At 39.6% G+C, this 144,179-nt stretch overlaps 1 protein-coding gene across 13 annotated transcripts; it reads right to left on the bottom strand.

Moving 5' to 3' along the window:
• Positions 1-49,983: 49,983 nt before the first annotated feature.
• GPCPD1 (glycerophosphocholine phosphodiesterase 1) lies at positions 49,984-100,684 on the bottom strand. 13 transcript variants are annotated; one of them, XM_081033399.1, is made up of 21 exons: positions 100,487-100,684; positions 94,693-94,769; positions 91,642-91,738; positions 87,932-88,016; positions 81,997-82,072; positions 80,102-80,143; positions 78,109-78,232; positions 74,659-74,890; positions 72,794-72,956; positions 72,338-72,470; positions 71,209-71,263; positions 68,710-68,802; positions 66,512-66,589; positions 65,787-65,826; positions 63,913-63,974; positions 61,916-61,981; positions 60,375-60,511; positions 59,734-59,869; positions 59,148-59,308; positions 56,512-56,565; positions 50,053-53,444 (listed from the first exon to the last, which is right to left on the bottom strand). In XM_081033399.1, the coding sequence occupies exons 2-20, from the start codon at positions 94,739-94,741 to the stop codon at positions 56,559-56,561; spliced, it is 1,836 nt and encodes a 611-aa protein (XP_080889525.1). In that variant the 5' UTR covers positions 94,742-94,769; positions 100,487-100,684; the 3' UTR covers positions 50,053-53,444; positions 56,512-56,558. The 13 variants fall into 13 exon arrangements, with proteins under 13 accessions (XP_080889517.1, XP_080889523.1, XP_080889524.1 ...); XM_081033402.1 differs by lacking the exon at positions 100,487-100,684 and adding an exon at positions 100,320-100,405; XM_081033401.1 differs by lacking the exon at positions 100,487-100,684 and adding an exon at positions 99,455-100,401.
• Positions 100,685-144,179: the final 43,495 nt, after the last annotated feature.

The raw sequence follows: 144,179 nt of genomic DNA on the forward strand, positions 1-144,179 counted from the left end.
CTCCTGTTGGGATCTAGGAAGAACAGCCATGTTCTTGGAGGTCTTAGCTCTCATCAGTAAGTTTTTCTTTATTATTCTTTCCCTCCTTACTGCTTATTCGTCTTCCTTCATTTCTTCCTTTGTTGTTGTTGTTGCCACTAATCTTACCAATATATGAGGCCTTGGGACTCATAGCTTAATGAGTAAATAATCATTGTTTGCCTGCTTGTATCATTATTTTCAAGCTGTCTTCACAAATATCTCATTTAACGTGTGTTGTAACTTGGTAAAGCAGATAGGACAAGCCTCCTCCCCATTTTACAAATGTGAGAAACAAAGCTCTAAAGGTTTAAGGAACTATAGGGATGATTAGGTCCAGAGTGAGGGGTGGTCTCCCTTCTTTAGATTGTACTGCCCCACTTGAGCCCAGGAAACCTAAGATATGTTATGAACATATGTCTTCATCTGTGAAAAGTTGTGTTGGGAAAAAACAAAAAAACCAAAAAAAACTATCCCAGATTAAGATATGTTCTGATGAACTGGTGGCCTCTCTGTTATTTAAAAAAATGGCCATAAATCATTTCTTTTCTTTTCAATTAAAAGAATGGGTCAAGTGTAGGAAGGATTTCAGCAAACAACTTAAGAACCTTCCAGATTTATTGGCGTTGATATTTTGCCATAGATGTTGGAAGTCTGTCCAACTGTCTTTCTTACGAAATAAAATGTGACAGAAATAGCTCATTCTTCCTCCCATCTTTCCAAAGTTGCCTCATCTTGAATAGTGCTGCATTTAATTGCCTGTTGCTCTATACCAGGGGTGTCCAAACTGCGGCCTGCGGGCCAACTGCGGCCTGCGATCCACTTTTAATTGGCCCGCAGCAAATTCCAAATATATATTTAGTTTACTTACATAAACCAGGTGAGGCAATATGTACTTCACCTCGAGTGAGGGGCCCGACTGTTTGTGTATTTCACCGCATATGGCCCTTGGTGAAAAATGTTGAAAAAAGTTTGGATACCCCTGCTCTATATTTATGCACAAAAATGAGTCCTACAGCCTATGCCATCATCTTTGTGTTTTGGAAGAATCAGCAGGAATCGTTTCCTTCTGCAGATATCCATTTTAGGCTCACTTCTGAACGATACTCCAGGATGCTTTTGATTTTCTGAATGTCTCACTCCTCTGGTTGTGCACGGGTCATCTCAAGAAAAACTGGGGAATGTCTGGGACGTGAGAGGTTCCTACAGCAGCAAGTGCTGGTTTGCATGACTACAGTTCCCTAAGAGAAGCAGAAAGCAGGGGACTCAGCTTCCATGTGGATGAAATTGCATGACCATTACCAAAGAGGGTTAGAAGAGCCAATGACATCCCAGGACAGGCCGGAACTCAAGCCCAGTCATTTGATAGAGGGAAACCAGGCCCAGAGGAGAGAATGATTCTCTTAATGTCACACTTCCAGAAATTGGTAAAGTAGGGACCAGCTCATGGCTCATGACATCTTTGCACTAACCGCATTGCTTTTATTCAGTCTTGCTGTTCATCCAGCAAACAATACGCCATCGATTTGGTGGTTTTCTTGCCTCTGCTCCCCCAGGAGAAATGCCTGCACACTGTAAACACTGCACACTTCCCATGCCCTGGTACCCTGGGAAGCTGCTTGGGACTTACCGTGACCCCGACAGCACTGATTTCCAGAATTTGGGGAAAGATTAAGTTGAATGGCTGAAGGGCAGCCTCAGGATGTGGCCTGAGCGCCCTCTGGTTGCCAACTGTATAGCAACCATTCTAATTCACCTGAGATGCAAAGCTTTCTTTTCACTGCTCCTGTGGGAACTTGCTCCTCCCTTATTAATGAGCCATGGTGCCCACTCTGCACAAGATACATTTACTTCTTTCTGCATCCCTGGAATAACTGACTCGTGGCTCACATTGATTTTATGTGTCAGTCACTGTGACTGGAGCTGTGGGGACCCAAAAGAAGAAGGTCTTGTTGGGGGGCCCTTAAGGAATGGAACATCTATTGGGTGAGACAGTTACGCAAGCTGACCAGACTCAGAGCCAGAGTGGCCAAGACTGGACGAAAGTGAGCGAAGGGTTGGGGGTCACAGTGAAAAAAGGAATGGGTATCAGCCACAGAGATCCAGGAGGTCTTTCTGGGGAAGCCAGTGTCTGAGTTCTCAAAGAGAAATGGGATTTCTGACGTGGGGAAGGGACGAGGACATGGAATGGGGGACAAGGGTTGCCAATTCTTTTCTGTCTTCCTTTCTCTTCAGAACCTTACTCTTTTCCCCTCCCTCCTTACCACAGTCCCAGTAGATCTCCAAATCAGGATTATCCAAAATATCTACTTTCCAGGAGAGTGTTGGGCCGATCCCTGGGCCTCTTCCAATGGGACGGGGCTGAAACAGTGTATTTGGGAAGGAATGACACTGATCTCTCCTTCAATGGATTCATTTGCTCAGGGAACAAGTCACAATCTTTAGCAATTGTTTCCATGCAGAAGAGAGGTGAATATATAGCGTAGAGGTCTCTGAAGCCAACAGTCCTGATTCTCATCTTGGCTCTAGTTCTTCCTAGCTGGGTCAACTTGGGCAAGCCACTTCACTTCTCTGGGGCTGTTTCCTCATCTTCTAAATGAGTACACTACAGAACCACTTCATAGCATGATTGTAAGGATCGAATGGGATAATCCCTACTACACCCTTAACATGGGGCCTCAGCAAATGAGAACTCTCGTTAATAGGTGATCCCAAATTATTTAAAACACCTTAAATCTATATGGATTAATGACTGAAATGACTGACCAAAACTAATTGGTTGTTCAATGTAAAAATTAGAGAGCATTGGTGGTGAAAAAGTTCCCTAATTTTCAATACATATAGGAAAAAAAGTGTTTTAGTCTGCTCAGGCTACTGTAACAAAATACCAAAGACTGGATGGCTCCAGTAATAGAAATTTCACACAGTTCTAGAGGCTGAAAAGTTCAAGATCAAGGTCTGGTAGGTTTCAGCATATGGTGAAAATTCTCTTCCTGGCTTGTAGATGCCGTCTTTTCACTGTACCCTCATATGACAAATACAGATATCCGGGCACTAATAAGGGCCCTTCTTATAAGGGCACTAATCCCATTGAGGGCTCCACACTCAGAATCTCATGTAAACCTAATCATACGCAAAGGCCCCAGCTCCAAATACTATCACATTGGGGTTAGCGCTTCAAAATATTGATATTGGGGGGCATAATTGATCCTGATTTCTGGCATTCCAAAGGTGGCATCCTCCTAAGGCTTCCTTGGTCTTCCTGGGAGCAGTAGCAAAATGGAATTTGTCAAGTATTATTCTGAGCTTCCTAAGGATCACATTGGAGAGAGGCTCTTGACATCTTGGAGGTTGAAAATGGTCCTCTTTGAGATCTGGATAGTTACTATGTATCCTCTCTACAAGGGACAATATATTTTCAGGGACTATGTGGACACATTGGGCCCTACATAACAAAACTTTGTAGAGAAAGCCTGACTGAGCACAACAGGGCCCTGCAGAGTTGAGCCCGAGGGACCCTGAGTCCCGAGAAGGCTGAGCCTATCAAAATTGTCCCCAGATACTCCCCACCCAGCCTCCCCTCCCTCGAGTCGGATATCTGTCTGTCAGTTTTTCCTGGCTCCAAGGGTGTGTCCGTCTGACAGGCATCTGGTGACCAACTCGTTGGTCATCAGTTGGTCAGATGGGCCATCTTCTGAGCCAATGAGAATCATCCGGCAGTTGGTTCCTTGGAGACAGAATCAGTTAAACCGACAGTCTCCATCAGACAGTCTGGTGTCTCACTGAGTCAGGACTATTATTGATCCAGGCTGTCAGTCACTCAGAGGAGAGTTGATGGAATGTTCCTGCTCAGGAAGGAGGCAAAAGCAAGCAAGGCAGGCCTCAGAGGGACAAAGAGTGCCTGCTCTGGGCCCTAGAGAAATCAGACACCAGGTGGCTCATGGTCAGGAAGAGGAGTCGGAAGGATGGAGAAAGTCACCATCTGCCTGGGAAGAGGTGACAGCACACCGCGAGCCTGTGTGGCATGAGTGCCGTCCTGGGTCAGGCCGTCTCCCAGGGGCTGGACTCCTCCTTGTGACCCCTCCTACAGAGCAGGCTGGGAACAAGCTAGGGACCTGAGAGGATGGAGGAGGCGCTCTGGGCAGAAATATGGTCAGCATCCTGGGATCTGAGCTGCTGGGTTGAGAAGGGCTGTCTGCCTCCTGGGGAGTCAGAAGAGCACCCCCCAAGGTTCATGCTGGAGATCAGGGTCTGACCTTGACTTTGACTTTGCCCAATTCCTTCTGAGAGACAAATGAAGGTGCCATGGCAGCTGTGGCCTGGATGGGAAGGGTCCCTCGTGCTGAGCTCAATCAGGACTTAAGGGGCCTCAGCTGCTGACCTCCACATGCCCTTGGAGGGGGAACTGCAGGGGCCTTAATACACCTGGGCCACATCCCAGTTCTGACGTGACAACAAAGCCACCCTGTGCAGGTGATGTCACCACCTTGTGCCTCTGTTTCCCTATATTCATAAGCCTTATTCTCCTTGTAGAGGCTTCACCCCAGCCGTGGGAATGGACACCCTCCTGCTGATCCATTGGGGGCCTCAGGGCTGCTGTGTGGTCCCAGCAGCATGCTGCCTTTTCCCGACAACCTGAGTCACGGTTACCTCCAGGTGTCTGCTGAGGCCACGGAGGCTTAGACAGGTGTCCACGGCTTCCTCCTGCTCCTCTCCTGGCTGACGCTCAGCTCTGTTTTGTTTTTAAGTCACCAGAGACAGACAAGTGACATAGAAAATGTTGCCACTTGTATCCTTTCTTTCAGTTGAAAGAAAAACCAATACAGATGGAATTCTTGGTAGGGAAATGACTCCCTAAATTCCAGGAACTGTGGTGACCAGAGAGGCCGAGTTTGAGAATCTCTGGGTTAACGATTGGGTCTGGGAGGGAATGAGGCTCTGTGGATGCAGAGAGGAGATGAAGATGAGACCTGGGCCGAGGTCAGTATTCCAGATGCCTCCATTTGACTGACACACCAGCCACCTGGTTGCTCTTCGTGAAGACAGGACCCGAATGTGCTTACCCTGCTCTGGAAATGGCTCCCATGGTCAACACAGAAGGGACAGGTTCGTGGTGTTGCAAAGTCAGTTCTGGGCCAGACTGCTGGGTTCCAACACCAGCTCCCTCAATACACCTTGTGCTCTTGGACACTTGTGACAATTCTCTGTATTTCCACTCATGACACTTCTGTAAGCCGGGGTGATGATAACATCTCCCCATAGGAATAAGTCCAGATCTGGAGTTAATTAATGTAATCGGCTTAGAGCACTGCCTGGCCCCCAGGAACACTCCACACATGTCAGCGGGTGATGTCAAGGAATTAAGCAAGCACAGAGTGTCTCGTTAGCAGGGCAGACACATGCTGATCAGTGGTGACCAGGGAGCCATCCAGTGACATGGAGATATTGGGCTCTGTCCTCTGTGCAGGGAGTCCCATTTGAAATGTCTCTGGGCGGAGTGGGGGAGTGCAGGGAGCACAGCCACAATCAGGAAAGCCGGGGGCCCCTTAGCCACAGGGCATGGTAGGCACAGTGCCCAGGGCCACAAACTGATCGGGCCCACAAAAATAGTTTCCCTAGCTCGGAAGAATCATCTGGGCACTCAGCTGAGGGGAGGGTTTTGCTGAGCAAGTACCCACAAACACTGATAGAAGCAGACAGGGATACAGACAAAAGACACACTGAGACACATCCACATTCAGACACAGCCATACTCTCCTCCCTGCAGCCCAGAAGCAGCATGAAACCATTGGAGTGGTGGAGAGCAACCTGCCCCCTGGACGAGGACAGGGGACCAGCAGCCTCCCCAACATGTCTCATCTCAGCATCACCAGGAAGAGAAGCTCGACTCCACACTGCTACAGGGACCGCAGCCACAAGGAGAGCCAGACATGCATATCATTGGTCTGCGGTTGAGACGCTCAGAGGAGGTGACAGGACGGAAGGATCAGGTCACCAGACTCCACACACTCAGAAGGTCCACCAGGCTCCCCCTCACTGCCTCCTCCTCTGAGGGTCTTAAGTGGACAGGTAAGGCCTGAAGCACTCACCTGGGATCCCCCTGGTGGAGACAGGCAGCCACTTCTGCTCTAGGAACCAATATTCCCATGTGAGATAGACTGATTTCCACCGTCCCAGGCTGCCATAGCACGCACAGCCTCTCCCAGCTCACCTGGGCTCTACTCTGCAGTTTGTATGACAGGAATACGGTCACTTGCTGTCCTGCTCCTTGGGAGACCACAGTCAGAGATACAAGATGAAACCTGTTGGTTCTGATATCATTTTTTATAATCCTCGTATGTTTATTAAACCTAATTGTAAGAAAAAGTAAAGAAATTGCAAATAATGGTCAGCGGTGGTCCTCAGAGCCAAGCTTGTTCTCCCTGCTGATTCCGCTCCTGGTGCTGCAGGCATCAAGTGGTCGGAACCCCAGAGGGACCGTCAGGGAGGGTTGTCGTAGAGGCTGGACCCCATGACTGTACCCAAGCCAGTGACACCGGCCGCTCTGCCCCGGGTAGGGGAGGAAACGCAGGGCTGGCCCTGAGATCTGCTCTCCTCACTACCTGCCTTGTCCGTCTTAGCCTGCTCTTTTAACAGAAACTGTGGAACACGGAGAAGGACCCAGAGAACTCAGAGTCAATAAGGATCAGGGAAGCTTTCGGGCCTTTCACGCCCTCCTTTTACCAGTTCACAGGTGTTGATTGGTTTGGATGCTGATGGAGCAGAACGAGGCGTCCCCATGCCTGGCTCCCTTCTCTCAGAATGAGGACCCATGTCCTCTGTGGCTTCATGTTCAGGCTCCAGCACTGAGAGGGGCTCCACCTTCCACCTGGAACAAAAGAGGACTTGGTAACTCCGGGGAGATTCTGCACCCTCCGGCTTCCCCTGCTAACTTGTACCCACCAGGGCTCCCTCTGCAGCCACCCTGGTCTTAGCCCTCACGTCCTCCAGGAAGGGGCCTAGACTCAGAGAGAAACCTGGAGTCTGCACGCAGACCCTGCAGGTCTGGCTGGGTCTATTTTGAGGTGTCAGCCCTTTCCTTGTCCTCCTGAGCACTGAGGCCCAGGGGGAATGTGAGGAGGGCAGGCAGAGAGCTGAAAGAGCAAGCAGTCCAAGGAAGCAGAATTCACCAGAGAATGCCCTTCAAAGGCCTGAGCTCAAAGGCCAGCTAGGCCACCTGCTGGCTGTGCGCTCTTGGGCAAGTTGCACTAACCTCTTTGTGCCTGTGCTGTCCTCCTCACCCTGGTGACAAGAGAACTGAGTCCACTGACATGTGGGGCATCCCCAGTGATCTCTGTGCTCAGGCCCTGGGCAGCATTTGGGGTTCTCGCTGAAGGTTACTCTTCCTCACCATTTGCTTCCAGGATGTTCTGTCAGAGGATGGTCCTCCTCGAGCACCTCATGCTGCAGTCTCCAGGTCAAATGAGGTAAAGGTCCAGTGCTTTCTTCAGTAGCCGCCTGCAGGGCATGTTTAATTCCCTCCAAAGTCTCCAAGTCAGGGTCCATTCGAAATGCCCAGTGGGTGCAATTTCCAAATGAGATTCACCAGATAAGGTTCTTGGTGTGCTTGTTTGGTTTTAATTATAGGAAAGAAAAGTATGTGAATGTATTTCATTTTGTTGCAATCAAAGTACATTCATGTGAGGATAAAGGTAAGGCCCATCCTCAAAGTATTTAAAAATACTGTTTTTAAAAAAGTATTTTAAACGCTGTTTGTTTTTGTGGTAACATTTTTGATCTTCTGCTAAATCCATTGTTTATCCCCTGATATAGTCTTTTTATGGAGTGTGCCAAAAGGAAAAAAGAAATCATAATAGGATCCCTAATACTGCAGACAAAAGTGGCCGTGTTAGTGTTTGAATGGTGTAACCGATACCCATCCAATCTTATCTTCTCTGTCTGAATAGTTTTACAACATGAGAGGGCTCCTACGTTTATGTCGAAGCTTTGGTATTTCTTAGCTCTAATGGGTTCGAGTCTAAACTTTCTTAGTCATTTCCATTTGAAGATTCCTTTTCTCCTGGGCCACATTTATTTCACTTACTGATGTTTGAGTTCCTCTTTTCTCAGTGTCTTGTTGATTAGGGAGTGTCACTAAGTAGTTGTCACCCAAGGTGCAAGGAGTAGCCGGTGGGACGTGAACCTCCCGAGAAAGGCTTCTACCTGATTTGTTGAGCTTCACATTGAGACTCTGCCACCTGCCTTATCCCCATGGTGTCTCTTCTTCTTGAAGCAGCCATTCGCAACATGGCTATCCAGCCCTCCCGGTGCCCTGGTGACTCCAGATGGACTTGACAGGGGAGTTGCCCTTGCAAGGGATTGGGAAGAAATGTGTCAGAAAATGCTCGGGGGCTGTAGAGAGTCTCTCTGTGCCCAGGTTTCTTTCTGCCTTGTCCCAGGACCTGACACAAGACTTTTATTTCCTCTCAGTGACTGCCTGACCAACAGCAAGCTCCTGCTCTGATTGGACCTAAGTGAGACTATGCACCCCTTCCCTCCCTCTTTGACATCCACAGACATTGCCCTGGATCTGCTTGCTCTCTGAGTCCGTGCAGAGGGAACCATCCCTATAATCTTCAATGTGTCCTTCCAGATGGGCTTGTCTTTCTCTCTATTCCATCTGCCTGCTGTTCCCTATGGAGTCAGGAAATGTCCCACACTTTAGAGGTTAAAAAAAAAAGTGGGCTCAGAGAGGGTGGTTTTCTCAAGATCACCCACAGTTGGCAATGTGGTAAGCCCTGGAATCCAGAGCTTAAAACCAGAAGGTGTCTTCTCTCCCAGGGGTTCCTAATGTCCAGGAGTCCCAATGAGCTGGGATGAACAGGGGGCCTGAGAAGGGTTGTCTGACCCTGCCACCTGCAAAGCCCCACCCAGTACATATGGCCTGAGGTTTCCATGGTGATGTTAAATAAACCTTACCTCTTCCATTACTGCCATTTCCCCTCTCGTCCTATTCAATGCTCAATGTCCAGATGTGATCAACAGAATCAAGAGGAATGTAGCCTGAAGGTAAAGGGCCAGCCCCTGGGAGTGGCAGCATTAGAGTTTACCAATACCAAAGTTTTGTACAAGTTGCATGTGGGCTGTGTTTCAGGCTCTAATATACTTTGCTGTGATTCAAGGTTTTGAGTGTGATTATTTTTACCCATCTGGAGGAAACTGAAATATATAGTGTAGATGAGAGATTTCATAATACATATGGTAAGCAATAGTGAGTACAAATAAAATGAATTGTGTGCCCACCTCTCAGCTTAAGAAATAAAGCACCATTGTCCTTGAGGTCTTCTTTGTGTCCCAAACATCATCTCTCCCTCACACCCAGGATAACCACTATCCTGAATTTTATGCTTATCAGTCACTTATTTTTCTTTATAGTTTTACTGTACCTTTTTGGTATATTTACAGAATTCATTAACTGCGTTTGTATGTGCAAAAACTTGTGTGTAAATGATTTTAGTCTGTATGTCTGTTTTATGTAGCTATTGCTCAATAATGCTACATAACAAACCATCACAAATCTCAATGGGCTATCACAATAAGCATGTATTTCATGGCTGTTTGACTGGGGGTGAGTGGGGCTCAGCTGGACTTGGATCAAGGATCCAGGCTCTATCCAGATCTGGTTCACATGTCTCTGGCCTGTTTGGACCTATGGCTATCCGAGGCATGCTCTTTGGGTGGCAAAAACAATAGCACAAGAGAACAAGACCAAATGTGCAAGTTCGTTTTAGCTTTTGTTTGTGTCATGTTCACTAATTACATTGCCCAAAGCTAGACATATGGCCCAGTCAAAAGCCAGGTAATGTCAAAATTATATTGTGAATTATCCCATGTTAGCACGTGTAGCTGTTGTTTATTTGTTCTTGAATGTATAGTATTTCATTTTAAAGACATTCCTCACTGAGCTCTTAATAAACATCTGAGTGGTTTCTAGATTTTCCTAATAAAGATAATACTGCTTTGAACAATCTTACAAATGTGTTCTGGGGCAGGTGTGCTTGCTGTACATGATGTAACTATTTAGCATAATTATCCAAAATACTGAAGTAAAATAGATGATTGTATGACATTTTATTATGTTTACTCAAAGGTCGTCTGTCATGGAATGAAATTTTGTTGGCTTACTTTTGCAGTTTATTGGGCCGCTAATGTTTTATAAATCCCTAATGTTGATGGTTAACTTGTGGAAAACTGATGTTTTAAATATTCAGTAATGGAGATAACACCAAGTATTACAGTATTATTGCCCTGTGGGCCAGTAATCAGTTTTGTTTTGAATTTAGCAATTTTATTTTAGCATTTGCTTTCCCATGGATTATATAAAAATACTCATGTCCTTATTGAATTAATTTTGCACTGTGCTGCTTCTTTCATTAATGAGTAAAATAAAATCTTGACATGTGCTTCCAATTTATTTATATGAAAGTTGTTTTTAGCAATTTGAGAATGATGCTTTTATATATCTAGGAATAGAGTTGCTGGTTTACAGGAGAGATCCACATTTAACCTTGCTTGATAAAATCAAACTGTTTTCCAAAGTGACTGGACCAATATATTCCCCGAATTCCAATTCCAGAGTGACAGACCTTGCCAATAGTGATAGGCATATGTAGGCCTGTTCAGAAGAGTAAGCTGCCCATTGTATCCCCACTAGACAAACTGCTTTCTACAAATATGGCTTGCCTGTGGAGTTTCACTGGGCTCCTCTCCAATCCCTGATAAGAAGAAACCAGTTCCAGGGAAGTTCCCACCAGACCTGTGCACCCCATGCTCCATCTTGCAAGGAACAGGTTTGGTTTTGCAACTCAGAATGCCTCCCTCCTCTTGCAGGGGTTGGGGGGTGCCTTTTGCAAGCTCCCCTTGCACTTCTACATGCTTGGGCATTTTCTGTGCTCAGTGTCTACACTTTTGGCCCCTCTTCCACTTACTCTTTGGTTCCGCATTTCAGTTTTAATTGTTGACTATTTGAAAATGGATGAGTAGGTGGGTCAGATCCCTCTGCTAGTATCTTCAGTGACAAAAAAGGCACAGAGTCCCACCTGTGGGCCAGCTATTGTATAGGAGGAAGGGGTGGAATGAAATAGGCTTTTGATTCACTTGTGTCCTTTCTGCTCTGGAATCACTCAGACCACTCCTCTCCATTCCTGTGTCCCACAATCTGCCTCATGTCATCCTTTTCCTTAGATTACTCCTGTTAGTTTACTCCTGTCCCAACTTGTCTTACCCTATTTTTCCTCATTCCCAACATGTCAGCAAATATGCACAGGGCATCATCCAAACTCCAGAGGTGAGTGAGCCCTGAGTCTTTCCCTCAGAGACCTCCCACTCTTCAGAGGTGGTACAGCCTTTCCCTCCTCCTCCAGGCCTCCACTCCATCCCAATGTCCAGTCCTCCCTCAGGCTCAGCTCTACCTGGGCCCTCACCAGCTCAAACACCACCCATGGTTCCCCAGTTTTAAAAAGCTTGCTGTTGGCAGTGAAGATCTGAAGCCAGGAATTGGATCGAAAAGATGCCTCCCAGTTTCTCTCTGGTCATTAATCCTTCTGCCCTTAACCCCCTTCCACCCACATGACTATACAGAACCTTCCACCCACAGAACCTTACTGGTTCTCTGAGCACTAAAAATGATGCCATCTCTTATCTGTGGGCCTGTAGTAAAAATGGAACTGGAGTAGTGATCGTAGGTAAAGAGAATTCTTTAAAAGTAGTTCTCATTCCTTTCCTGGTTGAAAAGGTAAGATGTTTCAGCTTGGATTTTGATCACCCAGCTAACATCCAGTTGCCATTCCTCTCTTACAGTTGGTATTGTGTTCAGGTTTGCACAGTAATATTAAGCTTACCCAAATGTTTTTTGGATCACACGTTTTTAAAAACATAAACATTCTGAAGTGAGGGCTTCTTCCCTCTTGGCTACTCAGTGGTGGCATAAAAGAGACTTTGCATTAATGTATTGATTCATGAGCATAGATTATAATCCTTGTATGCATACTGAGGACTCCCAGATTTCTATCTCCAATTTTAGCTACTCTCCTAATCCTGCATTTATTCAGCCAACTGCCCTCTTGAGATCTCCACTTGGTTGTCTAATAAGCATCTCCCATTTTTCAGTTTATCCTTTGTCAAGTTACTAGATATCAATGGGCATCGATTTTCTCATCCAAACATGGGACCCACAGAACCACCCACATAATAGGGTTATAGGGAGAAATAAGAAAATTCTTCTAACATGCTTAGAAAGGGGCTAAGCATATAGTAATTGCTTATATCAGTCTGGGTTCAATCAGGAGTCAGAAACCACACAGTGATTTAAATGGGAAATTAAATATAAACACAAATTAAGCGATGATAAAATGATAAGATGTAAAAAGAATGCTATAGGGTGATGATGACAGAGGGTACCCAAAGAAGGACACACCCATGCCAATGATCAGTTTTGCTGTTTCCAGAACTAGCAATGTTCCTCCAGTGCCCTCTACTAATACTCGTTACCTTAACGTTGTGCTCATTGTCAAGGAAAACTGCTGAAAAGAATCCCATTCATTATCACACAGCAGATGTGGAAGTATGAATTAGGAACTGGGAGCCAATAAATTGACAAATGGCACAAGGCTCATTAAATAATAACTTTCTGATGTGGCATTTTAATTTTAAGGGGAAGGACAAAATCTTATTCTGTATTTCTGACAATGAATTCTGACTGCCTTCATATTACCACTCCTCCTGGCCCACAACCTAGCACCAGCTCCAAGCTCCCAGGTGCCCGAAAATCTGCAGTTAAGCATCAACAGAACAGAGCTCAAATTCATCACAGCTGATGGCAACAATACTAAGGAAGAGCCAGAAGTCCCCTCAGATACAACTGAGTATTGACGAGTCAGGAGAAGGTCAAGACATGAAATGATAAGGTTGCAAGACAGGCAGGAGACAACAAACCCAGAGCTTCTGGTATGTTCCAGCTATGGCCTACAAGCCACCCCGTCTTCTGCTGTGGGGACTTAAGTGGATGGACAGAACTTTGGCTTGGCTCAGAGCTTCCCCATTATTTTGTAGAGCAAATGGCATTCAAAATATTTTATTAGCAGTGATGACAGCCCTTTATTGAGGATTTATATATGTAATTATTTTTACAGCTGTTTGTTTGAAATATCACCTTTCATTTATGATTTATTCAGAAACTTTTTGATTACTTCCCACCCATAAGGCATCATGTTGGGAGTTATGAATATAGAATAAATTAACATAGACAATGAACTTGTCCTTGATGCCTGGTGAACAGCAAAGAGATTTTTCCCTTCTTAAATAAAATTGGCTTCTTTCACTTCAAAGATACATATACACATAGAGAATAATCATCTACCCATCTGCAAATATTCATTGAGAACTTGTGCAACACTTGGTGTTGTTGGAAGAGAGATAGAGATAATTACTCATGAATAGATCTAAAGGCTCACAGAACAGAAAAGGTCACCAGCGAGGGTGAGAGAGAGATAGCATAGAAGAAGGTCTTTATGACTGAGCTCAAAAAGGAGACAGTGGTTTCTGAGGGGCAGGCAACAACAAGGAAAGAGAGATGGAGTTGCTGTTTTGTCACATAAAGCCTGTTATTTAATTATTCATTCATTGGTTCCATGTAAATGTATAACTGATTAAAAAAATAAATAAATAGAAAAGATCCCCTCTCCTGACTATTTTTATTTAATGCCTGGGTCCCAGGGGGTTAAGGCCTTACCTGCCTGCTCCTTTCTAGAACCATCCCACCAGCAGGAAAATCTTCTAGTGCTTCTTAGAACTAGAACTTTCCAGAACACTAGTGAGTGTTCCCTCTGCTGACCCTAGCTTTGGACACTGAGGACACAGGAACCTCTGAGCTCTCTCAGTCATGCTACCTTCTGCAGTCCTCAATCTCTGCACCTGAATCTCTGGAGCCAGCTTCTACATACGAAGGCGTAGTTGACCAAGCCTGGCTGCTGCACTCCATGTCCACCTGGGCATTTACGCAGAGCCACCAGCTCTCCTCCAGTGATGGAGTGTGGTGGGTATCGAAGTTATACTGCTTGCCAGGGGACACGGAACTTCTCTATCGACTGACCTTGTTTGAAAGACTACCTGCAGACTCTGCTGATTTCTCAAACCGAACAAGAGTCTATGGCGCCCCCACCCATCTTCTCCTTTTTGCCCCATTGAGAGTGAGACTGACGTAGACTTCTGTCTGCTTTCCCAGACTCTCATAGCTGCGTCATGTTCTTTTCACGTAATAAAAATCCTTACAAGTTTGAACATCTGTTCTTGGTGTCTGCTTTTCAGAGCTGCTGGATAACAGAGACCTCCATCCCCTCTTTTCCCATCGTAGATACTGCCCCGGGTCCTGATTGGGAATCGCTGATCACAGGGCCACACCTCTCTCTTTCCTGAGGCGGCATTTCTCCTCGTCCCTGATCATCACACCTGCACATCTGGACTGTCACTCTTATTGACACAGTTAGATTTGGGGCCTGTGAGATCCTGGCAAAGCTGGACCAGACAGTAGAACCCCAAGCATCCAGCGCCGGAGTGTTTTAGAATGGCCAAATCAGATGCTCAAGGGGCGGGGTCAGAAGAGAGGGGGAGAGGCAACTCTCCGCCCCACCCCCAGTGCTTCTGCGCAGGCTTTGTGGAGGGCTCATCTTACTCCCCTTCACCGCAGCAGCATACCGAGCCCGCCTCCTGACTCTGAGAGCTCAGGGGTTAAGGTCTTGTGGGCTTCAACCTGATGGCGTGAAGTAAAGATGTCACTCTTTCTGAACCTCAATTTTTTTCCTCCTACACACTTGTGACACATCCTGAGTGACACTGGACTGATGGGGGTGGGACGAGGTGAGAGGAAGGCAGGATGAGTCCTTCTGGGACAGGAAGTAGGACGAATTTCACAAAAAGAAATTGGTGTGGGGCTGGGCTGCAGGGACGTCACAGCCATTGTGACCACCCTCCCCCAGTGGAACGGGATTGGCCCAGCGAGCAGAGGGGTAGGGGTAAATAAGAGACAAGTTGCCAGGGCCTGAGCTCAACAGGGAGAAGATGAACACTGAGAGATGAGACGCTGGTCTTGCTCCTGCTCCCGGCCCCCTTCATCCCAATCCTTCACACCCTCCTCTAAAGGGGATTCTAACTTCCTCCCTTCTCTGTCTGGTTCCAGGCGGGTGCCCACGGTCCGCTCTTGGCCTGCCCAACTTATCAGCTGCTTTCACAGCAGGTCGGTGGACAGGATAGGGCTTGCTGTACCGTGCGAATGAGACCTGCCAAGAGGGGGACCCCAACACAAGGACAGTGCGGACGGGGCCTCCACAAGTCCGGCTCCAGCCCCGCTGAGGACGCACAGCCATCCCTCATCTTCACTTGGGTCTTCGGCCCTGTGCTCCGTCTGCAGTTGTCCGCCCGCCTCCAGCTTCTCTCTTTGTTTAGGTCCTGCCCTTGGAGTTCTTTAAAAATTCCTTTGCCTCAGGCTTCCCTTTTGATTTTCCTGCTCATCAGCCCCTGAATGTCTGCGTCTGCCTGTGGTAACCTGAGCTGCTTCAAAGTCGAGATGACCATAGCAATGGTACCTAGAGTTTTCTGGACCACAGTGCAGGTGAGAAATGCACCCTCTCAGGGTGAAAATAAATACTCATCACAGGGTCATTTTGAAGACGGGGCTCAGGGGACACATGGCCTTTAAATCCAGTCAATGAGGGCTCCACAAAGACGACATTCTGAAACTCCATATTCCAGGAGTTTGTCACCTGAATAGTTTCAGGGGTTCCAGGAGTCTGTACCATGTGGAGATAACCTCCAAGGCAAAAGACAAGTTTCTGCACCTTGTACCTCTTACTGTGAACAAAGGGACATAATTCTTGGTATGTCTTTTTGGATTTTGGAGGCAACATATATCATATTTGAGTGTACTATTTTGACTCATCTACAGAGACACTCATGAGGATGTCAGTTTCCAGTAGGACCAGAGAAAGAGGATGCTGTGCAGTAAGTTCAGTGTGTAGCACAAGCTGCTCTATAAGTTGGTTCTTATGATCCAGCATATCCAGTGATATTCAAAGCATTTGTGGCAAATAGAGTTGATGTATGGAGCTTCTCACAAGCATGAATAAAAGAACGACAGCTTGATTTCTAGGATTTTTTAGAAAATCCATATCTTCTTTTGAAGATAACTATTCTCCTTTTGAGAACAGCTTCTGGTTTGCTGTGGGGCCTTGGTAGATACTGAATGCCTAACTCAGGTTATCCTGTGTTAGGACAACAGGTAATCTTGTGGCCTGAACTTCCCATAATGAACACACTTAGCCATGAGGTTGGGCATGTGCAGAAGCATTTATCATCAAATGGAAATGGTATCCAAGAGATCAAGTTTAAGTCAGGAAGATATGAGTAGATTGCATGAGCAGGTGGCTTAGACTCCTTTGACATGAACTCCTGTTGCATTGTCTCCTCTCCTGCAATCCATGCCTGTGACCTCATGAAATGTTCCTCATGACCAACTGACCGAGGAAAACACTTGAACCTAGTTTACAGCTGGGTCTGCAATATAAGCTGGTAACACACAAAAGGGGTGCTGCAACACTACAGGGGTGACCCTGAAGTACAAAGAATTTGCCTCCCTTGCCTGTAATGCTACTAGCAACGCCATCACAGTGGATAAACACTGTCATAGCAATCCATCCATTGTTGTGTCTGATCAAGGAGCTCATTTTACAGGCAAAGGTCATTCAGCAAAGAGCTCACACACGAAATTAACTGTTTTTAACACCACCCCACCACCTGTAAGTGGGTAGCCTAATTGAAATGTGGAGCGGCTTAGGTTTAGTTGTAGCATCAGTTGGAAGAGAATATTCTACAAGTGTGGGCTCTGTTTTACATGATGCAGTCAGTATATGCTTTGAATCAGAGAACATTGTTTGGTATCGTCTCCTCCATAGCCAGAATGCATTGGTCTGTGAATCAGGGGTACAACTGGGTGTGGCTCCTTTGATAATTACAACTAATAACCCACTTGCAGAATTTTTGCATCTTGTCCCAGCAACTTAGAGTTCTGACAGTTTCGAGGGTTAGTCCCCAAGAGATTAGTAGTATCAGGGGATATAGCAATTATGTCACTTAACTAAAAATGAGACTTCTTTGTAAAGGCAACTAAAGCACTTGCTACTTCCTATTAATCAAACCTAATAAGCTTAACTTAATATAGTAGACCAGTGTTACATTTTGTGGATATCAAGAAATCAATATCTCTGCGGATTATATTTTGGCAGAGAATAGACCTAGTCCTGTGGCAACGCTGTGAAGGTACACTGTTACCACTGCTAGGTAAAAGCTAACTTTTCTGGAGGTCTTTGCAAGTTGGTATAAAGAAAAGGCCATTTTGGTTTGCTTCAGTTAAGTTTTTATATCTGAGCCTACAATTGCAATTAGAGTCTTACCTGATTAATTTAATGACAGCCGACAGTCACTTTCCAAAATTCATCTGAATTCTGTACAGGCCAAACTGGTGAGTTTAATATAGTAGGTGTCACCATTCCTGCTTTTTTCAAGTCTTGGACTGGGCCATTAATCTATATAATTCCCTGAGTGATGCAGTTTGCTTCTGGTTTGCTCTTGATAGGGAGGGCTAAGTCTTTCATTTGTCAAGCATACACAAAAGAAGGCAAGGTCAGTAAAGATACAAAAGTCACTTTTAGAATCAGCCAGTTTATTATGTATGTAGACAGTGAAAGGATGAATAGCCAATGGTATCAGCTCCCTGTGGTCCTGTCAGACACATACAAAAGATGGAAATGAAAGGGGCCAGATGACTGCAAGACAGGATATCCATTGTTGACAAGCCAATTTTAGATTGCAGCCAAGTTTTATATCCTGCAACTCTATTCTGAGGGGAAAAGCCTCATACCTCATCAGAAACCAAGAGATGATGGCAGCCTCTTAGGGGACATAAAGAAGTGAGTAGGAAATGGTCTTCACAGAGCATCCCCCATCCACTTGTGTTCCAGGAGGATCAAAAGGTGTTCTGCCAAGAGTCAGATTACCTGTGATGCAAGACTTTGCCTGTGAGGCCTATTGTGTATATGTGTAAGTGTGCCAGAGTTGTTCCCCTGCATGTCCACCCATCCCCCAACCTTTCATATATCCAGCTAAAAGTTCTTGGTAGCTTAGGCCATCCTATCACATGCTCTAAGTGATTGCACTTATAGGGACTTAGACCAAATTTATTGTTTGTCTTAGGCAACATTGGACATGGAATATTGGAAGCATGTCCATGCTCTGATTCCTGTCAGGGGGATCAGTTTCCTACTTGAAAGATAGTCCACAGCCAGACTCCCTATCTAGGCCAAGTCACTTAAATATGTCGTTAACCCAGGTGCTGCATGAGGTATTGGCAACCGTGCGCATCCCACACTGACTGGCTAGCAGGAAGTCCAATACAAAGTGATTGTCCATGATCATTTGTGCTATAGAGTTTAGAACAATCAGTAACTGATGAAAACATACAAAAAAGTATAACAATAATATCAGGGTCCATAAAGTTAATCTTGCTCTGTCTTTCAAGTGGAGGCTATTCCTTTCTGGAGCCAGTAGCTATTTGATGAAGAGTCTAAGTTGGACAGCATTTAAAGGAGGTGGCAGCAGTCTGGGTGAAACTGGCTAAATGCCCTGTGGATAATAGCTTAGAGTGAGATTTTGGTCCTTCCATCCATACCTGACATTCCAGGGTCTAAGGTGGTCTTTACTCGTCTACTGGAGTTGTCCCTATCCTTCCACAGCCAGGTGATCAGTATGAGCAGTCCTTGCAGCAGTCACTCCATCCTGTTTGCAATCCTTCCTGTGTCTTCCCCACACCATCCACCTAGACTCATCCAAAACGGCTCAGCAGTTTTTTCCTCATTTTGTACCACCACCTAGAAAATCTATCTTATCCCTTGATGGGCAGTCGTACCAGGACCACCTTAGGAGTTGTCATCTCATATTCCTGATCATTATCATGTCCATGACTGCCTAAATTCAACAAGCATAGCCAGACAGAAAAAGAAGTATCAGATGAGTCACCCACCCCCAGGCTCTTTTTTGCTTCCCTGAAATTTCAGTAGCCCAGATTCCTACAGGCAGGTTTGGGAGGAATTACATAGTTTGGGAATCTTACAACCAGTCCAGGCCTCCTTTGTCCCCCAACATTTTAGTTAAATAGAAGGTACCATTTTGGGGAATTGCTTCATTTAGAGCCCAAAGTGCCTTTATGAAGAGTATACTGTACTGGGAGCTGAGCCTCTGTTGTCAGTCATCTTCATCAGTTTCTCCTGTCAAAGGCCACATTCCATCTTTCAATGGCAACTGCTACCTGGCAGCACAGGTCTGATCAGCTTGTGGATACCATGATTTTCAGCCTTGAAGGGTCCTTTCTCTTTGGCATCCACATGCAACACAAATATGGGTTTAGGTCTTGTGCAGTGTGCTGCTATAATGTTTGTCCCCATAGATGATGAAATTTTTTCATCCAGTTGTCCTATAATGTGGCGATTGCCCAAGAGTCAGTGAAAATGTAACAAGGTGCATTTTGGGAGATGTTTCTGGGGTAGTATTACAGTCTGTCACTCCTCCTGTTGCACAGAGTTCCCTTTCCATGCACAGTTTTAAGCAATTTTCTTTGGGGTTTATCCAGTATACCCCATCTTAACTTAGCTGATTGATCTGTGATCCAGGCCCAGGTATCTTCAGGGAACTTGGTGTACTGAAGCTCCCAAAAAGCCAAGGGCTGGCACAGAGCCTACATCTGAGATTGCCATATTTGGAGGATGAGTGGGCACTTTTTAAGGTAAGTGTGATGTCATTCACACCTGATTCACTTTCCTACATATACTACTTACATCAGTAATAGATGCTTGTTGGGCAGTAACTGCGTTGTTGGTGTTCTCATTTCTGATCGTCCCCAGGATAGGGATGTCAGGGTCTAGCAACCCCAACTGTTATTTTTTTAGTCTTTCAGCGTCCATCAGAACCCAATAACTAGTAATGATTGTCTCTCAAATGGAGTATATTAGGTGGCAAGTGTCAGGTACAGGTACTTAGAAGTGGCATTCTCAAATTGTTTAAAAAAACATGGTTCTCATACAAATAGATGGTAAACAGGTGTCAAAGTTTAATTCCTTAATGAAGCAAGTCAAAGAATGATATCAAAGTAATTATATGTGACATTAGATTTATATAATTAGAGGAAAATTGCTAAATCTAATACAAAACATTATTTCCACAGAGCAATAAAACTACAATCTTTGGAGTTATCGTCTTTCCAAATACAAAAATCATCACAACTTGTCAGTTTTCCACAAGTCAACCTTTGCCTGAGTTACAAAACTTCATCTATAAAACATTATAAAATTAATCATTAATAAGTCAATAAAATTACATCCCAGAAAAAAAAATTGGATGATCTCCAAGAGGCTTAATGAGAATGCTCTTAGAATGCTATTTAAAGTTCATGTAATCTTTTTGCTTTATTTCAAAGTTTGGGGTAAATTTTTTATACAGTGATTTAATCTTGAGCAATTCTCACATACCTGTCCCAGGAGACACAAATAAGCATGTTCAAAGTAGCATTGTTTGTATTAGAAAAACTCAAAGGTCCATGGAGAGAATCATAAAAACATAAATTACAATCATTGCAATGAGTACTAACCATCGATTAAAATAAAGTACAGCTGTATATTCCTAGAGGGAATCATATAATTGTGTCATTGTGGTAGTGTGAGCTACAGCCTCCACGCATGACTTTCTGCTGTTGTGTACAGATCCACACCCTTCCCAAGGCCTGATGGGGGGCTGGGAGAAATTCCCCATCTCCGGATTTCAAGTTAAGCCATATGACTTTCTTTGGCTATTGGGATGTTGGTGGAAATGACACAAGCTAATGCTAAAGATATGCTTGTATGGTTGGATTTGCTCTCTTGTACTCCACAGCAAGAGAATACCTCAGATAAACACTCGTCTTGGGAGACTGGGAGATGCATGGAGCAGGCCTGGACCCAAACCACAAACTTGCTGAACCTCGCTCAGTTAAACCTGACTCACCCCTTGATGCACAAATGAGGAATAACTGTCTATTGTTGTATGCTACTGAATTTGGGGATTGTTATACAACATCACTGGGCAATAGTTAACTAGAACAGACACTTATCTGAATATATATAAATATTATGTTCAAGAACATGTGAAACTAATTTTTTAAGCACAAAAACAATTGTAAAAAAAATCTATAAAGGAAAGCAAGTAATCAATAAACAAAATTCAGGATAGTGGTTACCCTTAGGGTAAAAAAGGAGAAATGATTGTTGGGGAACACACAGAAGACTTCAAAGACAATGGTAGTGTTGCATTTCTTAAGCTGAGAGATGGGTATACTGGTATTTTATTAATACTCTCTATACATTACATGCAAACCTCTCATTTAGAATAGACATTTATTTAATCTAAGAAATAACTACATGCAAAAACGTTAAATAATAAGGTATTTAAGAGCCTTGGACACAGACTTGGGCTGTCTCCAATATGAATTCTTAAAAAGAGAGGTAGAAAATATGAGTTATCAAAGAGGAATAAGCACAAGAGTTAGTCAAAAGTCCTAAGTAAAGAAAGAAAAAGAAAAAAAAAAGTAGCTGAGAAAGGAAATTCACCAGAAAAATCTACAAAGAAAGTTAAAAAATTGAACAAAAATTTCAGTCAGATTAAAAAATTTTTGAGTCAATCATGTCTATAAACAAGAGGCAAATGAGAGATATAGAGCTCAGAGAAGAGACATGAGGGCCGAAGCATAAAATGACTGATAAAGCTCAGGTCATGAAAGACAGCTCCAACTGTTAAAAATGGTTTCTCTTGGGAGTAAGCAGAGTAGAAATAGAGATTTCTTCATAAAGAGCTATCTGATGTTCAAAACCAAGTGAATGTACAGTGCAAAGTTTCCTTGGCACTGTCCCTATAGCAATGTTTGGGCCTCCAGTGCCTAAGAGACCTCATGTGGACCCAGGTGTCTGCCCTGCTCTCAACAACCTTCTAGGGCCCAGTCTTCCCTCCACCAGTCCCAGCAGTGTGAACTGAGGCTGCATTAACATCAGGTTTCTCTAATCCATGCCTATAGTCGTTTCCTAGTATAACTTTGATCCTCAAGCCCCCATTCTCCTGGGCACTGCTGCTCTACTCCCAAGATTTGAAGCTCCCAGCTCCTGTTTGGACTCCACTGCCCCCAATCCTAGGGTCTTCCCTCACCACTGGGCTCCATTTCCCCTGATTCTGTGGATCACATCTGGACATTCAGCATTCCATAGGATGAGAGGGGACACAGCAGTAAAGGAAGCAGCAGCAGGTGAGATTTATTTACCATCACCATGGAAACCTCAGGCCATATGTACTGGGTGGGGCTTTGCACTGGCAGGGTCAAAGAGCCCTTCTTGTGCCCCCTGTTCATCCAGTTCACTGGGACTCTTGGACGTTAGGAATCACTGGGAGAGAAGACAGCCCTGTGGAGCCCTGCATCAAAGGTCTACCCCACTTCTAACTCAAAACATTATCCTTTGACGAGCACTCCTATGAACAACCATTTCTTTCCCCTGTAAAGTATGAATTACCTCTTGAATCCATACAGATCAGTGGGCAGTGGAGTGGAGGTGAGAGAGAGGCCAGAGCTGGAAGGAGGAAAGGACTATGGTAGGGATGATTCCCTCTGGAGCAGGCTGTTGGAGAACATGCAGCCTATGGGAGATTTTGAGGAGTTGTGGAGCGCGTGGAGTGAGGAGGCTGTGAAGGTCTGATTGAGCCCCGCCTGTGGCAAGAGTATTGGGGACTGGCCAGGCAATTGTGGGATTTAAGTCTGGTTGCCAGCCTCAAGACCAGACAGAGAACAGTCTGTACAGGAAGACATGATTCTCCACCTTCTGATACTTGTGGATCATTCCCCCCAACAACCATCAAATCCAATGCTCCTGTCTTGTGCAGTGGGGAGCCAGGGTAAAAATGGCTCTTCTGGAACATGAACCGCTGTGGCAGTGCAGGGCCTGAATATGAAGCCCTGCAAATGAGGTACACACCCTCTTCAGGGGAGGTCAATGTTTTCCTCACTTCCCCTGCGCCCTTCATTGAAAACCATGACACCCACTGATCAAGAAGACAATGTCCACAGGAATTAACACCATCATAACAAAAATGGGTAATGTTTATTCCTACTGAAAGAGAAAGAACATCAGAGTAGAGTAGGGAAGTGCCTAACAGTTGTGGCAAATTGAAAGGGATAGCTTATTTGATGCCACCTGAGCTCAGAAACACCAAACCTGGAGAGACTCCAGGCAGAAACCATGGGCAGGGCAGTTCTTTTACAGCATAGAGTGCTAAAGGCCATGAAACCCGAGAATGAAAGACTCAGCTACATCGCATTCTTGGAGCACTTCTGAGAGCCTACACTTACAGCCATTTTTCCTTCTAGAATTCACCTATGAAGAGAAGCCACTTACTCAAAAGCAGATTGAAAGATGTACAAATACAAAATGGATTTTAAAAGGATTAGAATATTATCAAACTATAAAGAGATATTAAACCAGCAGGACATTTTTGAAAATAGCAGCATGGCTCATTCAAAGAAGCAGATTCCAGAAAAGAATGGGAGGAGGCAAGCTTCAGCTCTCAGGGAGGTGAGGCACTGGAGATTAGTTACCCTATAAGACCCCATGACAACCTGCAAAGGAGCCAAAAAAACAACGGAAACGGAAGAAAACAGAATAAATGGAATGAAAATCATGGTCCAGCAAGAAAAATACTTCAGTGACCATAGCCTATGATACACTTTCTGGGACATGCTGGTCATGAAACCGTTCCAGAAAGAGGCCCACAAACCCAAACTCACTGTTTGAGCCAAGACTGACACTGGCCAGTCCCTGCCACCCCAGTCATGTTCCACCTGCAACAACCTTCTCCACTTTTAATGAGAGAGACGGGCCTGGGATTGAACTTGGGTTTGAGGATGGGCCTTACCTTATCTCACATGATTATACCTTGATACAACTACGTGAAATACATTCACATACTTTCGTTTCCTATAATTAAAACCAAACAAGCACACCAAGAACCTTATCTGATGAATCTCATTTGGAAATTGCACCCACTGGGCATTTCGAATGGACCCTGACTTGGAGACTTTGGAGGGAATTAAACATGCCCTGCAGGCAGCTACTGCAGAAAGCACTGGACCTTTACCTCATTTGACCCTGGAGACTGCAGCATGAGGTGCTCGAGGAGGACCACCCTCTGACAGAACATCCTGGAAGCAAATGGTGAGGAGGAGTAACCCTCAGCGACAGCCCCAAATGCTGCCCCGGGCCTGGGCACAGAGATCACTAGAGATGCCCCACATGTCAGTGGACTCAGTTCTCTTGTCACCAGGGTGAGGAGGACAGCACAGGCACAAAGAGATTAGTGCAACTTGCCCAAGAGCGCACAGCCAGCAGGTGGCCTAGCTGGCCTTTGAGCTCAGGCCTTTGAAGGGCATTCTCTGGTGAATTCTGCTTCCTTGGACTGCTTGCTCTTTCAGCTCTCTGCCTGCCCTCCTCACATTCCCCCTGGGCCTCAGTGCTCAGGAGGACAAGGAAAGGGCTGACACCTCAAAATAGACCCAGCCAGACCTGCAGGGTCTGCGTGCAGACTCCAGGTTTCTCTCTGAGTCTAGGCCCCTTCCTGGAGGACGTGAGGGCTAAGACCAGGGTGGCTGCAGAGGGAGCCCTGGTGGGTACAAGTTAGCAGGGGAAGCCGGAGGGTGCAGAATCTCCCCGGAGTTACCAAGTCCTCTTCTGTTCCAGGTGGAAGGTGGAGCCCCTCTCAGTGCTGGAGCCTGAACATGAAGCCACAGAGGACATGGGTCCTCATTCTGAGAGAAGGGAGCCAGGCATGGGGACGCCTCGTTCTGCTCCATCAGCATCCAAACCAATCAACACCTGTGAACTGGTAAAAGGAGGGCGTGAAAGGCCCGAGAGCTTCCCTGATCCTTATTGACTCTGAGTTCTCTGGGTCCTTCTCCGTGTTCCACAGTTTCTGTTAAAAGAGCAGGCTAAGACGGACAAGGCAGGTAGTGAGGAGAGCAGATCTCAGGGCCAGCCCTGCGTTTCCTCCCCTACCCGGGGCAGAGCGGCCGGTGTCACTGGCTTGGGTACAGTCATGGGGTCCAGCCTCTACGACAACCCTCCCTGACGGTCCCTCTGGGGTTCCGACCACTTGATGCCTGCAGCACCAGGAGCGGAATCAGCAGGGAGAACAAGCTTGGCTCTGAGGACGACCGCTGACCATTATTTGCAATTTCTTTACTTTTTCTTACAATTAGGTTTAATAAACATATGAGGATTATAAAACTGATATCAGAACCAACAGGTTTCATCTTGTTTCCCTGACTACGGTCTCCCAAGGGGCAGGACAGCAAGTGACCATATTCCTGTCATCCAAACTGCAGGGTTGAGCCCAGGTGAGCTGGGAGAGGCTGTGCGTGCTATGGCAGCCTGGGACGGTGGAAATCAGTCTATCTCACATGGGAATATTGGTTCCTAGAGCAGAAGTGGCTGCCCGTCTGCACCAGGGGGATCCCAGGTGAGTGCTTCAGGCCTTACCTGTCCATTCAAGACCCTCAGAGGAGGAGGCAGTGAGGGGGAGCCTGGTGGACCTTCTGAGTGTGTGGAGTCTGGTGACCTGATCCTTCCGTCCTGTCACCTCCTCCGAGCGTCTCAACCGCAGACCAATGATATGCATGTCTGGCTTTCCTTGTGGCTGCGGTCCCTGTAGCAGTGTGGAGTCGAGCTTCTCTTCCTGGTGATGCTGAGATGAGACATGTTGGGGAGGCTGCTGGTCCCCTGTCCTCGTCCAGGAGGCAGGTTGCTCTCCACCACTCCAATGGTTTCATGCTGCTTCTGGGCTGCAGGGAGGAGAGTATGGCTGTGTCTGAATGTGGATGTGTCTCAGTGTGTCCCTTGTCTTTGTGTCTGTCTGCTTCTATCAGTGTTTGTGGGTACTTGCTCAGCAAAACCCTCCCTCAGCTGAGTGCCCAGATTCTTCCGAGCTAGGGAAACTATTTTTGTGGGCCCGATCAGTTTGTGGCCCTGGGCACTGTGCCTACCATGCCCTGTGGCTAAGGGGCCCCCGGCTTTCCTGATTGTGGCTGTGCTCCCTGCACTCCCCCACTCCACCCAGAGACATTTCAAATGGGACTCCCTGCACAGAGGACAGAGCCCAATATCTCCATGTCACTGGATGGCTCCCTGGTCACCACTGATCAGCATGTGTCTGCCCTGCTAACGAGACACTCTGTGCTTGCTTAATTCCTTGACATCACCCGCTGACATGTGTGGAGTGTTCCTGGGGGCCAGGCAGTGCTCTAAGCCGATTACATTAATTAACTCCAGATCCGGACTTATGCCTATGGGGAGATGTTATCATCACCCCGGCTTACAGAAGTGTCATGAGTGGAAATACAGAGAATTGTCATAAGTGTCCAAGAGCACAGGTGTATTGAGGGAGCTGGTGTTGGAACCCAGCAGTCTGGCCCAAAACTGACTTTGCAACACCACGAACCTGTCCCTTCTGTGTTGACCATGGGAGCCATTTCCAGAGCAGGGTAAGCACATTCGGGTCCTGTCTTCACGAAGAGCAAGCAGGTGGCTGGTGTGTCAGTCAAATGGAGGCATCTGGAATACTGACCTGGCCCAGGTCTCATCTTCATCTCCTCTCTGCATCCACAGAGCCTCATTCCCTCCCAGACCCAATCGTTAACCCAGAGATTCTCAAACTCGGCCTCTCTGGTCACCACAGTTCCTGGAATTTAGGGAGTCATTTCCCTACCAAGAATTCCATCTGTATTGGTTTTTCTTTCAACTGAAAGAAAGGATACAAGTGGTAACATTTTCTATGTCACTTGTCTGTCTCTGGTGACTTACAAACAAAACAGAGCTGAGCGTCAGCCAGGAGAGGAGCAGGAGGAAGCTGTGGACACCTGTCTAAGCCTCGGTGGCCTCAGCAGACACCTGGAGGTAACCGTGACTCAGGTTGTCGGGAAAAGGCAGCATGCTGCTGGGACCACACAGCAGCCCTGAGGCCCCCAATGGATCAGCAGGAGGGTGTCCATTCCCACGGCTGGGGTGAAGCCTCTACAAGGAGAATAAGGCTTATGAATATAGGGAAACAGAGGCACAAGGTGGTGACATCACCTGCACAGGGTGGCTTTGTTGTCATGTCAGAACTGGGATGTGGCCCAGGTGTATTAAGGGCCCCGCATTTCCCCCTCCAAGGGCATGTGGAGGTCAGCAGCTGAGGCCCCTTAAGTCCTGATTGAGCTCAGCACGAGGGACCCTTCCCATGCAGGCCACAGCTGCCATGGCACCTTCATCTGTCCCTCAGAAGGAATTGGGCGAAGTCAAAGTCAAGGTCAGACCCTGATCTCCAGCATGAACCTTGGGGGGTGCTCTTCTGACTCCCCAGGAGGCAGATAGCCCTTCTCAACCCAGCAGCTCAGATCCCAGGATGCTGACCATATTTCTGCCCAGAGCGCCTCCTCCACCCTCCTCCCAGGTCCCTAGCTTGTTCCCAGCCTGCTCTGTAGGAGGGGTCACAAAGAGGAGTCCAGCCCCTGGGAGATGGCCTGACCCAGGATGGCATCATGCCACACAGGCTCGCGGTGTGCTGTCACCTCTTCCCAGGCAGATGGTGACTTTCTCCATCCTTCCGACTCCTCTTCCTGCCCATGAGCCACCTGGTGTCTGATTTCTCTAGGGCCCAGTGCAGGCACACACTTTGTCCCTCTGAGGCCTGCCTTGCTGGCTATTTGCCTCCTTCCTGAGCAGGAACATTCCATCAACTCTCCTCTGAGTGACTGACAGCCTGGATCAATAATAGTCCTGACTCAGTGAGACACCAGACTGTCTGATGGAGACTGTCGGTTTAACTGATTCTGTCTCCAAGGAACCAACTGCCGGATGATTCTCATTGGCTCAGAAGATGGCCCATCTGACCAACTGATGACCAACGAGTTGGTCACCAGATGCCTGTCAGACGGACACACCTTCGGAGCCAGGAAGGACTGACAGATACCTGACTCGAGAGAGGGGTGGCTGGATGGGGAATATCTGGGGCTCATCCATAGGCTGTTTGGGTCAGTTTTCTATCTTCTCCCTTTTTTAAAAAATGGCTTTATTGAGATATAATTCATATACCATACATTCACTCAATTAAAATGTACACTGGTTTTTTAGTACATCACAGAGTTATGCATACATTACCACAATCTAAGTTTAGAACATTTTTATGACCCCCCCCAAAAAATTCAGTACCCACCACCAGCCATCTCCATTCACCACAACCGCCAGTCCTAGATAACGACTAAACAACGTTGTCTTATTGCCAATTTGGACATTTCACACCAATGACATTCATGCATTATGTGTTTTTTTATGACTGTCTTCTTTCAGTTAATATGTTTTCAAAGTTTGTCCTTGTTAAATCATGTATCAGAAATTCAGTTCTTTATTGCTGAAAAATATCCCATTGCATGCATACGCCACATATTATTTACCCATTGATCATTGGAGGGACATTTGGACTGTCTCCAATCTTTTTCCCTTATGAATAAATCTGCTTTGAACATTTGTGTAAAGTTTTGGGGTAGGTATATGTTTTCATTTCTCTTAAGTATATACCTAGGTGTATAATTTCTGGGTCAAGTGTAACTCTACGTTCAACTTTTGAGAAACTATCAAACTGTTGTGTTCCTTTTTTTTTTTTTTTTAATTGGGGAATATTAGGAAACTGTGTTTTTTCAGGACCCATCAGCTCCAGTTCCAACTCCAAGTCAAGTCGTTGGTTTTTTGTTTTTTTGTTTTTTGTTTTTCAATCTAGTTGTGGAGGACACAGCTTGGCTCCAAGTCAAATCGTTTTCACTCTAGTTGTGGGCGGCGCAGCTCACTGGCCCATGTGGGAATCGAACCAGCGACGTTGGTATTATGAGCACTGCGCTGTAACCAACTGAGCCAACCAGCTGACCAACCAAACTGTTTTTCAAAATGCCTACATCATTTTGCATTTTCACCATCGATATATGAGGATTCCATTTTTCCCCCTTTCTAATACCTGTTGTGTTTCTTTTTTGAGTATAACAATCCTAGTGGGTATGAGGTGACATCTCATTTTGCTTCAGATGTGAATTTCCCTCATGACTAATGGTGTTGAGCATCTTTTCATGTGTTATTGGCTATTTGTATATCATCTTTGGAGAAATGTCTATTCAAATCCTTCGTCGTATTTTAGTTGGGATTTTTAGGCTTTTTGTTGAGTTGTAAGAGACCCTTACATATTCTTGATAAAAGTTTCTTATCAGATATGTAATTTGCAAATATTCACTTCCATTCTGTGAGCTATCTTTTCACTTTCTTGGTGGTGTCCTTTGAAGCACAAAAATTTTAAATATTGATGAAGTCCAATTTATTTTTTCTTTAATCACTTGTGCTTTGGGTATCATACCTAAGAAAACATTGCCTGATCCAAAGTAACAAAGACTTACTCCCACGTCTTCTAAAAGTTTTGTAGTTTAACCTTTACTTTTAAGTCTTTGATCTGTTTTGAAGTAATTCTTGTATATGGTGTGAGGTAGGGGTCCAACTTTATTATTTTGCCTGTGACGGTCTGGTTGTTCCTGCACCATTTGTTGAAAAGACTTTCCCCATGGAATTATTTTGGCATCTTTCTTGAAAAGAAATTCACCACAAATATATGGTTTTATTTCTGTACTTGTAATTCTACTCCACTGATCTACTCAAATACATTTATCTCACACTGTTCTGATTACTAAAGCTTGGTAATAAGTTTTGAAATCAGGAAGTGTGAATCCTCCAACTTTGTTATTCTTTCCGAGATTGTCTGGCTGCTCTGGATCCCTTGAATTTCTGCGTGAATTTTAGGATCAGCTGGTCAACCTCTGTAAAGAAGCCAGTGGAAGTTTGGGGAGGTATTGTGTTGAACCTGCAGATCAGTCTGGGAAATTGTTTTAGTCAGGGCTTACCGGAGAAACAGAATAGGATGTGGACATAGATAGAAAGAAATTTATTGAAAGGAATTGGCTCACATGGAGGATGGTGAATCCAAAATCTGCAGTCTGGGCTACATGCTTGATGCTGGGAGAACAAATTTGCCAGTTCCAGTTTGAAGGCTGGCAGACTGGAGACTGAGGAGAGCTGAGGGTGCAGTTCCAATCTGAATCCCAGCAGGTGGAGACGCAGGAGGGCTAATGGTACAGATAAAATCGGAAGGCTGTCTATGCTCTTTGCTCAGCCATCCCTCCAGAGTGGTCCTTGTGCCCAAGGGGCACTACCATGAGGGGGACAGTCTCACTTTACTCTGTTTTGGGACACCCAAGAAAGTGGAGAATTCCTGCCTTAGTTCAAGCCCAATGCCCCTTATTTGGAACTGAGATACCCACACCATGTTCGGGGCAGCAGGGGCCAAGCACCCGTGTGCATGCAGGGAAGTGGGAGCACAGAAACATCGGTGCCCACGAGTGTTTCTGGACATCCGAATGCACAACACTGCTGATACCACCACGTGTTCATGTCCCTGGTAACCCTGTTTATCACTGAGAACCTGCCATGTCTACACACTGAGGTGGAGGCTGAGTCCCCACCACCATTCTTTCCGAAAGCCACACGGGGCTCTGTCTGTCATGCTGCCCGTGATCATTAATGTGCTACGAGGGGGCAGGTTCCAGGAACTCTGCTAACAAGCAGGCCTTCTAAAACCACACCCCCACAGATACCCTCACAAGGCTGCAAGGTGGAGGCCCCACATGACAATCCCTCCAATGTCAGCCCCTGGTACTGATGGGAGGGTCCTTTCCTCAGGTCTCTGGGCTGGAATTTACGGTAACAGCGCTGCTGTAACCATGTGGTTGTCTTCCTAGCTGCACTTGGGAGAGGTCTCAAAAGTTACTGTCACCAGGACCTCGCTTCCCTGCCCCTGAGACAATTGTTTTGTGGTGCTGAATGACTATTAGGAGGTTTACCCACCCCCTTCCCCCCCAATTATTTCAAAGGCCTGCCTGGGGACAAAAGCCCAGTCCCTTGTCTGGAGACAGGATGGACTCTACAGTGCAATTCGCACTCCTCAGCACGCCAGGGCCGGCAGAGGTTAGATTTTACCACACCACAAGCAGGCAAAACCACTGCTCACTCCCTGAGTTTCTCCTGCAGCCACCCAGTGAGGCAATGCTAACTCCTGCACCCAGCTCTGCTGCTGGGATCCTAAATAAACACATGGGGGGGAGGGAATCCAATGGGGGGAAAACAACTTGCTAAGATGGAGCTGTGGGAATGTGGTGCCACTGAGGCCCAGGGCAAAGAGGGGCCAAGAAGAACAGAGTGGGTGACCCAGGGAACCTTGTCCAGAAAAGAAAGGTCAAATGAGGATGATAAACTTGGTAACCATGGCAGAAAGCATTGGGATGGAGTGGTGGATTCTGAGGTCAGAGAGGATTGAATTAAAACAGTTCAGAATTAGTTGTTGTCTCAAGAGATTTGCCTGTGAATGGACAAGCGAATGAAAAGTAGGTAGAGAGGGAAAAAAATTAAATTAGTAGATGACCAAAAATTGGTCCCCGTCTAGAAAAGAGTTTCTAAATAGAGAACTTAACCCATATAAGACAGAGGGAAATAGAACACTTTCCAGGCAATTCTGCAGGTTCCTGTTTGATGCTCGGCCTCCTCGTCATCAAATCGTGTAATTTTAAGGCTGTACGTATTTTAGTGTTTTTACCTTCATTATTCTGTGTCATGTTTTTATTCATTCAGTTATTTAACAAGTATTTATTGAGTATTTACTATGTGCTTTACATGGTTCTAGACCCCAGGGCGCAGCTTTGAAAAGGTAGATGAAATCCTTGTCTCCTGGAACTTCCCCTTTAAGAGGGAGGAATAACCAGCAATAAATAAACATAGAGAGTGGTTTTGGATGGTGAAAATTGCTGTGACTAAAAACATTTTGATAGAGGGAGAGGAGACTTATTCTTGTGGACAGCCTTACAGGTTACCTGTCACTGTCAGCTGGGTGAAAAGTGAAGGATTGCTATTAATGCAAAATTCAGTGTATTTGCAAAGAAGTAGAACAGAACAGAAAGGACTCATTAACACAGATTGATACAACCACTTTGGAAAACAGTTTGGCCTTATGCAACGAAGCTGAACATGCAATTTTGGCCCTGCCATTTCACTACTAGATAAATCCTTGCACGTGTCCTGGAGGACAGGTAAATTTTGTTCAAGGAAGCAAAACTAAAAACAATCCAAACGTACATTGACAGAAAAATGGAGAAATAAATTGTGGTTAGAGCCATTGCTGTGGAATACTTCACTGCAGTAAAAATGTGTAAACCACCACTCTATGGTCCAATATGCAAGCAAGTACAAACAAGGTTATAGAGCAACAGAAGGAGTTCAGGAAAACAGTAAGGTATACAAAGACATGCAAAACTCTTCAATGCGTTCTTGGCGAATAAAAACAATTGTAATCAAACTACAAAGAAAAGCAATTGATTGAGAACCATAAAATTCCAAATAGTGGTTTCTGAGGATGTGACTGGTGATGGGTGCAGAAGGCCTACAGAAATCATCAGAGCCACGTTTCTGGAGTGAGACAGAGCTACAGTGGGAGAGACTGTGTGATTAGTTCTCTTTCTGCCTCACATATGCAATTTATATGTTCTTTGGTGTTGGTGACTTTCATGTTGGCATTTCATTTGTTTGTTTATTTGTTTGCTTAAGATGGAGAAAAACACCCATGCGCTAAAACCTTGGCTTCCAATGATAATTTATGAGAATCTGGGCCACAGCGCTCGATCCTCCTCCAGACGAACTTCCTGCTAAAAACCAATTTGGGAAAAACTTACCTCATTCAAAAATAAGTAAGAAAGAGCTGGAGAGAAGTACAAACAAACTACACAAAGATGAGTCGGAAAGAAAAGGCAAAGCAAGATTTACTAAGAACACTCACCAGAAAACCATTGCTTTGGAACAAAGACAACTATGACCCAAATTGTTGTAATAAACTACAGTGTGGTAAGGGTGAGATCTAATGGCTCACAGAACAGAAGGGGAGACAGCAGGACGCCTTGAACTGGAGTTGGCTGTGCTGGGGGCATGGGGAGAGGAAAGGATTATGAGAGAAGATCTTTGCAACTCAACTCAAAGAGGAGAAAATGGTTTTCTGAGGGTCAGACAATGGGGACAGGCCAGGGAAGGAGGTTTTTGTTTCCTGAAATAAAACCTCTTAGAATTTACTTGTTCAATTCATGGGAATGAATAAATTTAATTTAAAAAAATAGGTAATAATAGAAGGGAGCCTCTTTCCTGGCCATCACCCAGTGCTGACGCACTCACAGTGTTCCCTGCAAGTCTCAGGGCTCTACTCACACAGCACCAAGCTGGAAAACCCACCACCCCACAGGACCCTTCTAACATCTTCCATTGACAGAGCCCCTCCTACCTGCCCCAGTGTGTCTTCCTCAGGCTGGTCCTAGCGTTGGCCAACAAGAAGGACCCAGGAACATCTCTCAACCACACCTCTCCCCATGTTCCCTAATTTAAGCTGCATACACCCCCATTTCCTGTGCTCCTGGTTGCTGCCACACTGATCCCCAGGTCCAGAGTCCCAGGCTTCACTACCTCACCTTTCATCATCTGAGTTCCCAAGGCCCGGGCACTCATGGAGGGTTCTGTATTTCTGTGTTCCTGCTCATTGCATATGGACCTCTGGGCTGTCAACGTTTGGCAGTGCTACTCTCCTTGAACATCAGTTATTTTTTTCTGGTGCAAACTTGGGATATGTAACTGACTTTGGACAGATAGGGGTGGGACAGGGCAAGAGGGAAGCACAGACTGGATGGGGCTTTCAGAGGCTGGGAGTTGGGTTGGGGCAGGTTGAGAAGCAATTCCCAGAATCAGGTAACCAGCGGAGGGGCAGTGATGTCATAGGGTCCCACTGTGACACCCACCCACACACCAGAAGGTAATCTAGGATTGTCCAGGAGGGCTCAGAAGGGGATAAAAGGGCAGCTGCCCAGCAATCAAACTAGAAATCCGTAATGGAAAGATAACAAGGAAATCCCCAAAACACTTGGAAATTAACCCCCACATTATAAAGAATCATTGGATCAAAGAGGGAGTCTCAGGAACATTTTTAAAAATAGCGTGAAACGAATAAAAATGAAAACACAACATATCAAAATTTGTGGGGTACAGTTAAAGCAGTGCTAAGAGGAAAATTTATAGCACTAAAATGCATATGTTAGAAAGGAGGAAATGTCTCAAATCAATAACCTAATCTCTTCCTAAAGAACCTAGGAAAACAAAAGCAAAATAAACCTAAGCTAGCACCAAAAGGAAATAATGAAAAGCAGAAATCAATAAAATTGAAAACAAAAACAATAGAGAAAATCAAAGGAGCAAAGAGTTTGTTTGTTGACAAAACAATCGATCAGTAAAATTGACCGACCTCTAGCAAGACTGACAAAGGAAAAAAGACTACCAGTATCTCTTAGATAATAGATCTTAGAGATTATAATAAAGAAATTACTAATATCAGGAGTAAAACAGAGGCTATCACTACAGACCCTGCAGTCACCAAAAAGATAACAAAATACTATGAACAACTCTACACATAAATTTGATGACTTACGTGAAATAGACCAATTCCTTGAAAAGCACAAACTACCACAACTCAATAATTGAAATGGATCATGAATTTTAATGTAAAATGCAAAACTATAAAACTTTTAGAAAAAACACAAGAGAAAATGTTCACAATCTAGGGCTAGAAAAGAGGTGTTAAGCTTTATACCAAACTCCTGATAAAGAAAGAAATGATAACTTCATCAGAATTAAAACTTTTTCCTGTGCAAGAGATCCTTTTAAGAAGATGAGTGTCTCAAGACTGGGAAAATATTTGCAAACTACATATCTGACAAATGACTTGTATCTAAAATATATGGAGAATACTTAAAACTCAATAGTTTGAAAAAACCAAACCAATTAGAAAATAGGAAGAAGAGACATTCACTGAGAAGGATATACAGATGGCAAATTAGCACATGAGAAGCTGTTCAACACTATGGGCCATTAAGGAAATACAAATTAAGACCATAATGAGATATCACTATATAACCTATCAGAATGGTTAAAATAAAAAATAGTGACAATGCCAGGCGCTGGTAAGGATGCAGAGCAGTTGGGTTTCTCAGACATTGCTGGTGGGAATATAAAATGATACAGCCACTCTGGATAACAGTTTGACAGTTTCTTTGAAAAACAACTTACCATATGATCCAGTAATTACAGTCCTGAGTATTTATCCAAAAGGAAGGAGAACTTATGTTCACACAACAACCTGTATACAAATGCTGATAGCAGCCTTTATTCATAATAGCCCCAACATGGGCACAGCCCAGATGCCCTTCAATGGGTGAACATCCAGAGGAGTTTGAGGGCAGATGCTACAGAAGTCCAGACTTGGACTAGAGGATGGGCACATGACTGGGGCAGAGTTAGGGTGTGTGTGGACGGGCTGGGAGAGAACAAAGATGACACACTGGTAGAACTGAATAGTTCAGCCTAGAGTCGGTAAATATGAAACTGCATATCGAAGGCCTTGGGGCATCTATATATGCTTCAATCAAAAGCATTTAGGCAACAGAGACTCAACAGGGCAGGCTCCTTGGCATGCAGAGGGGCATGTGTTTTTCCTTCTTTGGTGGCAGGGATGTGCGTTGTCATCTGTTCTCCTCCATTTAGAACAACCTGTGAATAACTTCATGGGCAAAGTGACCCATTTTGTGCAACACAATTTTTTTTTTGCATGGGTGTCTATGTTTGTGTATATATATATATTTACCAACTCTAGGCTGAGCTATTCAGTTCTACCAGTGTGTCATCTTTGTTCTCTCACATATATATATGTAATATATATATATATATATATATATATATATAATATATATATATATATATATATATATATATATATATATATATATATATAATTTGCAATACATAATCCTGCTCAGAAAGCCTAGAACTCACTAGGTCAGCTAAAGGCTCCAAAATACCTCAGAGACATGTTTCCTAAGGTACCATGAGATGGCAGCACATGCACACAGCGTTTAAAGCTTCTTCACCAGGAGAGAACGTTGTAGTTAAACTGTCTTCCAGTAATGCCTCTACCATCCTGGAAAATTCTACACTTAAAGGTTCATGATGAAGCATGTTTTTATGATAATATGTTGCAAACACATGAAAAGGTATATACATAAATTCAGAGAGTGACAACAGATCATGTACTTGGAATTCTTCCCTTTTTGGTAAAAAACATATATCTTGCACCTGAAGTAGAAATCAATGATACTTGATAAAAGGATTTGTTCAGCACAGTTTTTCCTCTTTGGGTTCATGGTTTGAGACTGGCTGTGCTGGACGCTGTCTCTGCATCTCATAATTGCTGCGGTTCATTTATTGAGATTTAGCCCGATGCTGGGCACATCGGTAATGCCTTCCAGATACTATGCATTAAGTTTTACTGCAGCCACTGGAGTAGCAATTATTATTCTTATTTCAAAGGCGGAGAAAGATATAGAGTCATTAGGAACCTTGGTAATGGCACAAAACTAGTAAACTCTGAGGTGCACGCTTAACCTGGCCTGCCTGACTCCCAACACTCCCCCAGTATATAGGGGCTCCTCGAGGTGGCGCTCATATGTAAACTTTTACTGTTTTTGTGATTACTGAAGTCAAAGACCATGATACCCTGAGGGGTCAATACTCTGAGGAGTATTCTGTTCCATAGAGAATATTTTGTAACTAACATGATCATTGGTATGCTCCGTTTAACACCAGTTGAGGAGAGGCCTCATCTTGGAATAGTGAGAATAGTAACTAGCAACTTTTTACTATCAAGAAAAAGGTTCATAAGATTATTTCCATGGGCACTTGATGTTTTTTTTCTTTCTTTTTTTATTTCAATAACTGTAGGGCTAAAATTATACTGGTACCCAGAATGCCATGGGTTAGCAAATGACTCGTGGAAGTGGCAGATCGCAGGTAAGCATATAGAGCTGATTTTGTTGGCCCACTTCCAGCCGATGGCTAGTTTGGTGTTGAACAGGGCGCAGGTAAGACGGCTGACCATGGATGGTTACCTCTTTTTTTTTTTTTTTAATTTTGGAAAGTTGGTTTTTCCTAATTCTTATTTATGACCCTGTGGGGGAGAGGATCAAGATGCTTGATACTACATAGTACCTAAATAATAGAATGGGGAATAGATGACAAGACAGGTAGGCAGGCAGGTGTCGTCTGTTTGATGTACATACACATTATCTATATCAAGAATACCCATGGGGATTCCTGCCTTCCCACTGTCACTGCAGGCTTAGCCGGTCAGACTCACTCATCTGACTCAGGCACTGAGTTGGTGGAGAACGAGAAACAAGATTCAGTTTAGGATAAGGTAAATAGGAAAGCAGAAGCCCCGTATTATTATTATTATTATTATTATTATTATTATTATTATTATTGAAAACACTAAATCCATCTAATTCACAACATTGTAGTTATAGTTAACAATACTATATTACATACTTGAAAGTTGCTGAGAGGCTAGATCTTAAATATTCTCACCACAATAAAGAAATATAATTATGTGATGTGGTGGAGGTGTATTAATTAATACTATGGTGATAATCATATTGCAATATATAAGTATATCAAATCAACAAGTCCACCCTAAACTTAGCACAATGTTATATGTTAATTATATCTCAATTTAAAAAAGAGAAAAGAAAAAAAATGCCAAATCCTATCACAGCATATTTGGCATTTGGATTTTCACTAAAAACAGCATTTCTAATTTTTAATGTGCACACTTTTGATACATGTTGTTTCCATAAGTTATATAAAGTTATATAAAGCCTTCAAATTAACCCTGTAGGTAGGGCTTTATCTCTCTTTCACAAACCAGGAAAATGAGGTAGCATGTAACTTTCCTAAGTGAAAAATATAGGGAAAAATATAGAGAAAAAATGAATTTAGCTAAGTGGAGGTCTTTTGTACCGTCGTATAAGGACAGTAAAACATCATGTAGGAGAATGAGGGGTTGAATGAATAGGAAACTGTCAGATTTCAGGCAGTCCTGCAGACCAACTGAGGTTTGTTAGTGACCATGAATGTAGTAGGGTCAGTTAGAAGTGCTGCTTGCTCTCTTCCAGCCATGGTCAGTTGGGTGGGTGTGGACGCAGATATGGAGGCAAGGTGGATATAAAAGAGGGGTGTGATAAAGCAAGACAGGGCAAGGGCCTTGAGGACTCATCTAAAGAAGTCATTCCAACAGCTGACCATCTAACATAACCTGGGCAAGGCAGGAAGTGAGAGCATGAGATGGCGTGGCCTATATAAAGGGGCTGGATCAATGCATTGGTGGTCTTGTTAGCAGGATGATACCGGAGGGCGTGAGCAGTGATTGGAGGCTGCGATGCATGAAATTTCTGTCATGAGGGAGTGTTGAGATTGGACAGGACAGGTCTGGGGTATGACCACAGGAATGAATGGCTGAGAAGCCAGTATGTCAGAAATACTATTTACAAAAATATTGATATTACCAAGGATTATGATGGGGGAGTGTTAAAGAAAGTGACAGTGAGCCCAGAAGTGAAATCTTCAAGGAATAAAGTTATCTACCCAGGCTTTGGCAGATGACGACTGGAATTGTAAGGGTGGTGGGAGAGAGAGTTTCGGGAAAGAGACAGAATGTTCTAGGAAAGCAGCAGTGAGTGTCAAGGAAGACATCCAGGTGCATAGATATACAAAAAGTGCAGAAAACATCCACACCTGGAGAGAGCAGCAGGGAAAATAAGGTTTTACTCAGACCTGCACAGTCGATTATGGCAGCCGCTAGCCACACTTGAAATGTGGCTGATGTGGCTGAGGAACAAAATTTTTAATTGAATTGAATTCCAATGTAAGTTAAAAGCAGAAGCAGTATAAAATATTGTTCTGCCAAACACAGCTTTTTGCTTTTGGTAGCACTACATTTCACTTTAACAATTGAAAATCCAAATTGAGATATGCTCTAAGTGTAAAATACATACCAAATTTCAGAGACAGTATTAAAAAAATGCAAAATATCTCATTAATATTTTTACACTTTTTGCATGTTGAAATGTATTGGGTTACATAAACATGTTTTTGCATGCTGGATCTATTGGGTTGGATAAAATATGTTATTAAAATTAATTTTACCTACTTCTTTCTACTTATTTTAATGTGACTACTAGAAAATTTAGAATTTCATATGTGGCTCACATTACATTTCTTTTGGGCAGCGCTGGCTTAGAGAGAGATGATGTAGGGAACACTGGGAGAAGAGGTGGAGGACATAGGGCAGTTAGTTGACAATTGACCAAGTGTTCTGGAAGGCATGGTGGAAAGGCTTTAGGGGTTGGCAGGAGCTGCCAGAAAGGGATAGAGAGGCAGATGTACAGCCATATGGGGATGAGTGTCTTGGGACTGAGGGATCTTTAGGGAGTCCTGAGATTCTTGTGGTGCCTGGAAGAAGCAGAGACAAAAGTCATAGAGTCCTGTTTTTCTCAAGGCAGATACTGGTGGCAAGGCTGTGATTGTTTGGAGGTAAGGAGGTGATCCAATTCTAGTCAGGGACCCCAATTCACTCTGCCAAAGGAGGAGGCAGGGCAAATAGAAATATTTTGAAGGAAGCATCCAACAGGATTTGCTGATGAATTGGATGTGGGGCATGACATAAAAGAGCCAAGATTTGATCTGAGCAACTGGAAGGATGGAGTTGCCTTTTATCCACAAGGGAAGACTGCAGATAGAATGCCGAGTTAATGGGAATGGACATTATGAGTTCACATACGGATATGTTACGTTTAAGGATCCTGCTAGACCTCCAAGTAGAGGCATTACAGAGGCAATTGGTTGTAGGGGTCAGCAGTTCACAGGAGTGATAAGGGGAGAGATGTAAATCTGAGGGTCTTCAGTATCTAGATTGTATTGAAAGCTATGGGATGTGAATTCTGAGGTTGAAGAATTCTAGATGAATGCAGTCATTTCTGTATAGCTTGCTGAGTAACCATGGTATAAATAACCCCCAATTCATTTTTAGTGTACACTTTTTTCCCTTTTTTTTTTCAGATGCATCTTCCTATTGATATTTGGCCCGATCTAATATTATCCTGAACACACACTGCTGATAGAGTGTTAAGGGTCCAGAAGCCAGGCTGGTGTTTCCATATTTCATAACATAGAGAACATATAGTTACTATAGTCATATCTATTATCATCAAACATTCTATCCTCTGCTCGCCCTGCTAACAAGTTGCCCCTGCCTCATTGCAAACATTTCCCTACGTACCTGGAATATTGTTACAAAAAATATAATGTTGGGTAAGAGTCTTTTGAGCTCAATCCGTCACATCACCCCAGGTGAAGAAAGCCATTCCCTCTGCATTAGGCCAACTAGTGAACAAGCAATTCTCCTGTCTAGACACTCAGCATAAAGCTTTATGCACAGAAATTAATTAACAGCATACACTGAAGAAAAAAAAAAGAAGAAGGAAATTACATCAGACGAATCTGTCTTCCTTTTTGTAGTTCCTTGGGTAGGTAAAACAAAACACAAACTCTTGATTATCACCAAGCAACCCTGGGTTGGTTCTGCATTCCACTTCCCTCTGAAACCCTCACAGTTCCCACACAACCTACACTCTGGGTACATCCCCTTTATAGACATAAGGGAAAGTCATTTAAAAATGGCTTCCAAGTTGAAGAGAGGATAAAGAACCACAGAGGACGTTAGAAATTGAAAGCTTGTCATTTCAATGGACTGATTTTGCTGATAAGGAAACAAGCCCAGGAAGCGAACTGACTTGCTCAAGCTTAAAAACTGGTAGTGACAGAATCGAAACGAGAGCCCAGGCCCTTTGTTCTGCCATCTCTTTTAGCTTTTTGTTACAGAAAATTTCAAACATATACAAAAGTAGACAAAATAGTATAATGAGCCCATATATATTCATCACTTGGTGACAACAATGAATCACAATTATCAACATTTTGCCAGTGCTGTTTTACCTAATCCACCTTCTACTTGGACTGGATTGTTTTAAAGTAGATCCAAGATCCTATGTCATTTCTCTTGTAACTCCTTTAGCACACTTCTCTAACTGGTAATAATATTTAAAAATAAAGAAAAAGAAAGAATAAATCCATGCCATTAAACATCCAATAAAGTTAACAATAATTCCTTCACTGTCATCTAATATCTATCCATAGTCATTTCCCTGGTTATCCAAAAGTTATCATTATAGTTCGGTTGTTTGAATCAGGTTTTAAAAGGTCCATACATTGCCTTTGGTTGTTTGTTTCTTAAGTCTCTAGCAATCTTATCTCTCTTTTTGTTTGAATGCCATTGATTTCTTAGAGCAGATCAACTGTCTTCTAGAATGTTCCATGTTCTGAGTTTGGCTTTTTACTTCTTATGCTGTCATCTATATTCCATGGTGCTCTTCTATTCCCTGTATTTCCTGTCCGTGGTAAGTCTAGAGGCTTGCTCAAATTCAGTTTTTCAGGTAAGAATTAATAGGAGGTATTGCGCATTTGCTACGGTTATCCACCTTGAGACAAATCCTTGTGACTTTTGGAAAGGCTCAACAGGATCAGGTGGTATTGCCCTGATCCCTCCATTATAAAGCTCCCCATCAATTTTCACACTGTGGTTCTAGCATCTCGTGATAATCGCCTACACTCATTGTCTCATTAATGCTGGCAAGATATTGATTTTTCTAATTCTTTTTGCTTCTAATAGCTGGGATTCTTCTATAAAGGGAAACATTTCATTATAAAGAAAAAGGCAGGATAAAGTGCTTGATTCTGTCCCTTTACTTATCGATTGTCAAGAGAATTGGTTGTGCCCTGGCAACTTCCAGCGGTGACAAATGCAGAGGGTTTCATTATTTCATTTTGTTCTTGTATCATTGTGATATGTTTCAGTTTATTATCTGTTTTGGTGCTAAAACTGTTCAAACTTAGGCTAGTGAAAGTCCATTCAGATTAGCTTGTGTATTCCTTGGACTTCATTCATTAGTCTTTGACACCTTCCTTGCTTTTGGCATAGTACTCTGTTTCCCCTAAAATAAGACCTCGCTGGACAATCAGCTCTAATGCGTCTTTTGAAGCAAAAATTAATATAAGACCCAGTCTTTTATTACATTGTATTATATTATATAAGACCCGGTCTTAGATTATAGTAGAATAAGACCGGGTCTTATATTAATTTTTGCTCCAAAAGATGCATTAGAGCTGATTGTCCGGCTAGGTCTTATTTTTGGGGAAGCACTGTATGATGTTCCTGCACAACTCATTCATGCCTGCTGTAGTAGACCTGTTCAAGTCTGTTTCTTGCTGGTTCACAGGACATTCTGCTGCCTCTCCTGATACTGCCTGTTCCTTGGGGCTTATGTGGCCTTTACTCTGGCTAACAGTCCTGGTCATTAGAAGCTGATCTTAGTCACCTCTTTGTTTGGCAAGACACCTTGAAAGTTTTACTCTGAGTTTCTATGTCTGTTGTTTTAAAGCTTTTGATGCTCTTTCCATGCCCAGATCTCATGCTTTGCTTTTTATTTTGTTTTTCCTCTTAACATGGCTGCTTCATAACCACATCAGCTGAAACACAGGGAAAGGGTGAGAAAGCAGAACATCTGGAGGATGGAAGACAGACCAGAAATGTTTTATTCAGGTCATTTTTATTTATTCATCTGAGTGTCTACTGGGGCCTAGTCAGTGCCAGGCTCTGAACTAAGTGTTGGGGTTAAGCTCTGTCCTGGTGAGGAGAAGGGTGAAATGTGCCCCCACCTCCCCACATCCATAGGCTGAAGCCCTAACTCCCAATGTGATGTATTAGGAGGTCGAACCTTTGGGAGGTGATTAGGTTTAGATGACGTCATGAGGGTGGGACTGTCACAATGGAGGGAATGCCCTTATACGAAGGGGAAGAGAGAAAGATGGACGTCCTTCCCTGCATGCACTGAGGAAAGGCCGAGTGAGGACTCAGCAAAGAGTCCATCTGCAAGCAAGAAAGAGCGCAAGCGAGAAAGAGCGCCCGTACCAAGGGCTGGTCATGCTGGCACCCGGAACTCAGACTTCCCCGTCTACTGAACTGGGAGAAATCAGCTTCTGCTGTTTAAGCTGTCCAGTCTGTGGTGTTTCTTACAGCAGCCCGAGCGGAGTTAAGACAAAGGGTACATAAATCAAAAGCACAAAACACTGTGCTGAGTGCTATAGGTGGGTGATGACACCAGAAAGTTCTAGGTAAACGTGTATTCTTCTGCAGGCTGCTCAGTGCCCTGGAGCAGGGACATAACTGGCCTGGAAGGCAGGCCCCATGGTGCCAGGAATGGGGAGGGGATGTAGGTGGAAGGGGAAGCTTTGTGTGCAGGGTTTGATCATTCTTGGCACCAGCTATACTTTCATTGGCACAGATGCAATCTGGCTGGACAAATAGGCTGGCTTGGCTTCAGGGGACTTGTCTGGGTGACATAAGGGTGAGAGTAGCTCAAAGCTGTTGTTCTTAGAGGGTGAAGAAGGGAGGCCCCCTGCTTTTTCCAGGTATGGCCCGGCACGAGCAGAGACAGAGTCTGAGCAGCACCGTGCCCTCGTGGCCCTCCCTGGGGTCTTCTACGGCAGGACATCACCAGGGAAACTCGGGAGCTTCCCGAGTTTCGGCCCAAAACACTTCCCACCAGCAGGTAATACAATGAACTCTAACGACCGAGGGCTAGGCTAGGAGCTACACACATATCTCTAACCCACACCAAACTCTGCCAATTTGGGACTATTACCCCATTTCCCAGACAAAGAGACTGAGGTTCACACAGGCGGAGCCAGGATTCCAGTGCATTTGACATTGCTGATGTTGAGCCTCCTGAGGTAGCCCTGTGTGTCCTCACTGCAGAGGCTCTAGTGCAGGGCTGTCCAAACTTTTTTCAACGGTTTTCACCAAGGGCCATATGCGGTAAAATACACAAACAGGCAGGCCACTCACTCGAGGTGAAGTACGTATTGCCTCACCTGGTTTATTTAAGTAAACTAAATATATTTTTGGAATTTGCTGCGGGCCAATTAAAAGTGGATCGCGGGCCGCAGTTTGGACACCCCTGCTCTAGTGCCTGGCACAGCGCCATCCATCAATGCCTTGGTAAAACTCTAGGTATCTTGTGGCCGCCTCTGGATTATGTAAAATCACGAGCAGTCCCTGTACCCCAAATAGTACCACACAGGGAAACTGAGGACTCAGCAACAGAAGGTGCGGCATCGAGCCCTGCCCATACTTGATCTGCTCCATCACAGGACACATCCCAGGGACCACAGCAGAGGGGCCACTGCTTCTGCATTTGGGGCATCACCAGCCATCAGCTTCCTTATTTCTTAATGTCTCCCAAACTTAAAAATAATTGCAAGACGTGCGACACTTCTGAGATTCCTCCTGAGCCAAAGGTGTCACCACTGAAATTTTTGTCAGTGTGCCGATAGAATTGTTGGATCCGGCTCCAAACACGAAGGCAGGTAACTGTCAGGGGAATCGTTGTCAGCTACTCTGGGATTTCACGGGGAAAGGAAGGGCACCGTCTGGCAAGCTGGGGTATTCATAAAAGGCTTCAGGCCATTGGGCTGAGCTGGTCTTGCACAAAGAAGTAAAACAATAGGGAAAATAGTGAAAACAAAGATACCAAGAAGAGAGAGTGTAAGTGCATTCTGAGACAGTGACAAGAGTATGACAGCAGAGGAGGACTTGGTTTGAGGTGGGAGACCACAGTGAAAGCAGAACCTTCACGAGGATGGACAGAGCCTCTCTAGCCACTGTTCACAAGGGAGCAAAAGCACAGGATGGGCTCCTACCAACTTGAATTAGTCATTGCTTCTTGTTTGATCCTAAGTATATGAAGTATCTGACGTGTGGAGAAAATGCAAGCTGCTCAACTGCCAGCATGGCATATAGATATTGTGTTTGAACATCTACATGCTGGTAGACGTGCACACATCTGTAAAGGTACATATTCTAGATGTGTATACATCTATCATCAAGTTTACGTGGTGTTAAGCCACACAACTTCCTCCAATATTAGAAGGAACTTTAACTAGAAGGGCGTAGGGGGGTCTCATAGAATTGAAGGGAAGACCAAGCTGTCAGGTCAGAAAGAACAAGAAACAGGAAGACCCTATGGGCTTCGCTGCAGAACCCACTTAAGTTGACCTGGAATGAAAACAGTCTAAACGCCTGTCCTATCCTCTGATTCCTCTGATTAACATGCAACAACCCAGGAGCGAGTCCAGTTGGTTTGGCTTTGTTCATGCGGCCAGCTCTTAGCTGGGGGAAAGGAGGATTCTTTATTTTACATTTCCCCAAAGACTGTACCCAACAGGGGAGAGAGAATTCCCAAAAAGGAAATGCTACACCCAAAAGTAGGAGGTGAGTTGCTGGGCAGCTGGAGAATCACAAAACTCCACATTAATTCTGGTCCCCTCCGGGGAGCAGGAACCTACAACATAGTCCTCTGAGATGGTGGGGATTTTTAACACTGTATGATGATTTGGTGAGTTTAATGCTAAAAATAATAAACAACAAAAAAACCCAAACAAATCTTTGCTCCAAACACACAGGAAAAAATAAGCAGACTACAGACAGAGAAAACTAGATAGATGATAGATAGATAATAAATAATCCTCTTTGAACCAGAAATCAAAATGATGCCACCTCGTGACTCTGGAGTGGGTCCCCAGTGTCTTTTGGGTAGTAATTACCAGGTACAATCATATACCTGGATTTAGATTGAGGTCCTGAAGCTAAGGAAAGCAACCACAAGACCATCAGAGGTTGGAAGAGGGAAGGAAAGAAACAGAAATATGATCTTGTGTACCCAAACTCCAAAATACAGGAGGAAACTCAGTATTAAGGAAGGTAGCCAATAAAACCAACAAAATCAGAACAGGAATTCATTCCAGAACAGCCTGAAAAGGATAAAATAGATCGAGAATGTTTAAAGAGATCAATGAAAGTTCCACTTGTGTTAAAAAAAAAGGACTGTAAATTATTTAATAAAAATGGGAAAAAAGGAAATAAAATCAGATGGACATAAACAATTAGAAATCTCGGAAATTAAAAAGTTTAATATTTAAAATGCAATAAACAGAATGAGGTGGATATAGTGAAAGAGTAAGTGAATTGGAAGACAATACTGAGGAAATCACCCAAAATACAAGATACACAGCTCCACTTACATGTCTAATAGACATTTCAAATATTTTTAGCTAAGGAACCCCATCTTCAAATCACATCTGTACTAGGAAAAATAAAACAGGTCAAACCACAGCCATTTTGGTAGAAGTGGAGGTGGTAGGATTGATCTGGGTTATTAAATGAACATTAGGTATAGCTTGGTGACCTTTCTATTGCTCTCTTCATTTTTAAAACATGTATTACCTCAGGAAAATAATGAGCATGTTGAAGACAGAAGCTGCTTATTGTTCTTCCCACGCCCTCAAAAAATATTTGGTTTTGGTTACGCTTTTAGGGATTATAATGAAATTCAGTTCAATTAGAATAAGGTTTTTATTTTATGTAGTGCATATTTCTATTAATATAGAAACATCAGTACTAAGGAATACAGACTTTTTTCTTTTTTTTTAAAGTTCTTTTCCCATACTATTAAAACAGTATTTCTCTAAGGTTAATTTAACTCTATTATTCCATTGTTATAGAACCAGAACTGCATTTAACAATGAGGTAGAATCAACTCAAGCAAGAAAAGGCATAAAATAATCCAAATTAGAATTTTACAAAACTAAATTTAAGGGGTGGCTGGATGGCTCAGTTGGTTAAAGCGTGAGCTCTTAACAACAAGGTTGCTGATTCAATTCCCACATGGGATGGTGGGCTGCACCCCTTACGGATTGAAAATGAAGACTGGACTTGGAGCTGAGCTGTGCCCTCCACAACTAAGATAGAAGGACAACAACTTGGAGCTGATGGGGTACTGGAGAAACACACTGTTCCCCAATATTCCCAAATAAACAAACAAAAACACCTAAATTTAAGAGCAGTAATTAAAGAAATAGTAAAAACACTGCTCAATACTATTAGTGCTCAGTTAAAAAAAAAAGATATATATTTGCCAATCTAAGACTGCAGCCCCTTACCCAGAGAAAATATCAAGAAAAAGTCACCAAGGGAAGATTTTATTCTCTCTCTCTCTCTCAACAAACAGCTTTACATACAAAAAACTTTTTTTAATCTAGGAAAGCTGGATGATTTTCCCAAGGAAATATAAATTTCATTAAAAAGTAGGGAACATGAACAGACTATACCTAAAGAAACTGTATGGGCAATAAAAAAAACTTGAAAATATGCATGTTTTATAGGAGAGTTTATCAAACCTTCAATGAGATGATTATACAAACTGTACCACTAAATAGAAAAAAACTGAAAAGCTACTCTTTTTATAAAGCTATCCTAATTGTCTCTAAAACTAGATATAAATAGCATTAAAAAACTAAGTCAATCTCATTTATTATAGATAATAAATCCTAAACAAATTAGCAAACCAGTGTTAAAAATCATTCATATATAGGTTTTGTACCAGTTATTGAAGGATAATTCAACATTAGAAAAAATATTAGCCTCATTCATTCCATTAAGATAGATAAATAAAAAACAATTATTATTTTCTAAGTCTCCAAAAACTCACCGGATAAATTCAAAACCTATCCCTTGGGGGGTGGGCGGGGTGTTTGGGGAGAAGAGATCCTTTAGGAAACTAAGAAAAGGAAATTTCCTTAATTTAGTAAGTGTTATCTACTAGAAACTTCAACAGACACCATAGTTACTTCCCATGACACTCAGGAAAAAAACAAGTATGCCTACAATTGTTATTAGCTGATGAAATAAGACATGATAAAGACCTGTTATTAAAAATTAGAAAAATACATTTACAGATAAAATGATCAACTATCTAGAAAATCCAAGACTTAAATAACAAACTATTTTGACTAGTTGAGTTCAGCAAAGTCGCTGGAGATAAAATAAACAAAAATTAACTGCCATTATTGGTGAAGAACATATTTAAGGAAATGTAACAGGAATTTTTAAAAAACCAATTCATAAGAGAAATAGTTTTTAAAATATATAGGAATAAACTTTTAAAAGTATACACCTAAATGAAAAAAACTCATCTTACTGGAAAACATAAAACTTCTGAAGAAATGGAGAAGTAGAATAATAAATACTGTGTTCTGGATAGACTTCATATTTTAAAAATATTAATCCTTCCCACACATTAATCTAGAAAATCAATTCAACACTATCAAAATCCCACAAGAACTTCTCTGGCACTTGGTTTCATATTATTAAAGAAAAAGAAATATGTGGAAGAATTTTTAAAAAATCAAAACGGAATGGGCAACTGACCTATCACATAATATAAAGTTATACTAATCACAAGTTTTCTGTTAAGAGTTAAATCATAGAAGATTCCTAGGTACACTTACTGAGACGCCGAACACTGGAGGAGGTGGGATGGGAGGAAGCAGGTTTGATGGACGGAAGAAAAGTATAGTTGAGGTACATTAAATGTAAGATGCTCATTAGACCTCCAAGTGGAGATGGATGTGTGAATCTGGAGCTTAGGAGAGAGGTCTGGGCTGAAGAGAGATACATTTGAAACCATGAGATGTCACGGAACATTTACTGGGCTTTTAGTTTTCTTCCTGTGAAATTATATAATTTGCCTTTGCAAGTAATTTTCAGAAGTTCAGCCATTTCATCAACAATTCTACCTTCTTAGGAAACAGGCAGAGGTATATTCAGATCAATCAAGTAGAGAATTAGAAAATTTAATCTCTGTACTTCTTTTATTATTCCTGTACTAAGACTACTTTCTTCATTATTTTAAAATCCACTTTCATTTTAATGTCACTTCCATTTAAAATGAATCAACTTTTCATATCCTACAAGGATGCAAAGCCTGACATTCAAATATCCTCTCCATTGTCAGGCCGGCGCCTTCATTCTCCCTGACCACACCATGAACAGTGCCCTAGCCTGAGTTCACAAAGGCAATGCCCCAAACTGGCTTCCCCACCACCCTGAGCCCCACCCCATCCTGTAAGGGCTCGAGAGCTTCATCAAGTCCTTGTTCCAACCCAAGACCTCTCTTCCTTATCTATAACATACTCACATGGTCTTAATCATATGCTCTCTTGCATTTTAAACATTTCAAATCTATTTCTCAAACTATATAAAATCACTAAGTTTATATCTGAATGAATTCCCACTCATGAACACCAAAATAATGCAATATTTCCAGTATATTTTGCTTTGTACCCAGAAAGTACATGATCCAAACCTAACAACACAAATCAGTTGTATCAAAATCTAAATTAACGGGACTCCACTGTCAACCTAGAGTACCAAACCAGTAATAATGTGACAAAATGCAGTCAAGCCACGAAGAGAAAGTGCCAAGGCACAAAGGGCAATGATGATCCATCAGAAGAGCCATCCCACAGGTCACACAAGTCCTATCCAAGGCAGCACTTTCTTCACTACCAGGCCACCAGCTGCAGGATTTAGGTGTACTGCCCCAGGAAGGAGCAAAGGCCTCGGGGGAAAAGCAGACCTTATTCCCATAACTCTCCCCACTCATCCCCCACACTTGTCCTCATTCAGAAAATTGCTTTATAGCAACCCATCAGAAATGTGACCCAACCAATCGAGGTGGAGAACTCCATGTGTAAAGATGCAAACACACATATTCCAGACAATATGGCTAAACATGCCATACAAGTTGTATTTATACTGTGAAACAATCCGAAGTAGGAAACTAGGATTGTTGCCATCACCATTTATTTATCGGGTTCATAACTAAGTATAGAGCACTACAGTACTGCTAGAAATGCAAAGTCCCTGCCCTTAAGGGGCTTACAATCTTATTAACAGGCATATAAAAAGTTGGCCTATAAGAAAGCATAAGCTAACAAATGCCACAAGAATTCAGAAGGCAGCGACTTTAAGAATACAGCATAGTCACGAAACCCAGTTCTAGTCCCAACATGGTAAGTCAGTTAACTCTGGGTTTATTACCTCAGCTGCAAAATGAAGTAGTGAGATTTATAGGCTGTCTGCATTTGTTTGCATCAAGATTCTGACCAAACAGTGAGGAAAGTTTTATGGAGTAGGTGGAACCTGAGCTGGACACTGAAGGGAGAGAGAGAGGGCATTTCAGACAAGGAAAGTGGGATTGAGGTAGGCAGGCGCATGGGGTTTGGAGGGGAGAACACAAGCATCAGAAGGAACGATGGGAGTAAAGTCTAGGGCTGGCTGTGGTAGCCCTCAGGCACTAGCGACACAGAAAAGAACTGCATTCCTCACACCTACCTGCAGTCAACAGTACATAATTCCAGAGAGTAGAAAATACTAGAGAAGAATGGCGGAGTTTTAGCAAACATTTCACTCAATTTCCAGAAAATATAAAATAATTCAACATTATATCTCTATGACATCAACAAACTACTCCAATTGTCAAAATGTAAACCAATTCAAAGTCTATATCTTAGTAAACATCACTAAATCTCTTAATTCAAAAGGATATTTGATATAAATTATATTATCCCAATAATTTCAACATTCATTTTCTCCTATGCTTCATTCACTGTGAAAATAAAAATGAGTAAGTCAAGGTCCGTGCCCTTGAAGGGTCCGCATCCTGGTAGGTGAGACAAGCATCACTATGCCTGCCTAGAATGTACTATGATGCATGGCATGACTAAGGCATAAACATACAGTTATGGGGTACAAACGATGGATTCATCCCTCCTGAAGGAGGTTCAGCAAGGCTCAGGGGAGAGGGTTGATGGCTAAAGGAGGAAACTTCTGCAGGGAGAAGGGCTTCTACGCAGAGGGCACTTGGCTACATGTAGACAGGGAGCAGTGGAGGAGCAGGGCATGGCCAGGGCCTAGCACAGATATAGTGTGGCTGGAGCAGAGTATACAGGGCAGCAACTAGTGATATGGAAGCCGGGACTTAGTCCTATAGAAGTGGGGAGCCACGGCTTGCTATGCTTTAATCATCTACTAACCCTGGTTTACAAGGTCAGGAAGAGAAAGAAAAGAAAGTGAGTGGTGAGGTTCTACCTGCAATCACTATAAGCTCTTCTCAGCAAATTACTCTGTTCAGGAAACCCATCTCTCTCTCCTAGTACTCCTCTCTTCCTTCTCTTTATGAATTGCAAGTTTTCAAAATGGAGCTGGAACTTGAAAGGCATAGAGAAGAGGAGCAAACAAACAGGACTAGAAATACACATTTGGCTAATCAAGGTCTGCAAATGAAGAAAACTAATTCTTTTTCAGGAATTTTCTAAACGTACCTACTTCACACCAGTGTTGGAAAATCTCATTCAAGGTGGAATAAATATATAGAACCCTTGCAGAAGACTCCATTCCTGAAACTATTTTCTATTAAATGTCTGTGTTACGTACACAATATCATAGGATCTTAAAGCCTATTGTCACACAATTAAGATCTGACCAAAATTCCATTGCTTGGCTTAAAAAATAAAAAGATACAATGTATTAATTCCAAGTCTTAGGTTCTCAGCTACTACCAAAATATGTCAATACATGAATAATTTGCCTAATGAGGAACATCCAGTAAAAGGTAGATGAAAATAAGCCATCCCTTTCACACAGATAGTAAATTCCAATTTTTCATAATAATATTATAGAACCAATTCTACAAAAGTAAAACCTTGAAATTTCATTTTATAATGAAGAATATAAATCTGTGTATTTTATTTAACATTCATTCTTAAATTACAGTTATGCCAAAACAATCTGCTTCTAATGAAAGAAACCTTAGCATAGCCCTAAAAAACATGCATATACATTTAGTAGGATTGTCTACATTTCTAAATAAATTACATGCATGATATACATTAACCAATAAAGAATACCACTATGAGAATTCAGGACATTTATTTTTCTGCATGGAGATTTAACTACTATACAACACACATACATACATACACACACACACACACACACACACACACTCAACAAACCCATAAAGCAACGGTGTGTAATAGGTAGTGAGAGAGACTTAAAATAAGCATATTTAAAATGCCTACAAACAGGCTTTTTTTTTTTTTTTAGGCAACAAAATATTTTCAGTCCTTGACACCTTCTCACACTCACCTAGCACCACAGATGCAAGGACTTACAGTAAACGTGTACAATCTCATGCTTAAAACTGAAGCATGCACTGAGTAGAATTTATACATAATGATCTACTCTACTAAGTATGCAATACATACTTCTGCTAATATATTATACATTAAATTACCCTGCAGCATTTTGAAATTTTAACATTTATGCAATACAACTTTTGAAAGACTCATGAAACAAGTTTTCAAGGATCACCTCAAGGCTGTTTACACAGGCATTGGTTTGATTAAGTGGAAAATGGCAGCAGCCTCAAGGTTCATACTGAATGAAAATGGTTTATGTGCATGTCAATCCATGTAAAAAATACATATATACACAGATGGCACAAAGATTTGTGCAGTTGGAATCACCAGTGCAAATGCATGCATTTGAGGTACTTATTTTTCCGTGGTCAGGTATAATTATGCATAGTCATGTTCCTCAAGTGCTAAATATTTCAGACCTGATTGAATGAAAAGATGTAAGAAGTGTAAATATGAGATATTTATACAGCTAATTTCAAAATGCTATGCTTTTAATGAACATTTGTTTAACATTATACGTTTATATATTTAGTTTAAAATATTTACCAATCAATAAATTTTCTCATTGTAATGAGATGACTGGTAATTATACCTGGCCAATTGATTTAAACAGCATACTTGAAATTTTAGCAAGAACTGTAGTGAAACAGTAAAATACTTCATTATTGCTTAATTGGACTGAGAAACCTAAAAGGCATAGACAAACAATGCTCAACGATGAAAAGTGAATATTAGGAAGAGTAGTGCATGCCCCCAAGTGAGTGGACACTGCCCAATAAAAACTAAGCACTCTCCACATTATCAATGCCATTGGCATCCACGTGAATACCAGGCTCCCCACACAAAGGTGAAGGACCAAAGCGGTTAACAGTGGGACACAAACAGCTTTTAAGCTCTGGCAATTCTTGCTTCAGGCGTTCCAACTGCTCCACTTGGAATATATTTGGCTGTTCAGGCATCCAATCATATATCCTATGATGAGAGAAACACAAAACACATAAAATAGGATAATTTTATGGTTTACTTAAGACCTGTCTGACTTAACCTTTTTAGAATTTGTTTACAAAATGCCTAGAACATCCGTATCACAAGCGTCCTCTTTTTTAAAAAGACGTAAGCATAAATTCTACTTAAAAATATTTTTCTTCTCTCTAGTCTTTCCAATAATCCAGAATAACAGCATTTCCTTTTGTACCCTGATGCAGAAGAGCTGATGAGAAAGCAATTGAATCAGAAAGAGAAATCTGTAGTTTACTAGTGATTCGTCAAGAATCTTCTCTCCAAGTCAATCAACTGGCAATGTCTTTTTTTTTTTTTTTTTGAGTCAGACCAACAGCTTTATTGAAAGATGAGGAGAGCCAAGCCCCCCTACCTCCCCCTTCCCGGTGTAGGCAGTGTCAGCCTCAAGCTTGGGGTATCTGGGCATCCTGCAGCCGGAGAGGTGGCAATGTCTTATTTTACAGATGAGAAGCTATTTAGAGCAGAGCTGGAATTCATACTCAGTTCTGACTTGAAAGCACGAAAGACCAGGATGAGATGAACTGCACACCCGTGTGAGAATTATCCTGGCGCTGTGTCGTACTGGCAGTTGTACCCAGAGTCAAAAGCAAATAAAAGCCTCATATGACGATGGCAGCACTAGCACTGTAGATCAGCAGAGAAAGGATGGCCTTTCATGTCTTAATGTGAAAACGAGGCAACTTTTATGAGGTACTACAGGAGAATCTTTATGACATCACAGTCGGAAAGAATTTCTTAAACAAGATAAAAATATGTATTAACTCTATTAAATATTTGACTATATTAAAACAAAGGCTTTCTGTTAAAGATATGTGTGTGTATATATGTATATATATATGTATGTATGTGTGTGTGTGTGTGTGTATATATATATATATATATATATATATATATATATATATATATTTACACACACACACATGAAAAGTGACTTCTGGGTCAAGGTATTAGACTGAACAGAACATCTAATTTTACTCTCTCCCTATATCCTGTTAAAAATAAAACAAAGGGATTTAGAAAAAAAAAAGAAATCCATGAATATGGGAAAAACCAGAGACACAGCAACAAAGTTTTGGAAACTGAAAAATAGATGATCACAAGCCAGTAGAAGAACAACGAGTTAAAAGCAGCACCAAATTGCTCTGGAACTGGGAGTGAAAGGGAGAGGAGCTAAAAAAGGGAGGGTGAGGTGAAGGTTTTGAGCAACAGTAAGCAGCTCCCTTCCTGCTAAGTGGCTGACTTAGCAGCGCCCTCCCCCCCACCCCCCATGACCAAGGTTGTTTTGAGAATTGAACAGGAAATCACCTGTGATGGAGAACAAGACCAGGTGAGGGCTGGGGCATTTTACAAAACCACCGTCAGCACCAGCGGAATTAGAGACAGTTCATACACATAACCAACGCTACACAGAGATATGCCCTCCCTTTCCCAGCTCCCTTCCCTCACTTGATTCCAAGAACCCTGGCAGCCAGACCTGGATCCTCCATGTACAGTGTATGAATTATGTGATGAGCAATCTCAGCAGCCAAAAAGTGAGGTTCTAAACCTACTGACATCAAAGGTACGACGACCAGCTCATTCCATAGTGAAATCCAAGTTAATACACTCAGAACTTCCAACAAGCTTTTTAGATTCCGAATGCTTATCAGGAGAAGCAAAGCAGCCAATGATTTCGAAACATCTGAAGACAGCTTCTAACATGTAAGATAGTGAGCAAAAGATAAGAAAATTCCAAAAGAATAAACATAAAGTCCTTAATGCGTTCAGGGAAATAGTGCTTTCACTGAAGGAAAACAGGATGTTACATATACAGAAAAAGAACATTAAAAGAAAAAAAGACAGTTCTTGGAAATTAAAAACACAATAGCAGACGTGAAAACCTCAACAGAATGGGTGGAAGATAAGGTTGAGGAAATCTTTCAAAGTGGAGCAAAAATACAAAGATAGAAAATAGAAAAAGATAAAGAGTTAGAAATCTGGCCCAAGACTGTATAATATGCAAACGAAAATATTTCTATAAAGGAAAAAAAAACAAAACAAAAAACCCCCAGAAAAATGGAAGGGACAAAAATCAAAGAAATAATTCATGAAAATTTTCACATCTTCAAGGACATGTATCAACAGACTGAGCTACCAAGTGCCCAGCACAATGGGTGAAACCAGACCCCACCACGACCCAACTCTATGAAATTTTAGAACACTGGTGACAAAAAGAAGACTCTCTTCTCCAAGCTTCCAGATAGGAAACAGAAATCACAAGTGAGGGAACAAGAAATAACATGGTTTTACACTCAACAGAAATGCTTTTATAATTCTAAAGAAAAATGATTTCTAGCATGGAATTTTATGCCCAGCCACAATACTTATCTCTGTGTACACTGGATTGCAATGTAAAATGCATTTCTAACTGAGTTGGGGTCAAAAAGGTTTGAAAGTAATTGCCCTAGAGAAACTTCACACATGTAATCTAAGAGACCTAGTCAACAATGTTTACGGCAAATGATTTAAGAGTAAATATTTGGTTAACTACCTCAATGTTCTCAAATAGGGTAAACTGGTAGAGACATCCAGCCATGAATGCTATACAGCCACAAAGATGAACGGATCATAGCTACATGCAACAAAAGTACAAATAAAGATTAAAGCCATTCAAAACTACATGGTATGTTGAGCAATATGGTATGTTGAGAAATAAGAATTTAAAACATTTTTAAAGAGAATATTAACTGCTTTGATAAGCAGTTAAATCTGAGGGAGGAGATTAGGAACTAGAGTTAGGGAAAGGCACGTGGGGGACTTGAAAATCTAATGATAATATTCTTTAAACGTGGGTGTCTTGTTAGTGTAATTTTTTAAATCATTTGAGCACAGTAATTTTTTTAATAAAAAGAGGGGACATTGCCCAATTTATTCTGAGGCAAGTATTATCTGCATACCAAAACCAAACCATTAGAGAAAGGTAAAGGCTATGTTATTATCATAAATGCAAAAATGCCAAATATCAGCAAATCAAACATACCAGTTTGTATATCACAAAACCATGATGAAATGGAAATCTATTGTGTATTAATGCCTTTGTAAAAGAAAAGAACAAATTAGTTTTGATAAACTAACATACCCATCCTCATCACAATTCTCTCCAATGTAAGATGAATCAAAGGCTCTGAATCACTAATCATTCAAATCTTCTATACAATGTCAAAATTTGATAATGAAAAAATTATAGCATAAACACATTAAATACCAGCAGAAACAGCTAAAAAAATTAGAGCACAGGAACTCAGCTAGAGACAATGAAAAGGATAGGTATACGGGACTGCTGGTTTTTATGGTAAGCCTCACAGAATTATTTACATTTTGAGATATATGTATATACATATACATATATATGCATATAACATACACACACATAAGCAGTCATGCATACATACGTATGTACTTCTTTGATTAAAATACAAATAAAACTTTCAAGGGTAAAAACCAACTCTAACACAATCCACCTCACCTGTCACCAGACCCTAGCAGGAGCCCAGTGCTGGGAGTCTCCTCAAAATCCTACACACCTTCAACACTGTTCTACATGATTCATGCTCTAGCCTCAGCCTAAAACACAAATCCAGTCAAAGCGAATTTACCCACACTCACAATCCAGCTCAATCCTTCCTCTTTAAAATGATTCTTATTGACACCAGGCCTGGAAGAACTCTTACCACCTTTTATATCACATAGCTACTTCCTGTTCTCCACTACATCTCAGTATTTGGCTCCAACCAAGTAAGGCCCTGGAGATAAAGTATATGCCTAAAATTGTGCACCCTACAAAGTCATACACAGTATAACCTCACAATACATTTTCTTGCCTGAAAATATTTGCAATCATTCTTTCGTCTTCCTCAAAATAATATTCTTCAAAAATTTGCTAAAGCCAATACTTCTTTCAAATTGTTAATTTAAAATTTCAATTTTCCCTTAATTAATCGAAATTTGTCTATTAAAAAGAGCTCTGAACCATGCAACTTATTGCAAAATTAACAAAATAGTTAAGAAGGACAGCAGGCATTATCTGGGCTGCAATTTTAAAACTTGACTCAGACAAAATAGTGAAAAGAATAAGAAAGTGACATAATTTTACAGGACAAACAGTAGTATGAACTAAATCCAAGGAAAGTATTTTTTAATGCTTTTTAAAATTATTTTTTAAGATTTCATCACTTACTCTTTGCACGATGCTGCTCAAGTACTAGCAAATAATAACATCCCTTCTAACCGCCCAATTTCTTTGTTGTAAGCAATTTTTTCACCTTTCAGATTAGTGGCTCTTAAGCTTATATCATAAAAAAAAAAAAGAAAAAAAAATGATTTGTTCAACAAATACAGAGGGTGCCAAAAAAAAAGTATACACATTTTAAGAAAGGAAAACTGTATTAAAATTGTAATACTCCATATATACTGATAAAGATGAATACAAGTCACGTTTGACTTCTACAATTACAAGAGGTGCTCAAAGTGGTTACCATCAGTGTCCAGACACTTCTGATTATGGCGAACTACTGCTGAGCAACGCTGACCAAAGTGTCCACTTGTATACATTTTTTGGCATCTCCGGTATTTGAGCTCCTACTCTGTATCACACATTGTTTTAATCTCTGGGGATACAGCAATGAAACGAATAGGCAAAGAACCCTGCCCTCACAGAGCTTATGTTTATGTGGATATATTGGGGGCGGGGGAGGTCAGGCAGAAAATAAACAAGTAAAATATTATATGTGTATGGGTGTATCTGATGGTGGTGGTAAATGCTATGGAGAAAAGACAGGAAGTGCACTGTGAGTAGAGCTTGTTATTTGAATTAGGATATTAAGGGAAGGCTTTACTGAGAAATTGACTTTGCGGGAGAGGTAAGGGCCTGGAAGTTTCATCTAAGTGACATGGAAACCAGTGGGAGAGTTTTAACAGGCTCCCTCTGGCCGCCGTTCTGAGGACAGCAAGCAGGAAGGCATGGGTAGAAGCAATCATCAGTGAGCAGGCTACTTCAATAATCCACATGAGAAATCAGGTAGCTTAAGGAAGAGTGACAGCAGTAAACATGGTGAGTAGATAGATTCAGGATATATTTGAAGATGGAATAAACGAAATTCTGTATGACTGGGTTTGGGATATGAGATAAAGAACAGTCGTGAAAGACTCCAAGGATTTGGCTTGAGAAACTGGAAACACAGAGCTGTCATTTATGCTAAAACCAGGAAGAACAGGTATTAATAAATGGATATAAAAATGTAGAGTTAAGGGGAAAGGTATGAATTGGAGATATAAAAATTTAAGAATATATAAAGGCATGAAAAGCCACAGAATTAGATGAGATCACCAAGCAAGTGGTGTAGATCACCAAGAAGAGGTCTGGACAGACAGCCACCCCTATCCACAAGATGCTTCAGTTTATCTGGCTTAGGGCCCAGTCACCTGCGTTTCTAATAAGCTTCCCAAGTGATTGTGTTGTATTCCAAAGTTTAAAAAATTCCACCGACAAATGTTAAGATAAATTTCAGGCTGAGCTATAGAATTTTAATTTTACCAAGTTTAATATTATTTATAACTTTATATGAAAGCTAACTGTTTCCTAACAGCCCATGAAAATTTTTCATGACAAACAAATACCTATCATAAATTAGACCATTAACTCCAAATTCCTTCAATTTCTTTCTGTTTTCGGGGTCGTTGGTGTCATCGCCCCAGCAGAATATGACTAGTCCCTTAGCTTTTGCCTCTTGAATGTAGGACGGGTTTCTGAGCAGGTCTTCACTATGCGCATTTATCCCCTAAAGGAAGAAAAATAAGGTAGTCATGAAACAGTAACTTATTAACTGTAAATGCTAAACGGTAATACTCTAGATCAGTACTCTCCAAAGTAGAGTAGGCAGGGAAAGAAAATGTGACAGCTTTTTCTTACACAATTTATTTTATCAAACAAGTTTACAGTCTAACCATTTTAGATGATTCATAAAATTCATTCAGAAAACTAAACTACAAAACTTACTTAACCTAGGCCTGCAAGAAAATACATATTTTTTTTCATGTTACTGTTTTTCATTCTGAGATGTAATACGCTCATTTTTCAGAACTATCTGCTGGTTATGCATAGGTCAAAACTAACCAATTAGATGTGTAATGTAACACGACACTTTACTACTACTCTAAAACATTTTTTAAAAAATTAAAATAAAAAAATTGAAATATAACTTACCAGCAAATTTTCAAACTGTGCAAAGCTCATTGCAATAGCAGTTGTCCGAGATCTGAGGTCCATAAGTTCAGGATAAATATCAGACTTTCCTTGAGTCAAAAATAATATGGGATATTTATTCTGCTTGTGCCGAACCCTGAAAAGGACAATTTAAACAATACTTTTCATTGGGGAGATAATTATAATATATTCTATTTTGAAACTTTAGAAAATACTAAATATATGAAGAAAATGAACATCAAAAAGGCATAATCCCATTACTGAGATATAACCACCATCAACACATACATACATACTGCCTTTCGGTCAAAATAGAAAAAAATGTAATTATTCTATACAAGAGCTAAAATACTCTCAGAAATGGGCAACAAGAAAGCCCTTGGGGGCTTACAATTTGGTAAGAAAGATATTATATGCAAACAGAGGGCATGAAGCGCTAAGACGCAGTGAGTGCGGAGTTCACAGGAGTAGAGGGCATCCCAGCAGGTACTTCTGAAGGGATGTGAGAATACACATAACCTGACTGAGAGGACAAATCAAGGGTGAAGTCTGGACACTACCCCATTCCAACCATAATCTTTGTACCCTAAGTCCTAGCTACAATCTAAGAGTATAGGAGAAGAAAATAAAAGAATACTCACATTGTGCAAATATCTGCATCAAATGAAGAAAACACTATTCTCCTCTTCCCAGAATTTTCTAAGACAGTTTTTAAAATGATATCCAAAAACAGATTCATGTCAAAATATGTTGATAAGTTACCATCCCACATTCCATCCTATGTGGAAGAAATAAACAGAGAAACAAAAGCCATTACCTACCCTAGAATCACAGTGCTAGAAAAGAACCTTGAGAAATCTAATCCAACTCTTATTTTACAGATGAGGAAAGCAAAGGCCTGAAAAGATGAAGTGACTTGCCCAAGGTCACACATCTACTTGGTGACAGTGCAGCTATCAAAATTCAATAGACATACTTATACACAAAATACAATTATACCATCAATAGATTTTTGCTATAAGTTAACAAAAGCTAAAACTCTGGAAATTCACAATCTACTATGACTTTTAAAATATTATAAACTCGATAAACTATAGGACAAAAGGACTCTACTTCATTTGCTTATTATGAAAAACCCCTGGTATAATAATTATGAATTACCAGTTAAAAATCTCATTCTTTGGATCTTAGGCATATGAAGTACCCTCAAGAATAAAAATAATTCTCTAAATATAGCTAAAATACCAAGAGTGTCGCTGATATTCAAATATTAAATATTATAAATATTCATGATTAAAATAAATCTAAAAGCTCAGAAAATTAAAAATCACTTATTAGGAAAAACCTGGTTGAGCACTTACTATGTTAACTAGGACCAGTTTATCATAAATGGTTACTTAGGAGGCATGGTTTGAGGGCAGTTATAGATTATTCTAACGAAAACAAATTGGGATATTGTTCCAATTGCCTAATCATGATACCTGAATTAACTGCTTCCAATGCTCCCCACCCTAATCAACCCCCTTACCATGCATTCCATTCATTTACACATATCCCCATCTGATACATTCAATAGTTAACTATTTCCTCCGACTGGAATGTAAGTTCCAGGAAGACAAGGCTTTATTCTGTTTTGTTCACTACTTGACCCCAGGACCCAGAAAATGCCTGGTCCATAGCAACTTTTCAATATATCATTGTTGAACAAAAGAATGACTAAATCTGGGAGTGATTTAAAACACATTTGCAGAAATTTCTTTTCCTGGTTAATTATTACTAGCTACTGTCACTTACAGAAAAATGCTTAGGAAGTTATTTAAGATATGTGTTTAAATAGACAATTAGAAAACAAAAACTAATCAGTTATAGAGTTTTGACTGTACAGAGTTCTCACTGTTCACTTTATAAGTATGCCCAGAAACCATCCATATAAATGTGCACATAAAATATATATAAATAGAAATTTCTACTATAATACATTCATCACTACTTTTAAGTACTTATAAGTTAGCATAAAATATGCTTTAATAAGTAGGTCTAACAAGCGCTGTGCTTGCGGGAAGAAGCCACAGTAAGTTTTCAGTTTCACCTATTCCATTAAAACAAAGAGATAGGAATGAATGCATTTAAAGAAACGGGGGTGAGGGGAGGAGAAGAATGTGTTACATATAGAATTACTTACCCTTTGTTGGCAGATCCACTTTATTTCTATGTTAAACCCTACGTCTTCTGGCAAAGACTCTAAAACCTAGAGTTTTGTTTGTTGGTGGTGAATTTTAGTTTGTTTTTGGTGCGATGAATGGTAGTGTAAGAAAAAAAAGGAAAACCAAGTTATTACAAAAAGCAACCTATAAGAAAACATATAACTTGCAAGAATAAAATTTGGTGCCTTCAGCATAAACCACTATCTTTTCTCATACTCAAACTGACAATCTGGTTGATTAAGTTAAATAAGAAAGTCAAAAGAAATCAAACAGCGAAAGCAGTACTCTTAGGCACTGTGGTAACTGATCATTACTACTACAAAGATGGATCATTAACCTAAAATCCTTTTCACCATTACTACTGGACATTCGAAGTGAGCTGTAATAAGTTAGGCAACCTCATGGATTTAAGACGACATTTATTATATTTTCTGAATTTCATTCAGGTATGTCAATCTATTATATGAAGACATGGTTATATGAAAATCCATGATTTCTATCTTGTTTTGAAGGTAGTGATGCTTAACAAATACCATGCTGTATGGAACTCTTTGAAAAGATGTTACTGGCAAATGGCAGAACATACCAAGGCTCATAAATAAATAATGCTATAACTATATAAATGAACAAATAATATGGTGTCAACTTATCTAAACTATATAGACACTTTGCAATAAGACCATTTTAGCAGCATAATGAGAAAATCACATTGAAAATATGAAGCCTGGTTTATTAACCTACAAAGAGCTGACTTGTTTAGTTTTCAAACATGAAGGCCAGGCAAATGCATAAATATGCTCAGGGCCAAATAAATTTGAAACAGATATGTTTTTAACTTCAATTTATTTCAAAAGTTTAGAAATCATTTAACACGTATAATATATATATAATATTTGGTTTGATAACAGCAAATAAAGCATACTAACAGAACAACATAATTGTAAGAATATAATCTGGGTGTCGGTGACCTGGGATCTAGCCCCGAGTCTAAACTAACCAGCTACACGAATTATAGCAACGGCAAAGTGAGTGAATAAATGAGTATGTGTGTTTAACTTATCTGGCTAAGTAAATGTTGTCAAACCAACTGTTTTTCCGATCTATGAAATCACAAGTCTAGGAATCATGAGATTTCTAAGAACCAAATTATTCAGAATTTGGACTAGAAGGAATGACTTTACTTAGCTAGCTTCAAAAATACCTGAAAAATTGTTCAAATCATGTTATAAATGCACTACGACAATGTCCATTTTAGGAGCTCTCTTGTAGCATCTGTTTTGTAGGGTGGATTAACATAATCATGATAAAGTGAAATGACCTATTTTTGCCTAGGATCTACTGACATCACCAGAAAAAGGCAATGAAGAAAAGTAGAAGTTAGGAAATGGAGACAGTAGGAACAAAAGCCAAGGTGAGTGTCTGGTGTCCATGTAGGCTTTCCTGATGTTGTCAAAGGGATTCAGGTTTGAATTTTCTCTACTTTTAAAATCTTTATTCTAGTTTTTGTTATACTTTTTCAGAGTGAATTCTTGAAATTTGTGTCTCATTTTAAGTAACCAGGATACTTAATTTCTTTGGAGAATCTCATTTCTTTCCAAAAGCTATGAACAGTTTAAAATACTGTAAAAAAACGCCTCCCACCATTGCAGCTTCCTCTCCCATACCCTTTTACATGCCCTCTCCTTCCTGTTTATATACAGAAATATGTGAATTTCCTAATTCATATTAAATTAACCCATGGAGGTGGGAATTTTTATTCATTTGAGCAGGTTTAAGTTACTCTTTAAAAAAAAAAGCAGCATAGATATACCACATAAAAATGTATGTTCTCTGAAAAGCATTAATGATGACAAGTTTATATTAATGTTGTCTTTGACATAAACTATTTAGTGCCCATTGAAGAGACCAAAATTAATTATTCAGATAAAACAGAATTAATGAGATAGCCTTGCCCTAGTTTTCCTAAGGAACTTACCATCTTCAGAGAGGGAAATGGCTGATTTTCAAAAAAAGAATTTTCTTCTTCAACCAGAGATTCTGAAATTTTAAATTAGATAAAATACCATTGTATCACTAAGATCTTCCTAAATTCTTTGGCCAAAAAAAAAGAGATGCTGAAGTAATTACGAGATTCTTTCATATGTATTATTTTTTTGAAGGCGCTTGTATTTACTGCTTTTAACCATTAAATCCCCATTTTTTAAATAAGCATTCTTTATAAAGACTAGTTTGCAACATTTAATAGAAGCACCACAGTTAGTGGCCCCAAAAGTAATTATTTTCTTATAAAAGTTGTAATATCACTTTCAAAAAGTAGTCACAACCAGTGATTTGTTATTTCTCCATGTAAATAAGAGCTATGCCACCTTGCTAAGACTTCTATTAGAAATACCAAAATCAGCTCAAAAGTTAGAAATTAAGAGAATTTATAGCTACTAAAGTTACCATTACCATTTAATCAAAATAAATCACATCTCGTGACACACAAGAATTTTTTTCCAAGAGAAAAATTAAATATCAAACGTTCCTTTCCTTAAAAAAAAAAATCCCATGTATTAAAAATTCAAAGAAAATCATGTAACATTCTCTAGTTGAATAAATTAAAGGTAAAATTCATTTTACTATGAACAGTCATGAACTATAAGCCTATTAAGTCATATGTATGCTCTGGGGATAATCTTTGAAGTCTTTAGGCACTTTACAATTTCTTGACAAAGGCATCCCAACTATCCTGTTATCACAACTGCAGATGTATATCTAGTGAGTACCTACTATCTACAGAGTACTGTAAATGTCTTGGGGAATATAAAAAAATTTTCCCATCTTCAACTAGGTTTACTTTCTAATTGAAGAGACAGGACATATATAAAAATAAAGGGTTAAAAAAATGATACAGGGACTGGCCCAGTGGCTCAGGTGGTTGGAGTGCCATGATCCTAACACCAAGGTCGCTGGTTCGATTCCCACATGGGCCAGTGAGCTGCGCCCTCTACAGCTGAGATTGTGAACAACAGCTCTCCTTGGAGCTGGGCTGCCATGAGCAGCCAGAGGTTGGCGTGAGTTACCGCAGGCTGCTGTGTGCTGCCGCAGGCTACTACTGTGTGCTGCCAGGAGCGTCCGGTGGCCAGCGTGAGTGGCCAGCGGCCATCATGAGTGGCTGGTGCTGTCGAGAGCTGCCGTGAGCTGCTGTGAGCGGCCGACCGACGACTGGTGACCGACTTCCTCAGCTGGCAGGGAGAGCAAGGCTCCTAATACTAGCATGGGCCAGGGAGCTGTGTCCTACACAACTAGACTGAGAAACAACAGCCTGAACTAGAGTGGGGGGGAGATGGAAGAAAGGGGAACAACAACAAAAAAAGATACACTAAACTTCAAATGAATGGCACAGACTATTAAGTTTCATGGCAGTAAAAAAGTAAAGTGGAATTACAAAGGGATTTTGTAGGCAGGTAAACTACAAAAAAAGTAACCTGCCCAAGGTCACAACTGATAAATGTTAGAGCTGGATTCAAACTCCTGGTTCTGGAGCCAAATTCTATGCTTGATATATATAGTCTCTACTTTGTAATGGTAAGAATGTTGGAAAGATTGGTATTAATAGGCACAAAATTATAAAGAACTTTGATCATCAAACTAAGAAAACTCATAAAACAAAAAAATCATGGTTACTATACACATGACACATGCACTTGAAGATTCATATAAGTTAAAGCCTTCATGTCTATAAAATTGCATTTGGATAGTCCAGTATTACATTCATTAAAATGACCAGAAAATGTTAAAATGGATAAGGAAATACCATATATATGCTAACTATGAAATGAAAAGTGTTTCCAGATTGGTACATACCTTTCACATCTTTAGATTTTAGTGCAGTCACATGAGTGAGCTAGAAAACACACACACATAAAGCAATCATTTACAAAAAGCTTTAGTTTATAAAGATGTGGTTAACATTGAAAAGCTAGCAAGTAAGAGAAAACTATAAAATGTAGAATTATAAGTTTAATAAGAATAACCACTAACAACGGTATATATTTTATATATTCATACATACACATAAGATCATGATCAAATGCCCAAACAGGGAAGAGGAATGTAAAAATTCTTAAGTTAGGAAACTGTTTATACTCAATCATTTATTTAGGTATCTCATGGGAATAGGAAGAAGGATCACGTAAAATTACAAAGATCTTAGTAACATATGTATAAAACCAATAATAGCATAAAAAGCCAATTGTAAAATAGTGACACTTATATAAAAAAGGGCTAAAGCAGACCAGAGGCAACCTAAGATTATGCATGGGAAGGGTTAGCTAGTCCCTATGGCCTCCAAAGACTTATAGCCTAGCCCCAACACATATGAAAAAACCAGGGGGGTCCATGGAAACTGTTAGAGAAGACAGATGGAGTAGCACAAACCCATTCTTCCTAATAGAACAGAAAACCAAAGCATATGCTCTAATGCATGCTGAATATATCGTCATCTCCATGTGCAAAGAGAACATTACCATATACACAAGCACAGAGTCTTAAAAGTAAAAGGTAATTTACATTTTATGCATTATTACTACCTTTAACAACTGGAGTTGGTCAAATGTTAATTCCTTTACTGGAATTTCAAATAATTCAACTGGATCAGCGTCAAATTTCTGAAAATAAAATAAAAATGGGCCCCAAATTGTTACTGAATGTTTACATACAGACCTAATATCTTAATTTACAGACCTAATATCTTAATTTATTGAATGATGAAAATAATTGATTGCTGGCCATGGTGAGTCCTTCTCACCTAATACCATCTCCCAGCTGTTAAATTCTGGCTTTTGTTTTTAATGTAGGTGGTAGTGCCTGGAAGAAAAAACAGCTGGGAGGAAGCTATGGTCCTAAAGACACTGAAAACAAAGCCAGAGTCAGTCATTTCCCCTACTTCCTGCCATGCTGTGTATATTATATTTGCCATATACGATGCTACGTGACTAGGAAATCAACATGCAAGTACTATGTAAGGATTAATTTCTGTCAATAAGTAGCTAAACTTTTCTAAACCTTTTAAATTTAAGTTGGGTTAAAAAAAAGCCACAGAAATTGTAAAAAAAAAAAAAAAAAAAAAAAGTCTGATTACCTACAAGCAGTACTACTTAACAGGAAGTCTATTATAAATGTTTTCCCCATGAGCAAAACTGTTTTATTAGATTTTAATATCATATCAAATATCACATTGTTTAGGCACCTCTAAAGAAAATAAGTTAATGTACCACTAATAAATCATCAATCCAACAAATATACTAAAATCCATTACTTTTATATTCATTCATGTACATATGGTATGAACATATGCATAGTTTTTCTGGGGGAACACATAAGAAACTATTAAGGAAGTGTGACCAAAAAGAAAGGGGAAAGGAAGATTTATATTCATTTCATAATCTTATGAACTATTAGTTTAATTGGAAAATACCAGCTTGAAAATTAAAACTAAAAATATATACAATCTGTCATTTTCATTCCCCAATTAACTTATCCAGATTCAACTGAAGAACAAGACAAAGTCTGCTGAAAAGATGGGATCGGTAACACTCTTCAATTAATTCTCATAGATTTTTTAGAAATTACAACTAGATTCAATAACCTTCATCTTGGTTAGTAAGGTCCTTTACCACTCCACTCCTCGTTTCGCTTTAATGTTTCCCCACAGCAAAAATAACCTGCTCCCTTTCTACTGTTATTCTACTTCTGTCATCAAATAGGTGCATTTCCTTCCCTTCCTCTCCTAACACCAGTTCACAAGAGGTGAGGGTCCCTTTTCTATACATCAGAGTAATCCAAACCCATATGACTGATTAGATCCACTAGCAGACAGAGCCAGGAACCCTGTCACCTACTTATACTACAACAGGCAGTGTCCGCTGCAGTGTTATACATGTTAGCCAACTAGCCTTAACTTTAAATCAACTCCGTGGAAAATGATACCTAATACACTTTTAAAGAAAATGCCAAGTGAACCCTCCTAGTTTAAGTATCTGAGAAATCACTTGGTTAATTTGTATACTGAAGTTTAAGCGCTACACAATTATAATAAGTGTTATGTATACAACACTTACAATTTTAAAGCAATTATATGCATTTTCAAATCTCCTTCTGGACTTTCTCCTCTATCATGCCCTCCTCTCCATTCTCACTGTCTCCACTCCAATTCAGGTTTACCTTACCTTTGGCCCATATTACTGTCCCTCTTGTCTCTATTCTCTGTCCTCCAGATATCGAAATTTTAATCTAGAAGTTTAATTCTGAATATTTCCCTCTTGGCTCCAAAGTCTTTTATATTTCCCTAGCTCCTAAGTCTAATCCGCTTCTCTGAGGCCCTCCACTATCTGAACCCAAAGCACTTTTCTAATTTTATTTTTCACTGTAGCTCTTTCTACTTTAACCAAATCATACTAGCTTATTAATTTGAGGAAAAGCTTAAAGTAGAAATAAAAGGGAGCCTAGAAAACAAACACTCTTAATAACTTCCTCTCCTACCTCAATATAAAGACAGTGGCAGACTAATACAGAAACCACCTAGAATGTCCTTTTGTTAAATACAAAAACCAATTCAGCAATACTGAGACCCTACTCTAGGACATTAGTATTCTTGTCTCCTTACTTTCTCAATGTTGTAGGAGCTTCAGAGAGGAAGGGACTGGCAGTAACTTACCAAGAAAATGAACTGGCCGCTCTATGTAATAAATAACTACATATATTTTTTAATGAAAGAATTTCAACATACCTTTTTCATAGTCAAACAACAGGTGAGATCATGATACACCACAGGCACAAAATCTTTTGAAAGATGTACGTCAAATTCTACAAACGCTGCACCCTGACAGAAAGAAAGGAAATATGTATTTGAAAAACATTATCTGGCCCACAGTACATCTAAAACTACAAGGCTATAGAAATGCATTGTTCTCTATAAAATAACAGACCTACACACAAAAACATAAAACTTCTTCATGAATTATTTAATGCTACACTTTAAGCTTTTTCTAAAAAATAATTTCTTCTCTTAAAACAAGTATTTTCCATTCTTTCCAATCACACAGCAATTTTTTCCTGGAAAAAAAATGGGCACTGATTCACTCGCACACACCCCGGACCCCTCTGTGGCAGTCAACAGCCTTCACAGGTGCGTCACCTCTACGACTGCTACTAACAGAAATGGAGCTTAACAGGAGCCTGCAGCACAGAGCTACCTCACACCTTGTTGCTACCTTAGCTGGACAGCTGGACCTCAAAGATGAGGTGGGAAAAAATAAGCTGTAGTCTCTTAGCTCTGCTCCTTGGTGCACTTAAGCAGCACACCAGAGCCATTCTTAGCAAAACCTCAGTTAACAAAGAGGAAACGATAATTGCTGCTGAAAAGACAGAGAGAACAGAAATGGGCAAAAAGAATGACGCAGATGACAAATTTCCCAATAGCAGACTAAATAGAAGAAAGGAGGACAAGATTAGAATTAAGGATATTTTTAAAAGTCAGATCCATTCTGACATGTGAATTAATCCAAATAAAAACTGAGAACATAAACTGAGATACAAATTTGTGCATTCACTGAAAGTAAGCCAGCTGGGATAAAACTTAACAAGATTTCAGAATCCTGTAATCTTACTGTGGCCCAGAGAAGTACTGTGTAAGAATGGATGGATACATTTCCACCCCTTGCTCGACTTGTGAGTAAACATGGATGACAGGTTAGAATCAAAGGAGGTGAGTTACTTGATGACTTATGAAGCAGGAAATAAGCTCAACTCCTTCTATTACTGTAAACACAACAATAACACAAGCTATTTCTACCAAAGAAAACAAACCCCACTACCTCTAAATAGTTGCAATGATTAAACATATTAAGTTTTAGCTTTCTAGTTTATATGTTTAATTTGACATGATCACAATCCTTTAGGAATATTTTATTAAGAGGTAAAACTTGATCCCAAAATTCATGTGTGAGCTTTAGGAAATAGCACAGACCAAAACCTCGTCAAAGATATGTTTTAACATTAAAACAAACTAACCATTAATAATTAACATGGATCTAAAATGTGATCCATATGAGTTACAAAGGATTTCATCAGAATACAGAAGGGGTTAATGAAATCCTCGCTCAAAAAACAGAGACCCTGCAAGTTCTTTAACAGGGATCTTCACATGTTTACAGCTAATAAAACAATGTTTAGTTAGAATAGCTAGCTACAATGAACTAAAACAGGTTCCAAATAATGAACTACAACCCAATACTCATAGATTTAATATTATCCTTTCAACACAAAGACAAAACTATCCACTATTAATATTTTTTAAAAAATAAACAATTACAATAATCAAAGATGCCATGAATTATAAAATGCATCATTATTGTATATACCACTAAGAGGAAAAAAAACTGCTAATCAAACCATGATGAAAAGTTAAGAAAGTTGTAAAACCCATCCCAATTTTAGAAACATTAAAATATGAAAAACGTATGTTTTAGAATGGATGTTTGCCCATTTATAAGTGATAAAGTGAATATAAGATGAATCAAGTTTACTTGCTGAACTATTGTTAAGAAAGCAAAGTTTAAAGCATGTGGAGGACACTGTGGGAAAAGTGGAAATAAAAGAATAAGATGTTCCTCCATTTCCCACTAGTTTAACTTTGGAACATATGGTTTTTCAATCAGGTACAGAGGAGTGGGAGGAAGGACAGGAATCTCAGATTCTTGATTAAAAATGCCAAGCTGCAGCTGCTGAAAAGAACTAAAAGCTAAAAAACAGACTCTAACCCTTTATAACTGGATAAAAGCAGTTAAGAAATTTAATGTAATCCAGTTGGTATGCAGGATGTAAACTGACAAATTTTTTTAAAGCGTTATATAAAATCACTGTCAAATCCTTCCATAAGCATTATTTCCAAAGGGAGTACCTGAATGAGCACATTATTCAGCTGATGAAAATCAATGCTTAATGGGGAACACTTTTCTTGCCCCCATCACTTAGAATTTATTTCAAAAATAGGATGCTTATGATTTCACTGTTTTCACCTCAAATGTAACCATGAATCTAAATACAAATGCCTAGAGATACTTCATCTTCACTTAGAAACATATTCAGAAACATATTCAGAAAAAGCATAAAACATTCCCTTTTTAACCTACTTATGCAAACTGGAGGAGACTCCCCAGACCCACATTTCTCTACTTTTCTATTTTCGGATCAACAATCCAAAGTTATTCAAGAGAGGTTCACTTACATGACTAGCAGCATTTCTTAAAGAAGCAATAGTATTTTCTTGAACTTTAGCAAGCCTAAAAAAGAAACGTATGGAAACATAGTTGTCATATACTGTAAGAAGATAAAGAAAACAAATGTAATAAGGAAGTCAGCTATATTTTCAACAATAGAAACAGTACTTATTCTGTTTTGAGGCTAATTTTGCCATCCCCAAAATAAGACTGTGACCATCACTTGGTTGGTGTGGGCATTTATTCCATAAATGCAAGCTCTCATAATTATAGATCTTTACAAGCTGAATATAGACATATCCTATGAAAACACAACCTCCCCAAGTGGGGTGACCAATTAAGGAAAAAACCTTTGCAATGGCATGAAGTAGCAGGGACACAGAACCTTGCTCCCTGCAATGAAGCCTCAGATGACTTAAAAATACTGGCAGACTGGGGGAATGGGAAAAGGCTGACACACCAACGTGGTGGAAGTATGGAGACTATATTGAGCACTGAGTAAACTGAGACCCAGAAAGGGCAACATGCCAAAAGTGAGGACCACAATACAGATACACTGATGTCATCAGGCTGACTCTGCATCAAGCGTTCCCATCCTGGCTTCCTAGTTTGTTTGTTTTCTGTTTTAAAATACTTTTAAAATAAAACATAGTTGGCATACAATATATTAGTTTCAGGTGTACAACAGTTATTCAACATTTATATATCCTATGATGTGATCACCACCATAAGTCTAGTAATTATCTGTCACCACGCAAAGTTATTATAATATTATTGACTACATTCCCTGTGCTGTACACTTCATCCCCATGGTTTATTTATTTTATAACTGGAAGTTTGTACCTCGTATTCCTCTAAACCTTTTTCACCCACTCCCCCGCTCTCCTCCCCTTTGGGGGGCTGGCTTTCTAGTTTTAATGTCTCTCTCATCATCAATTCAGTACAGTATTAAAAAGACTGACTAGACTCTTAGGAGCGAGTCTCTAATTAATTTGAGTTGGGAACCCCAATTACCAAATTACATCCAAATTCCAGGATAATAATAAAAGAATCATTTGACGTTTAGTCAGTCAAACCAATTTAACATTATCAAGTTTGAGCTACCAAATGCTAATTCTGCTCAAATATTCAACCTACTGAGCAGTTGTTGTAGAATTCCCTGCACCTCGATGTCCAACATCCAAAGGTGTTCTTGGCTTCCAGTACTTGGAAAATGAAGATTTCATGTCACAATTGTATTCGGGTAACGGCTTAATAATTATATAGTCAACTTTTGTAGGGAAAAAAAGGGGGGAGAGGGACAAAAATAAAGACAATTAAAAAGGCCACGATGAGCTCAATTATATGTAAATACCACTCAAACTAGCTTTATCAATCTATCAAATAGGAAAAAAATCAAGTCAAAACTGATTCAAAGTAAAGCTTCCAGAAATTTCAATAGATATGTCCTTATTATTATCATATTAGTTAAAATTCTAAAACAAATCATTAGTTTAATCTTCACCATTCTCAAAAACTCAATTTGAAACTAATAAAAATTTTAACTTAACCTTTGCTTACTTATAAAGGGCCACCCTGCTTCTCCAGGCTTACCTCTCACTTTGCCTATTGTTTTTCTGGAATTTCTGCTCATGATGGGAAGAATAAGGATTCCAGCACTCTTCCCACTCTCAGCAATGGTGGATGATAAGAGGCATGCTGTACCCACGTGTCCAGGAAGGGTGTCACCCTGAACTACGGGTTCACTGAGATCTTCCTGAAAAAATGAGGTTTAGAATAATCCAAATTCTTATACTTGAATATTTTAAATTTAAAGATAAAAAAACCTCCATGGAGGAAGATCGGTAAGAAACACAATCAAATTTATATTCAGGTAATTCAGATAGCTTTTTTTGTAATAAATAGTACATTTTTTAGTGTATAATATTTTAAGATTTTATGTATTACTTTATTAATCATAACTGCTAGTTTGCACTTCTGATCCTCTAATGTGAACTTAGGTGAATTTAAAGGACTGACTGAAAGTTACTAAGTACTTTCAGATTCAAAGACTAAGATATACCTGCAGTGAGCTTTTAATGTATACTATATTCTCTAAAAATGCATACACACAGATGACATAGAAAGATGGTAACTCCCTAGGAAATCGAATACTTTGAGGTTACCCTGGGTATTTTTTTAAAATTAATTTTAGGTGTACAAAACAACGTTAATAGTTAGACATTGATACGCCTCACAAAGTGATAACCTTCCTCCCCCAATCTACTGCCCCTCTGACACCGTATACAGCTGTTACAATTCCACTGACTCTATTCCCTACACTGGATATTTTACTAACCTAGTTTATAAATAAAATAGTATTTTCAAAACTGCTAACCAAATGAAAGAAAAGTGAGGCTGTTCAAGAGATTATTAAAAGGTAGGTCCTTAAAGAACAAGAAAACATTCAACCAAATCTTCATATTTTTATAATAAAATCCCACAGATCTTATTAATTGGGTAAGATCTAAATATAGTTTTTTTTTAGTTTTTTGAAAGTAAATACTTTAAATTCCATATTACGCTAGGTAGCTAAAAAGCCATTCAAAGGCTACATCTAAAGAAACCATCAAATTAACAATTCAAGGATAATTTTAATTATATGTGCAACAAGTGTTACTCAATGGGTTTAAATCCAACCTGAATTCTGCCATTTTCAAGAAACTGGGGCTAAGTGCTACTGCTGAGCAAGGCACATTTCCTACCTGCAAAAACTTAAATTTTAATCTAGTGAAAAATGGAGTGGAAGTGCCAAAGACTAAGAGTCTAAGGAAAGTAGTACACATAACTACTGAGCCTGGCACAACAGAGCAAGGACCTCAGGGGAGGACCCAGTAATATTTGTGGGAAGCAACTGAAGCCAGTAAACCAGAGCTCTAGTATGGGTGTCATAAGTAGCTCTGGAAATTTGGCAGCAGATTCTGAAAAACCTGGCACAATTTTCATAGCAACTTTTGTATTACATATTTAGAATATCAAGTAAAGCTGCAAAAATGAGTCCATTGTTATGATGAACTCTTATAATAGAGTGCTTCAGTAAACCACAAACTGCAGTCCTGAAGAGGACTCGATCATGCTAGTTACGTCAGATTGCCCACAAGAACTATACAGCCTGCCCATCGCTCTGTGTATCCTTGGAGGCTCCTTTTGATATAATTCATTTATATTTAGGACACAGACATCGAGGCATCTGGTCTTGATTTGAAACCAATTCTGCTGAAGTTCTCTTCATTATATTCTTAATAGTACTTGAATCTGTCAACTCCTAGCTTTTGAAGCTCACTAAAATGTACAGAGGATTAAACATCTAAAATGTTGTACACACCATACGTTTACACAAACTAAACAAAAATCAAAACATATGCAAAAATAAGCTCATGCCTGCATTCTCAACCCCCACAAGTTAAAGAACTACTCACCTCAAAAAAATCAAATATTAGTTCCAGGTTATCTGGTTCCATTGTCTGTATGCTATACTCTGTCCAACGATCAGGCTGTAAGCCATACCCACATTCCGGCTGTGAATGCTTGCACTTGAACTCATTGTCACTTATTAAGGATATCTCCAAGCTATTGGACATTTTGTGAAGAACAGTGGGGGACACCCTATCATCATCATCTTCCTCCAGACCCTCTAGTGTCAGCTTTACCCTACACAAAAGGAAAAAACAATGAAATGCAAAAAGTGGAACAGAAGGAAAACTCATACAAATGTTACCTATATGCTAAAATGTAGAAGTACTCCCTGAATATGCAAAATCTTCAAATAACTATACAAAAGCTAAACATACTATAGGTCAAGGCATTAACTATATTTTATAAAATACTTATGTTTTCTATCTACATATATCTCTGTAAAGTATTAAAATTAGATAAATGTCCATTATGCCTAATGCCTAAGGCTGTTTTCATCAATTCTTTGTTTTCTTAAAAATGAATCTGAAAAGGTATTTACCATTATCTCATTTATAAATGGCTATCTCAATATCTTTTGAAAAATTTCACAAATACACACACACACACACACACAGACACACACACACACACACACACACACACCAGAGCAGCTCCAAAAGACGCATCAGAGCTGATGGTCCGCCTAGGTCTTATTTCGGGGAAACTCATATACATACATATGTGTATATGTGTGTGTGTGTGTGTGTATATATACACACACACACACACACACACATATATACACATATATACACATATATACATACATACATATGTGTATATATATATGTGTATATACATATATATATAGAGAGAGAGAGAGCACAAAATTGAACCATATTCTGTTAATATTAAGACTATTAGAATTGGAGGTGGTAAATTAAAGAAAAACATTGTATTAAGTGTATATATATATTTGTATGTATGCATGTTTTTTTATGTGTATGTATTTGTATACATGTACGTTTTTAATGAAACAAATGAACAAAACATAAACTGAGAGTCTAAAACTCTTATAGGCTTCACAGCAATGAAAACAAAGACCAATGCCTCAAAGTATAGGACAACAAAGACTAGTCTACTCTCAATGGAAGGCAATTACTTGCACAGAGCACTTTTGATGCCAAAAAGTATTCAATTCTAGATATTTCTTGCACCAATGGAAATGTACTTAGACAATTTTAAAACTATTAATGTAGGAAACGACATTGTATAGAGTAATAGGTGAGCTATAAAAACTTTTCATTCTAGATTTAAATGATATCTGACTGATAAAACAAAGAAATTGTATAAGTGGGGCCTACTCTCTCTGCATGACCTCCTGCTTCCAACCATTGCTGAGCCACTCTGATAGCCACATCATTCTGAGGTCTCCCGGGGAGGACACCTCTACATATTATTCAATTAGTAATATTGTTGCATAATCATACTATAAAAATAAAAGTAGCACTTTAATAATCCAAACAAAAATCATCTCTTCTCAGAAACGAAACAAAGGGAATACTTCTGGACAACTAATTCTGTTGGTGAGCCTGAAGGAACAAACATTCTCTACCAGGATATATGAAAAGAGACCACAAATGGACAGTAATGTACAGTGAAGAAAGGCATCCAAGATTACAAAGGCTACAACTGTGAACAGCAATGTGTATCTATAAAAAAAAAAAAAGAAAAGAAAAAAGAAAATTCAAGTTCAAAGGGCAATGAAAGAATTTATGTTAAAGGTTTCCTTCAAATAGCTATATAAATGTTATAATCTATCATAAAGAGATATTGCTTTCCACTTTCTGCTGGAGTCAACTGAAAGAGAAACTTGTATTTAAAAGTTGGTGGTAATGAGATAGAAGAGCATGGCTATTTTATTTAAAATGCATCAGCTGTTGCTAACTTTTTAAAGTCCTTATATTCTTGCAGGTAAATTTATTTCCTACTCCATGAAGGTTTAGTCTACCACTAATACGAATTTAAGAAAAAAGGACGGTCAGAATAAACATCAGTTTCTTGCTATGCACGATTATTTCAACAGGAATAAGTTACTAATTTTTGGATCCCAACTAAGTATGGTTGTATGAAAATATTCCAATTTAAGCCTCAGCAACACAATACATACACTCAAAATAATTTCTATATAAACAAGAACAGTATAGGACTCAGTACATAATGCAAACCAATCAGAATCCCAACTATTAATACCTATTCATTTCTTAACTACAGTTGAGGAAAAAAATCCTAATAAGCCCAACCAACCATGGCTTTATCTTCTACTGATATCTTTATTTCAAAGTCTTATGCTAATAAGACACTTTACAGCTGTTACATAATTTATTTGCTTCTTTTAACATGTAAATAAAATATTCAATTACATGTGACTAACTGGTTAGGGACTCTTTGCAGTCAAATGGATCTTGCACATCACTCATGTGGTCCAATAACCTCGGTTTTTCAGAAGCAAAGCAGAGGCCTAGAAATGCAGAGACAAGGTACACCCAAAACCCTTTACTCAAACTCTCAGAACAGCCAATGCAAAGGACTATGAAGTGCTACTTACACACCCTTTCCCTTATTTATTTCAGGATTGGGATAAGTACTATAATATTTAAGCATTTATGGATTTTCACACTGTAATATCATTGTAAGTTTTATTATGAAGAAAATTAAGTATTGTACGATTATAATTACTTCAGTTACTGAAAATGGCCCTGTCAACCCAGCCCTCACACTTTGTCAGAAAAGGCTGCATATAAAGACTTAAAAATCTCTATACCAAAGTTGTAAGTATCCAAACTATAGGGCTGCCTGGGTCAGTGAGAAGCCAGCTCACTCAAAGGTATATATGAAGACATTACAAAAAAATAAAGTTACTCACTATTTAGCTATTCACACAAAGCTTGACATCTATTTAAATTAATACAAGATTAAAAATAAATATGGAACTGCTACGATAAGTGCTACTTTTCTTCATGGCAAGGTTTTCATTTTTAAGCCACAGGAAAGTGTCGGACACTGATGGATATTTCCAACAATCATTTTTCTGTTTATACCATTCTCCCCTCATTTAGCAAACAATCATTTCCGTTACATCAATTTTAAAATAAGCTATGTATTGCTATACTCAAAAAATTTAAATGGTATACGCTACACAGATGCATAGCTTGGAAATCATTTATCTACATAAAAACAAAATTTTCTAGTTTCAAATTTAGAGATTAAGGCTAACGTAAGTGTGTGTAACTGTAGCAATATGAAGCAGGGAAGTAGTTAGCTCTTACAAGTCCCTGAAGTTATTAGAAAATGTGACATTATAAGTGCTATTTTCTTAGTTTATACACTTAAAGGCTAAAAGCAAAATGGGTCAGAAACCTGTAGCATTAGTAAAAATAAATGGCTTAAGTAACATGTACACATGGTCATACCTAAATCTAGATTTTTTAAATTTCTTCTTGGTTATTGAGACAGGAGGTTTTTCAGAATAATGCAAACGTAATCTTATTTCAGTCTGACATGTCAGCCATCCCGAATCCAGAGTCTCAATACCATCTGGCAAGGAAACAGGGAGAACATAATTATTATACATAATTTTTAAATAATCCAGTAAGTACAACACATTGTGACAATTCTAGTGCACGTTCAGGTTTTAATACACTCCAGTTATGTGTCACTGGTACTTCTATCCAAAGCAAATAGATAGGTAACCTTAAATTTGTCATTGAAAAAGAACTTTTATATAAAAAAGGGGGGGAACTTTTATATAAAAAAGGGGGGTAACAATAGCCATAGTTTAAGTAAATAAAAATATTGTAGTTGAATCCATTATTGAAGCAACAGGAATCTATTTCCAAAAGAATACATACTCCAAGATTGCTTCTAACCTACAGGTGTTTCATTAGGGATCACTATTAAACTTCCAAAGCTCCACGTGAGATGTTTATTCAGCTGAAACTAGTTATACCACTACTCCTGGGGACTGAGATATGACAAGGTAAGAATAAAACTGTGAGTCAATTCTGTATGTTCTCACATTTATATATTCTGCCATAAATTGCACAACTGTGATAACACTGTATTAGCACTGTTTAAGTTTCCCAACACAGGTATAAAATTTGCATAAATACCAGAGAGCTGTCAACTGTTTTGGACCTAAGTTTTTCCACAGGAGTTAAACAAACAAAATCAAGAAACTTTTCTCCTTAGAAATATCTTTAAAATGTTTAATAATTAGCAATTTTAAAAATAAAGAGAAACCACTATATCTCTTAATTTTAAACCGTTTTCAGAAATGGACAAAGTTGGAGAAATGGCTTTCCACCCTAAAAGCTAACTAAAGCTGAATTTAGAACAGAACAAAAAAAGATGAAAGAAATCATGCACTCATAACCACACATAGTAATTAATGTACAATAGAGGGATATGTCACGCATTACAGTCGAAGAAATAAGAAAACTACTCCTCCATAAACAAAGCTCTCTAGAACACGTAGCATAAACATCATCTTTTGTAAATAAAGAGGACAATACTGTCATACACTAAACACTAAAGCTATTCAAGTATTTTAGATTACCTTATTCTGTAATATAGTAACCCAAAATAAATTCAAGGAAAAGAGGTTAAATTCCTATCCAAACACTGCCAAAGCATGTACATTTCTAAAGTGTATAAACATACATCCCTACTAAAACCACAACCAAAACATTCAGAACTTGTTCCTTCCTATATTTGACAGGCAAGCAAACTGGTTATCAGTAATTTATCTCTGGTTCAGTCAGGGCAAGCACACAGTCTGGCCACCCCCTTTACACCTTTTGACTCCTACAGCATAGTATCTAAAATGAAAGTACAGTTTAGCATAATAGTGCTGATGCTGATACACTGTGACAATTTCAGTCATTGATGAAAACTTGCATCTTCAAGATAAAGTATTTACTGAGGCAGAAGTATACAAATGCATATTTGCAACATATTTGGAGTTATAGGATTTTCTACTCTACTGTAATTAGTTGTTAAATAATCAACCAGAATTACTAGAACATTTTACTTAATATGGATTTTACTGAAAATGTATATATAAACATAAACATAAACATAAAATGCACAAATTTAGCTTTAGAGTAACATTTCACACTTTAAACATTTAGAACTGTTAACATCATTCTCAAACATAATAGGGTTAAAAAGTGATGATGTTAACTCATATACTTGAAATCACCAAATGAAAACCAAAAGAATAAAATTTGAAAGCATATGAATTATACTAGCAACTATTATTTAACAGAATATATTTGTTTCTTGGATTTAGCTTCTAATTTCAAAACCATACTCTGTCATATTTCCCTGTGCTATCTGCTTCTCATGAATGTAAGGTAACATCTCAACCATATCAGTAAAGATTTTCAAAACAGTCTCACTTACTGTGGATTCCAAATTGTCCATCATCAATAATAATTTCGCTTTCTAGAATTGAAGGAAAATAGAAAACCTAGTTAATATTCACAATGTATACAGAATGAACAAATGAGAAATTACCCACCTTACGCATTTTTTCAAATATGAAATCTAAAATTTAAAAGCAGCCCAAAATGAATAAGCATATTTATTGTAGCCCTCAATAAATAATTCCCTTTTAAGGAGGCTATTAAAGAGCAACAGTTCGTACATATTTGGTGATTATTCACAATGTTACAAGGAAGAGAAAAAAAACTCAGACAGGTGCTCTAGAGGCACTGGGACACACTTCTACCCCCACCAATGTATGAGACTGACAGGCTGCTGGACAACAGTATCTCCTGCTTAATTTTTCAAACCAAAGGTCTTGGCACAATTAAAATGCTTATTCTTATGTAGTGCATATTCTGAACTTACTTAAAATGTAATTCTCCTCAAATCCCAACTATTCTCTACAGCCAGCTAAAAGCTTTACAAACAGCATACACTTACCTGTATACACAGAGCTGTGAGGAACTACCAAAAGAGTAAGTGCTAGCACATGCCCTTGTAACCAAAATTTCAACTAAATGAGACAAGCTGGTAAGCCCCACCCTCTGAGTAACATACTAATTCTCTTCCCTGCTCCTTCCTTTCCCAGTTTACTTTAAACCTGTCTGAAATATTTGTCAAAATAAGTGTGATAGCTCCCAATATTCTGATAGATTGCACACAATTGAGAAGTTTACGAGTTATATTTTCTAAAAGTGTAAATTTCTTTTTAAAAGACCACAAACAAAATCATCCCACTTCTCACAATAAGAAAATATACTTAACTGCAAGATGCTTCAAAATGCAAATTATGTTTTAAATATTCAGTATCTAATAATTTCCAACCTCAGTATAGGACTATTATAATTCTGAAGCACACTATCATAAACATTCTAAACACACTATCAAAACTATATTAAAACATATAAAAAGAAAATCCAATAAAGAGGATGGAATGAGATATCTGTTTAAACGAGATGTGTCCTTCCTATAGGGTAAAGAAGAATCTCTCACTACTTTCTAAGCTGGTAACTAGCAAGCCATTTATTATCTTTATGTTCTAATTTTCCCTAGAAACTAAAAGATACATTTCTCAGCACCAAGTCAATTTACAGATGAATCCAAGTAGATAATTTAACGTATGTGAAATGAACTTCAAATTTTAATCTCAGTTATGGAAAAAGAAATTCAAAAATACTTGTATGAAGAGAAATGCCATTTTTAGGCATAAGAAAACTGAATTTTTTTTAACTATCTGAATATCAATTTTAATATAGCCAGCAAAGTATGTAAGTAAATTAGGAGCAAAATATGCCTACTACAACCAAGGAATTTGAATCCGTTCATATAAGTTAATTCAAATATTTACTAGTTTAAAAAAACACAATCAGTAGGATAACTAGTTCTACTGTTCTTACTATCTATTCAAAGTTAAAAATTTAAGAATCTTTGCTTTGGGTTAATTTTTCCTCAAATGTTCTCTAAGTTCTCTGAGCAAGTAGTCAAATAAAGCCATGGATGCTCAGCCAAGAGAAATACTGTTTTATAAACTCTGTGACTACTCCACACGGAAATAAACATTCCACAATCAATTAATCTAACCTAAGAAAATAAAATAACTAGGCAAGCATTTCTAATAAAGTGTATAAAGAAAGGCAATTAGCACTAGTTTTGAAAGTAAGATCCATGATATGCTAAGAGAAATTTGTAGTACTGACAACGCATTGACCTTAAACTTCAGAATAAAAATTTATTAAATCCCACTAAGCCATTGTGCAGCACATTAGTAACTTTATGCATATGCCTCAAACAGATGCAGTTAATGCCCATACCTAAAGGGGTTATTGATCGTGGTTGTAGATGAGTCTCCCACTTGTGAACTATGACTTGACATGGACCACCGATAGTCTGCAATTTAAAAGTTAAACGTCTGCAATAATTTCTTATATCTTATTTTCTACCCATGACTCCATTAGATGTTTGTGGCCTAAGTCTTATACTAAATATGAAATCAAGAGATTCATCTTGTTAATTATCAATATTATATGCCCCAAATCAGGAATGTATCAGGTTACAAAACATGAGTGCTGGAAGAGAATGAGGATGAGGCAGTAAACAAAGAAAAATGAGATGAACTGGCACACAGAATTGTCTTAAATCCATTCTTAAGTCTGTCTACGATACTCATTTTTTTTCAAAGAAATTTTCATCTTTAACTGATATTCTATCCTAAGTTAAAGTTAACCACAAACATACTTTCTATTTGGTATGTCACCAGTCAATGAGGTGTTAGTGGATAAAGCATTTCGTGTTAAGTAACTCTCCAAGTGTTTGGAAAAAGCCTAAACTCTATGATTGCAGGAATAGTAGGAACAAGTAAGTAGTTCAAGATCAATTGTCACGAGTTACTCAAGGAACTTGAGGGAAATATATATATATATATATATATATATACACACATATATATATATATATGTATATATATATATATATTTAAGTAACAGTAAGTAAATAACAAGAAGAACATCAGATTTCTCATATCACAGTAACCACAGTCTTTCTAAAGGGCACAGGACACCCTAAAAGAAAGGACACATGCATGGGTAAATGTGAAGAACAAATTTGATAAAAGGGAACTAACACCCAGTTTTACTGTGTGACAATTCCTAATATTGTCCTCTGTTAGTAAGTTCCTACTAAAAAAGAAAATAAAGCTTTGTTGTCAATAACATCTAAAGCAATTTAAAAACAACAATGAATGTACCAACAAAGATTCCCTGCATTTAGCTAAAAAACGGAAGTATTAAATGCTTCCTAATTTTCCTTTATTAAAAAAATGACTAATTAAACTTATGTGCCAAAATTAAACCCTTAAATACATATTTTTAAAGGCAAATTTTGAACTATAACCTTACAAGTTACTTTAATTTTCGGTTATTTACACATCTTCTGAAGAAATGTAGTAAAATACAAGGAAGCAAAAAGAAAAAAACAGAAGTCACCCATTATCACATCACTTAGGGATAATCACCATCAATATTTTCACACATCACTTTTAAGCCCTTTTCTAGGCATACAATAAATATACTCTTAAAAAGCCTATAAGTTTCTCTCTATATATTGTACACTGTTAGATGGCATTAAATACTGTTCTATAACATGTTATAGGATTTCAATATTGATTATACTTAATAAATGTGCCAAATGATAGTAAGTATGTAACAAATTTGGCACATTATTAATTAAACACAAGAAATTATCCTGACACTTAAAATAATCAGAGGTTAAAATCTTTTGTAAAACTTGCAATTTGAAACTTTTGAAATTTGAAAACTAAAATAGCATTAGATACTCATTCAAATCATTTATCTTGAGACAATACAGGAAGTGTTCACTCTCTCTAGCCAAATGCCTTTGTTATAAGCGTTCACTTATGAACTGGTAGACTGGGTAGAAGTTTTTAAAAATATAATTGGAAACTGCTCATCTTAAAATATGGTGAATTTCATTTCCATTACAACTAAAAAAGGAGATACATTTAATCCTACATCTCCTAGGTATTTTTACAACTTTTTCTTGTCACATTTTTCTGATTTTGTTTTTTTAAATATCAAACTTTCTAATCCTCAAGAGATGCAAATGTGTATACATTAAAGATAGGAATGATGTTTCTCAGCAATAGGCATCCAGAAAGAACCAATCTATTCCCTTCTTCCGCTCTGCCCATGTCCCCCACCTCCCCGTACAAAAAAAAAAAAAAAAAAAATCCTCTTCACTACAAACATGGTGTCATGATAATTTCACCAAATCTTGACTGTAGCATACATACTTAATTATGTAAAAACAGCCTTGTAGATTAAAATATTTTACAGGGAACATATTTTAGTAGCAATTTTAATAACTCCACACTCATCTGTTTTAGTCCAAATCCACTACTTACAAATCCACTACTCACAGCATAAAACAATTAGGCTTGAACAGAATAAAAATTTGAGAAGTCCAAAGAGTCAATTCAACCGATGACTTATAATAGCGTCTACTAGTGTTCACAGTACAAATCTTTGTGGGTTGGTACACAATGTATTATAATATTGAAAAAAATAAACCAAGTTTTAAAATACAGTGAACTTCCAAAATTGTTATGACTATTTTATTAAGCTTTAGAGGGTAATCTTAAATTTTAGCTTACTGAAGTTCTTTAAAAAAAATAAAAATTTAAGGTCTGAGCATTGATATATTAAAAATCTCAGTAATGACTCCAAAACACGCAATCTTTTTTAAGGCTCTATTCCATGAAAAACATTCTTCAAGATCTTAGAAAAAAGAACAGTTCCATTCTGTAAAAGGCTGCCACAATTTAAGCATTTTGGAGTCAAGTGGAAGGTGGATCTTTGGAGAAAAAAGGAACAACATCAGTCTAAGACAGTATTCCATTAACAGTACTGGTAAAGTTATTTTACAATTTAGCATATATTAAAGCAGATGATTGCTGGAATGTTTTCAAACATGCATACAACAAAAATACAAAAAAAAAAATCTATGTTTCCACACATACAAGTCTTAATGATTGCTTTCTTAAACAGTTATTGACATCACTCAGCTACATCAAGCACTGAGAGAAATAAACAAGATTATCCAACATGTAGGCTGAAGTTTTTGTTTTGTTTAGTTGTTTTGTTTTAACAAACCACCAAGCAAAATTATCAAGTAGTCATTAATATCGCCGCTCTTAAATATCATGAAAAATGTGTGAACTTGAAATTTTTTACTGATTGTTTCCTTTCCACAGTTTTTGGGGGAAATGTACATGTAAAAGGGTCTCTGAAGAATTTTTATCAATGCTGTCATATAATTTTAATAAGATCAATAAAAAAATGGTCCCTTAAGAGTTAAGCTAAGAAAGCTAAGCTGACAGACATCTATGAGATACTTCAAATTTGAAGTTAACAGCTGAGGGCAATTAGAAGTTAGAAGAATTTTACTTATTAAGAAACCACTATACAAAATGACAACCTGGGCTATTCTGAAAATAAACCATCATCTGCCTATCACAGATGATACTCTTGTTAAAAGATTAAAATGACAATCAAGGTAGATTAAGGATAAAGTAAAAGAGTTTGTAATGGATCTAATTATGAGTGAATGTATAAAAATTAGAAACAGATATGTTACTGAAAAATAAAGAGCTTTTTCCACTGAAACAAATGAAAAATTTCAAGGACAATATAATTAAAAATTGGCTAACAGTTCCGCATGAGGTAACATCCCTAATTCTAGCCATAGTAAAGAGTGGTGGACACGGATTTTTAAAATGTTGAAATTACATGTTAATTCAAACATTATCTTTGGTGAAGATGTGAAATTAATGGACTACCTGCAGGCTCACACCAATGTTTTCATTCCAGGAATACCTACTACCGTGTTTCCCCGAAAATAAGCCCTAGCCGGACCAGCAGCTCTAATGCGTCTTTTGAAACAAAAATTAATATAAGACCCGGTCTTATTAGAGCTGATTGTCCGGCTAGGTCTTATTTTCGGGGAAACACAGTACCTTTATTTTCTGTTTAAATAAGTTAATATTTTGATTTGTCACCTGTAAAATTATCTTAAAATCCCCACATTCACATTCTAATTCTACAAAGTGCAAGAGAATATGTAGCTATGAAAAATTAAGAGAAAAAGGACTTCAAGACTCAACTTCTAAACTAAAAGGAATATGCCAGGAGAAAATATGTAAGAAAAAATATGAATGGTAAAATTTTACATTATTTACAATAAAATTTTAGCAATGGAAAGGACCTAAGAAATTTATAGTTCACATTCATTTTATAGATGAGGAAACTGAAGTCTGAAGGTCAAGTGTCAAAATCACAAGATTTTTAGCTTAGGCTCTACAACTGCTTAGGTAGACTACCTCCTAAAACTTCTGACCAGTAAAATTAATCTTATTACCCATTTCAGCTTTTCAATGCTTTCGTAATTACTTCGCATTCCTATTATTTATATTCATAAAATATGTATTCCAATAATTTACATCATTTTCTGGTTTAAGATTCCTTGCACATTAGTTCTATCATTTCACAATGCACAATGGAAACAAAGTTTCATAATTATTTCTATTAAAATTGTTTCATTTAAAAAGAGCCACCAACTTACAAAAAAAGTGTCACTTTAAGCTGGTACGTGGGGGAAAAAAACCCTCTAGCCATATGCATGGGATTTTATGTAGCTATTTACTCTATTCCATGAAAAACATACTTACCATGGCAGCCCCTGCATCACACGGTACATGTGTACACGATACAGAGCACCTACTTAAAGAAACACACTCACCAACACATACTGTAAACTTTTGCAAGTATTACAAGGGGAAAAACTTGTTTTTTACTGTAAGCAGACTTCTTGCCAATTTTTTCAAATAGGCATTTTAGACTAATGTGCTGCTTTAGTTACATTTTCAATGAAGAGAGAGAATACGGTAGGTTGGCTTAATTTAACCTGTGTTGACAATAGTCTTACTTTAGAAAACTATACCCAAAGGACTCATTATGATTTTCTTGTCCAAATGCCCTTGTAAGTAAAATTTAGTTGATTTCACATGCTACAAATTTCACATACCAGGATCCTCAAATAAGCTTTCAATGTCATGAGTGCTATGACCTACATATCTATGCACAATTGTTCAATTTATACTGAAGAACTATGCCATGATACGTTAACACCTATACCAAATAAATGATCTTTTCTCAAGTCATTAAAGTGAGACTATTGTCAAGATAAGCCAACACAATGATCAACCATGATGTAATTTAAGTTTAATTACCGAATATTTACAATATATTCTTGGAATAAGAAACGTAATAGGTGCAAAAGACAGCTGAAGTGGGTTTGTCAGTTTTTTTTTTATAATGGTGGCTAAGAGAATGAGGTAACAGTGGCTGCTTGCCTTTTTCATTACGTAACAAGTATTCAATGACCCCGAAGGGAAATACAATTTTTTTGAAGCTCTAATCCACGTTTTGTTTCCTAGACTCCTGCCTAAGCCCTTGTTCACATGCAGCCCAAGTATGCTCAAAGGTAACAATCTGAAGGAAAAGAATCCTTTCAGCAAATAAGTCTCTTTAAAATAACAGGGAAAGAATCAACTTTTTTCTAAATATGAAAACAATCCCCAAATAATAAATCATTGTGAACAAGCATAATTAGATTTATTAGCTACTCCAAAGGCCTTCAGGAAAGATCCTGGTCTATCAACACCATCATTGAAAAAATCTAAGAAGAATGACTTCAGTTGTGATAGAAGTTAAACAACGCAGCCACTAAGAGATGGCTGCTGTGAAATAATTTTTTAAAACAATTACTCACCTAAAACTGGCTATATGCTACTCTAAATGTATTTATGCCACATAAGGATTAAAAAATGAAACAAAAAGAATAACCTTGCAATTGGTTACTGATTAGCTTACCAAAGATATAGAAATTGCATGTCATACTGAGAACATTTATTTATCATTAAAACCATAATAACAATATTGCAGAACATACTTACTATTAGTTTTTTTAAAATTCCATTGCAGACATTGCCTACCTTTGAAGTGGCTACTTCCTTGCTTTTTGGTACTAAAATGTCATTAATCTAGAGTTCTAGTTTCCTTATTTGATCAAAACAAATTCATTTTAGTTTTAATGTATCCAAACTTAAATTAGTTGCTTTATGAAAGAAGTAAGTTTGCTAAAGAAACTGGAAACTGGATGAAGAAAACATACCTTTGGTTCTAAAAAGCACCCTCTGAAGTAGCGGTACTGAACTGATACTCCTCTACTGAGTACAATGGAGGCTTTCCATAACATGCTGTAAGGAAAAAAATATGAAAGCAGCAGCATCAATATCAAACTAAAATGCATAAAGACTTCATAATTAATAAAACCCTCAAGTAAGATCTGTGACCAATACCATTTATTGCTATACAAAATTTTACTCCAGACCTAATCTGGACCAGGTGCTGGGAACACAGTAATAACATAAGGCAGAAAGAGCCCCATCTTTAAAGAGATTGCTTTCCTGTGAGGACAGACACACAAATAACCAATGTTCTAATGTGACAAGAAGTTTTGGAGGCAGCTTTTAGAGGGGAGGCCTCAAAGAGGAAGAAGTATCTGAGCTTAGACCTAAATAATCGGAAGGAACAGTCATACAAAGAGCCAAGAGAAGTATTCCAAACAGAAAAAGCAAGTTGTGCAGAGGTGAAAGCCAGAGTCAGAATCTTCTCTGACTTCCCACTTAGCTAGAGATGTTACATGGCTGCTAAGAGTCTGTAGGGCCAACCAAGGCCGGCAAGTTATACTCATGTTCCCAACTGTTCCTTGTTCTGTCCTGCCCAGCCTCTGGCTAGTCCCCTAGCCAAGGAATCAGTATCTGTATCGTACTTGATTCAACCCAATGTCTTCCTCTGAACTATACTATTCTAACATATTCTAATGCTATTCTAAAACTTTGACTCAACGGTGGAAAAAATTCACTATAATTCATGATTATAACTGATTTTTAACTTCAAATCATAGACCAGTAGTATCCAAAGTGTGGTCCCAGGACCATCAGTATCACATGGGAGCTTGTTAGCAATGCAAATTCTCAGGCCACACCTACACCTATTTAATTAGAAACTCTGGGGATGGGGCCCAGCAACATATAATTTAACAGGTGACTCTGATAATGAATACTTTGAGAGCCAGTCATAGACCATTACCCAAACATTAATTCAGCATGAACAGTTCAGTGAATAAACGGCAGCTCCAAATGTCCTTCCGTGATACCAGATGGCTAGCACCGCTCCGCACCTGCCTCTGCCAAGACAGGCTTCATCGGGCATCATCCTCGCTCTGACTCAGTCCTGGGTCCTAAGAAATACCCACAACCAGCTGTCACCCCTGGTCCTACCTACAGCAATCAGATTAACCTTGTAGTGACAAAATACAAATGCCGTGGCTCCACCCTGGGAGATTGATTTCCAGGTCTGGGTGGAGCCTGGTCACATGGATGTGTATGATTGCCTGAGAATCCTGCTGTAAAGCAAGGAGAGGAAATGCTGGGCACAGGTGCCACTACTACTTTTCCCTGATAAGCCTCAGAGTCATTTTCAACACAAGACTCTACCAACTCTAAGGGATAGTTTATTTCCTCTGCTACAAAAAAAAAAAAAAAAAAAAAGGCAAATTTCCAGTACTATTTCATCCATAAAACAGTCAGCTAGAGTACATGAAACTAGCCTGAGATGTGCACACTAGAATTAGTGGGAAGCTGTGAAAAAATGTGCTAGGGCCCCTCTGTTATGCACTATTTCTCAATCTCCAAGAGTAGGGTCTCGACGTGTATTTTTTAAAAGCCCCCTAATGTGCACCTCTGGTGAAGAACCACTATATGAAAAGAGATGGAAAGAGCAAAGCAATGAGTCTTTTTATTCTGGTTCTCTAAGCAAAAGTAACAAAGTTAAAAATGAACCAGAACTGCTCAGTGATGTCAAGAATGAACATAAGCTGATGAAATTCAAGATAAACCAGGAAAGAGGGGCAGTGAGAAGCTTTAGTGCACCTGCCTGATTTTGATTTGCCTTCATACCTTCCCCAAAACATAATAAAATCTACAAGGAGAGCAAATAAAACCACAAGTGATCCACGTTTTCTGCATTATCAGGAAACAATACCAAGAGCTTCAAAGTATCTATAAGTAAAAAAAAAAAAAAATTCCGACAAGCCTGCAGGTATGGAGAGGCCTAACAGACTGTGAAATGGCGGCCCAGAATGAGATGCAGAGCACACTGACATCCCAAAGAAACTCAATTCTAAAACAAGAATGTTGTCGAAAGGCGGATAGATGTCTGCCTTTTGTGTCATCTTGTGCCATCTACTTCCTTTCTTCTTGTGAAGCACTGCTTGTCTGCCACATAGGAGTCAATTACATTTCAGTGTACGTCAGCAACGTAAAAATGGCTGGTCCCATAAATTAAGTGGTTAAGTGTTACCTCATTCTGTTCACATTACTTGGATGAGTTTGACAAAACAGACTTAAGACAGGGCAGGTGACAGGGCAGCTCAAGAGTTCACAGCAGAGGTGTGTTTTAGGAACAAGTTCAGAAAGATGTGAAGCTCCCTTCAGACAGGAGTGGCTGATCCAAAAATCAAGGAAAAAAAGCCACCTGAAGGGGAGTAAACATCTGGTTCCTCTGTGATCCCAGTATTACTTATCAATCTAACATAATTACTCGTGGCTGAGAAATGTGCCCCACTAATGACAAATAGGGGAAAGAGTTTTCTATACATGGTTTTTGTTTTCTTTTCCTTAGCTTACACTTTGGTGGTGTTTTGCTTTTGTTATTTTCCTTTTCTTTCTCGCCAGTGTCCCTGCTGCAAAGGCCCAGTTTTTGTTTTCTTCTTTGTTTTACCTAATCTGCCCTGAACCAATATGTTTGGTCTCCATCTCCAGTTCAATGAGATGAGACTACAATGATATGCATGGAGGCCCCAGCAATGTCAAACTGCTATAAATATTTCCAAATGTTTGCTCTCAATGTTTGTATTTCTCATATCATGCCCTGATAAAAAATGTTTCTGCCTAGCGCTGGCCCACAGGTCACATTTTTAGGAGCGTTGCTCCACAGGAAAGCAGAATTTGAGCTTCACAATCACAGAATCCGGGGTCCCTCCCTAGTGGCATTTCATGTACTTGTATACTATTTAGAATCTCCTCTCTCCTCACCCCCACACATACATCCTGACAGCCCATAACACTTCCAAAAATCCCCAAGTGGAGAAGCACCACCTTTGTTGACATTCACTGATTGTATTCTAACCCCTTTGCTGTGTAAATGAGGAAACTGAGACCTGGAGATATCAGATCCACACACGTTCACAGACTACAGAACTGAAATTGGCACCCAGACCCACCTTTCCCCAGTCCAAGGTACCAATACATGCATTCTAAGTTTAGTGCTGTATTTAACGTCAGCAGTGAAGTAATTTCATTACATTAGCTATCTAAGTATGTGTTCAACTTTCTGCTATCTTTTTAATGCTATATACATCTGAAGAAAGTTATTTTATAGGCTAAAGAAAAATTAGATCTTTTATGAAGACTGTGTACCAAGAAGCCAAAAGATAGTGCCTAGAAGGGTTTAATAAATAAATAAATAAATAAATAAGAAATAGCAATATAAGCCTATTATTTAGAAATATGGTGGTAAGTATCAAAAGAACCAGCCAAGAGTTTAAAATAGTTGCTTGAGAGGTGGAAATCGAGGAACAGAGAAACTTGGCTTCTTTCACAATGAACTTTGTACAACTATTTTACTCTTTATGCAAATGTGATAACTTTGATAAAACCAAAAATTAAAAGAAAAATATACGAAGGTATCTATCTTAAAAGCCCAAGTCTATAATCTGAATGTCACAATCATTCTGTAACCTAACATTTCCGTGCTTACCTTTCACCTGTCTCATTCTCTGGAAGAAGAGCCACAGCATTTTGGGGATTCCAGTTTCCCAAGGCATCATAGCTTCCACATATTGCAAAAACTTCTCCTAAAGAAACAGAACAACCAGTTACAGCAGCATAAGTAGGCAAGTTTCAAATTTTAGTTTTAGGAAAGAAGAAAAGAGCAGCCAGTTGTGCTAGTTCAACTGGCTGCAGAGCCGCCTTTAGCAGAGACAGAGGACCGTCACGAGCAACGGGTTGGACCCCGGCACCACACTAGCACCTGCGGTATTAACTTGACCCACCTCTACAGAACCAAAGCCAGAGACAAAGAGGGATACACTTCATTCGTTCCATTATTTATTGAGCCAATAAATAACAAGCACCAAGAAGACAAAGTGATCAAACCACAGTCCCTGCCTTCAGAGCAGCTTCCAAGTTAAAGGGGCAAACACTAAGTGAATATAAGTATTCTAAAGAAATAGGAACTCAAACAGTAGCTGTTAACAAGAAAGATCAAGAAAATTAGCAAGGGGACAGAAGCAATTTAACAATAACAAAAAAATCCTCAAAACAAAGACTTATTATCTAGTGAAAAACCTAGTATTCCTTATGAAAATAATAACTATTGTTTCATCAGAACATTTCTCATCAATAGACAAACCAACATATAGCTATTATCTATATTTGCTAAATTTCACATATTTAGCAAAAGGCTACACCTTCTTGGATGTAAGTATGCAGAAGTCTTTGCCTTATAGACCAACACATCTTGAATTAATATAATTAAAATTCATGAAGAAAAAGATAATGAACTGAGCCCAAATGACAAAGTTAAAGACAAACTCCTCCACATTCTGAGAGTAGCTTGATATCCATGCTTTAGGCACTACTCTAGTAAGACTAGAATTGTAGTTGGCTTTAGCCACCTGCATGAGAATGTTGTGAACTTGGATTGTCTAAAACTTAACTAAATTTCCAAGTGGTATAGTCACTCGGTAGTTTTCAGGGTTCTAAATATATGTGCATGAAGCACAGGGTGGTTATACATAGCGATTTCATATCAAAATACCTTAAATATATAAATCCTTAAGAGTAACCAGACTTTTTTTTTTGCAATTAACTTAGGTTATCACTGCCTTCTCTGGTTTAAAGGGGGGGGGGGAAGATAAACTTAAAAAAATTTATTTATTATTTTTTTTTAATTTATTATTTTATTATTTATTTTTTAATTTTTATTTTATTTATTTTATTATTGCTAAATACAAGGTACGAATATTAATTCCCAAGACCCTACATGTTACTATGCATATAATAGCGTGTGCTCTGGCTCCTAGCTCCAAGTACAAATTACCATAAAATCAGATTCTGGCCCATTACACTTCCTTTATAAGGAGGCATGTATTTCTTAGCCCCACACAAAATAGCAGCTACTCTCTGCTCCGGAAAGAACATTTTTCCCAAATGGAAAAAGTGAAATTGGGCCATCAGTTGGTGGTTCACTCTTTCCTTCTATAAGTGCTCCTGCATTTTACCAATTCCTTCTTGCAGTGTTACTTTCTGCTGATTGACTGTGAATATGGCTTCTACTTTTTTAAAAAAGGGAAACTTTTTATTAGAACAGACAGACCTCTGTTTAATTGGCTTTCATTTATAAAAGATTATAAAGACTTGAAGGTTAACTAAAGAAATTTGCAAACAGCACCCCCACATATTCTTTTGACTTGTTCCCTTTAACCTTACCCCTCTCTGCACTCCCCACTCTCCACATTCAGCAGATTACACTTCTTCCTGATTCGGTGAGGGTCCGCCCAACATCTCCTTCTCTCTTTCGCACCTACAGATTCATCTGCATTCATATACACCATTATCTTTCCTCTGGTCCCTGAGAGCCCCTTCTTGTTCAGCTGAGCCTTCTATGGCTACTGCTGTGGTCAGTCCATTTGCCTGACACGGCCAGCTCTCTCTAGCTAACTGGCCCGTGTACAACTCCCTAAAATGGTATGATACAGCTCTATGGTCTTCTCTCTACAGGAGGCTATACAATGACCCGGAGGTGAGCACTTTGACCCAAGGGCGCCAACCCCTCAGCTTCAAGCTGTAGAATCTTGCCCAGTGGTTGAGCTGCACCAGGTCATCTTGGCTAAGAATTTGCACTTGAATACACACCTGTCAGCTGTTGTGATGGCTGCTAGAACAAAGAGGCTGGATCTATAGAGTGAATCACTCATTCGTTCTTTGAACACATCTTACCCATGCTCTGAGCCAAACACTGTGCAAGGTGCAGGAATTTAGCATGTTCAGCATGAAAATAAGACAAAGTCATATTTTCATAGTTTATAATCTATTCACAAACAAAATTACTCAATTCCATAAAATCTATAAGAGGTACTACAAAAAGTCCTGTAACCTTGAATTTCACAGGGACCTTAACCTAGTTGAATGTGAGAGACTGTAGTAAGGCAAGTTGGTGGAGGGCGGGGGCAGCACAGATCTAGACAGAGGAAATACTCTGAGAAAGTCCCAAAGGAAAGAAAGACTGCAACAGATTTAAGGTACTGACCAGTATAGCTAGAGTATATTAAACAAGGTATATAACTTAAGTGTGATACTGTTTTGACATACTATCTTACACTAAAATTATTTCACACTGCTTTAGTAGACGGCAAAAAATACAATAAAGCTAAAAATAAAAATGCACAAGTAGGGAACAGTTATCTTAGTCAAATATTTCACCAACTTATTATACTAGCAAAATTTCACTTATTTTCATGTTACTTAAAAATCATAGCCCCACTATCTTTGTTATGTGCAAAATTAAATAGAGTCACAGCTTTCTTGGAAAACATGAGAGTAAGACACTATCTGGGGAGGTTTTTTGTTTTTTCCCCTTTGAGTTTACTATGTTCCAAGCAAAGTTCTAGTATTGGGCAAGCCATAAAGATATTTTCATTTAAAAATTAGGCCCACTCTAATAACAACTCCATATTTAGGATAAGCCAGATGAGGAAAGTGCTCCTTTAATTTAAAAAAAATGTTTTAAATTAAAACTTTACAATACCTGGTAACAGAGTTCCTCTAATTTCAAAGGTAACCTGAGACGGTGTCATTCTGATGGATTTATTTTAGGATGTTGTGCTAGGAAGAAAAAGAGAAGATGTCATTTATAGTATGAAAATATTAGCTCTAGATAGCTACCACCAAAAAACAAGTTACAAAGCAAACAAAACAAAACAAAAATGAATCTCAACAGTAAGCAAAAGATTTCAGAGACCTTATATATAGAGACTGAATTACTTAGGAAATATGTAGCAAATTTTAGGGCCTATAATGTTACCAATCTATTCCATAAGAATGTATAGACAAAAAAAAAATTTTTTAAAGGATTCAAGATTCTCTTGTCACATACTTTCTCTTCTGATAAGCAGCTGTTTTGAACTCAACCTATCTTTCCTGACCAAGTTCATGTTATGGTAGAGGGGGAAAAAAAAAGCAAAACAAGACAGAAAAAGCCTTGGCTCAACAGAGGATTTCTGCTTTAATAAAAAGGTTTCAACTTTAATAACAAGGAAACAACCAAAGAACTTAAGTATCGCCCACTGAAACAAACTAATTATGTTCTGCAACAAGCTTGCGAATGTGCTCTTTAGTAACTAATGACTAAAAAAAAAAACAACAACAAAAAAAACCAAAAACCTTTACCCACAAATCACTCTTTTCAGAGTTTCTCTTTATTAACCATAGGACCATCATTACGCCAGTTCTGCAGATTTGAATTTAGAGTCAACTCTGCAGATTTGAATTTAGAGTCTCAACTCTATGATCTATTTCCAAACCCTGTTGATTCTGGTCTCACATATATGCCTTTCTTTCTAAAGTTTGAACTTCATTCAAAGCCCTAAGTGTTCCACCTGTATTTTGGCTTCTAAATCTCTTCCCAGGAATACATTTCATGTCATTTAGAATAGTGTTCCTCAATATTCTTGGAATCACTTTGATTACTTACAGGTACCTAAACCCCTATGTTTTTGAGGTCTTTTACTGCATATCCACATTTTCTCTTTAATTGATTTTTCATTTCTTTGCTGTTTTCCCCAGCCAAACCAATCTGTTTACCATCCCCTAATTTAAGTACCTGAGGGAAGATAGGAAATAGATTTCTTTTTAAATATACAATGCCAATTCTCAAGGTCACACAATTTAATACAGAAAGAACTATATTCCACACAAAGGCACATCATATTCTACATAATATCCAATATCTCCTTCCCCCAAAAAATTTTGCACCACAATCCACCAATGTTCCTAAAAAAATTCCAGTGTCTTTATTCTGAATCAGTTCTATTAATTTACCATTTTAAAATATTTATTTGCATTTATTTTATACATTATTTTATATAAAGAGTCCTAAAGAAACTTTCATAGCTATTTATTTTCTATTTCCCCTTTGTTCTCCCTTGGCTGCCCGTGAACACACACACAACTCTGCACTGGTCACTTAATGAACACTGCCAAGTCAAAATTGATAATCTACAGTAGCAGTTTTCAGTGGAAGCAATTTTTTAAAAAAATTTTGTGAAGTGAACATAGTTTATTTAAAAATGTTTATTTTTTATTTTTTAAATTATAGTTGACATTCAATATTATATTAGTTTCAGGTGTATAGGTTAGTGGTTAGACATTTATATCACTTACAAAGTGATCCCCTTGGTAAATCTAGTACCCACCTAACATCATACACAGTTATTACAATATTATTGACTATATCCCCGATGCTGTCTTTTACATCCCCATGACTATTTTGTAACAGTTTGTACTTCTTACTCCCTTTCCCCTTTTCACTCAGCCTCCCACCTGGCAACCATCAGTGTGTTCTCAGTGGAGGCCACTCTGCCCTCCAAGGGCTATTTAGCAATAGTGGAAGACAGTTTTGCTTGTCACAATTGTGGGTGACGCTCCTGGCATCCAGTGGGTAGAAGCCAAGAGTGCTGCTAAACACCATAGAATGCATAGAACAGCTCTCCACACATAATCGTCCAGCTCCAAATACCAAGAAAGCTGAGGCTGAGAAACCTGACCTCTAACACCTATCCACAGGGGATTGTTATGGGGATCAAGAGTCCAGGCTCAGTGTTAGCTATAACCTGTGCATCATTCCATTTACATCAATTATAATAAAATGTAAATGTTGAACACACACACGCATGCATACACATACACGTGTACAAACAAGACCATTAGTCAAGCTATGCTGACTAATGGTCACTTGGATGTCACTTCATGTCACTTGGATAAAGACTTATTTGGCAATACTACCATTACAGTTAGAAAACCCAAGACTGTACTGGAGAAAAATCTGTTCTTGATCAAAATCATTTCTAAGATACCTATTCTACTTTCCAAGAATAAACACGATCTATTTAAAGCACATATATCCAGTTCTAGCACTGCCAAAGAATGTCCTAAATCTAAAAATACCTCTAGATTGTTAACCCCCCATAACCTATCATTATCCAAATATCTTAATAGTTCTTTTAACATGAAAACTGATATAATAAATCTGAGTATATAAACCTAAGAGTACAAATATTTCCTTTTCTTTTACTTATTTAATTAAAATTTATTGGGGGTAACAATGGTTAGTAAAATTACATAGGTTTCAAGTGTACAATTCTGAACACATCATCTATATATCACATTATGTGTTCACCACCCAGAGTCAGTTCTCCTTCCACCACCATATATTTGACTCCATTTACCCAATATTTTCTTTTCTAATATATAAAATGGCTCATTGAAGCACTGCAATCTTACATTTAAATTTATCTATAGCATATCAAGAAGAAATCTTAAGGCTAGCAAAGAAACTCAGCTTTTAAGTTACTGAATTAATTTTGAGACACAGCAGAAAGCCCCATCATCCAGTAAAACTGCTGAATAACCAACCTCAAACGCAACCTAACCAACCTTAATCTCAACCTGTAACTTGTACTTTCACCTCGTGTTTACTGCACCACAGTTCACAACCAAGGACAACCTTGTCTACCTAATTACATAGTACTCTATTCGCTGATCAATTTTAAATAACTATTTTAACCAATTTTAGGGAAATGAGATGTAATTATTTCTATGTATTAAATCCAACAGCTGACACAAAATTATCTCTAAATTTCTACTGCATTAAAATGGGAAAATCATCTAAATTTAAGGGAAATCAATTATTAAAATTGAGCCTTTCATTCTAAAAATTGCTTATAAGAGTGGCTATAGTAACTAACTGCTGTACACAGCTGCAGTAAATATACTGTACAAAGCTATATTACACAAGCACAAAAATACCCCCCAAAACCTCTCCAGATGTCAACAAAGAGCATCATCTTCCACTTAGATTGACAAAAGTCATATAATCTGATTTAATTTCCACCCCACTCCCTCAATTAATACCATACCAAATAAAAGCCTGGGGAGCTGCTGCTACAGCAGTTTACTTGATCAAGGACAGAGGCCAAAATTCTGGTGCAGGATTGAAGCGTATAATTCTGCCACCCAGCTACCACCAAAACAGTGGTGAGGAAGTAAAATACTGCTCTGTGATGGAACACGAAACTTACATATCCACCAATCAACACTTCCTCTTCATCCAAACAAGCAAAAAAAAAAAAAAAAAAAAAAAAAAAACCAACCACCCAACTTGGACAGGGGGGGAAGTCTTCAAGATACGCATAAAACAAAGAGCAAGATGAAAAAATACTAGACATTTTCCCATACCTGAGCTGACTGCATATGTAATTTAACCAACTTACCTATTATCTCATCGACAGATTACACTTCCTGAGCGAGTTTTTTTGGTTTGGTTTTGTTTTTTAAATATAACACCCATTTTTGTGCTTTTTGAAGATAAATTTTAAACAGCATTCTCATCCGAGATTTTGAGCAGCATTTAACACTACTTGAATACTTTTAAAAGATTCAAGCAATTAGCAAAATACAACATTGTAATTTACATTTAAAAACATTTCTGAGTTTACACTACCTGGCAAAATAAATTTTACTCTCTTCCTTCTGTCAAACTATTCCAACACATGACCTTACTAGTTTACCAGCTTAGGGGACAAAAAGGAGATTTACGCAAACCAAGGTACTGGAACTTTTAGTTTAGAGCTAAATTGAAGTCATGCGTATTTTTAGCTAAAACGTGTTTCTCTGGCCAAAAAGAACATCTCTCAGTGTTTTCCTCCAAATTTTTTCAAAGAAAAAAAAAGCTGTTTCCAATTCTCCTTGCTCTTTCTTAAACTCCCAAGAGGTCTGAGTCTCATAACTGGCTGTAAGAAAGGAATATATACATAAGTAATGCCTATGTTTTCCTGAGTTAATTTCTGTTCATTCTGGTGGAGGAGCATTATTACCTTACAACTCTGACCCCAGTAAACTTTGAGCCAATATTTTAATCAAGTGTATGCAGACACGAATGGATTTTTATTTAAGAAAGCATTTCTGGAAATTTCATTAAGCCACGTTAATTGTTTAATCAACTCTCTAAGCAATGCAGCAAAGTTTTCCCAAATGTTTTCCGTTTCATGTTATCTTGATATTACTTTCATACATATTTCATACATTTTTCCTGGTTAAGCAGTTACCCACAAAGATTTGATTCCTCCACCCACTTTTTTGTACGTATCAAATTTTACTCATTCTGCCACCGTGAGATTTGTTTTGTAGTCATGACTTCCCTGAGTACAGCTTTCCTCAGTCTGATTTCATCTAGAATATCGGTTCTCCCTAGTTCTTAAATCAAGAACGGATAGGGCCTCGTGCAGTTTTACCTGTTTATTTTGTGTTATTTGTCGTCAGAGCAGTAGAAGTGGGGAGAAGAACTGATAGCGTGTATTGACTTTTCCGCTAAGTCACAACTGTCAGAAATGTAGCAAGATGGGGAAACGTGAAGGCGCGGTGTGGTGGGCTGGGGCTGGGGCGAGACGGGGGAGGTGGAGAGTGTGAAGGAGCAAGATCCAAACCTCCCGCTTGCTTCCACCAGTCCCCCACGGCGGTTCTACACCAGACTCAACAGCTGCCCCAAGACGAAAGCATTCTCTCCAGTTCACGACTGAACTCAGGGCAGATTTCCTTTATAACCGGGCGGGGGGGGGGGGGTCAGAGGAGGGGCTGACGAGGCACCGAACCGACGGAGGCTTTCTCGGAGACGTCGTCCAGGCAAACTGCAGAGCTCTGGAGACGAGAAGCGGGCAGCGGTCTGAAAACTGTATCGAGGGCACGGGTGTCTATTCCGGGAACCTTTTCCTAAGAGGGCAAGGCACTTTGGTTTCCTGGAATAACTGGATTATCTGTCCCACGCGTGCCCGAGACCGTGGCATTCGCAATTTCAGTTGCACACGCAGTTGTCAGCACACGCGGCGAGTTGGGGACAGCTGGACCGAGGAGCCGGGCGAGGGGCGCGCGCGGCGGGGGAACCGCCGACTTCGCCTGCGTTTTGTTGGCTGGCTGGCTGGTGCCTTCGTTCCTTCTCTTGGCTCCGCTGACATTCGCGGCGTGTGATGCGCGCTCTGCATTCCGGAGTGTCGACAACCCTCCGCGCGATTTTCCGAGGGGAGAACGCAGGACCAGGCAGCCCAGGGGAAACGTGGCAGCAAACAATAAAAGTGCAATAAAGAGGTGTCACCACCGACTTACCCGAGCGCACGTCCAGGCCGCCGTGCTCCCCGGCGGGCAGCGTCCGGCCCGGGCGGGGCGAGCCTGCCCACCCCTCGGCCCCGCCGCGTCCCCGGGGCCCGGCCGCCCTGACAGCGCCGCGGCCACGTGGGCCGCCGCCGAGGCCCCCGCCCGGCTGCCCGTCTCACCTGCCGGGTCCGCGGTCCGCGCCGCCGCCGCCGTGGCCGCCGCGCCCGAGAGCGAGTGCCGCGGGCCGAGGAGCCGGGTTCCCGCGGTCCACGCCTCGCCAGCGCTCCCCAAGGCCGCCCGCGGCGGCGCCCAGTGGCAGGAAGCGGCTGCGCGCAAACCGGTTTCAGCTGCTCCAGACCAAACCGCCAGGCCACCCCGCGGGGCGGGGCCTGAGGGTCGGCGGGGCGGGGCCTGACGTCACGCCCGGCCCCCTCCCGGCCAATGGGTGGCCGCGCGCCGAGGGGGCGGGCCCTGCGTTCCTGGAAAGGGCCCGGGTCCGCGGCCGAGCGTGGCTGGGCATCCCTCGGGTCCCCGCGGTCCGCCTTTTCCGCTGACCTGGAGTCGCCGCGGGCGGCGGCGCAGAGGAGACCTGGCGATTGATCAGAGACGCATACCTGGGTCCCCAAAGCCACGTTACGACAACCAAGTCCCAGTGTGGAGGCTGGAACCGCACTTCTGAATTGTATTTTTTTCCTCTTCGAAAATGAGGGAAATTAGCAGGCCAGGTGTTTGCTGGAAAGTTTCCGTCGTTACAAAACAACAGGCACACTTGGATCACATGTTTAAAGTTGAACGTGAAAATTAGGTGACTTAAGATGTTGAGGGTTTGTTTATACCTTTGCTGTGCAAAGTATGGTGTGCGGGTCAGGGGCACCACTTGGGAGCTGTCAGAATTGCAGCCTCAGGACTACCACTGACCTGCATCATCAAAGCTGCGTTTAACAAGATCCGCGGGGTATTTGCATGCGAATTAAACTTTGAAGGAACTTTTCTGAAAGCTTTCTAGAAGCTTTCAGAACCTTTCTAGACCCGCTTTGCAAAAGTTGTAGTCGTGTATATCCTGAAAAGATCGTCCCTACAAAAGAAAAAGAAAGGGAGAGAGAGAGAGAGAGAAAGAAGGAAAGAAGAAAGAAAAGGAAGAGGTTTTTCTCTCCTTTGATGGTCCCAGAAAAATTATTCAGCATTGGCTAGGTACCTAACTTAAACTGTTATCTTTTCAGCATCAAAGTTAGCCTTTGGTTAACCACTAACATAAAGTTACCAAATTCATATAAATTAAGTGAGATACTGAAAATTAAAAAGAACCACCTTTGTTGGGAATGTTGAAGAACTCATAATAAGAGATAGCTTGAGTTGTCAATTGGTTCAAATGAGCCTACTGAGAAGGCGTTTGGATTAAATGAGCTCAGAGACATAGCCTCTGGTTTACAAATCAGATTGTTCACAGCCACATTTTATATCTGAACTTGGATTATATCCCAGGGCATTTCTGACAGGGTCATCCATTCAGTTAATAAATAATTATTAAATGCCTACTTTGTGCTAGGCACAGGATGCAGAGGGTTTTGGTGGCACTTGTTTTAATACCAAATTTCTTTAAAAAATTAATTTTTTTTCTAATTATTTACCATTATATACGAAAGTCTGGAAAGTATTTCCTAATAGCTTGGAGTTGATTTCATTCCTCTGCAGTTTGTCATACATACTACAGTGATGAATTTCTTTCATACGAGTTTTTTTCCTTTAAATGTTTATTATAGATCTTTATTTTCCTGTAGTCACCATTTAGTCAAGCAATCACTTTTCTAATGTTCACAGGTCAAGTTAATGGATCTCATCCATACTCCTTCCCTAAATCCCATTGAAATGACAGAAATATTATACATATTCGAAGGATGCTATCAGCTTTGTTTTGTGCTGATTCTTCTCCCAGAAATACTCATTATGACTTGGATAAAAGACTGGCCATTTGTGCTTGTCTCTTGATCACGCCACACAAATATTGTAAATATTCTCCTGAGTTATTCCACAATTGCTCTACTGTCAGAATCTTTTATCAGACTCAAAACACTATCAGTTTTGTGTGTTTCATTTACCTCAGTAGTGGCCCTGCTCCTCAAAGATACTATCCATCCATACCTTTCATTTCCTCTGCATTAGTCCAGGAACAATTTCCCAACTTACAGTATACACTTATTCTTAATGTAGGTGACAAAATTGTTACAGTTTAGTTTTTGCTATTGATTTTTCTTCACATTAAGATCAGTCCTATATGGAGGAAACCAAGGAAATTGCTGATTTCCAAAGCTATTAAGGTGCTTCAAATGTGAAACTTTAAATTAATTTCAAATTGGCTACAGCTTTTCTGGTGGTGCATTGCTTTTCAAGCTCTCAAATGCATGATAGGATCAAAATGTCTGGAGCAGAAAAGGTTCAAAGGGCAAGGTCAAAATGTCTTCCTTGAATTGTTTCTTTATCAGTGCAGTGGGAATTTAAACACCACAGGTTATTTCAGATGAAGTTTGAGAAGGCACCCAGCACCTAACACATTACCTGCTGCTCCCTAATTCTTATGTCTCTCCCAGGCCTTCACTGAAACTCAGTTCTATGAAGGAACTACCAGTTTCATCAAATGTAAGTCGATTGTAAGACAATACTAAGAATCAAAAAAGTGCTGCCCTTTACACTATACCATAGTACTGTATTATAACTTAGACTGTTTCATTTTACTTATTAAGAATATTCTTTTATACCTATTTAGACATAAATTTTAGTATATATTATTCTTGTGCATACATACAAAGGAAAATACAAGTGAAATAAATTATTTAGGTATTCTCAAACTTCTTCACATATATAGTTCAACCCTGAATAACATTGGAATGTTCTTGTTTTTCTAAACAATATTATCCAATAATTGATGCAGCTCTTTTTTTTTAAGTGTTCAAATATTATTCCTGAGATGTTTTCCAAGCCACTGATACCCATTGGGCAAGTTTTGATGCCATTACTATTTTTGATCCTAAGAGAAGGTACCAATGAAGGTCTACAGACAACGGTCAGGACTCCTACTTCAAATGGTCCTCAAATGGTTTGTACACTGAACCACGCAGGGGTTGTAGCTGTTAATCATGCCACTGGGAAAACAACCCCATTCGAAAGCCCAAGTGATGACAAGTATGTCAGGACTGCTGCCTGGCCATCAGTGATTTCAGAGGTTAAAATGATAAGAGGGGGATGTTAGAATGGATGAAATAAGGTAATATCCACCTTAACTCACAGAAGTGTGACTATTAAACTAATTGCATAAATAGATAATCTACAGTTACTGACCCATTAAATTTCCTTAACCATGTTTTAAATCTGTATAATAGAAAAGGGAGAACTTCAATTTTTTTTTTTTTTTATTTAATGGAAGAGTAATCTAGAAAGATTTGTCAGTCACTGTATAGAATCTCCTTCTCCACAAAAAGGGACAGTAGAATAACCATTGTTCATAACTGATTGGGGAAATCTTCCATTTAATTTTGACTAAAGCAACTTCTAATCTCTAATGAAGTCATTTGTAGGCCACCATCCCCATACAAAGGTTAGTTCAAATTTTCGTGTTTAGTTAGTGTAGCATTCTACAGAAAATCCTGAGTAGTAAGATACTGTTTGTAAACAGCTAGTATATTGGTGAAACAGTCTCTAAAGTAAAATTGCCACATGTAACATAATGTAACATAATTGTAACTCTGGAAAGTGTTCTGTGGACTCTTTCGGAGTCAAGACCTTGTAAAACTAAGAAAAGTTATGTTAGAAAACACTGAACTGAGCTGTTTTGTTTTCAGCCAATTTCCCTTGTTATTATTTTTCGGTCTTTCCAAACGCTTCGAAGTCTTGTACATTCTGCATGAATGTGAGTTCCCCAAGGAAATTCCCTTTACTGCTCAAGTTGTTCAACAATTGACAGGCTACCATTTTATCATTTTAGTGAAAATATTGATGACTGTCTGAAGAATGAGGGGCTGTTTTCAGGACATATCCTTACTCTGAACAAAATAACTCTTAAGAGCACTCCTACTACACACCAGCCTCAAAAACCCAGCTGCCCACACCAGACTGGCGGTGGGCCAAAGAGAGCTGGGACTAGAGTCAGGAAGGCAGAGGTTGTTGGCAATGGTGGCACATTTATTATGCGAATGATTTAGGTGAGCTGATTGGAGACAGTGATCCTGCTCTCTGTTCTACTGTTGACTTGCTGGCTTACCCCATACCTTTGTTATTTTACCTATAAAATGAAAATAAGTGTGGGCACTAATACTTTGTTGCTTTTATCTCTTATATCTCTATTTTTCCCTTCCTGTAATCAGGTCCTTAAGGACAAGGACAATATATTATTATTAATCTTCACATCCCAGCATAGTGCCTGGCACATAGCAGGTATAAACATGCTTATAGAAATCACTGACAATTTCAGGAAAGAGTAATAAATAATGGTCAATTCTAAATGTCAGTATTTAATCATAAACAATGCTTCATGTACGCATTGGAGAAGCAGGGATTCAGCTGCTGTGGGTTCCACTGCATGGCTTCCCCTTGTATCCATATCACCTTGTCCTGCTCTAGTCATCAACGATGGCATTGAGTCAGATGACATATCTGACCCACAACTGTAGACATATGGCCAACACAGTGAATTTGTTTTTTAATTTTTATTGGGGAATATTGGGGAACAGTGTGTTTTTCCGGAACCCATCAGTCGTTGTCCTTCGGTCTAGTTGTGGAGGGCGCAGCTCAGCTCCAAGTCCAGTCGCCGTTTTCAATCTTAGTTGCAGAGGGTGCAGCCCACCATTCCATGTGGGAATTGAACCGGCAACCTTGTTAAGAGTTCACGCTCTAACCAGCTGAGCCATCCGGCCGCCACACAGTGAATTTTTTATTATTATTTAATTTTCATGCACACCCTAACACAAAACAGACCCCACCACAGTCTGTTACCCACCCCATTGTCCCAATCATGCATTCTGTATGTTCTGCCTGGCTCAGATAGGCCTCTGAATTTGGATTCCAAAACAATAGGACAAATTCCGAATTATCTCAGTCTTGTTGAGTGAAAGAGAACCTTGTCTTCCTTTCATGAAACTAGGTGGATACCATGGCCATGTTCCTTACTGAATTTTCCTGCAAAAGAGCAAAGGTGTGTCCCAAGGGGCATGGAGAGGATGGAAATACCCAAACCATTTGAGATTCATCAGCATTACCATGAAATCAATTAATGTGACCGTACCTTAAAGTGCTAAGACATCAAAAATAAAAGTAATCAAATTATTTTCCCATAGGAGAGGAAAACCCCAAGTACCTATGAAAGTGATGGCAGTTAGAATGATGAGGCCATCTTTTTTTACTCCAGATTTCACTAACTGATAGTTGTTTTTTTTGAAATTTGAGTAAGTGGTGTTTCTTTATTTAACATATCTATATGACTCATGGTTAGATGACTAAGCTGTAGTGTGTATAGTTAATCAAATCCCATCAGAAATGGAAACTAGCTCCCAAATTATTTATTACCCAGTCAACCGTAGAAATACAGATATAAGAAACATCCAAACTTATAGAGAAGTTTTATAAGAGTTTATTTGAGCCAAACTGATGACATAGGCAGGGGAGCAAGATCGCAAGTGCTCCAGAAAATAGCAGTTTTGCTACTTCTTTTGTGCATTTGAAATTAAGGAGGGAACGTAAGGGAGATTGTGTGGAGGAGGGAGAAAGCATGGCAGGGATTGATTACAGGATAGTTAACAAGATCATGTGCTTTCTTGAGGGTGGTTATGTCAAAGGTATTTTTAAAAAAACAAAGTCTTTCATTTCTTTAACTGTGTTTGTCCAAGACCCATCACCTCCAAATCAAGTAGTTGTTTCAATCCAGTTGTGGAGGGCGCAGCTCACAGTGGTCATGTGAGGATTGAACCGGCAACCTTGTTATTCTCTAACCTACCGAGATATCCACCGCCCCTTCAAAGGTATCTTAACTTAAATGCACAGAAGCAATGAACAGGACTTGCTTAAGGCAAAGATAAACCTTTTACTAAAAAGTTATATGCGTGGGGCATGACTACCCACCATGACCTATCCAGCTAGATCACTCTGTGATCTGATCATACATTTCCATGGAACCCCCACCTCCTTGTTTTTCTGTCTACAGAAATGAGCATTAATAAATTCAACTAATGAGTTGGTCATAGAGATGTTTATTTTACTGGGTTTGGGGAGAGAAGTTGCAGGTAGAGAGTTTATTATAGAAAAGTTCTATAGAAAAATGGCATCACAGTCTAATAAAACTTGTCATTAAAATCGGGAATTATTTTCTTACGTCCCAGATCACAGTCCATAGAAACCACTGCCAAGACACCAATTTATGATTCAAATCATAGAATTATGGCCAAAGCAGGGACCTACTGTGTAAGGCAAACAGCCAAATTATTTTTGTAGGAGATCAAAATTTATCTTGGAAATTTTAAGGAATTCGGAGACTTAAGAATCCTGTAATAGCCAGAATCCTTTTTATGTTCAAAATAGTGCTGATTCTACAGTATGTCAAACTCTGCCAAACTAGTAAGATTTCCTCAAGGACATCTCTCTTTTCACCTCCCCTTTGAAATACTATTGATGCGAGCTGGCTGCGCAAAGTTCATGTCATAAGCTGTATTATGTATCTATAGTTTCAGAAGTCTTCCCTTTTGCTTGCTTTAAGTAATGCCCCAATTTTAGGACCTAGATGCAAGACGATGAGAAGGAGGAGGAAGAGGGAAGGAGAGTGGGTAGGAAATTAATTCTCCATAGTCTACCTCTCTGAAATAGATTCTACCACCTCTCCTAATTTATCCCTCCTCTTTTTAGTATCCCCCTGCCTCTCCATAATTGGATAATTATTGTCTCGCTAACTCCCACCTACCTCTCAAGCTTTATCTCTGACGCAAGCCACTCCCTTCCTTCCCAGCCATACTAAAGGATTTAGGGCTCAGTCTAGAACTTTGTCATTCAAAGTGTGGTCCTTGAACCAGAAGCATTGGCATTCCCTGGGAGCTTGTTAGATGTGCTGAATGTCCAGGCTCATCCCAAATGTGCTGAATCAGAAACTGCATTTTAACAGAATCTGTAGGGGAATTCATGTGAACACAAAGTTAGGAGATCTGCTCTCGAAGACCTTTCTGCACTGGCCACTCACCCACTTACCACTGTAAAATTAGCTCCAAGAAGCAATCAAGTGATCTGCAACTCATCTTGGAAACATGTCCTTACAAACAACTCCCTCCCTTCTCCTTAGTTCTACCTTTGTGGGTGTGACAACAATTTGCATGGGTAAATTTGCACAGACAAATGTTCATCACAACTGCAATGAACTCTGTGGAAGGTACTGCTTTCTGGTTTTCAATCTCCCCCTTCCTCTCCAACTAGATTGTAAACTCCTAGATGTCTGTCGCGCAGGGTGGCCTGCAGAGTCTCTGCTCCCGCTCCCCACATAAGAACGCAGGACATGGTGAGGCCAAAAAGGAACACCCACGGAGCCATAGGTAGGGGAGTCACACCACTATATTCTCACTGGCGGCTGGGTTGGAGACACAGGAGGCAGGAGCCACACTGTTCGCAACCCTTACTGCACCGCTTGCTAGCTCAGCCACCATCTTCTTGCTGGTCCCCATTTTTTCTGCTAGCGTAGCCACAGCAGTTATATTAGTGGACAATGGCTCACTGGTTACAGCTGACGGCAAACTAGCCACAGCTGATGGCCATCCAATCCCAGTTGATGGCCATTTACTACCTGAGCCAGCACCTTTCTACGTGAGGCTCAGAGCCTGGAAACTGCACTCCTGGCTCTGTCCCCACAATGTCATGAAACTTATTTATATTTGAAACCCCAGCATCTGGAACAAGGGTGTCCAAACTTTTTTCAACGTTTTTCATCAAGGGCCATATGCGGTAAAATACACAAACAGCCGGGCCACTCATTCAAGGTGAAGTACGTATTGCCTCACCTGATTTATTTAAGTAAACTAAATATATTTTTGGAATTTGCTGCGGGCCAATTAACAATGGATCATGGGCCGCAGTTGGCCCGCAGGCTGCAGTTTGGACACCCCTGATCTAGAACAATGCCTGGAATGTGGATTTGATAAATTCTGTTGCCTGAAGAAATAAAGGCTTGACTTCTAAAGCCCAGCCTCTCTTGTAATTAGACTCAGCCACCTGAAGGATCTTCCAATCTTCAGTAGAGCTTGAAGGGATTTCAGAATCCCAAATCTTTAATCTCACACTATTATTTAAATTTGGCACAAGGCTCAGCACTAAACTATTCTTGGTGATGCAACTCCTCTGATTCCGTTTCCAGCACAAAGGATGCTGTCCTGTGCTAAAAACGAAAGGGTCTGCCATCTAACTATGCCACTGTACTGCCACCAAACACTTGTGTGTAGTCTTTGGTCCTTCAGATCTGAGGGAAAGCACGAGTCTTTTCCTGCTGGGCCCTTTGGCTCCAGGTCCTAAGACCTGTTTTAGCAGCCAATGGAACAATCACCTCTCCCATATTCCTAGTGACCTTCAGCCTTCTGGGTCTCCAAGAATCCTTATCAAGGAGGAAACCACAGAAACTTATCAATGATAAAAGCAAGGATTTGTAATACCCAATTTTGGAAGGATGTGAGAAAATGAACTATATGGCACCAATAGTTATAACTCTAAGGATTTTCATTGATAACCCCATTTTGGATAATATTGGGGGTCATAGCTATGAAAAATTTAAGTGCTCATAGATTTCAACCCAGAAATTGTACTAGAAATGTATATTTACAGAAAAACTAACATAGGCTCATAGATATACCAAGAATATTCATGTAACATAGCTTGAAATTAAAAAAACATAATTAAAAAGTAGAAACAATGTAAACATCCCTCAACATGATGTTTGGCAATGATTACATAAACATTGCTCATTTATTTCCACAAGAAATACACGGCCACTAAAAGAATGTGAATACTCCTTATATACCCACTTGGAAAGATGTCTATAGTCTATTGCTAAGTAAAAAAAGCAAATGCTGGAGTGTGTAGTATGATCCCACATTTTTTAAAAAGTCTATGTTGATATATGCATATATTTATAGGGCTATATATTGGTATAGCATTTTTTTAAAAGACTGAAGGAATGCACACAATGTAGTGGGGATGTATTTTTCAACGATCCCATGTGACGACGTGTTAATTTTTTAATCACGACAGAATAATAGAAAAGACTTCATATACAAATTAAACTATAAGCCCATCTTATAAATATTGAATTATTATAACAAAGAAAATAAACATAAAACAAATGTACATGAAAATTTCAAAGCAAAAGTATCACTTCTTGTTTCCACTGAAAATTTTCACTCAAATCAGGTAGAGATCTGCCATATACTGAAAACAGCGTAACTAGGCCTGCAAACCACTGCTTCCCCTCCTCCACCCCCCAGTGAGCATCACACACACACACACACACACACACAGCCGTGCTGTATTGCCCAGAGGACAGGCCCACTGCCCTTCTCAACACAATGCTCCAGGGAGCACTTACCAACACACTGGCTTTGCAAGAAACACCTTAGCTCTCCCTGTATAACTGTGAATTTGTCCAACTCAGTTCTGCACCCATTGCCCTTGTTGCATTCCTGAGAGGCATAATTTACCACGTGTCCCTGTGGGTGTCCCATCATGGTTATTAAATGCCCTGGGCCTTGACTCTATCTCCTTTCTTAGGACTCCCACTCCAGAGAGAACATCATAGCACACCCGAGTGACAATGACATTATAATTCCTGCTCTAATTTATTTTTAAAAGTAATTTGCATACATTGGTATGCAACCTAAGCTTCCATCATGATCCAGACAGAATTGCATTCAACAATTGCTCAAATGCTTCCTCACGGAAAAAGTATTTCGTATGCTCGTACTGCCCTTCATAAATCATATTAAGCCAGAACTAGAATTCTGCACCAAGATTGTTAGCAGTCAGAAGTATTTTAAATTTTCTTCTTTTTTGCATTTGGGTACTTTCTAGTGTTCTACAGGGAATATTTATTGCATCTGAAATAGAGAATGACTGTATATCAGGAAATGCTAAGAATTTCATATGCATTATCTTGTTAAATCTTTCCAACCATCTTTGAGGTACGTACTATTATAACCCACTTTGCAGAAAAGGAAACAAAGGCTACTCAGGTTAAATAACTTGCCTAAGTCAGCTCAGCTGCATGGCTGTATACGAACAGCTCATTTTCTTAGGTTCTCAATTTTATGGCCTATAAAATTTAGATAGTATCTACCTCATCAAGTGAAAGGATTAAAAAAGAACATCAACTGTCAAGGATATGTGAAACACCTGGTATAAAGAAAACAGGTGTTGTTATTTTTTCAGTTCTCTACAGCTGTCAAGTACAACGATTAAAATAGACTCCTAAGCAATAGTGTGCAGAAGTTAGCTACAGTGTCAGCTGTGTACATCTTCCAACTTCAAGTTCACTGTCCTCAGGTGAGTGACTTGAAATTAGCCATTGTGGGAGTCAAAATCCAACAAACGCTGCAAATCAGGCCCTTTCCCCCCGGAGAGCTGGTTGTTGGATATTTACCAGCATACCACAGCTCCCAGATTGGAAAATAATGGATTTAATGTTCTGGCTCAAATTCAGGTTTTATTTATTTATTTAGGGAGAAGGATTCATACGTTGGCTCTGCAAGTCACAAGGCCTATTTTCCGAGCTGCAGTATGAAGGTATTCATACTGCAAAAAAAGCTCCAGTAAAAGATTTTTCTCACTTCAGCTCTTTCAATCTGATTAAGGAAACACAATACACCATACGTAACATCTCTGGGTACTGATGTGTTTTGCTTTTTTTTTTTTTTTTTCCAAATCCTTATCCTGCCTGTTGCTGCCACAAAGAGCCCAAATTAATAATTTTGTGAATAACCCATTTTATTTGGCATACTTGTGCCTTGGAGTAGCTAGTTCATTAACCAGACAGCACATGTCCTGTGGAACCAAATCTTGCAAGAATGCCTGCCATGGAGACATTAAGATACTTTATCAAAATAAGGCAATATTGGTCATCATTATTGTAGTGGTTGGTGTTTGACTGTGGAAAGCTTCCCTTTCCTCCATAATAAAATACCAAGACTCCTTCATTATGGCTCCAGAAATGGCAAACTTGCTGTTGGAGTTTGTTGTGCACTCCAGAAACTCAAGTTTCAACCCAGCGAGGAACTGACAGTGAGTCTTCCTTCTCCTCTGTGTCTTTAAGCCGTTGAGCACCCTCCTTGGCCTTTCTCCAGCGGGTCCTAGCCTGCCAGCTTTCCTGTGTTAGACATGTAGCTTCATCACAGATTATGGGGGTTAGAACTTGAACACATCTTTTTGTGACACACAGTTCATCCTATAACAGACACTGGGAAGGAAATTCTCAGTAAATGTTATATATTCAGCCCTGGAGGTTGGAAATTATCAGGCCACGTCCAAGATGGGTCGACAGGGGAAGGCAATGGAAGAGGGAGGGACAGGCAGAACACATACACAGAGGGAAGCAGAGAGAACAATCTGGAAAGATGGAGGGTGCGGTTTCCATTGCATCCCTTTTATGAACTGACTCATTCCCTTCTTTGATTTTTGTTCACCTGAGAGACTTTCTCTTTCCGTACTGTAAAACCATTAGAACCCTGACCAGAAGAGTGATGTCCCCCAAAGTCCAGGCGGAATGGGTGATGATTACTGAAGACATGTTTACCAGTTACAAGAAAAGTGAAAAATACAAAGGAAATGTCATAAGTTCTTCATGAAGCCAAATTTATCCTATGATAATATACCGCTTCTTTTTACTTTTTTAAAAGGCTAAAATAGCTATTAAAATGGAAATAATAGGGGTTTGGTTTGTTTTGTAATGTTCTGTTTGGTATAAATAAGAGCTGGAAATCTTACTGACCAGACTCAAAATTTCTAAATTTCTAAAAGTTGAATAACCACTGACCTAAAGCACACTGAAACCCGTGAGTGTCACAGACATCACACCCACTCTCAGCCTGTGAACCTAAACCTCTGCTGATTCAGTTCCTTTCTCTAATGAATTTCACATCAGCTTCTTTTCCCGCAAATGTCCTCACCAAGGGACTGTGTAAAACACAACGTTGTCCCGCTGAGGGGCGAGGAAGCTGAGGCGCTGGCCCACCAACGCCATCTCTAATTCTTTGAGGGCTGCTTTTGGGGGCATGAACTTTGCAAACCTGCCCTCTTGCCACTTGAGGCAGTAGCCAGAGAACCCCTCTTACCAAAAGAAGGTGCAGGAAGCCACACACATAGAGAAGAATTGTGCACAGGTGATCTCCAGGGCAGGCTGAGGGCCATGGATGAGGCACCAACAGAATCTATTTTGCCGGGAACTGGGAATTTTGAACTCAGAGACCAGAGTTGGGGAGTACTTGTGCTGAGTCCTGTTAATAGTGAGCTCTAACAGGAAAGGGGGTGAGCTCCTGCTGCTCCAGAACAGCCCTAGTTCTTGCATCTTCTGCTATTTCCAGCTCCTTGAGACCCCCCCCCCCAGCCCACTCCATGTAAGTGCTTATCATTTTAAGGTGCAGATGAACCACCTGGATATTTTGTTAAAATGCAGGTTGCCCTTTAGCTGTTCCAAGGTGAGGCTTGAGAGTCTGCAGTTCTAACAAGCTCCCAGGTGATGCTGATGTTGTTGGTCCAGGGACCACACTTTTGAGTAGTGAGGCGTCAGTATATTCCAATTCGTGTACTTCAGTCTATTCCCTTTCTTACAAGGTGAAGAGAGTCAGTTTTTATTTGTAGCCCAAAGAACATTGAGTATTCTTTCTGACAAATCCTGTTATTTCCTTCCCCAAAGCACCTTCTAAGAGGCCACTGCTCAGCCATGGCCTTCCTGAGCCCTGTCTGTGGAGAGTCTGGCCCCACAAGTTTTCTACATTTCCCAAGTCCATGCTGATACCTAAAGGGTAGACAATTTTCACTGCTGCACAAAGCTTCTTGGCTGTTCCAACCTAGGTGTGAACCTATTTTACCTGTAGTGGAAGGAGTATTGGAATGGAAAATCTGAAATTTGTATACTGAGTCCATAGTCTCAATCTTATCAAAAACATTTCTCATATGAACCTCGTAAAACGCACTAATTGTAGTTTAGAAAAAACAAAGGCAGAAGGGCACAATAGCACATGGAATATTCAAGCTAAACATATATAATCTGAATCTAAGAATAAAAAAAAAAAAATAATGAGTGGCCTATACTCTTCAAAAGTATCCATTTTCTTTGTTGTTGAAAGACAAAGAAAGGCTGAGGAAATGTTCCAAATTAAAGGAGACTAAAGAGACATGACAATTAAATATAACATGTACTCCTGCACGGGATCCTGTACCGGAAAAACAATTCCTATAAAGGACATCTTGGCACAAATGCTGAAACTGGAATATGGACTGTAGATTAGATAACAGTATTAGATTCTAATTCTAATTTCTGAATTTGATAACTATATTGTTATTACATAAGAGATCTTTGTTCTAAGGAAAGATACACTGAACTTAGAAAACAGAGATTAGACTGTTGGTTATCAGGCCCTGGAGGGTAGGTGAGATGGGAAGATATTGATCAAAGGTTATGAACTTTCAGTTATAAGGTCTAATGTACAGCAAGGTAATTATTCCTAATAATACTTATCATATACTCAAAAGTTGCTAAGAGAGTAAATGTTTAATATTCTCACCACAAGAAAGAAATAGGAATTATGTGATGGGGTGGAGGTGTTAGCTAATGCTATGGTGATGATCATTTTGCAACATGTGAGAGTACCAAATCAACATTTGTACACCTTAAACTTACACAATGTTATATGTCAGTTGTATCTCAATGAAGCTGGGAGAAAAAATATATTCAAACCAAAAAAGCGGTTTGCACTTCTCAGTTCTCCCTTCAGATATGTCAAAAAAAAAAAAAAAATTACACGTAAGAAATGGCTAGAATGAAAGCTGAAATGTGGCCATTTACTCCCAAAGATAATGGAGTATTTAAGTAGTCATAAAAGAAAAAACAAAACAAAGCCCTAAATAACTATAAGAGTGGGATTCATGGACAAGACATGCTCTTTATATTGTACTTTGAATTTTTTATTAAGCAGTCAGCATAAATAATTTCCAAAACCACAAAACTCAAATCACAAGTTTGAGAAAATGTTGTATGATTCTCCCCAACCTCACATTAAAAAAGAAAAAAAAAGTGTGTGTGTAAGGGACATGATGGATATAGCTTATTCACAAAATGGTTCAGTTAAATAATAATCTGTGTTTGTGTGGAGAGAGAGAGAGAGAGAGAGAGAGAAAGAGAGAGAGAGAGAGAAAGAGAGAGAGAGAGAGAGAGCAAATATGGCAAAATGGTGAAAATGGTGAACCTGGATAAAGGATATTCATGAGTTCTTTGCATTATTTTTGCAATTTTCTTTAAGTTTGAAATTATTTCAAAATAAAATGGTAATAAAAGAAAGCAAGGGGGCAGAATCATGATGCGTAGCCTCCTCTTCACTGGCTTCAGTTAAGTGATGAGACCTCAGTAACCAACCTTGAGCTAGGAGAGGAGGGAGGAAAACCTACATCTTCTGGCTTCCACTTGCACTTAGCTCCCCACCTAACTCTGCTGCATTGAAGAGAGAGCAGCTCAAACTCAGTGGACAGAACTATAACCCCACGTTCTCCACTACCTTTCCAAGACTCAGTCTCACCTTCTTTACAGATTTATGTTCCATGAGGTAGGCTGTGTCATTTGGTTTTGTATGATTGTGTATGTGTGAATTAAAGGTCTCTATTTTCCTAAAATATGTTCTATATATGTTAGAGAGGATGGAGAGAAGGAAGCATGGGGAGAGAGGGGCAAGAGAGAGAGAGAGAGAGAGAGAGAGAGAGAGAGAGAGAGAGAGAGAGAGAGAGAGAGAGAGAGAGAAGGAAGAAGAAGATGAAGAAGAAGAAGGAGAAGGAGAAGGAGAAGGAGAAGGAAGAGGAGGAGGAGATGGAGAGAACAGAAGTGGGTAGAAGAAAGAGGGGGAAATGTGTCATGGGTCATTTGGATAATTTGCAGAAATCATATACAATTATGGGAGGCCCTAGAATCTATGGCCTAGATCAATGCCTCTCAAACTTTAAATTTATCCTTGAATCACGGGGGGATCTTGTTAAAGTGAAGATTCTCATTCAGCAGATCTGGGGCCTGAGATTCTGAATGTCGAACAAGCTCCCAGGGGGTGCTGATGCTACCAGTCTCTTAAATAGCAAGTATTCTTTGAGTAGCAAGGCTCACCACAGTCTAGCCATAGTGAAACAATGATCAAGGAATATGTCATTCTGCAGGCCTTTGGCATCTGTGATCCATTTTGCACTTGATGTTCTTGGGTTGGATCATATAATCTGGGGAGCTCTATATGGTGGATCACTAACCAAACTTCATGGCAATGCCAACACAAGTTGTCAAATATTACATGGGTGCCTAAAATCATAGTACTAGTCATTGCATATGACCTGGTGCTGCAACCTTGGGTTTAAATTGCCTCCACCACAGGTAGAGGACAGCTGATAATCTACATCCTACAGTTATGCAGTTGATTTTACACAATGACTCCTGAAAGCAAATCAAAAGCTGGAAAATATTTGCATAGAAGGTAAATATCAAACATCAAGACTATATTCACCAACTTAAACATTAAGACTATGTTCATCATTTTCAGTTTCAATTTCATTCACCTTTTCCCACATTGTATCTGTGGAGACCTTAGATAAATCACCTAACTTCTTACACATTTCTACAGTTAGTAGGGAGAGAAAATAGTATTTACAACCCAACAGAGATGTTGTGAAAAGTGGGCTGGGGGATGTCTCTTCCCACCCCCCAATTTTTTTTTTTGTAAAAGCTGGGTGCAGAAGCCACAAATACAGAGATAGATTCTATAAATTTCCCAAGTCAAATAGAAGTTAGGTTGAACTAAATTATACCATGTAATTATCACCTACACAAAACTTTCTTTTGAGCTGGCAGATCCCACACAACTTGATTATTTGTGAAAAATGTCCTCCCAGTTCCAAATGATAGCTACCATGTTTCCCCCAAAATAAGACCTAGCTGGACAATCAGCTCTAATGCGTCTTTTGGAGCAAAAATTAACATAAGACCAGGTCTTATTTTACTATAATATAAGACTGCGTCTTATGTAATATAAGGGTCTTATTTTACTATAAGACCCAGTATACTATACTATACTATACTATACTATACTATACTATACTATCGGGTTGTATATTAATTTTTGCTCCAAAAGACACATTAGAGCTGATTGTTGGGCTAGGTCTTATTTTGGGGGAAACACGGTATTTGTATTAAATACGTATAATTATAGCTTAGAATTTAAACAACTGCAATATGATGTATGTCTTTGAAATGTTATTGATCAAATGAAAAGTCAATTAGTTGAAAGTTTATTTAAACAGTTAAAAACTTTTAAAATTCATTTTACTTAATAAGGATTTTATCTTCCAAAGATATTTATCTGCATTGTACTTATTGCCATAAATATCTACCCATTTAATTTCACAATGCCACTCTTTTAATAACAAAAGGATTTAAAGCTACTAACAAATCCATATAGAAGAGACATATTTGTCCCTCTTTAAATGACCAAAAAAAAAAAAAGAAAAAATGTTTTCCAAGTTGAATGATAGACTCACAAAATATCTTACCCATTTATGTGATATAATGAAATTAAATAATTGCAGCTGCTTTAATTTTTCAAGATATTAAGTCATTTAAAGTTTTTTTCAACATATGTAGAAAATAACCTATGCCCTTTACCGTTTTACAGAAAGGATAGCTACAGTTTACTGCCCCTAATTCTTAGACTTTGGTGGATATGATCAGGTATTTACATTTGATTGTCTCTGCTGTAAATATTTTGAGAGTTCTTTTATAGTTAATGAGATTAAAAACCCAGCTTCTGTAGACATCTGCATATTTCCCATTACACACCCTGTCAACACAGTCATGGGATGAAATCTTGGGCTCTATCTACATTCACTTTTCTCACCTTTGTTTTGTGAAATTGCAGCTACTTACCAGACAGAATGGGTTCAGACCTGTTTTAATTGTTTGGGAGTGGTTGTTGCAGAGTTTGTAACTTATCAACAAACATTGAGCTGGCTTCTATAGAAACAGCAATAGTCTCACACTTTGTTCTTCAAGTAGAACAGCCTCAAAATAGTGGGTGGTACAAGTCGAAGAATAAACATGGGTCCTATTGACTCTCTTAATAGCATATCCCTGCTTTCTGAAAATAAGTCCCCATTATTCTTGACTGGTAGAAACCATCCACTTGATAAGCCTAGGGACACTCAGCTCCAAAACCTCTTCTCTAATCTCTCAAATGTCATCTTCGTGTCAACTAGAAGCCCTGCCAGAGACTCATATTCAAAAAAGTCATCCTGCTTTTCCCTACCTCACTGAAGAAGAATAATTTTTTTTTTATTAAATAGTATACTTAAAATCGGAGTCAGAAGTATTTGCCATTGGAAACCTTTGCCAAAGTCAAGAGCCACCCCAAGAATGAGGAGTCATCAAAGTGACCAAAGACCATGATGGGAAGCATATTTCAGGTGGATTTGAGACCTTCCAGCTCTCTGTTTCACGATCAAGAAAACCTTCACAATAATACGATGTTGATGCTTCTTCTGTGGATGAAAAAGGGGTTCTATGGAAAGTAGCCTCACAAGGTGATTAACTGGCTGGTCGTTATGGGTAGTCATGCCCCAGGCGTATAAGGCTTATCTTACTTAGCCTTAAGCAAGTTCTGTTCACTGTTTCTGTTCATCTAGGTTAACACACCTTTGAAATGCCCCCATTTAAACCCTTCCTTCTAAAGTGTGACCACCCTCAAGAGAGCACATAATATTAACTATCCTGTAATCTGATCCTTGCTTTGTTTTCTTCCACCTTTATGTAATCTTCCTTACATTCCCTCCTTAATCACAAATGCATAAAAGAAACTGCAAAGTGTTATTCTCTGAAGCATTTTTTCTCAGTGTGTTGAGACCTTGCTTCCAAGTTTCCTCTGTTGGCTCAAATAAATTATTATAAAAGTTCTCAACAGATTTGGACATTCTTACATTGACACTTCTTAAAAACTGAATACCTAGCAGCACTACAAATGTTTCTTGAGACCTGTTTGAAGCCCCCTGAAGGCAGGGGGCTACAGGGATGTTCAAAAGAATAAGATGACCCTTGCCCTATTGGATGTTACCATTTCATAGCCGGGCATAACTCAAGTGCCTGTGTAATTACAATAGAGGGCTCAAAAGTGTGGATGGAACAAGGTAGTCAAGAGTTCAAAAGAGAAAATGATAATGGTCAACCATTAGTCCATTAGCATTTTCTTTTTTTTTAACAGTTTAATTCTTTGGGCAACACTGGCCTAGACAACAAGTCTTGGGGAACCATATCTCCATTTTCTGCATTCCTATTCTCCTTTTTAAATCAAACCCAGTCCCATTAAATGTCCATTTATCTCTCCTTGGCTCTTTGATGTCTCTTCATGCCATGTGGCAAAATAATAATCTTGTTTGATCCTGAACCTGAGAAACTGAGCTGGAGAAAGTTACACAGCCAGACAAATGGCTCTAAATTAATGATCACCAGCCTTGACAGGGATTCCTAGTGTTCTCTGATCAATTCCCTTTTTCATTGTTCTGGTTATTTTTGTTGCAGAACAAACCATTCGAAAACTTAGTGGCTTAAAACAACCATGTTATTACCTCAGTTGTGTTGGCTGACTGTGCTCAGGTGGGAGCTTCTTCCTGAGGTTTTCTTAAGCAGTTGCAGTCAGATGCCCCTGCTTAAGAAAACAGGGGCACGAGTTGACTGAAAGACAGACTGGACCAGATGTCTAAGATGGCTTTTCTACTTGCATGTCTGGCACCTCAGTTAGGATAGTTGGGACAACTTAGGGCTGGTTGGACATCTCTCTCTTTTCAAGTACCTCTCCAGATGATTATCTTGGGCTTCCTCCCAGCATGGTGGTCTAAAGATAGTCAAACATCTTACATGGTGGCTGGTGTCCTCCACGGTCGTTATTTTAAACATACCACCACCTATTTCAACGAAATATATTTTTTAAAGGGAAGGGAGGAAAGTAGCTCTGACAAGAAGTAGAGGTTTGGGAGGGGGTGGGTGGGAAGGCAGGCTATCAGGACATACTTAACTATATATTAACATCTTCTACCCTCTCCTACATTCCAAAACACACATACCCACAGAAAAATTATCTCCTCTTCTTATCCCCTCTCTTGAGTCTTTCACACCACTTTTTCTGTTTTCTAAATCTTATCAATTATAGATTTGAGTTTAAAATAATCCTCTTTAGAATATGTAAGCTATTCTGGAAGGTTGTGGAGCTGTTCCCAGTAATTCAGTCTCAGCGATGTATTAGTTATCTATTGTTCTATGACCCCAAAACTTAGTGCCATAAAACAATAAACATTTTATATCATGGTTTCCATGGGTCAGGAATTTAGAAACAGCTTAGCTAAGTTGTTCCTTTTCTTAGAGTAAGCAATCCAAGAGACAGCAAAGTAGAGCCTACAATGTTTTTTATGACCCATTCTCAAAAGTCATCCTCTGTCATTTCTGTAATAGCCTATTTGTCACAGAGGTCAGCCCTATTCAGTGAGGAAGGGGACTACACAGGGGCATGAATCTTAGGAGGTGAGGCTCATTGCGGGCCATCTTGGCAACTGAGCTCAGTTAAGCCGAGGAAAAGATAATGTTGAGAAGAGAAAAGAGGAGATAAAAGAGGTGTGCAATATTGGAGCCAGGAATGTTTAAGGGAAAAATCAAGCACTAATTTGGGTCCTGGAGCTGAGAATGGGGTAGAGTCTTGAGAGCTGATAGTCCCTCACACATCTTGGTGAAGATGAGAGGTAAAGCAGAAGGGAGAAGAAAGACAGAACATTTTCTCCTCTTTCAAAGTTATTCCTGCACTAACAAAGGGAAACAAGCTGCTCCTTCCCTTAGAAGGTCATTTTCAATTTGTTGGCTGAAGTATAAGGGGAATATTTCTCTGGAACAATTAATTGGTTTTGTGAAGGTGGAAGGATATTTTCAGCTTCTAAAAAGAAATAGGGGTTCTCCTAAATGATATCTTTATTCAGCAAGGACACAGGCTTTCAGGAAGTTTACTTTTGCCAAGGTAATTAGTAGTTACTTTACAGGACAATAATGGCCAGGTTTCATGCTGGGATGAAAGGATGTGATTTTCCGGTTAGTGCTAATTGAAAATTGAAGCAAAGAGAACTTTGCGATCAAAACAGGAAGGGGAACCAAACTGTAATATGACCAGAAGAACCTCAGAGCTTTATTCTTTTACAATGTGTAGGAAAGCAAAAAACTTAAACTACTTTCATCAGAGCCAAATTTCTTGGAAGATTGCCGTCTCTACATCTTCAGCAACCTCTTTCCTTCTGGTCTGGTTTTGCCTCTGCCATTTCATCAAAACTGCTTTCATCATGGTTAACAATGACTTCCTTCTTGCCCAATCCAATGAACATTTTTTGTTTTTGTTTTTGTATTTACTGATCTTCTAAGTAGCACTGACCCACTTGACTACCCTACTGTTTCTGGAAATACTCCTCTTGGTTTCTGGGTTGCCATTTTCTCCTTGTTTGCCATCTCTTGGCCATCTAGGTAAGTTCTTTCTCCACTTTGTAACCTCTAAATATTGAGGATCCTGATAATTTTGTCGTCTTTCTATCTTCTTTCTGCATGATCTTACCCAATTCCAGGGATCCAATATCATCCAGATGCCAACAATGTCAACATTGATATCTCCATCGTTGATCTCTTCCTGGAACTCAAGACTCTTATACCCAGCTGCCTTCTTGATAGTCCCCTTAGGTAACTATCACAGATGTCACAATGTATCTCCTAGTGCTCTAGGTTTCTCACCTCCCAAGTCTGTTGCCCCACCCTAAACCTTACTTGTCTTGTAAATGGTACCACCTCTCACTTAGTCACCCTGGTGAGAAACTTCATTATTTCTTGATTCATCCTTTCCCTCACTCTCTATATCCAATTCATAGAAGTGCTACTGAATTTTTCTCCAAAGCCCATTTCAAACCTGTCTGCCTCTATTACTACCCAATCTCCTTGTCCTATCCCACCCATTCTCTACACAGAAAATAGGTTGGTTTTAAAATAAAAATTGTGGCATAGTCAATGACCTTTAATGGATTCTTACTACACTTAGGATTATATAAACGTGCAGTGCCCTCTAAGCTGCTATAGGACCTACCTACTTTCCAAAGCTCATTTTCCACCACTCTCTCTCTCTGGCTCGTTACACCAGCCCTGTCCAGCCCCAGGGCTTTGCATATGCTGTTTCTTTTTCATAGAAGCTCTTCTCATATTCTTCTTGTTCTGGTTTGTTCTTTCTTTCTTCCTTTCCTTTCCTTTCCTTTCCTTTCCTTTCCTTTCCTTTCCTTTCCTTTCCTTTCCTTTCCTTTCCTTTCCTTTCCTTTCCTTTCCTTTTTTTTCTTTTTTTGATCTTAGCTTAATTATTATTCACTTGGAGAGGCCTCTCCTGACCATTCTATCTGAAGTCTGAAGTAAGCCTCTTTGTTCCCTTTATTTTCTTTGTCTTTCCATCATCACAGTTATTCTCATAGTTTTAATGCCAGCCCAATTTTCCACAAATGAGGCCATTTGGAGTCTTTTAAGAAACTTGCTAGATTTGAAATAAATCAAAGGCAAGATATACAATGAGCTGCTGCTCTGCTGTTTGGGATCCTGCTAGATGTGACCAATCACACCCAGAAACACCCATATTTAAAAATTATTAAGGTAAATCAGCACCTGAAGCCCAAAATAAGGACATTTTGAGACCCTCCCCCTCAATGGAAATTGTTTAGCTGAACAGTTCCTGTTTTGCTGCGGTCTTAGACCTCAATGACACAGCTACATTCAACTTAACATGCAGAGACTGGAAGAATTTTCTCACGACAAGTCTCATTTCCTGTGTTTCTCATTGGAGTTTATTGTTGTTCTTTCTTTTTCCCCCTGTAAGACCAAAGTCCTTCGTGATGCCTATTGTTTTGATGGAATAAGAGAAGAAGGTTTAACCTCAACTTAAATTGTTCTGTATGAATGCATGAATGAAACTCCAGATTAGATTCTGGTACTTTACAATTCTTACATTGATAGAAAATAACATTAAAAAATGTATCCTTTAAAGTCTAAGTTCTTACTTGTATGCTATGGCAAGACTGGTCATATACACTGAGCAATTCTCTTAATAATTATGCACTTAAAGTTGTCATTTGCTTGGTTAAAATGTACTCAAGAATTTGAATTCTGTTCTAATACCTTAAACAGCTTCTCTTGTTTTGTCAATAAATCACTAAATGCTGGGTACAAATCACCAGCAACTTTTCAGTGGAATTTAACCCACTGAAGTTCCTACTCTCCAACATTCATAAAAGCCACAAGTCAAGTTACAGATCCTGAAATTCTAGCTCACAAAGAAGCCTAAATTCTGTTAAGTGAATTCAGATCACTCCATAGGGAACCAAAAATGTTTCAAGTGCTTCAAAATAAATCATAAAACAGTGAGCGGATAGATGGAATTCTCTGGGAAGAAATCTACTTTGCAGGGAATAGGTCTGTACTGGCAAATCTTCTTTAGACAATGAAAATGATTTTTGTCCATAGAAAGTGAGTCACCAGATACCACAAGGTCAAAGATCCCAGGCTCATCTGTCCCTGAGGAAACTTTGAGGAGGAAATGTGCCCAGTTGTTCATATTTGTTTCTATGAGGAAGAAAGCTTATTTCAGAGCTAAAATGTCTTTTATATTTTCTCCTGACACTTTAATCCAGTTTCTAATCAGGACTCAATGAAAAATTTTAAATAGTATCAAGAGAAGCATTTTTGTTTTGTTATTTGAATTATGAGGATCAGATGATTGGGTTAAGAATTGTTCGAAACCATCTAAGCATGCTGTTTCTGTTAAGGCCATTTTCTTGGCTACTTCTAAAGGGAATTATTTATACTGAGCTCTGCATTGTTTATACTGTTGCCCAGCTTAACTTCTATGTAGAAAGTTACATCAGTTCCATCTCTAATTCACAGTGTCTGCTGAACTTCTGGAAGAAATTATGAAATGTCATGAGCTATAAGACACAACTCTCCTTTTATTGCTCAACAAATGCAGACAAGGTGCATTTCTCCTCTTAATGAGTCAGCTCGATTGACAGCCCTGAGCATGGTGCCTTCTCCTTTAATTAAATCCTATGGGCATAGGCCTCCTTCAGACACCTCCACTTTGAGAAATTAAGGCATGATGTACAACCAAAATATTTCAAAGCTGGAAGGAGGACCCAAGGATTATATTCTCTAATACTCTAATTAAAAAAAAAAAATCATTGACCAACCTTTGACTTTAGAGTTGATAAAACAGAGTAGAACTTTCCTACATTCTCAGTAAAGAAATGATTTACTTAAAAAATGATCATAAGACATACATTTTAGAGGAGAAATATGAAAGAAAGGAATTACTTTTTCCACTCGGAAGTATACTTGGAAATCAGAATACCACCAAGGAAGAAACTCAGGATCACGCTTTTGTACTCCAAGGTTTCAACTAACATTGCTGGCAATTGTTTATTCATGGAATAAATATTCAGTAAAACTCAACTCTTACTGCGTTGACATGTATACTGTTCTACTTCCCTCTTACATTGACAAGGCACATTGTCAGAATTCTTTATTTTTCTTCTCTTAGCTTATTTGCTCTAATCACAAAGGTATGCTGGCCTGTCCGACCTCCACTTTCCATGCTCTATCTCCACTTCAGCGGCCCCTTCCTGTTCTTTCATCAAAGCCTGTTCCTGAATAAATTCACCTTATCATAAACGCCTGATTATGGTTTCTGACAACACTCTTAGACAAAAGTATATTTTAGTAGGAGGAAACACTTTAATATAAAAGAATGAATCTTTGATTGTGGAATTTGCAAACCTATCATTTTAAAGAAGAGAAATTTGAGCCTCCAAGAGGCCAAGGAAATATGCCTGAGGTTCCCCTGCTGGCTGGCGGTTGGTTGAAACTGGAGTTCTTAGTTTCCCATCTCACACCACTCTTTTCTCTTGCTAAACAGATGGCTTGCTGTGGGACTTGGACTTGGGTCCTTATCATGTCCCCCCCCCCCCGCCCACCCCGAGTGGGACATGGCCCTGAAGCTGATCTATTTGGTCTGGATCAACACCTTGGGGACATGGGTGTCAAAACAGTTCTCGAAGGTTTAAGCATTCCAAATCCCTTTGAAGAGTCCAGTGTGGAAATGGTCCCTAAGTCCTAACCTCGAACTCCAACTCTCCCTACCAGTGCAGTAGTTGTCACTGCAACTCTTAAACAGGGACCATCAGGGACCTGAAGGCTCATACACACACAAACACACATGCAGCCTCCCAAGGACAGACATTAATTCTCAGATTGTACAATGTAAGCCCAAAAGGAGGAAGTAAAACATTTTCCTAACACATCCTATAATTTGTACAGTTATCTCTCCCCAACGAATATAACATTTCATTATATAAGGTAGTATTCATTCCTTCCCTTACCCTGCCTTGCCCTCCCCTTCCTCTTTTCAAATTGTTTTCTCAGGCCTGTTTGGAATATGAAAGAGGTCTGTGACTGAGCTGCTGCATTTCTCAACAATTGCTCTCAGCGACACAAAGACTAGCTAAAGCTCAAATGAATATATTTGTGTGTGTGTGTGTGTGTGTGTGTATGTGTATGTCTGTGTGTGGGGGTGATTGCTATAGACTATTTGTGCTCACTATATTCCATTTCCTGCACAAAAAAGAAGTCTTGTACCCAAACCCACATTCAAAGTATTCATTATCCAGTGTAAATGGTCAAAGTCATCAGATTTCACATGGGATTCTCTGTACTCTTGTGAATGTAAATGCATTGGAGAGGTTTCCCCAAAACTACAACAGAGATAATAATAGTGCTTACCTCACAGGGTCGTTGGGAAGTTTCAGTGAATCCATATGTAACACTAGCATTCGCATATAACCTGTAAGTAAAGTGCTAAGCATAGTACTAGGGACATAGCAAGTGGCCTGCAAATTTTTTTGGTTATTATGAATACTGATAAAGATGAACTGGCACTTTAAGGAAACTAATCAGGCTGGGAGGTCTGTGGGCAGAGTTGGGCTCCATAAACTCTATGGTTCTAACTTCCTGTCTCCCTGCCATATATATATATATATATACATATATATGTATGTATATATCTGCCATCTTGGCGTAGGGCAGAAAGTGCATGTGGCTTGTTGCATCTGCATGTTCTCATGCTGCTGCAGTACTTTTTCCTTTTCCCGAATAAATCCTTTCGGTGACGGATTACCTAGTCGATATTATTGTTCAGTTGACAATACACATATCTGTGGTTTCCACATGAGATTTCAGTTTTTAAGAATGTCATTGCTTAATAATTGAAAATCTCAGCCCTGGATTAAGCTTCCAACTAGGGGTAGAAGGAAAGTCCCAGATGTTGTCCAATAAAGACGTTTGTACCTCCGAGGAGCCCATGCTTAAAGGAAATGCATTGGCTTCCATTATGTAAATCAGCCATGGGGTTTGAAATCCATATGAATTGCTAACCCCTGTAGGGTACTTCTGATGTACTGGATGCATTGATCATTTATTATTCAAAACACCCCCATGAAGTAGGTTGCAGTATCATCAATGCCATTTTATGGTTGGGGAACTTGAAGTTGACTTAGAAAATAAAGAGATAGGCTGGCTTCAGATGTTAGTGGTGCAGGTGTAATTGGAGCCAGTGGCTCAAATCTTGTGATTATTTCTTGCCTCCACTTTCCCATATTGGTTATAACCTCAGCAAGCTTCTCTCATTATTTTAAGATGTCTGTCAGCAACTCTAAGGCCCCATGTTCCCTTGTTCACATCCCATGACAGAGAACATCTCTTCTGGTAGATCTTTTGGAAAATTGGGAAACCTCCTTTTCCAAGAGGCTTCATCAGACTTCTTCCCGTTGTTTCATTGCCCTAATTCACAAATCAGTATGGCTTGGGGATGGAGGAGAGGATAGATTTTTCCAAATGTCACAAGCCTGAGGCTGAGTATGGAATAAATAATACCAAAACTGCATTGCAAAAATAGGGGAGGGAACGTCCTAAAGCAAGTTCAGTGTTGTTGCAGATTTTTATCCTGGGAAGCAGGTTTTGAGACGGACACTAATGTGCAGGTATGTTAGGGAGTGCCCTTGTGAATACCACCTATGGACAGGAAGGAAAGACAGCAGGGTTGAGCAGAGGAAGAATCTGGTCTGCAAAAAAAGTCTCAATAAGCCCTCCGGTCAACTCTACAGGGACCTCTAGAGCTGGGACCATTCAGAGGTGTCTTGAGTTGGAGCAAGGTAGGTGAGAGTGAGGGAGCTGAGCCTTCACTCCCCCCACCCATGAACTAGATATTATTTGTGGGATGCCCAGGAAGGAAGGAGGGAGCTGGTTCTTTTTAAGAGAAGCCAATTTCTGGAAAGGGACTCGGCTGTCAGCTGACAACACTTTCAGAAGCTGGGAGAATAAGACCTTCTGGTAAGAAGAAGAATCTGGGCAGTGCATCCCAGGAATCATGAAGCAGTTGTGGGAAAGGAAACAAGTCTCCCAGCTTCTAAGAAGCAAAGCCCAGATCTGCAAGCAGGTCTTTCAGATAGCACTGCCCCACCTTGTTGTTAAATGTTCTGTGTGTTCCAATTTCTACACATCGATGGCTAGAGTGTTTCTGGAAAGAATCCCAGATACACAGTATCTCAGTGTCAACTTTTCATCCACATGTATCGTGTGAGTAACTAAGAGGGCTGAACATGAAGAGGAAACCAGTGACCCTACACTTCATTGTGTGGTTAGGGAGACAAAATGTCTGGCTAGACTCTCACCAGAGAACCATCCAGTTTGAACAAATGAGGGATATGAAGAACTTGGAAAGGTTACAAAGAAGTCACTACAATGATGAATGTTTTTCTGAACCAGTACAATCAGGAAAGAGAAAAGACTGCCAATCAGGGATGGCCTTGGTAATCTCACAAAATGAGATGATCCCTTCTACATTGTGATGCAAAATTCAGCATGCAGGCACATGAAAATTACAATTACAACCTTCTTCTGGTAAATACGCCAAATTGTTTTAATCCTTTCAAAATAATAAAAATCCTACAGATATTAGGTTCATTGGTTGGCCATTTTATCTCAGAGGTTTTGGGTTTTCATGGAGAGTGAAATTAAAAACACACCTATTGCAAGAAAACAGCCTGGCAGCTTTAGAACACCTGAAGTGGGGGTGAAACCCTGACCCAGCTTTACAACGTCAGTCCATGGAAGCTGCATTCAATAAACTACTTACTCATGTCTGGTTCCCATGGCAACAGCCACTAAAGCAGCTTCCCTGAATAAGACTCAGTGTGATCAACTGCCAGCATGGAAATATAAATCCTTCCCTATTCTCTCTGTTTTTCAGCATTTCTCTCTCCGACATGTTCTGAGTTACAAAGCAGGATGTGAAATGCTGCCTGTATCTCCATCCTCCTACGCTCACCAAATTTCAATGGGGAAGCCCCCTCTTCATTGTGTTTTTAGCAGAGAACACAGAGGGAAGCCTTACATACATTCTAAATGAGAAGGAAAGTGATTTCAGATAGTTCCTTACCTATCCATGTCCCTCACTAAAAGCCCTGTTTTTTTCTTTTGGATGGTAAGGCCTTTTTCTGTTGGAATCAAATGAAAGCATATTTGTGTACAGAAGCAAGACAGATTTCCTAAGTAACACAGAAGCTATTTTTAGAGGACTTTGGGAGAGGGAAGATTTTGGAATCCACCTAAACTTAGCTCCAGCTTTTGGTACAGTATGTCTCACAGGATACGTATGCACAAACACTTCACCCAGCTTATTATAAACTTCCAGAGATGCCCTCAAAGGCTGTGCTAGATGGAGCCTGGAGCTGCCAAACGGAGCATCATACATCCTTTCCCTTTTCCGTTAACGTACATGTCAGTTTTCTAGCTCTTGCAGAATGTTACAGTGAAGTCAGATGTGCTGAAAATGACCATGTTGGTGGTATATCAGGGCTGTCTGTTGCTAAATGTGGGTGAGTTCAGCTTGAGGGGACGTCAGCAGTAGTTTGTGGATAGGGCGTAGCTTTGTAAATGTAAGTGTGGACTATGAGTTTGCACCTCAAGTTTGTGGTCTGAGGTATATGAAGGGACAGACACTACCTTGTGGCCTGACCAATGTAGGAAGAAATGAGCAGTGGATAAATATTATCTGTAATAATTCAGCGGCAAAATGTAAGTATTATTTTGCAAAGTGTGAACTCTGGATCTTGATTCAAACAAACTATTAAAATTATTTATGAGATGATTAGAGAATTAAAAAAAAATTTATTGGGGAATATTGGGGAACAGTGTGTTTTTCCAGGATCCACCAGCTCCCAGCAAAGTTATTTTTTTTTTTCACTCTAGTTGTGGAGGGCGCAGCTCACTGGCCCATATGGAAATTGAACCAGTGAGCTGGGTGTTATGAGCATTGTGCTCCAACCAACTGAGCCAACTGGCTGTTCCCTGAGAAATTTAAACACTGATGGAATATTTGATGATATCCCACTCACCAAACAGTGATGGGTGCACGGGGGTTCATGATATTGTTGTCTCTACCATGGCCTACAGTGAACATAAAAGGCACATAACCAGCCCTGGTGTGGAGATAACCTAAGGTTTTCTGGAGAAAATGTCCTCTAAACTGGGACCTCAAGGATGAGAAGAGCTAGCAGGCACAAACTGAGGGTAAGAGGATGAGATGTAAGAAAATAAATTTCTGTTGTTTAAGCCACAGAGTCTATGGTAGTTTGTTATGGCAGCCCTGAAAAACTAAGACATTCTTCCAGTTTCCTCTCCATCCAGATAAATCCTAGGCTGGGACAAACCTTAGACATTTGAAAAGCTCTTAACCTTTTCACTGTGTTAATTGATTTCAAGTTCTCAAAACTCCACAGAAAATATTTACAGTACTTATATTTTTATTTATATTTATTTTTATATATATTATATATTATATATATATATTTATTATATATAGTATATATTTATTTATATATTATATTTATTTATATATTTGTTTTATTTATTATATTTATTTATATATATTATATATTTGTATATATTTATATATTTTTAATTTATATTTATATTTATTTTTATTTATATTTATTTATTTTATTTACTTATATTTTACACAGTTAAGGTGCTACATTTTATTAAAGAAAATGATTACTTTTAAGTATGAAAATTTCCTATTGTTATTCATTCTTGAAAAATACAAAAATATAGAAAAATGTACATCTGCTTTCCTAAACTTCTTTTCTGGAACACTGAGCTCGTGGGGTAAAGTTGAACACGCAGTCCTCAGCATGGAAATATCACTCGACTACAGAACGTCGCAGCGAAAATGTTAATGCACTGACGTTGATCAATCACTAAAGGCCATCAACATTATACTCCTATTATAATCGCAGTTTCATATTTACATATGCAAATGTTTCTCAACTAACATGAAGCCAAACTTCTGTGTAAAGAGATCGTTGTACTGCAGCAATAATTGTATATAATAACGTGACGTAATGCAATAATCCATCTCTTCAGTTTACCCTGAAAAGATACATCTTAGGTTTGCAGAGTGTTTTTCCTCCTTGAAAGCTCTCAGTTATTGCATCAACAAGCAATTGCTCACTCCCAAGGTTGGGTGAGCTGCATGTGATATTTAGGGTATGTGTTTGTAAGAAGACATATTGATGCAATACAATGTCATCTTTTGCTGGTTGCCTTTCATAGACACGGCAACTGTTCAAAACAAATTGTCTGACAAATGATAGTCTTCACAAATTTGAACATGATGCTTAATTTGACATTGTCAATTTCCTCCATGACAGACTACTGAGTATGTTTCTGTGGAGGTTCAGAATGAGCCACCCCAAAATGTGCCTCAGCAGTAGACAGACTGTTTTGAGCTAAAGTCAATTTTAGCTTCAGGCTCAAGAGAAACTTCTGCCTCTCCCTTTAACTACCTAGAAGAACTTGAATTAATGGTCTTGCCCATAATAAGATACTATCAGCAGTAATCTCTTTTTGACCCACATATATGGCTGGGCAAACTTTTATTTACTAAATATCTGCTCTTTTTATCATTCTGCAATGACCCTTTCAATCCCCCAAGGTGCATTACCTCATCCTTAGCTCAGGATGTCTTATATACCTCAAGCCCCCTTTCTATCTCTGAACCTCTCGTGCATGTGGGGTCTCTGACTCTGTCATGTATGTGGGGTTCCTATACATATGTGTGTATTAAATTTGGTCATTTTCTCTTGCTAATCTGTCTCATGTTTACTTGATTATTAGACCAGCCAAAAGGACCTTGAGGATAGAGGAAAGGTTGTTCCTCCCCCAAACAGTTCTTTGCAAAGTCTCTAAGCCCAAGTAAGTGAGCCTTTTAAGAAAGCAAGGTGAGAAGTACTAGCCTCTCTGGTAAGATCCCAGGGGAAGTAGGAACCCAACTATTCCCAAAGATTTCTCCCACCACCTCTCTTGGTGCTGAAACCACATCTGGCGATCCTTTCCTCTGGATGTTACATCTTCCGTAACAGCTTTCTATTAATATTGATTCTATGCTCATATATATGAATCTGTATGACTTTGTTCCGTGAGACTCAAACTCAAGAACTGTCACCTCTTTATGTATTCTCAAATGAAACCAAATCTGGCTCAACCTCTATTGGCTTTAGTAGTGGGGTAACCCAACCCCAGACTTTTGGTGAAGAATTTCCGCTCCACCCCCTTAGGATTGTACATTCACCCAGGGCTCACTCACTCCAAATATCTTGCCATCTGATCTGTTGGAAGAAGTGGAATTTCACAAGCCCCCTGCATTGCCTCTTCCCTCAAGTGCAGGTGGGGGCTCTTTGCCAAATCTCTTGATTTGCATCTAGTGTCCCACACATACCCTTTTTATACATGCAGCCAACCATTCAAAGTCCTTATCTCTGCAGATTTGTAAACCTTCCTACCAGTTTCAGGAGAACATCCTCCACCTACACTCAATCCCTCATCCTTGAAGAGTAAAGCTCTACCCTTCAACAAAGTGTTTAACTGTCACCACAGTCAAGATATAGGACATTTGAATCACCTTAAAATGTTCCAATATGTCTCCTTCCCCAACCCCAGGCCTCAGTCAATCACTGATTGGTTTTTCCGTCTGTACAGTTTTACTTTTTCTAGAATTTCTAATAAATGGACTCATACTATGCATACTCTTCTATGTTTTGATTTATTCACAAGAGGCAACATGCATTTCCCTACCACTTGATTTGATTTCAGCCATGTAACATGGTAAGGACCTCTCTTACCAAGTTTTGACCCTGTGACTTGCTTTGGCTGATAGAATGAGGTGAAAGTGATGATAGGACAGTTCTGAGCCTAGGTTTTAAGGAGACGTGCAAGTTTCCACTTGTTGTCTTGCACCTCTGCCATTTTCCTGAGAACTTGTCCAGGCAAGCCCACTGGAAAATTAGAAAAACATGGAATAGAGCTGAATCACCTCAGTTAGCCAACAAACTGACCCCTAGGCATGGGTATGAGCCACCTAGCTGATTCTTAGTTATTCCCAGATGTATCATTGTTGTATACCACTGAGATTTTGTGCTTGTTCCTCAGCCATCCTCATGATGACGATGGATAGCTGATATAGGGAGCAAGCTGGAAACAGGGAGATGTGGTGGGAGGATATCACAGTAATTCAGGTAAGACATGAGGATAGCAGTGAAGGTGTGAGATGTGGCAGGATTCTGGATAGATCTTGAAGGTAGAACTGACAAGATTTGCTCTCAGATTGGTTATGGAGTATGGGAAAAATAGAAGAGTCAGGAAGGGTTTTGGCCCAAGCAACTGGAAGGAGAGAATTGCCATTAGCTGAGATGGGAAGAGACTATAGTGGAACAGGTTTGGGAAGGATATCAGAGGACTGATTTGGGGCATTTGCAGTTCCTGGGAGAGTTGATGTGTCCTGTAGAATTTGAGGGTCATCATGAACTTAGCGATCTGCAGTGCTTGTTTTTTTTTTTTTTAAGATTTTATTGGGGAAGGAGAACAGGACTTTATTGGGGAACAGTGTGCACTTCCAGGACTTTTTTCCAAGTCAAGTTGTTGTCCTTTCAGTCTTAGTTGTGGAGGGCGCAGCCTAGCTCCAGGTCCAGTTGTGGTTGCTAGTTGCAGGGGGTGCAGCCCACCATCCCTTGCGGGAGTTGAGGAATTGAATTGGCAATCTTGTGGTTGAGAGAATGCACTCCAACCAACTGAACCAACCAACTGAGCCATCCGGGAGGCAGCTCTGCTCAAGGTGCCATGTTCAATCTTAGTTGCAGGGGGCGGAGTCCACCATCCCTTGTGGGACTCAAGGAACTGAACTGGCAGCCCTGTGGTTGAGAGCCCACTGGCCCATGTGGGAATCAAACTGGCAGCCTTTGGAGTTAGGAGCATGGAGCTGTAACCACCTGAGCCACCGGGCTGGCCCATCAGCAGTGCTTTTTGAATAGAACCTTCTGAAACAGGGAGGCCTGATGAAGCAGCCCATACTAGATGAGTAGTGACCTCTCTGCAGCATGCCCCAAAAGGAGAGGGTGGGTGGAGCCTTTTCCTGACCCTGTTGTTCTTAGGCTGAGGGCATAAAAGAACCCCACAGGGTCTCCACTCTCCTTATGAAGGAGCACAGAGTAGAGTAGAAGCTGACACCAAAGGGCTGTTTAAGTGTTGTCCAGCAAGGAGATGCTTCACCCAGAGAGGGCCCAGGGCCTGAAAGCTGGCAGAGGCTGAGGGCAGACATGACTGCCCCTGCCTGAGGTAAGATGGGGGGGTGGGGTCTTCAGTGGGCAAAAGGGTCCAAAGGAAGTTGTTGCAGCACTCCAAAAGTACTATATAAACCATTTTGGCAGAGCCCATCAACTATATGAGGGTGACCAGGGACAGAGCCAGGCTGAGGGAGCCCTCCCAGGAGGTCAGTTACAGGAGGAGGTTGGAGGTCAGAGCCTCCTGTCTTCATGAGTCCCAGCAGAGAACTAGGCTGGGAAGGAAATGGGGATAGAGGCGGGGAAAGTCCTGGAACATAGATTTCCATCTCTCTAAGAGAGTAAGTCTAACTTTTTGACGATCTTTTGTGTTAATCCATTGTTTGGTAGTACATAACAAGTTATTTAAGCTAGTTTGAGAGAAAAGGGGGCATTTATTATACGTATATTGGCATAATTCACAGACCAGGCAGCAGATGCAAGAACGCTTCAGGAAGGAAGGGCGGCTAGAACAGGAAGCCATCTCTCATCTTTGAATCACTTGCCTACCCTCTTCTCTCTCTCTCTCTCTCTCTCTCTCTCTCTCTCTCTTTCTCTCTCTCTCTCTGTCTCTCCATACACACACACACACACACACACACACACACACACACACACACACACACACACTGATCCCCACCCCCCAGATTGGCTTTCTCTGTGTGTCCTACTCATGTGATACACTATGACCTGGCAAAACTCCCAGCCTCCTGCAGACACTGACCAGCATCTTCTCCGTTCAAATATGAGAATCCTGAAGAACGAATACAGCTGGCACAGTCAGATGCCCACCTGGCTTGGGTACTGCTGGGACTGCATTGCATGAGTATGAGCAGGGCTGCAGGCTTCCCCAAGACATAGGCCAGAAGACAAGGATGAGCGTGCTAGTGGTTTATTTGGAAGATGATCTCAGGAAGCACCTCCAGGGGAGTAGAGAAGCAACATAGGGAAAGAAAGGAAGCCACGGATATGTTAGTAAAGAATGGACAACTGGGCCTCAATTCCACTGGGACCTCTGGGAGAATATGAAAAGCACACCTCAGAATAGTCCTACTTGAGGAGTGAGGTAGCCCAGCAAGTCTTATCAGACCCCTCTTGAGGGCGACTCACAGAGGTGTTTTTGCCCCTTCATCCCCACCCTGCCCCAGAGTTAGCTCAGATGGAAATTCTAAATGCTGTCATCAAGAAGCACTTGATGTGAATGGTGAGAACCATATGGTCCAGGCACCAACAGCATCTGCTACAAATATCATTCAGGAATGGGAATGCTCAAAAGAGCATGGCTGAAAATATAATAGGAGAAAATAGAAAATTCAATATCCCTCTGCCTTAGACTTCCCAAAGAATTGACAATATACATGAATTAAATGGTGAGGGTCTTAATAACTGGAAAGAGATCACATTCTGTGTAGACAGAAATGAACACATGCATGTTGTTATAGAACTGCTTAACACACACCAGTGAAATTCTCCAGCAGAGAATCTGCTTGTATTGTGATTCACTTGATGTGAGAGAAAGAAACTGAGTCGTTCTGTTAAACATACTGCTTTGACTGGAAGGCATTCAAAATGTGAAAACAGGTTGTCATGGAGCAATGAATGATTGTGTTCTTTCCTTCTACATTGTTATAATGATGTTAGTGCAATAGCTGAACTTGAGAGCAAAACAACGCTCCTAAAATGCATTATTTTATTTCTACTAAAAAATGTCCCCCCATCTTTAAATTTAGTGTCTCAAAGTCATATATTTTTGTTACAGCCTCAGGAGTGCAGTTAGTCCAGCTTCCCTTTGAAAATAATGGAAACTTTGTGCTCAGCCTCATTAGTGCCTGGAGCAAGGCAGCAAATGAGATCCATGAAAATTTGGGGCTCAGGCAAAGTTCCAGATAACATTTGGGGCTTAAGTGCTCAGAGAGGGGCTGTGATGGAGGGAGGTTTGGAGTCCAGGGGTCTTGGTTATCCATTTACAACATAAGGGGTAACCAGAGACATTTGGGGGTACAGGGTCCTAGTGGGGGCAAAGGCATCTCTCCACCAATGGGGCTGCCTGTGCCCCTCAGGGTATCCTCTCACCTTGAAGTACAAGAGGATGGTTCTACAACCACGTAGAAAAGTCCCCTTTACATTTCTCCAGCCCAGATTTGTAAGGACCCTGTGTTTTCCTTGGTATATAATAATTACCCTACAATCTTGAGTGTTTTAGAACAGTACATCAGACATTAAAAGATAGTTACTTCAAAACCTTTAAAAAATTGACTTTATTTTTCTTTAAAAAAAACAAAGTGTAACTACAGTTGACCCTTGAATAATATGGATTTGAACTCTGTGGGTCCACTTATACATGAATTTTTTTCAATAAATACAGTAAATGTATTTTCTCTTCCTTACAGCTTTCTTAATAATAATAGTTTCTTTTATCCAGCTTACTTTATTGTAAGAATACAGTTTATAATATATATAACATACAAAATATGTGTTATTCAACTGTTGATGATATCCGTAAGGCTTCCAGTCAACAGTAGGCTATTAATAGTTAAATTTTGGCGGGAGTCAAAAGTTATTACATGAATTTTCAACTGTGTGTGGGGGGTCAGTGCCCCTAACTCCCATTTTATTGAAAGGTCAACTGCATATCTGTTTTTATGTTTAAGACATAAATAGGAAATACCCAAAACAACAACAATTTTTGCTTGTATCTAAGAAATAAGATTATATGTAATTTTTCACTTTTAATTTTTATTTATCTGTAGTGCCTACAATACAATAAACATGTATTATGTATATTTTTTCTAAAAGTGAGGAGTGAGAAAGACTAAACCTCAGAAACCAAAAAGAAGACTGATGAGCTTATCTTTGTAAATATTAAATACTTCTTGAGTTAAAATACACCAAAAATAAATTTAAAAGATAAGGGGTAGACTGAGAAAATAATTGCAATATGTATACCAGAAAAAGAATTTTAATCATTATATACATACGTATCATACAAATCAACAAGAAAAAGAAAATAATCCAATAAATATTGGACAAAAGGTAATAGCAATTTATGGAAGTCAAAATAAAAATGTCCAATAAACATATAAACAGATCCCAACCTCATTAAAAACCAAGGAAATAGAAGTTACAACCAGTAATGAAATATCATTTTTGCTTATCAGTTTAGGAAACATTTAAAAAATTGGTAATATCTAGAGTTTATGAGACTGTGAATGCTCTTAAAATTTTTTAAAGGCTAGGCAGCATTTGAGATCTTGTTCCCCAGCATATGTCATCAGTTGGCTCAAATAAATTCTTATAAAAATTTTAAAAATTTTTAAAATTTCAAAGGCTAATTAGTACCCAGTGTCTATGAGGATATGTATTTCTGGAGACAATTTAGTGGTTTGTGTCAATGCTGTTAAGTGTGCACACCCTGCATTCCAATTTTAGGTATCCAGCCCAGAGAAACAGTTACCCATATACATGAAGGAGTATGTACAAGAAGCATGAGTTGCAAAACACTGGAAACAACACAAATGTCAAGTATGGGGGAATGGTTATGTAAACTATGGTTCATTCATTTTATTGAAAACCATGCAGCACCTAAAAAGATTTAGGGAGTCCTATAGGTAGTGTGACATGACAAGATGTTACGTATGAAGGTAATATAGCACAGGGGTAACCAATGAGGGCTCTAATACCAGCATGCCTGGATTCAACTCACGATGCTGGCATTTCCTGGCTGTCTATACTCAGATAAGCTTTCTATGCTTCCCCTTCCCCATTTATAAATGGGGAAAATAGTAGTATGTGCCTCCTAGGGTTTTCTTTCTTTTTTTTTAATTTGAGACTAAGTAGGTCCATACATATAAAGCATTTTGAACTCTACCTGTCTCATAGAAATGTATCAACAAATACTAGTAGCTCTTATATATTATTAGATGATAAAAGTATATTTTATAACGCCAAGAAAAGTATCAAAATCTTTAATATTAAAGATATTTCTATATGCACATGCTCACACATGCGTAGAAAACCACCCAGGAGAAAATATTGCTCATTAATAGCAGCCTTTAATTCTGGGGAAGGGGGGGTGGATTTGTGTGGGGCTGGAAAAGCTAAGGGGACTTGTCCTATCAACTCTACACTTTGTGTTGCTTACTTTCCTACTGCAATAAATGTAACTTGTGTAAATACCATACATAGAAAGAATAAAAATATTTTAAAACCTGAAAATCACAACATTGTGTGTGTTGTGCACGAGTGCACATGTACACACACACACCCATACACACAGCTGTACTAAGGCAAGGCAATAGGAGCTTTGACTCTAAGCTCTAAGATTTAGAGTAACAAATGTTTTAATCGAGGAAGTTGAATGATTGCTTAACTTTCAATACTATTTTGTGTCTATTTTGATGATGCCGGCAACTTCCTCAGCAACATGGAAACAAATGAGTTGAGGCCTTGGCTAACAATAATTTGTAGAAATAGAAGGACACAAATGATCTGTTTTATTAATACACTGTCTGTCACGTAGCACGACTTTCCAGAGTTGACTAAGGATCGATTTTACCTTGCTTTCCTCAGGTGTCCTAGTTCTAACTGCACTCCTGCCACTTCTCCCACAATTTCCAAGCCAAGGGGATGAAACACCTTACCCAATTCTGCAGAATTTATCTTGGGTCTTTGGAAGAAGGGCTGGTGAAGAAAGGATTTAGGATCAGGGAGAAGCACTTTCCATCAGATGCAATGTGTCTAGGGCCTCATGTGACACTCTTGTGTCATCTTGAATGAATGAGGAAACATTTCACTTTCTAAAGCCTGTTATTAGAAGAAAATATTTTTAGAAATATTTTAATCAAAACATTACACAGCACCCATGTATTAACTACCCAGATTTAACTGATTTAAACATTTTTACATCATAGCTGTTGTGATTTTAAAAAAAATTATTAAAAAAAAACAACACCCTGCAAGTACAACTAAAGCCCTCTCCTCCCCACCCCCATCCTCAATTCTACTTCCTTTCCCAGAGGTAACAAATCTCCTGAACTGAGTATATAACATTAGCAGGCATAGTTTTAAATCTCCCTACATAAATATGTGCATCATTCAGAATCTTAGCGAGCACACACAAACACTCTAATTCAGAACTATCTAATAAAGGTTCTGTTTGCAAATGCGTAGGCTATGATAAGGGAGCTCAGCTAGGGATGGTGAAGCACCTTGGGGATGGCAATTGAAGGCAGTCATTATCATGCCTCGGCTGAGAAGGACTCACAGAAGTACCCACTACAGACCCAGAAAGACCTGCCACCTGAGAGCAGCCTTCAAAGAACAAATGCAGCCTCTGCAAGTCCACTGCCTGGCAAGGAGGGAGTGGGTATGGAGTGGGGAGAGTTAATAGAGTTAATACTCAGCCTTCCTCTCTTCCTCCCTCAGAAGCCTACTGGTGTCCCCTATTAGATGAACCCAACTAAAGCCTGGGGGAAGACAGCTCACAGATGAAGTCCAGAAAGCTTCCCAGGGCCACCCCGTGATGGAGAAGGCTGGCAGGCAAATCTGACAATTGGAGACTATGTGTCCACAACAAAGCAAAACATTGTTTACATGTTTTACAAATTTACGTAAATGGTGTCACATTTTTACATGTGCTTTTGCAGCTTGCTCTTTTTATTCACCATTATATCTTTTATATTTATCCATGATGAAAAAAATGTAGCTCTAATTCATACGAGTACATTCATTTTAACTGTTGTATAGTATTCTATCATTTCACTACCACAAGCAATACTGCAATGAACAGGCTTATGTACACACGGCCTATCCATACAAGCATGTGAAAGAACCTTGCTTGGGTATATACATGAAAGTGTGTTTGTTGAGTTGAGATTATGAGCATATTAACTTTACTTAAATATCGAAAAATTACTCCTTATAATTATTCCCATTTTTACTTCCATAGGCCAAGTATGAAAGCCTCCCCCCCCTTTCTGATACTCCATTCTCACCACAGTTGATGTTATCAGACTTGAAAACTTTGCTCATCTAATGACTCTGAAATCATAGCTTGTTGTTATTTGAATTTGCATTTCCTTGCTAAAGAGTGCTCTTAACTTTCCTGTGCCTCATAAGCCCCAACAGTGACACTGAAGTCATGAATCTGATTATTATCACAAAGTACGTGTTACTGCTGCTAATGTCCCCAGTCAATGGTCATTACAAGGTCTACCTTCAGTTGGTTTCTTATGTCTCCTCTCGTATTGAGTTTTACACACACACACAGCTCATGAAGGCCAGAGCCCATGTGTGTGCTTTCACGAAGGAATGCCTGCTAATTCGTTTCTCTAGAAAACAACTCAAAACAGTCTTGGTTTCCCATGTTTTCTTGTCACTTTTGAGGGATCCTGTTGAAATGCAAGTCACTTATACAATGAGTTCCAAGATTTTTTTTCCACATGAAAAAGACATAATATAAAACAGCAGGTGTTAGAAAGTTTGCATTTATTTTAAAATGTCAAAGTTATGAAATGCTTATGTATGCATGGTATATTTTAGGGAAGATATTCTAGGGTGAGAAATAAATTCAGATTCCATTATAGCACTTTTGATATTCTTGGCTTTTCTCCGTTTTCCCACCTCTAAACAAACCAAAGAATGATCTGAGTGAAATATAAATTTATGACTTCTCTCCTCCCAAGTCGTTTTGTTTTCGCTTGCCATTAAATAGATTATTAAATGCAGAGCTATATGAAAGGGAAATTAAGTTTCTAAAATTGTGAAACAGAAATGTCAGCACTTTGACATATTTCTTTTTCACCACCAGAGACTTCTTTTTACTACAAACGATCCATACTATTTTTTCAGTTTAAAGGTTAGTAATGGATGGAGGCGAGTTTAACAGCCTGGAAAAGAAGGGCAAACAGCTGGCAAAGTATTGCAAAACTGCTTAGAAAACTTAAGGCCAGTTCTGTGTTTTCATTTCAGGAAAGTTGTGACATTTACTTTTCCATCTATAAAACAGATAACAGTATATCTCTGTACTATGTTGAAATCCATTTTTTTATTTAAGAAAAAAATTCATTGTACATTCCTTCCATATCTCAGACATGTTTACGTAGGTAGACAGCAGATCATTTTGTCATCCTGGGTATCTTCACTCGTGACTACTTTATTCTCTGCTACTGTCCCAAGGTAACCCCTTCGTGGTGCTATTAGTTCTCTGCTCTGGTGGAGCCCTGGCGTCTGGAGAAGGGACACATGCTTTCTGGATGAATGACATTTTCCTTGGAGCAAAGTAGCTATCCATATCAATCAAATCTTTTCCCCCATGGTTTCAAATAAAGAATTTCTACATATTGAATATTTTTTAAAACAAGGTTTTTTCTGTTTAGATCAAGCAATGCCTGAAAATGTTGTTTTGTTTTGGGGGTAAGTTGTATGTATGTTAGCTGGTTGGGTTTTTTTTGAGGTGATGTAAAGGATGTTGTTATAACAGATATGGTAGTTATGATGATGGTTTTATACACTGTTTCAATATACTTATAGACATAAATATATAATACTTTATACATTGTTTAAAATTTGAAAGCAGTTTCACAGACTTTTCTCCTTCCTGCATAACAAGATCATTTGGACCTTCAAGGATAATTTAAAAAGCAAAGCCCATGCAGGAAATGCTATTTTTTCACTCATTGTTTCATCTAGTCATTTACTCAATGAGTATACATTAAGTGTACCCTGTGTGCCAGGCACAGGTTAGGTGCTAAGAATAGAAAAATGAGAAACAAAACCAAACCCACTATCTGCCCAGTGGAATTTCACAGTACAGCAGAAAAGATATGACTTATGGGTAACTAAGTGCAATAAAGCACTACAGGAGCTGTGAGAGTCAGCTGTATCCAACAGAGTGTCAGTTAGCTATTACTGTGTAACAAAACAGCCCCAAACTCTCGACAGCATACAACACTCATTATTTATTTTTCTCATGAGTCTGAGAGTTTTCTGGGTGCCAGCTGATCTAGGTTGGCTCAGCTGGGGTGACTCGACTCAGCTCCATGTATCTCTCATCCCCCTCTGGATAAGCTAGCTTGCACATGTTCTTTTTATTCTGGTGGCAGAAGAGCAAACAGAAATGCACATGGCTTAAGGCTGTAACTGGCCCGCTGTCACTTCTTCCCATATTCCATTGATCAAAGTAAGTTAAGTGACTGAACCCAAAGTCAAGTGTTGAAAAACAGACTCCATCCATTTGGAGAGAAGAACTACAGATTCACTCAGAAAATGAATAAGGGAAGCATGAAGTATTTGGGGCAATAATATAATCTATGGGAGAGCGATACAGAGTGAGAAATAATTAGCTGTAATTCAAGCAAGATGTATCAAAGAAAGCGGTGAGATCTTTAAATTTTTTTTTATCCATCAAGCATGGTTCATTTTTATTTTATCCATTGTACTTTGGTCACTTTATACATATTGCAAGACAAAAATTATATATCTAGAGACAAAAAGTAGTTGTAGCACTAAGTTCAATTTTCCTGATAAGTTTAGTGAAGACCTATGGTAAATATTTTCATGTGTGAGCATCCTTCCAAACTGCAGGGCATTGGTGGCAATAAAAATAAGTTTCCTACTTTCAGAAAGAAGAGTTAAAGGAATGAGTTTTCATTTCTAAATCCCTTTATTGGTCACATCTGTGAGGTTAATTGTCACAGGACTGCCATCTTTTGCACATGATATATATTGGTTAGCATGAGCTGGGTTATACTGTGGTTAAAACCTCAGAACCATTGTTTAAAACATCATGTCTGTCATAGGGCAGCTAGGGCTCTGTGCCACATCCTGTCAGCCTTCCTCCAGAACTGAAGCCAATGGAGCAGCCACCATCTGGAGCCTTGCTGGTCATCATGACAGAGGGAGAAGAGCTCAGTGCGTAGCCCACAGCTCTTTGCTTTATTCATTGGCCAGCACAAATCACATAGTTCACTTAACTTATTTGTTTGAGGACCTGAGCCTCAGCTTCCTCAACTGTAAAATAAAGATGAGGAAGTCAAGGTAGACTTACAGGGGTTGTGATGATTAAATAAGATACTCCACACAAGTAACTGAAAACAGCCCTGTCCAATAGAACTTTCTAAGATGATGGCAATGTTTATATCTAACTGACAGGTGGCTATTGGGTGCTTGGAATATAGACAGTGTGACTGAGGAACCGAATTGTTAATTCTTTATAATTTTAATTTTTTAAATTACATAGCCTCATGTGGCTAGTAGCTATTGCAACAGACAATGCAAATTTAGAAAACTGCATAAAACACAGTAAGAACTCAGCTCTAGGTTAGCTGAGATAGATAATGTTAGCTCTGGGTGTCAAATTGTTATAGCCAGAGTAGAAGAAATGGGAATTGACCCAGGAGTCAGGGAAAATGAGAAAAGGCCTGGACCTCAGGTAATGAGCTCCAAAATAGAAGTGCCCCTTCACTTTACTTTTGGGTAATGGCTTCAGAAAGATCTACAATCATCTAAAGGAGAAGGTGGGGCATGACATTCCTTTGCCTGGGTAGAAAAGTCACTCCTTACACAGAGACAAGCAGCCTTAGGAAACTGCCCCATGAGGGAGGTGTGTGGGTGTGCACTCACCTCACCTTCCAGTCCTCTGGGGCTCAGCATTTCCTCCCTTTTCACCCCTCACTGCCCAGTGTCCTCATGCTGACATGTCCTTGTCCTGCCTGGGGCTTGGTCTGTCTTTCCTGCCAGTCAGTCACTGCATTAGTTGCCTAGGGCTGCTGTTTTCGTCCATTTGAGCTGTTGTAACAAAATTGGCTGCCTTACAAACAACAAACATGTATTTCTCACAGTTCTGGAGGCTGGGAAGTTCTCGGTGAGATCAAGGTGCCAGCAGATTTGGTGTCTAGTGAGGAGCATTTTCCTGGTTTGTAGGTGACTGTCTTTTCACTGTATCCTCACATGGCCGAAGGGGCAAGGGAGCTTTCTCAGGCCTCTTTTGTAAGGGCACCGTTTCCATCCATGAGGGCTCCACCTCCAGTGACCTAATCACCTCCGAAAGGCCCCATTACATCACCTGAAGGGTTAGGATTTCAACATGTAAATCCTGAGGGGACACAAATACTCAGACCATAGCAGCTGCCGTAACGAAGTACCACACACTGTGTACAAAACCAGCATTCATTCTCTCATAGGTCTAAGGCTAGAAGTCGAAAATCAAGCTGTCAGCTGTGCCATACTCTCTGTGAAGCTCTAAGGGAGAATCTGTTCCATGCCGTTCTTTTAGCTTCTGGAGTTTCCCGCAATCCTTGGCATTCCTTGGTTTATAGATGCAACACTCCAATTTCTGTGTCCATTGTTAGATGACATTCTCCCTATGTGTTTGTGTCTCTTCTCTGCTTATTAGGATGCCAGCCTATGTTGGATTAGGGCCCAACCTAACCCAGCATGACTTCATCTTAAATTGATTATATTTTTAAAGACCCTATTTCCAAATAAGTTCATGGTCACAGGTACTGACATTAGAACTTCAACGCATCTTTTAACTCACAAGAGTCACCATTCCCTCACAGCCTGATTATCTGCTGGGTGGCAGCTACTTTTTCTGTCACAGTGTTGAGGAGGACATTTGTTAATTTGTGTGCCCAGCATCCCCCCCTCCTTTGGGAATAGATAGGTTGCTGTTAGCAAATAAGGTGTTTTAGTACAAATTTTTAAAAAAGGCATCTCATGTGGATGGACAAATTGCAAGATTTGTGCCTACTCTATGGATGAATTGCAAAAAGTTTGCCTTTTGCCCTTTGTACTTACACAAGGAAGTAACATCTCCCCACTCCCGCT

The sequence above is a fragment of the Rhinolophus hipposideros genome (genome assembly GCF_964194185.1).
Source record: "Rhinolophus hipposideros genome assembly, chromosome: 22".
Taxonomy (NCBI): Eukaryota; Metazoa; Chordata; class Mammalia; order Chiroptera; family Rhinolophidae; genus Rhinolophus; species Rhinolophus hipposideros.

Bases quoted from the DNA above. Each gene is read 5' to 3' on its own strand.
- GPCPD1 (XM_081033391.1), bottom strand. From the start codon at position 94,741: ATGACACCGTCTCAGGTTACCTTTGAAATTAGAGGAACTCTGTTACCA. The intron at 78,233-80,101 runs GTAAGTGAGACT...TTTCCTTGCCAG, and splicing joins TGGACAATTTGGAATCCACA to ATGGTATTGAGACTCTGGAT. The intron at 59,309-59,733 runs GTAAGTTATATT...TTCTTCCTTTAG, and splicing joins CACAGTTTGAAAATTTGCTG to GGGATAAATGCGCATAGTGA.